This window comes from Salvelinus sp. IW2-2015, linkage group LG1 (assembly GCF_002910315.2).
Source record: "Salvelinus sp. IW2-2015 linkage group LG1, ASM291031v2, whole genome shotgun sequence".
NCBI classification, from domain to species: domain Eukaryota; kingdom Metazoa; phylum Chordata; class Actinopteri; order Salmoniformes; family Salmonidae; genus Salvelinus; species Salvelinus sp. IW2-2015.
In genome coordinates, this window is record NC_036838.1 from 17,180,657 (window position 1) to 17,324,835 (window position 144,179).

The 144,179-nt window shown below is 41.3% G+C and overlaps 2 protein-coding genes across 3 annotated transcripts in view; one reads left to right on the top strand and one right to left on the bottom strand.

The window, feature by feature from the left end:
• Window positions 1–23,461: 23,461 nt before the first annotated feature.
• On the bottom strand, window positions 23,462–92,515 carry LOC111961855 (E3 ubiquitin-protein ligase Itchy). 2 transcript variants are annotated; one of them, XM_023984450.2, is made up of 24 exons: window positions 92,355–92,515; window positions 84,616–84,684; window positions 84,001–84,142; window positions 77,427–77,551; window positions 75,445–75,576; window positions 74,537–74,585; window positions 73,659–73,858; window positions 73,024–73,243; window positions 72,152–72,247; window positions 61,033–61,207; window positions 59,501–59,570; window positions 41,515–41,599; window positions 41,280–41,408; window positions 38,802–38,874; window positions 34,983–35,054; window positions 34,624–34,712; window positions 34,324–34,483; window positions 30,582–30,715; window positions 30,222–30,362; window positions 28,769–28,889; window positions 28,195–28,299; window positions 27,976–28,072; window positions 27,000–27,072; window positions 23,462–26,632 (listed from the first exon to the last, which is right to left on the bottom strand). In XM_023984450.2, the coding sequence occupies exons 2-24, from the start codon at window positions 84,638–84,640 to the stop codon at window positions 26,533–26,535; spliced, it is 2,613 nt and encodes an 870-aa protein (XP_023840218.1). In that variant the 5' UTR covers window positions 84,641–84,684; window positions 92,355–92,515; the 3' UTR covers window positions 23,462–26,532. The 2 variants fall into 2 exon arrangements, with proteins under 2 accessions (XP_023840218.1, XP_070295903.1); XM_070439802.1 differs by lacking the exons at window positions 59,501–59,570; window positions 61,033–61,207; window positions 72,152–72,247; ... (6 more) ...; window positions 84,616–84,684; window positions 92,355–92,515 and adding an exon at window positions 43,208–43,277.
• Window positions 92,516–101,165: 8,650 nt separating this feature from the next.
• The window catches only part of LOC111961861 (N-terminal EF-hand calcium-binding protein 1-like), a 72,093-nt gene continuing 29,079 nt past the window's right edge, over window positions 101,166–144,179 (top strand). Inside the window, exons 1-3 of the mRNA XM_023984463.2 lie at window positions 101,166–101,431; window positions 108,682–108,706; window positions 138,595–138,703. Of these exons, the coding sequence (XP_023840231.1) occupies window positions 101,306–101,431; window positions 108,682–108,706; window positions 138,595–138,703 (260 nt within the window). The 5' untranslated portion in view covers window positions 101,166–101,305. The remainder of the gene's footprint in view (window positions 101,432–108,681; window positions 108,707–138,594; window positions 138,704–144,179) is intronic.

Here is a 144,179-nt window from a genome sequence, read left to right on the forward strand (position 1 = left end):
CCCTCCCCATGGGTTATTGCAGCTAGTGTTGCCAGCACTGCTAATGCCTGGGTAATTTCCTTGTATATTATGCTCTCCGATCAGGGGGCTTTAGCGTTGTTGGACCAACCCTGCCAGGCAGGCTCAGAATCTTGAGGGTGGCGTGCTGCTTTATTTAGTAGGTCTCTGACCACATTCATCTTTATGATTTGGCTGCTTATAGGCTACTTTTTATTTATTTTTAATTAATACATTTATTTTTATTTATTGTTTATTGAATATCTGAAAAATACAATATACTTGCAGTAAAGCCGCTCAACAACTACATCATACCAGTCATCCAACAGACTCCCATACAGAGCGACACACCGAAGCATCCAGGGTCAATGCCCTGCTCAAGGGCACGTTGACAGATCTCCCACCAGGCAAAAAAAACATGAACCCGAACCCTCCAAGACCCACCAGTTCCCCAATAGCTGTCCTCAACCATTTAAGACCCCCCCCCCCCCCCCAAAGAAGAAAAATGTAATTAATTCCATTCCCCACCCCATGAACCCCAATGCACCAACAACCAAGAGAATGAACTAAAGAGAAAAAAGAAAGACAGAAAACAGCAAACAATGCAAAAAAAGAAAACAAATAAAAAACTAAGTACATCAAGGACAAGTAAAATCATAACAGCAATGCCAACTGTATATGTTTACACCGCTGGCGTCGCGTGCGCGAGCGTTGCAAAATAAATGTAGAAATCTATATTATTCAATTATTGCACCCACACTGCTCATGAGTGTCTGCGTTGCCAAGGGCTCAAATAGATGTCAGTTCTATTTGTGACGCAGTTCGCGTTGCAAGTCCTGCCTCTCCCATCTCCTCATTGGTTATACCCACATGGGTGACTGAAAGAAGAATGAGGTCGGTGGTGGTACTGCACCTAATTTATGAAAGTTGCCCATCGCAATATAAAGTCCAGAGAAGAAAAAGCCTGGAAGGAGGAGAGATGACTAGAAACGATTCGGTTGACCGTTTTATGTGTGGATTAATTGTCAGAGTAGAGGATGTTGTACATTTCCGGTAAAATAAAAACTCAATGTTTATATCCCAGGACAAATTAGCTATCAACAGTAAGCTAGCTAAATAGGACAAATTAGCTAGCAAGTGCAAGCTAACTAGCTAAATTGGCATAAATGTTTAATGCTTTCGACCTGTCCCCGAATTAATGTAATTGGTTCAGAGTTTGTTTTGAATTTTTAACCTGCGTGTTGTAATCGCGTTTGGTGTAGGGGGACAAAATAAATGTATGCACGATGGCGCACGCGCGCAGCCGGTTTGGGTTCCGTGTTAGTTGTGAAAACACTGTCCCTCAGTGTCATTCAAATGTACTTTTTATTATGTTTTATTTTGACTTCTAATTTAAAAAAATACTTTTATCTTTTGACCATCCATTCTATCTCCCGCATTGCAACTCCACTCCCACTTGTCTCCATTTCCACAGCCCATCCCATCTATCTCTGCTGGCCACCCACTTCGGGTTTCTACGCAACACATACCTTTCAACTATGCTGTGATGTTTAACGTACAATTTAAATCTACCTAATCGAATAGAATCCATAGATAAATACTTTTACTAAGAGTATTAGTACTGACCCGGTCTCTCCAGATCTCCTATCAGTACTATTTCTAGGGTCAATTTTTGATCAATGCTATGCATTTTCAGCCATTCCTGAACCTGAGACCAGAAACAGGCTACCTGAGGGCAATACCAAAACAAATGGTCTATTGATTCTGTATCCTCACAACAAAATCTGCAGAGCTTCGATGACTTTATACCCCAAATATTCAACATTTTGCTGGTGGCAAGAATTCTATATAATAATTTTAGCTGAAAAGTCTTGAATCTTGCGTTGTTTTATATATCAACTCATACACCCTCTAACATGGAATCGGTACATATAAAATCTCTTCCCAACTATTTTGCAATCTGTATGGCACAGTTGTCAACATCCTGGTCCTCAAATGAAACTGGTATACTTTCCTATTTATGCTATTTTTATTCCTCCACCAGTTTTGATCCCTTATATTGGGCAGACAGACCAGTTCCCTACCTCCTCTCGCTGCCACCTGCCTCCTCCATTTTTGGGGTAATGCTGTAATCAATTTGTTGTACTCTTGGAATGAGCAGACCTTCCCGCACAATTCTGATAACTCCATGAAGGACATAACGCTACCATTCCAATTTACAATATAATGTATGTCTCCCGGGTGGCGCAGTGGTCTAGGGCACTGCATCGCAGTGCTAGCTGCGTCACCAGAGTCTCTGGGTTCGCGCCCAGGCTGGGCTGGGTTCGCGCCCAGGCTCTGTCGCAGCCGGCCGCAACCGGGAGATCCGTGGGGCGACGCACAATTGGCATAGCGTCGTCCGGGTTAGGGAGGGTTTGGCCGGTAGGGAGGGTTTGGCCGGTAGGGATATCCTTGTCTCAGTATGTATAAAAAAAAAAATAAAAAAAAAATGTAATAAAATGTATGCACTCTACTGTAAGTTGCTCTGGATAAGAGCGTCTGCTCTTGGCCGGTATGGATATCCTTGTCTCAGTATGTAAAAAATGTAATAAAATGTATGCACTCTACTGTAAGTCGCTCTGGATAAGAGCGTCTGCTAAATGACTAAAATGTAAATGTAAATGTAATGAACAAAATACCCTTTTCAAATATCTTTCCCATAAATACAGGTATTTTATCAACCAGCACATTTGAGTTCAGCCATAATATTTGTTGTAATATTTGTTCTATCTTTTCAGAGGGATGAAATTGAAATTCTAGCCAGCTCTGCAATGCCTGTTTGAAAAAGAGAGATACTTTGAAAAAAGTGTCATTTTCAATTAATCGAAAATGAGACATGGCAATCTGCACAAAGGCAAAAAGGCCATTTTTAAACAATGGATGAGCTTTTCTTAGTGATCTACTTGAGAGCCATTTAGGGTTCAAGTAAAACTTTTGAATAAGTGAAGCTTTTAGAGGTTTAATGCTTTTATATTTAATAATCTTAACCCACCCAATTCATATTCATTATATAGATAGGCATGCTTTATTTTTCCATAAATAGACAGGTATTTACCTCTCCATGGCTGCAGGATCTTGTCTATTTTTACAAGTTTCTAATTGAAATTCATTGTGGRGAGCTTATTTATATATTTTGTAATATGAATACCAAGTGTTTACTTCACCATCAGCCCATTGTATAGGGAAAATGGAGGGTAATGTAAAAGGTGTATTTTTTAAAGATCCACTACATAATATTGTACACTTATCATAATTAGGTTTTAGTACAGAAAAGTTATCTAGATCTTCAATGAGACATTGCAGGGATCTAGCTTGCTTACTTAATATAAAACTTGAGTCATCGGCATACATGGACACCTTTGTTTTTAAGCCTTGGATTTCTAGTCCTCTAATGCTGTTATTGGATCTGATTTTAATAGCTAGTATTTCGATGGCCATAACGAATAGATATGGTGACACCGGACACCCTCTTTACAATTCAAAACTCTATGAGAAGTAGCCGTTATATACTATTTTACACCTGGGGTTGCTATACATAATTTTTTAACCATTTTATAAGAGGATTACCGAAATTGAAAAAATCCAGGCATTCATAAATAAAATACTTTATCAAATGCTTTTTCAAAATCCACTATAAATACCAGGCCTGGCTTCTTAGATGTTTCATGATGTTCTATTTCTAGTAGTTTTCGTATATTATCTCCAATGTATCGTCCATGTAAAAAAAAACTCTCTGATCAGGATGAACAATACCTGGTAAAACCCTTTTAATTATGAGTGCTATGCATTTCGCTAGTATTTTTGCATCACAACATTGAAGTGTAAGGGGCCTCCAGTTTTTTAGATAGACTGGGTCTTTATATTTGCCATCTGGGTCTTGTTTAATAATAGAGAAATCAGACCTTCCTGCTGAGTATTTGACAGACTACCATTTCTATAGGAGCAGTTAAAACAATCTAACAATTGAGCTTTTAGTATATCAAAAAGGCTTGATATACCTCTACCGGTATGCCATCAAGCCCTGGGGTATTTCCAGACAAAGGATTTAATAGCCTCAAAGTTCTTCCTCTGTAATTTGGCCTTCGCACTGATCTTTCTGTACATTTGTTAATTTTAAATGTTTTATATTTGGAAATAATTCCTTACCGTAATCTTCATTCAATGGGAGAGGATGAGACGGAAAAGAGAACATCTGCCTAAAATAATTAGCTTCCTCTTCTAAAATAGAATGAATGTGGAGAATCATAGATGACTCCATCTTCAGTAACGAGTTTCTGCAAATAATTTTTTTATTAGCGTTCCTGTATTGGCGATTCAGGAAGAATTTTGCATTTTTCTCCATATTCCATCCAGTTTGCTTATTTTTGTAATAGATTACATTAGATCGTTCTTGAATATGTTCCTCAAGTTCTTTTTGTTTTTCCTCTCTTATTTTATATCTCTGTAGTATCGATTTTATTGCTATCCACCTGTACTATTAATTCATGGATTTCCCTTGTTAGTCTTGTCTCTTTAACCAGGAACTGCTTTTTTATTATTGATGAATATTGAATTGAATGACCTCTGTAGGTACATTTAAAGGTATCTCAAACAATAAGGGGATTTGCTGAACCTATATTATACTGGAAGAATTCAGTTATAAATTATTTTGTCTTAGTTAAAAGTAAGTTGTCCTCCAGTAAACTTAGATTAAATTTGCAATATCCCCGTCTATGTGGAAAATCTATAAGAGTTGTGTATGCAAAGTAGATGATCCAATCGCAATCTGTTAATCCTATTAACTTTTTTAACCTTTGATGCAAGAGAGACAGAGACAAGAAAGTAGTCAAGATGACTAGCTTGATTAAGTCTCCTCCATGTATATCTCACTAGGTCGGGGTTTTGTAGTCTCCAAATATCCACTATTTCTAATGTGTCCATAATATTTGTGATTTCCTTAAGGGCACGATGATGATAGTTTGTAGAGTGATTACATTTACTGTCCATTGAGGTACTTAACACTGTGTTATAGTCTCCTACCATAATGATAATGCCTAGAAGGCCAGCATCCCGGAGTCGCCTCTTCACTGTTGACGTTGAGACTGGTGTTATGCCGGAACTATTTAATGAAGCTGCCAGTTGAGGACTTGTGAGGTGTCTGTTTCTTAAACTAGACACTCTAATGTACTTGTCCTCTTGCTCAGTTGTGCACCGGGGCCTCCCATTCCTCTTTCTATTCTGGTTAGGGCCAGTTTGCGCTGTTCTGTGAAGGGAGCAGTACACAGCGTTGTACGAGATCTTCAGTTTCTTGGCAATTTCTCGCATGGAAAAGCCTTAATTTCTCAGAACAAGAATAGACTGACGAGTTTCAGAAGAAAGGTCTTTGTTTCTGGCCATTTTGAGTCTGTAATCGAAACCCACAAATGCTGATGCTCCAGATACTCAACTAGTCTAAAGAGAGCCAGTTTTATTGCTTCTTTAATCAGAACAACAGTTTTCAGCTGTGCTAACATAATTGCAAAAGGGTTTTCTAATGATAAATTAGCCTTTTAAAATGATAAACTTGGATTAGCTAACACAACGTTCCTTTGGAACACAGGAGTGATGGTTGCTGATTTGTATTTGCCTCTGTACGCCTATGTAAATATTCCATAAAAAATCTGCCGTTTCCAGCTACAATAGTCATTTACAACATTAATAATGTCTACGTTGTATTTCTGRTCAATTTGATGTTTTAATGGACCAAAAATTTGCTTTCTTTCAAAAACAAGGACATGTCTAAGTGACCCCAAACATTTGAACGGTAGTGTATATATTTCATTCTGGAAATTATCTCCATCTTGAGGGGGGTGGGTGGGTTGTCTCACATCAAATTGTGAACTACTTGTGGCCATTTCAAACCATTCCACACAGGGAACTGGAGCTGTATTGCACTTCAAAATAATCTATAAAATGCTAAGGATTTTCCTCTTACAAATTTGTCTTGTCTTCATTTTAGGCTCAGAAGAAGCGTGTCGTCCTCCCACAGGTATTCTCAACTTTATCTTCTGCTGTGCTTTGTATTTTTGTTTATTTTCCAGTAGTTTTTTTTGTTTGGAATGGCATGGTTACTGTTGCATTATGTCAATGCCATTATAATGAAATTTCGCTCCCAAGACAAAGCCTATAAAAGTGCGGGTCTCAGCTGCTCACTGGGTATAACCAGAGAGGAAGAGGCGAAGCGAGATGTTTTACTCCACCCAAAATCTGTCCACGAAAAATAAGACCATAAATTGAGGCATTTTTGTATGGAAGTCAATGAGTGTGTCAAATTTGGTCAACACATTTTTTTTATTGCTAATTTGATCTAAAATAAGTTTCGTAATGATTCGATTGTTACGAAGAGCCCAGAATGGTTAGGTTGTTACCTCAGCCCCCTGAGCCACAGCCTGTTCACCCCGCTACCATGTACAAGGAGGAGACAGTACAGGTGCATAAAGCTGGGACCGAGACTCTAAAAAACAGCTTCTATTGCCAGGCCATCAGATTGATAAACAGTCACCACTAGCTTGCCTCCAACTAGTACCCTGCCCTGAAACGTAGTTATTGTTACTAGCCAACCACCACCTGGTACTGTACCCTGTATCTTTGAGCTTGCTGCCCTCTGTACATAGCAATTGAACACTGGTCACTTTAATAACATTTACACACTGTTTTACCCACTGTATATGTACACTGAGTATACAAAACATTAGGAGCATCTTCCTAATATTGAGTTGCAACCCATTTTGCCCTCAGAACAGCCTCAATTCATCTGGGCATGGCCTATACAAGGTATCCAAAACATTCCAAAGGAATGCTAGCCCATGTTGACTCCAATGCTTCCCACAGTTGTGTCAAGTTGGCTGGATGTCCTTTGGATGGTGGACAATTCTTGACACGCACGGGAAACTGTTGAGCATGAAAAACCCAGCAGCGTTGCAGCTCTCAAACCAGTTTGCCTGGCATCTACTACCATACTCAATTTAAAAGGCACTTGTATCTTTTGTCTTGGGCCTCCCGAGTGGCACAGTGGTCTAAGGCACTGCATCGCAGTGCTAGCTGTGCCACTAGAGATTCTGGGTTCAAGTCCTGGCCTAGCGTCGTCCAGGTTAGGGGAGGGTTTGGCCGGCAGGGATGTCCTTGTCCCATCACGCACTAGCGACTCCTGTGGTGGGCCGGGCGCAGTGTATGCTGACACGGTCGCCAGATGTACAGTGTTTCCTCCGACACATTGTTGCGGCTGGCTTCCGGGTTAAGTGGGCTTTGTGTCAAGAAGCAGTGCGGCCTGGTTGGGTTGTATTTCGGAGGACGCACGGCTCTCGAACAGGAGTTGCAGCGATGAGACAAGACTGTAACCACCAATTGGATACCACAAATTTGGGGTGAAAGTGTAACGGCTTTCTTCCAGGGGTGAAGGAGAGGATCAAAGTGCAGCGCGGCTAGTGTTCAACATGTTTAATTAAAGAACAAGTGAAACACTACAAACAACATACAAAATAACAAATGTGAAAAAACCGAGACAGACCTATCTGGTGGCAAGACAAACACAGAGCAGGAAACAATCACCCACAAAATCCCAACACCAAACAAGCCTCCTATATATGATTCTCAATCAGGGACAACGATTACCAGCTGCCTCTGAGAAACCATATTGGTGCCGGAACTGGTGGTACCGGACTGAGGGCACGCACCTCAGGGCGAGTGGCGGGAGCAGGACAGGGCACACTGGTTTCTCAAAGCGCACTTAGGCCTGGTGTGTGGTGCCGGAACTGGTGGTACCGGACTGAGGGCACGCACCTCAGGGCGAGTGCGGGGAGAAGGAACAGTGCATTTAGGGCTCTGGAGACGCACAGGAGGCTTGATGCGTGGAGACGGAACTGGAGGCACTGGGCTGGAGACACACACCACAGGGAGAGTGCGTGGAGGAGGAACAGGGCTCTGGAACGCACTGGAAGCCTGGTGCGTGGTGTCGGCACTGATGGTACTGGGCTGGGGCCACGCACCATAAGGCGAGTGTGGGGTGCTGGAACTGGAGGTACTGGGCTGGGGCGGGAAGGTGGCGCCGGATATACCGGACCGTGCAGGCGTACTGGCTCCCTTGAGCACTGAGCCTGCCCAACCTTACCTGGTTGAATGCTGCCGGCCCGTCCAGTGCGGGGAGGTGGAATAACCCGCACTGGGCTGTGTAGGGAACCGGGGACACCATTCGTAAGGCTGGTGCCATGACACCGGCCCGAGGAGGCGTACTGGAGGCCAGATATGTTGAGCCGGCTTCATGGCACTTGGCTCAATGCTCATTCTAGCCCGCCCAGTGCGGGGAGGTGGAATAACCCGCACCGGGCTATGCACACGTACAGGAGACACCGTGCGCTCCTCCGCATAACACGGTGTCTGCCCGTACTCCCGCTCTCCACGGTAAGCATGGGAGTGGGCGCAGTTTCCTACCTGCCCTCGCCACACTACCCTTTATCCCCCCCCAATACATTTTTGGGTGAGCCTCTCGGGTTTCCAGCCGCTCTGCCTTGCAAGCGCCTCATAATGCCGCCTCTCGCGCTTTTGATGCCTCCAGCTCCGCTTTGGGGCGGCGACACTCCTCTGGCTCTGCCCAGGGTCCTTCTCCGTCTAGAATCTCCTCCCATGTCCATTCTCCTTGTACCACTGCTGCTGTTGCCCGTTTCCACGCTGCTTGGTCCGGGTTTGGTGGGTGATTCTGTAACGGCTTTTCTCCTCCTCTTCGTCTGAAGAGGAGGAGTAGGGATTGGACCAAAGCGCAGCGTTGAAGGTAGACATAATTTATTAAATGAAACCGACGAAACACGAAATAACACTTGACTAATACAAAACAAATAAACGATGAAGACAGACCTGGACTAGAGAACTTACATATAACGAAGAACGCAAAACAGGTACAGACTACAAACAAACCATACAGTCCCGTGTGGTACGAAAATACAGACACGGAAGACAACCACCACAAAAATACCAACACCAAACAGCTTCACTATATATGATTCTCAATCAGGGACAACGATTACCAGCTGCCTCTGATTGAGAACCATATTAGGCTGGACACAGAAACAGACAAACTAGACACACAACATAGAATTCCCACCCAGCTCACGTCCTGACCAACACTAAACAAGCAAAACACATAATAACTCTGGTCAGGACGTTACAGAAAGCCACAAAAATGTATAAATTATAAAATATCAACTTTGGTCTCTGTGTATACAGTGCATTCGGAAAGTATTAAGACCCCTTGACTTTTTCCACATCTTGATACATTACAGCCTTATTATAAAATGTATTAAATAGTTTTATCCCTCATCAATCTACACACAATACCCCGTAATGACAAAGCAACAACAGGTTTAGAAATTTTTGCACATTTATTCAAAAGTGGTACACCTGTATTTCGGGAGTTTCCACCATTCTTCTCTGCAGATCCTCTCAAGGTCTGTCAAGTTGGATGGGGGCATCGCTGCACAGCTATTTTCAGGTCTCTCCAGAGATGTTTGATCAGGTTTAAGTCCGGGCTCTGGCTCAAGGACATTCAGAGACTTGTCCCAAAGCCACTTCTGTGTTGTCTAGGCTGTGTGCTTAGGGTCTTTGTCCTGTTGGAAGGTGAACCTTTGCACTCAGTCCTGAGGTTCTGAGTGCTCTGGAACAGGTTTTCATCAAGGATCTMTCTGTACTTTGCTCCATTCATCTTTCCCTTGATCCTGACTAGTCTTCCAGTCCCTGCAGCTGAAAAGCATCACCACAGCATGATGCAGCCACCACCATGATTCACCGTAGGAATGGTGCCAGGTTTCCTCCAGACGTGACGCTTGGCATTCAGGACAAAGAGTTCAATCTTGGTTTCATCAGGCCAGAAAATCTTGTTTCTCATGCCTTTTGGCAAACTCCAAGTGGGCTGTCATTTGTAAGTCGCTCTGGATAAGAGCGTCTGCTAAATGACTTAAATGTAAATGTAAATGTGCCTTTTCCTGGGGAGTGGCTTCCGTCTGGCCACTCTACCATAAAGGCCTCATTGGTGGAGTGCTGCAGTGATGGTTATCCTTCTGGAAAGTTCTCCCATCTCCACAGAGGAACTCTGGAGTTCTGTCAGAGTGATCATTGGTCGCCTCCCTGACCAAGGCCCTTCTCCCCCGATTACACAGTTTGGCTGGGCGGCCAGCTCTAGGAAGAGTCTCGATGGTTCCAAACTTCTTCCATTTAAGAATGATGGAGGCCACTGTGTTCTTGGGGACCTTCGATGATGCAGAAATGTTTTGGTACCCTTCCCCAGATCTGTGCCTCGACATAATCCTGTCTCACAGCTCTACGTACAATTCCTTTGACCTCATGGCTTGGTTTTTGCTCTGACATGCACTGTTAACTGTGGGACATTACATAGACAGGTGTGTGCCTTCCCAAATCATGTCCAATCAATTGAATTTACCACAGGTGGACTCAAAATGTAGAAACATCTCAAGGATGATCTATGGAAACAGGATGCACCTGAGCTCAAATTCTAGTCTCATAGCAAAGGGTCTGAAGACATATGAAAATAAGGTATTTCAGGGTTTTTTGTAAACATTTCTGAAAACCTTTTTTCGCTTTATCATTATGGGATATTGTGTGTAGATTGATGAGGGGAAAACGTAATTAATAAATTTTAGAATAAGGCTGTAATGTACCAAAATGTGGAAAAGGGAAGGAGTCTGAATGCACTGTATTACTGAACAAAAATATAAATGCAACAATTTAAAAGATTTTACTGAGTTACAGTTCATATAAGGAAATCAGTCAATTGAAATACATTAATTAGGCCCTAATCTATGGATTTTACATAACTGGGATCGGAAAAACCAGTCATTATCTGTTGTTACCACCATTTGCCTCATGCATTTCGACATCTCTTTCGCATAGAGTTGATCAGGCTGTTGATTGCGGCTTGTGGAATGTTGTCCCACTCCTCTTCAATGTCTGTGCGAAGATGCAGGATATTGGCGGGAACTGGAACAAGCTGTCGTACACCTCAATCCAGAGCATCCCAAACCTGCTCAATGGGTGACATGTCTGGTGAGTATGCAGGCCATGGAAGAACTGGGACATTTTCAGCTTCCCGGAATTGTGTGCAGACCCTTACGACACGGGGCTGTGCATTATCGTGTCGAAACATGAGGGAATGATGGTGGATAAAAGGCACGACAATGGGCCTCAGGATCTCGTCACGGTATCTCTGTGCATTCAAATTGATAACATGCAATTGTGTTTGTTGTCTGTAGCTTATGCCTGCCTGCCCATACCATAACCACACCGCCACCATGGGACACTCTGTTCACAACGTTGACATCAGCAAACCTCACACCCACACGGTTTTAACAGTCTGCTAACAAGCTACTAGCTAACGTTAGCTAGCCAGCTAATGCATGGCTTGAAAACAATCAAAACAAGTACTCGAAAGTATTACTTGCATAGATATCTACAACGAAATGGCAACATTTCACTTTGTATCTAGCATGATATATTACATACCTAGCTATGTCTTACCTTTTTAACTGAAAAAATACTAATTCTGGGTTGGTATTGAATCCCTTCAACTCCTCAGTTCTCTCTACTGTAAAAATGGAAATCTGAGGTTTACTCTGTGGCTCTATCACTTTCCATTTTTGCCTGTCTGCTCTCCAAATTTCTCTTTCTATGGCTTAGATGGAGGAGTAGTTTCTGTTGGGTCACGTCATTTGCCCATCACGTCTGCCATATCTATGCTAGCCAAGTGTTGGCCATGGGCTCAGCTAGCTAGCTATCATACCTAGGGCTGTGGTGGTCACAATTTTGTCAGCCGGTGATTGTCAAGCAAATAACTGTCGGTTTCACAGTAATTGACAGTTAATTAACATAAACACATTTAGCATCTCCTGACGTCCACACATAGCCTACAAGCCACTGACGCAGACCTTTAGAACGTCTACATTTTAAAAAGTCTAAATCCATGTAATATAGCCTACACCTTCTCAATAAATCCATTATTTATTTTAGACAGGTCTAAAGAAGTATGATATGAAGAAAATGTAGTCTATTTCAGGAGAACAGAATTGTATACTCTGAGTCATCCTTATGTAAGGTCCTGATTTGGCTATGGCTGTTGGCTACACTAGTTCATTTAGCAGACAAGATTTGCTTAGAATTCCGTGGCATTATTTTATAGTATGACGAATACAATTGAAGAAAGCTGAAAAAAAATAGAAAGGATATTTTCTTCAAACGATGAGGTAGTGCGCACATGCGGCTATTTTGTGTTGAGCGGTTAACAAAGAAATAGGTATTCCTATATGCTTAATTAAATAATGTAACTTTAGTTATACAAACGTTGGGCTATATTTTTAGATTTGTAATACATTGTAAGGCTGCATGATGTGACTCTAATGATGATTTGATAAAAGTCGCTTGAAAGGCATGAGCTTTTGCTCAGGCTGTTCACACTACATCAGTCACTCATTCACAATTTGACAAGCACTTGATAATGACTAGAATTTCACGGCAGCATCCCGTTTGACCGTAATGCACCCTAAAAATAATCCATGCTGTTTGCGGCCAGTGGCCATTGTGCCCTTCTCCCTGAGTGCTGCGTGCTCCATCACATGATTGGGTCTTTCTCACAGGCTACGAGTGAAGACAGACACATCGGGGATGCAACTGTGTGCGTCTTTATCCAATTCCGAGGTGCATATTGAAGATATTGGAAGAACTGTCCATATTTACTTTTCGTCAGCCTGCTGGCATATATGAGAAGACCTAATGTACAGCAAAAGCACTAGCCTATGTCAATCTACTATCCCCCATACTACAAAAGTTAACTTCTTATATTCTGTGCGAGAACAGTTGTGGGACGCAATAGATCCCAAATGAATAGGGTTGGCGCCCCCCCTTGGGTTGTGCCGTGGCGGAGATCTTGGCTATACTCGGCATTGTCTCAGGATGGTAAGTTGGTGGTTGAAGATATCCCTCTAGTGGTGTGGGGGCTGTGCTTTGGCAAAGTGGGTGGGGTTATATCCTGCCTGTTTGGCCCTGTCCGGGGAGTATCATCGGATGGGCCACAGTGTCTCCTGACCCCTCCGTTCTCAGCCTCCAGTATTTATGCTGCAGTAGTTTAGTGTCGGGGGGCTAGGGTCAGTCTGTTATATCTGGAGTACTTCTCCTATCTTATTCGGTGTCCTGAGTGAATTTAAGTATGCTCTCTCTAATTCTCTCTTTCTCTCTCGGAGGACCTGAGCCCTAGGACCATGCCTCAGGACTACCTGGCATGATGACTCCTTGCTGTCCCCAGTCCACCTGGCCGTGCTGCTGCTCCAGTTTCAACTGTTCTGCCTGCGCTATGGAACCCTGACCTGTTCACTGGACGTGCTACCTGTCCCATCCTGCTGTTTTCAACTCTCTAGAGACCAGGAGCGGAGAGAGATACTCTCAATGTTCGGCTATGAAAAACCAACTGACATTTACTCCTGAGATTCTGACTGTTGCACCCTCGACAACTGCTGTGATTATTATTATTTGGCATGCTGGTCATTTATGAACTTTTGAACATCTTGGCCATGTTCTGTTATAATCTCCACCCGTACAGCCAGAAGAGGACTGGCAACCCCTCAGAGCTTAGTTCCTCTCTAGGTTTTTCCTAGGTTCTGGCCTTTCTAGGGAGTTTTAACTAGCTACCGTGCCTCTACATCTACATTGCTTGCTGTTTGGTGTTTTAGGCTGGGTTTCTGTACAGCACTTTGACATTGGCTGATGTAAAAAGGGCTTCATAAATACATTTGATTTGATTGATTAATTACCGTGACTAACCGGTCACGTGGAAGTTGACTGCCTTCCTGACTCGTGACCGCCGGTGTGGCGGAAATACGGTCACCGCAACAGCCCTAATCATACCACTAGAATATCCCATGTGCGCCTTGTCCTCAGTGACAGAAAACACATCATTCATTGTGTGCTCCACAAAATCTGGCAGAAAATCCGACCCGACCAGGAAAATGAATACCACTGAATACAGCGGTTCTCAGGCAGGCTAGGGGCACACTGTTGTTAGTGTTGCATCACATTGGATGACCACTAGTGACTTATTGAACACAAATACAAACAGTTATATTACAGCTTTAAGCCATATCATCTATTACTCCTCCTGAAATAATGTTTTTCTAACCATATAATGTAAAAATGAACCACATCTACAAGTAGGCCTACTACTTTGGTTTTGAGGTGAACGGGTATGACGAAGGTTAAGTGGATTAAGTATAGATCTACCAAACATCACACATATTGGCCTGTTTCCAGTACTGATGAAATCTAGACCGAAACCAGTTCTGTATAAAACAGATACATTTCACAGGAAAACAAGTGTGGCCATGGGGACACACAAACACATGCACTCACTCAAGCACGCACACACACTCAAGCACACACACACGGGTTTATTTTGGATCTTACAGTACCTGGACTTGAATTTAGCTGCTTCTATTTGGTAATGTTAGCAGAGAATTACACCATCATGTCTACTATTCTACCACGATGCCGTCTCTCATCCTTTCTCCTGGACTACTAACACCATGTCATCAAAGTGGCATGGGTGGACAATTCGGTTGAGGTTGATCCACATAACCCTGAAGGTTAATTTCACAGGAAAATTATTGGTCAGACAGTGTTAGAGGAACTACCCTGACGTCACACAGACATCTGTTGCCTAGTCACTTTATCCCCAAATATATGTCATATCTACCTCAATTACCTCGTACCCTGCACATCGACTTGGTACCTTCTACTCCTGTTGTTTACGAAGTTTGTGGAAATCAAATTGATTGACATGCACACAAACACACACTAGTTTTAAGGACTGTATTGGTGTGGAAATTAGCTGCTTTTATTTCTCTACTCAACTCCCACTATGCTTCTCCCATCCATTCTACTGCACTACTAAGACCATCAAAGTTGCATGGTTGAGGTGGAAAATTAGGTTAAAACAGGTTCAATTTGACTTACTTTTTTATTAACATACAAGTTAGGAAGCAGGATAACTTAATTTCACAGAAAATGTACAGGTGAGACCATGTGGGAATGCAATGAACTACACTCTCTCTCTCTCACACACATACAGGGCATGCACGCGAGTACAGGTGAAAGTTTCATGTAAAACCAACACACACAGCACACCTCTTTCCCTTGAATTGAAACGGCTTTGTAAACCACACGAGACCGCACTAGGAGCAGATCAAATGTTTACTCCTATAAACAATTATAGGGTGTAGAGAAAAAGAGGAACTGAACTGACAAATTCTGACAGTCCCTTGTGCCGTTGGAAGAGGATACTTTTTTTTCTCAGACTTGCTAGCTAGCATATGCTATTATTGTGAAAGGGTTGGGCAGTACAACAGCATTACTGTMCATATWATACTTGTCAAAGGACTCATTTGTTGGTCATGCCCATTTGTAAACWACCTTCATCTAGTGAACAATAGGCAAAATTATGAGCTATAAATATATATAGAGGAATGTGATGTAATTCAAAAGGTGAGTATCAGACTATTCTACAAACGTTGGGCTATATGTTTAGATCTGTAATACATTGTAAGGCTGCATGATAAGACTAATGATGATTTGATAAAAGTCGCTTGAAAGGCATGAGCTCTGCTTTGTTTTTTGTGCAGGCAGTGTACACTACATCAGTCACTCATTCACAATTTGACAAGCACTTGACAATGCCTAGAATTTCACGGCAGCATCCCCTTTGTTTGACCGTAATGCACCCTAAAAACATCCATGCTGTTTGCGGCCAKTGGCCATTGTGCCCTTCTCCCTGAGTGCTCCATCACATGATTGGGTCTTTCTCACAGGCTACAAGTGAAGACAGACACATCGGGGATGCAACTGTGTGCGTCTTTATCCAAWTCCGAGGTGCATATTGAAGATATTGGAAGAACTGTCCATATTTACTTTTCGTCAGCCAGCAATATGAGTAGGCCTAATGWWCAGCAAAAGCACTAGCCTATGTCAATCTACTATCCCCCATACTACAAAAGTCAACTTATTATATTCTGTGCCAGAACAGTTGTGGGACGCAATAGATCCCAAATGAATACAACCACTAGCATAACATTTCTTGTAATGCAATGTGGCTGACACAACAGATCAGAACATTTAGCTTAAAATGTTGATAAACTATTARGCTATTTCTTCACATTATAAGAGCAGCAATGCACACATGGCAATAGGCTTAAAGCTTCAATGTTCCATTAGTGGGAAAACACCATTATCACAAGTGAACACAAATGTGATTATGCATGTAAATGCTGTTATTATAAAGGTGTATTTTTATGGTGAAACTGACGCGCTGCTTATGTATGCCAGTTAGGCTCTAAACCCTTTGTAAAGCGGATTAATGTGCTTAATTTTAAGAAGTTATTTGGCCACTTTAGTTGTGATACAAACCTTATTAAAACATATAGGCCTATGGGCTAGGCTACATGAGGTGTGTGACTAGGATTAAAAAAGGGGCATAAAAARGGCTGTTCTTATGCTGGGCATCATTCACAAGTGATAGGTGACAAAATTAGCCTATTCTTGATTTAATCTTGTGTTTACATATACTACATAATACATGTGACATTTGTTGTGATTTAGAATGCACCTGTCATGCACTTAAATAGCGAATGGAGGACGCTTTTCCTGTGGTTGAATTTCATGCCAGTCAGGTAGGCTATACTCCTGTTGTAAAGATAAATAATGTGCTCAATATAAGAAAAAGTTGAGAAATAAATATAGTAGGCCTAGTGTATAGAAAGCTGATGGGATCCTCCTCTTTTCAATAGAGGCCATCAAAACACGGTTTTCTCACCCAATTGCATAGCCTACATGTTGCGCAACATGAGCTTATGGGCTCTAATTAAGTGTTTTGATTAGATTTTTGATTAAATTTGCATTGATGTCAGAGTGATAATTGTCACGATCGTCGTTAGGTGAAAGAGAGGATCAAGGCGCAGCGTGATATAAATACATCTTCTTATTTATTAGAAGATGAAACGAACACGAAACACTAATACAAACTAAACAAAAACAACAAACGACCGTGAAGCTACAAACGAAAGTGCAGACACACGCTACTAACGTCAAACATAGACAATTACCCACAACCTGCCTAATGCCTATGGCTGCCTAAATATGACTCCCAATCAGAGACAACAATAGACAGCTGTCTCTAATTGAGAACCAATCTAGGCAACCATAGACTTACCTAAACACCTACACTGAACACAACCCCATAAACTCTACAAAACCCCCTATACAATACAAACACCCTAGACTAGACAAAACACACAAACATCCCCCATGTCACACCCTGACCTAACTAAAATAATAAAGAAAACAAAGATAACTAAGGCCAGGGCGTGACAACAATAGAGTGCTGAGTACCAGGCAGCTAGCAAGTTTGGTAGGCTACTAATGACCATCAGCAGCATCAGTGCTTGGAGAAACCTAATTGGTCTGCCTATCCATGTGAGAGACGCAGACTCGGTCTCAACCTTTAAGTCTTTATTGAAGACTCATCTCTTCAGTAGGTCCTATGATTGAGTGTAGTCTGGCCCAGGGGTGTGAAGGTGAACGGAAAGGCACTGGAGCGACGAACCGCCCTTGCTGTCTCTGCCTGGCCGGTTCCCCTCTCTCCACTGGGATCCTCTGCCTCTAACCCTATTACGGGGGCTGAGTTACTGGTGCTCATCCATGCCGTCCCTAGGAGTGGTGCGTCACTTGAGTGGGTTGAGTCACTGTCCGGGTTGGCGCCCCCCTCGCATTCGTGCCGTGGGGGACGTCTTTGTGGGCTATACTCGGGCTTGTCTCAGGATAGTAGGTTGGTGGTTGAAGTTATCACTCTAGTGGTGTGGGGGCTCTGCCTTGGCAAAGTGGGTGKGGTTACATCCTACCTGTTTGGCCCTGTCCGGGGTTATCGTCAGATAGGGCCACAGTGTCTCCCGACCCCTCCTGTCTCAGCCTCCAGTATTTATGCTGTAATAGTTTATGTGTCGGGGGCTAGGGTCAGTCTGTTATATCTGGAGTACTTCTCATGTCTTATCGGGTATCCTGTGTGAATTTAAGTATGCTCTCTTTTTTTCTCTCTCTCTTCTCTCGGAGGACCTGACTAACCGGTCACGTGGAAGTTGACTGCCTTCCTGACTTGTGATCGCCGGTGTGGCGGAAATACGGTCACCGCAACAGCCCTAATCATACCACTAGAATATCCCATGTGGCGCCTTGTCCTCAGTGACAGAAAACACATCATTCATTGTGTGCTCCACAAAATCTGGCAGAAAATCCGACCCGACCAGGAAAATGATACACACTGAATACAGCGGTTCTCAGGCAGGCTAGGGGCACACTGTTGTTAGTGTTGCATCACATTGGATGACACTAGTGACTTATTGAACAAAATCCAAACAGTTATATTACAGCTTTAAGCCATATCATCTATTACTCCTCCTGAAATAATGTTTTTCTAACCATATAAGTAAAAATAACCACATCTACAGTAGGCCTACTACTTTGGTTTTGAGGTGAGACGGGTATGACGGAAGGTTAAGGTGGATTAAGTATAGATCTACCAAACATCACACTATTGGCCTGTTTCCAGGTACTGATGAAATCTAGACCGGAAACCAGTTCTGTATAAAACAGATACATTTCACAGGAAAACAGGTGTGGCCATGGGGACACACAAACACACAAACCACACACACACACAGCACCACACAACGCACACACACCAGCACACACACGGGTTTATGTTGGATCTTACAAGTACCTGGCCTTGAATTTAGCTGCTTCTATTTGTAATGTTTTCAAGCAGAGATTTACACAATCATGTCTACTATTCTACCACGATGCCGTCTCTCATCCTTTCTCCTGGACTACTAACACCATGTCATCAAAGTGGCATGGGGTGGACAATTCGGTTGAGGTTGACTCACCATACAAAGCCCTGAAGTGGAATAGGTTAATTTCACAGGAAAATTATTGGTCAGACAGTGTTAGAGGAACTACCCTGACGTCACACACGCATCTGTTGCCTAGTCACTTTATCCCCACCTATATGTACATATCTACCTCAATTACCTCGTACCCTGCATATCGACTTGGTACCTGTACCCTGTGTATATAAACAAGTTATCATTACTCATTATGTATTTATTCCTTGTGTTATTATCTCTGTTATTTCACTTTTTCTCTCTGCATTGTTGGGAAGGGCCGTTAAGTAATCATTTTCTACTCCTGTTCTTTATGAAGTTTGTGGGAAATCAAATTTGATTGACATGCACACAAACACACACTAGTTTTAATAAGGACTGTATTGGTGGTGGAAATTAGCTGCTTTTATTTTTCTACTCAACTCCCACTATGCTTTCTCCCATCCATTCTACTGTACTACGAAGACCATCAAAGTTGCATGGTTGAGGTGGAAAATTAGGTTAAAACAGGTTAATTTGACTTATTTTGTTATTAATATACAAAGTTAGGAAGCAGGATACGTTAATTTCACAGGAAAATTACAGGTGAGACCATGTGGGAATGCAATGAACTACACMTCTCTCTCTCACACACACACACACATACATGTGGCATGCACAGTACAGGTGAAAGTTTCATGTAAAACCAACACACACAGCACATCCTCTTTCCCTTGAATTGAAACGGCTTTGTAAACCACACTTAGGGTGGCACCAGGAGCAGATCAAATGTTTACTCCTATAAACAATTATAGGGTGTAGAGARAAAGAGGAACTGAACTGACCAATTCTGACAGTCCCTTGTGCCTTTTGAAGAGGATACTTTTTTTCTCAGACTTGCTAGCTAGCATATGCTATTATTGTGAAAGGGTTGGGCAGTACAACAGCATTACTGTCCATATAATACTTGTCAACTTCAACTATACACACACACACAGTTGAAGTCGTAAGTTTACATGCACTTAGGTTGGAGTCATTAAAACTCGCTTTTCCACCACTCCACAAATGTCTTATTAACAAACTATAGTTTTGGTAATTCGGTTAGGACATGTACTTTGTGCATGACACAAGTAATTTTTCCAACAATTGTTAACAGACACACAATTCCAGTGGGTCAGAAGTTTACATACACTAAATTGACTGCGCCTTTAAACAGCTTGGAAAATTCCAGAAAGGGATGTCATGGCTTTAGAAGCTTCTGCTAGGCTAATTGACATAATTTGAGTCAATTGGAGGTGTACCTGTGGATGTATTTCAAGGCCTACCTTCAAACGCAGTGCCTCTCATGACATCATGGGAAAATCAAAAGAAATCAGCCAAGACCTCAGAAAAATAAATGTAGACCTCCACAAGTCTGATTCAGCCTTGAGGGCAATTTTCAAACGCCTGAATGTACAACGTTCATCTGTACAAACAATAGTACGCAAGTATAAACACCATGGGACCACGCAGCTGTCATAGGGCTCAGGAAGGAGACACGTTCTGTCTCCTAGAGATGAACGTACTTTGGTGCAAATCAATCCCAGAAGTGCAAATCAATCCCAGAACAACAGAAAAGGACCTTGTGAAGATGCTGGAGGAAACCGGTACAAAAGTATCTATATCCACAGTAAAATGAGTCCTATATCGACATAACCTGAAAGGCCGCTCAGCAATGAAGAAGCCACTGCTCCAAAACCGCCATAAAAAAGCCAGACTACGGTTTGCAACTGAACACGTGGACAAAGATCATAGTTTTTGGAGAAATGTCCTCTGGTCTGATGAAACAAAAAAAGAACAGTTCGGCCATAATGACCATTGTTATGTTTGGAGGACAAAGGGGGATGCTTGCAAGCTGAGGAACACCATCCCAACCGTGAAGCACGGGGGTGGCAACATCATGTTGTGTGGGTGCTTTCTGCAGGAGGGACTGGTGCACTTCACAAAATAGATGGCATTATGAGGATGGAAAATTATGTGGATATATTGAAGCAACATCTCAAGACAGTCAGGAAGTTAAAGTTTGGTCGCTAATGGGTTTTCCAAATGGACAATGACCCCAAGCATACTTCCAAAGTTGTGGCAAAACGGCTTAAGGACAACAAAGTCAAGGTATTGGAGTGGCCATCACAAAGCCCTGACCTCAATCCCATAGAAAATTTGTGGGCAAGGAAAAAGCATGTGCGAGCAAGGAGGCCTACAAACCTGACTCAGTTACACCAGCTCTGTCAGGAGGAATGGGCCAAAATTCACCCAACTTGTTGTGGGAAGCTTGTGGAAGGCTACCCGAAACTTTTGACCCAAGTTAAAACAATTTAAAGGCAATGCTACCAAATACTAATTAAGTGTATGTAAACTTCTGACCCACTGGGATGTGATGAAAGAAATACAAGCTGAAATAAATCCTTCTCTCATTCTGACATTTCACATTCTTAAAATAAAGTGCTGATCCTAACTGACCTAAAACAGGGAATTTTTACTTGGATTAAATGTCAGGAATTGTGAAAAACGGAGTTTAAATGTATTTGGCTATGGTATGTAAACTTCCGAATTCAACTGTACAAACACACACATACATACATTATATATAGAACAAAAATTGAAATGTAACTATTTCAAAGATTTTACTGAGTTACAGTTCATATAAGGAAATCAGTCAATTTAAATGTTTTCATTAGGCCCTAATCCATGGATTTCACATGATTGGGAATACAGATATGCATATGTTGGCCACAGATACCTTAAAAAAAAAATTGGGGCGTGGATCAGAAAACCAGTCAGTATGGATATTGGCGGGAACTGGAACACTGTAGTAGACGTCGACCCAGAGCATCCCAAACATTCTCAATGAGTCACATGTCTGGTGAGTATGCAGGCATTGGAAGAACTGGGACATTTTCCGCTTCCAGGAATTGTGTACAGAGCCTTGTGATATGGGGCCGTGCATTATCATGTCGAAACATGAGGTGATGGTGGCGGATGAATGGCACAACAATGGGCCTCAGGATCTCGTCACTGTAGCTCTGTGTATTGAAATTCCCATTGATAAAATGCAATTGTTTTCGTTGTCCATAGCTTATACTTGCCCATACCATAACCCCACCATGGGGCACTCTGTTCACAAAGTTGACATCAGCAAACCGCTCGCCCACACGATGCCACGTTTGTGGTTGTGAGGCCAGTTGGACATACTGCCAAATTCTCTTACACAACGTTGGAGGCGGCTTATGGTAGAGAAATGAACATTCAATACTCTGGCAACAGCTCTGGTGGACATTCCTGCAGTCAACATGCCAATCGCATGCTCCCTCAAAACTGGAGGCATCTGTGGCATTGTGTTGTGTGACAAAACTGCACATTTTAGTGTTGCCTTTTATTGTCCCCAGCACAAGATGCACCAGTGTAATGATGCACACTGTCGATCACGCCCCGACTTCGAGAAGCTGCGACGTGACATAGATCAAGCACACCCATCTCATTAGTGGTGGTGAGATAATGTATCTTATGTCAGACTAATTTGCAATTGACTGTCACAGTTTGAGAAGACAATCAGAAATACTGTTAGAATGTTTTTCAAATGACTGCCATAGCCCCAAATAAAAAAGTGAACAGGCTGTTAATTACTATTTTTTTCACGTGGTTGCGAGATTTTTTAGATATCAGAATTGGGTCATGGGCCAAACATTTTTGGGAACCCCTGCTGTTGGCTGTTTCGTTGTTGGTATTCAGGCCTACCACTTGTGTCATCTGCAAACTTGATGACTGAGTTGGAGACATGCATGTGCCTACATTCACCACCTGGGGTCGACCCATCAAGAGGTCCAGGACCACGAGCTTAGTGATAAGCATCGAGGGCACTATGGTGTTGAAGGCTGAGCTGTAGTCACTGAACTGCATTCTTACATGGGTATCCCCCTTGTCCAGATGGGATAGGGCAGTGCGATGGTGATTGAGTCATCCGTGGATCTGTTGGGGAAGTATGCAAACTGTAGTGGGTCTAGGGTGTCGGGTAAGGTGATATATTCCTTAAGTAGCCTCTCAAAGCACCTCATGATGACAGAAGTGAGTGCTTCGGGGCCATAGTCATTTGGTTCAGTTACCTTTGCTTTCTTGGGTACAGGAACAATGGTGGACATCTTGAAGCAAGTGGGGACCACAGACAGATAGGATAGATTGAATATGTCCGTAAACATTCCAGCCAGCTGGTCTGCAAACTCATTGAAATGAGTGCACACATACAATCAAGTAGGATATCAAATTGATCAAACTAAACAAAGTTCAAATATAACAAAGATTGAATATGTCYGTAAACATTCCAGCCAGCTGGTCTGCAAACTCATTGAAATGAGTGCACACATACAATCAAGTAGGATATCAAATTGATCAAACTAAACAAAGTTCAAATATAACAAAGATTGAAGTTCCAGTTGCCCATTGTTTTATTTCAGAATTTTCTAAATTAATTTTGACATTAACATCAAAGATCCTTCCTCTTCACATTCACATAAGAAAAAATAAATAGTATCGAACCATAAACTCCCTTTTATTAAAAGGTTAGAGCTTTTACAAAGAAAAATACAGTGAATACACTATCAACATGATTTACAATCCAATCATTAGAAGTTAAAGTAGTAAACACCTGCATATTTCTATACATTTTATTCCACTATGATCTGGGAACAGCGCCCCCCYCCAAAAAAGTGGTTAATCAGCCGAGTAAGGTGCTATCGCTTGTTATTTGTTAAATTTTCCATTGTTTTCTACATTTAATTCACAAATTATTATTTAAATAACAGCAATCTCTTCACAAGGCAGTGCACTACGAAGTGGTGAGCCAGAATGAAGAATGTGGCAAAGAAGTCATGAGTATGCAGTGAAGAAATGGGACAGAATCACCCTGACAATTCACCCAGTTATATAAAACGGTTTCAGAGCCAAGACAGAGACCAGCCATTACAATAACATGGCGATTTTAAAACATTTTGAAACAAAAAATKTGTTTCTTATTGGACAAGTTCAATGAGTACATCCGTTTCAAAACGTTTTCAAACTACTGAACACGACCCAGATGCTCATAGCCAAGACAGCCTAGGGGTTAACATACAATATTTTTGCCAAATATGTAAGTTGGTGTCCAGTGCATTAAAATAACACACTCAGGACAAGGTTGTGTGTCACTTACATGTTTGATTTGACTGCAAATACACACGTGACCTAAACATTTCATGAGTGAAAGCTATATTTCATCTAACTTTATTACACTTCCACTTTTCCTGTGAAGAAATCCTACCGAGAGGCCTGTTAGAGATATGCCTGAGAAGCAGAGGACACAAAAAGGTCAGAAGTGGCAGATCTCATTCAATGCCAATCAACAGGCTGGTGTTTATCAGGTCACGAGACAGAAAAGGTTTTGCAAAATTTTGCAATGAGAAACGAGAATGAGGACAAGTCCAGGTAGTCCCTCCCGGTTTGAGTCCATTTTCTTCCATGTGGTGCCTAACACAACCCGTTTGTTTTCTGGCAAGCCTTTTTCCCCTTCTCCCCCCTCCTATCGGTCTGTCTGAAACTAAGCTTAGAACTTATCTTGACTTGACTCTGGGCTTGTCTGTTTGGTGTCTAGATTTTTAAGATACAATGTTGCCTATTACCAAACATATCTTTCCTCAAAACACAGTGCTGACCATATGCGGTTGTGCATGGACATGGTTCATATTTTACTTTTGATTCACAGTCGTTTTCCTACGCTCACTCCAGTGGTTTTAAAATATAGCTAACATCATTTGGGACAGGTGATGCAATGTTTAGCTTCACACTTTTAACAAAATATCTAGAATGACAAAACTGAACCCTATAAAACTAGGGTCGCATTGGTGTTGAGTTAATTACGTTAACTACTACTTGTTATTGTCATTCTTATCCTCTTATTCACTTAACATGAATATACAGTATATTTCTTAGGGCTATGGGCCTGGGACATGACCTTATACTGTATACTCGGGTTCATTCATACTTAGCTCTACTTAGTAAGTACGCCATTTGAAAAAGTTCCCTGCATCATACTGTATATGCATGTATACACGCCGAGCATTCATTAAAATCAACTAGTTTGGACACTTAATTGTTTGATCTTTAAATCACGGAGTTATTAGTTATTCTCTATAGGACAAAAAAGGAAAGTGATACCTTTCAGAGGGAGTGATTCTCACAAGCTGTTGTCTTAGTTAATTTCCTAATTATCCCATTCTTAAAATGTACTACTAAAATGTACTCTTCACCTAGCCACTGTCTTTGACACGCTGCTGACACTCCCACGTCATTAGTAACACACTCGGTTTGCCATAAAAACAAAAACAAAGTTATTAGCATATACATTTGAACCCCTATACAGCTCAAATCAGTAGTGCTGATCCTGAATTTTCGGGAAAGAAAAGGTCCGTCAAAATGACAACAAACCAGGGTCGTCTTCAGCAGGCACAAAAAACAAACAGTTTCAAACAGAAAACAAAAATGGCTTGAGCACTAAGACAAAACGTTGTCACTTCTCTTCCATTTGAGGCCTAATGAATACGACCCTGTTTTACTACAATGATTCCTGGCTATAAAAAAAAAAAGCATTCTCCATATTCTGGGTTGAAATCAATACAGAGACTTGATTAAAAACGGACTTATAAACAAAAACTTTGGATTGCAGTAAATAATTAAATGTCTGGTTTATCTATATTAAGGGCATAAACAGCTGACTAGAAAACTATTCTATTGCACGTAAAAAATATAGCTTTTCATCTTTGCAACATTCACAAATACCTTTTGCCACAACACGGTGGTGTGCCAGCAAAGTAGATGCTTTAAGTGTCAATATTTCTTTCAGAAAGCGACATGTTAAATCAAGTAATACTGTAAATCTCTAAATGTCAAATCGATGAGAGGTCTTTTTGGAAGAATCCGCAGCACTCGATCCTAGCATTAATTCATCCATCCATTCATACACTTAACAAATCAGGGCTCAGGGAGAGGAAGGGAAGAAATGACGGCTGACATTGTACTGCATATTGAATAGTCTCCGTGATTATTTAACTACTGTGGTGCGGTGTGGAGATGAGACAGAGACAGACGTGAGTTGGGGAGGGAACATCCCCTCCTCTTTCTTCCTCCCTCCCTCTCTCCCTCCTCCCTTCCCGGACACGTGGGCTGAATAAGGCAAGCTGCAACAGGGTCACACAATTTAGGAGGTGAAAGGTAAATCAGTCAGTATGAAGGGTCATCACCATGGAGACGGACTGACTCCACCTTAGGTGCAGGGGGTGTGTCTATAATGGGGCTCGGGACTGCAGAAAGGAGTGGATGTCGGTTTCTGCCCTTACAAAGAGAGCCAGGTCCTGGGGGAAAAGTGCTGTTGCCTAAAACCTAGACAGAACAAAGTGCTGGAGAGCATAACGTCGTGTGGAAAACGGCTCCTCGTGGCGGCTATTTTGGCGTCCCCATGTTACTACTCCTGTCCGAAGCCCTCAGTTTCCTCAATGGCAAACATCAGCTTTTCCTTCAGCTGCTCGTAGCTCTTGTAGGGGGGCAGGTCCAGTCGATTAAAGCTTTACAAACACAAAAGGAATACAGAATGAGACAATTACATTGTAAGTAGATAAATGATACAGACTTCCCAGTTGGTAAGAGCATGGCACTAGAAACACAAAGATTGGGGGGTTCAATCCGGCGGGGGATCACAGACACATAGTAAACATTTACGTTCTCACTGTACAGAGTTGCTTTTGATAAAAGTGGCATAAAATGTATTAGATATTTGATAACAAAATGCATTGTTTGAAGAAAGAGAGGGAAGGTCGTCTATGGTCGAATTGAAAACATCAAAAGAAGTCTTGTGTGGCAGGGCAACGTTTAATATTCAGTCAGTGAAAGTGCTTAAAAACTACCAGTGAGTAACTCCATGAAGGAACTTACCAAGTGTGACTTCTTGGAAGCCAGTTTTCTTTGCCCACCTTCTCAATGCAGAACTTCTGTGGGCCATTACTCCCTAAAAAAACAACAACAAAATATTACTCGATACAACTCTCCTCACTTCTCATCCACACAAGTAACATAAAATTGCTCAATGTCTGTAATTGGGCCTGGTCTAGCAGTCCATACTTGTTTGTCCATTTCCATCTACAGCTAACTGCCAAAATAAAGGACACATTTGAGCAAATGAGGGATACAAAGTTTATTGAAAGCAGGTGCTTCCACACAGGTGTGGTTCCTGAGTTAATCAAGCAATTATCATCCCATGCTTAGGGTCATGTATACAAATGCCCAGTTGCCCAATATTTTGGCTATCATGACTAGAAGAAGAGATCTCAGCGACTTTGAAAGATGGGTCTCAAAAGGAGCATAGGGGGTGAAAGGGTTGTGTGTGTGTGGTGTGTGTGTGTGTGTGTGTGTGTGTGTGTGTGTTGTGTGTGTGTTGTGTGTGTGTGTGTGTGTGTGTGTCAGTCACCAGATCTCACCCAATTGAACACTTATGGGAGATTCCGGAGCAGCACCTGAGACTGCATTTTCCACTACCATCAACAAAACACCAGATGATGGAATTTCTCGTGGAAGTACGGCATCTCATCCCTCCAACAGAGCTCCAGAGAATCTATGCCAAGTCGCATGAAAGCTGTTTCTGGTATCTCGCGGTGGTCCAACGCCCTATTAAGACACTTAATATTGGTGTTGCCTATATTTTGGCAGATAAATATAATAAAATGCACCCCAAAATATATATTTGAATCCTCAACTTCAATGGATTACTTGCTCGGTATCCATAAACAATCCCTTTAGGTGTGAGTTAGTTGAAAGAATAGAACAAAACATATCTTATATTAGGAACGACAGGGGTTAGCCAGCCTTCTCTCTAACTTTTTCAAATACATGTATTATTTATTCTCCAACGTACCCATGAGGTCAGCGAAGCCGCCCATGGGAAGCCGACAGGTGCCGGTGACAAACTGCAGCAGCCTCATACGTTTCTCATTGTCCATCTCCTTCACAAACTGGGATTAACATTTTCACGTCAGAACATTTTACGCGTCAACTATGCCAAACACCCCTTCACAATATTCCATAATTCATGAATTAATGAACTGCGTCATTAAAACGGTAGAGCCATGCTGACCTGCCAGAACCAGAGGATCTGCTTGCTGCTGCGTGCGTAGTGCCTGTAGATGGTGTGCCTCTGCCAGTCCACCAGGTCTATCTCCTGCATGCCACACAGCATCACCTGGTGGGGGACGGACCGGGGGGGGGGGGGGGGGCAGATAATTACGTTACACCATACTCAAATGGAGAAGCGCTGTACACTCCGGGAGAGTGACTTTTTATCCTGAGTGAGTTTTGAACCCAGTCCACCAGGTCTACTCCTGCATGCTACACAGCACCACCTGGTGGTGGGACCGGATATCACTTTGGGAGATTTTTTTATTTATTTTTTACCCGCTACTGTGAATGACCACTGCTTGTTTCCAAATTGACCCCGAGAATCAACAGTCTCGGGCCGAGGCACTCGATACTTCAGTGCAAGACATTAGCACTAGAAAGGAAAGGTTGAAATACTGAAGGTAGGTCTCTGTTTAACAGCCATACGGTTAGATTAAAAGGAGGCCTCTATTTGTGCACTGAGTGGTTTTCACGTCACATTTCTTCATTACAGAAACTAATTTGATCAGTCTATGAATTAACCCATTGTGTACCTCCAGTTCCTTGGCGTCAAAGTACTGCAGGTACTGCTGGGGGAGGACCTCATTAAAGCCCTCGAAGAAGGCCTGGGTCTGCTCCTCCACCCCTCTGGACAACCTCCACTCTGCCACCAGCCTGAAGGAAGGACACAGACACACAGGGGGACACAAAGACAGACACGCGCACACACCGATGTGTCAGAAGACTTGCTTTCTTCTGTTAGAAAAAACATCTGATAAAGAAAGTGTTCACACACACACACAGATTTCTACACTGAACAAAAATATTAATATATATATAAACTCAACATGCAACAATTTCAAAGATTTTACTGAGTTACAGTTCATATAAGGAAATCAGTCAATTGAAATACATTCATTAGGCTCTAATCTATAGATTACGCATGACAGGGAATACAGATACGCATCTGTTGGTCACAGATACTTAAAAAAAAAATTAGGGGTGTGAATCAGAAAATCTGTCAGTATCTTGTGTGACCACCATTTGCTTAATGCATAGAGTTGATCAGGCTGTTGATTGTGTACTGTGGAATGTTGTCCCACTCCTCTCCAATGGCTGTATGAAGTTGCTGGGAACTGGAACATGCTGTTGTATGTGTCGATCCAGAGCATCCCAAACATGCTCAATGGGTTACATATCTGGTGAGTATGCAGGCCGTGGAAATACTGGGACATTTTCAGCTTCCAGGAATTGTGTACAGACGCTTGCGACATGGGGATGTGCATTATCATGCTGAAACATGAGGTGATGGCTGCGGATGAATGGCACTAAATGGCCCTCAGGATCTCATCACGGTTTCTCTGTGCATTCAAATTGTCATTGATAAAATGTAATTGTGTTTGTTGTCCGTAGCTTATACCTGCCCATACCATAACCCCACTGCTACCATTGGGCACAACTCACAACTTTGATATCAGCAAACCGCTTGGCCACACAACACCATACACATGGTCTGCGGTTGTGAGGCCGGTTGGATGCATTGCCCAATTCTCTGAAACGACGTTGGAGGCAGCTTATGGTAGAGAAATGAACATTCAATACTCTGGCAACAGCTCTGGTGGACATTCCTGCAGTCAACATGCCAATTGCACGCTCCCTCAAAACTTGAGACATCTGTGGCATTGTGTTGTGTGACAAAACTGCACATTTTAGAGAGGCCTTTTATTGTCCGGAGCAAAAAGGTGCGCCTGTGTAATGATCACTCTGTTTAATCAGCTTCTTGATATACCACACCTGTCAGGTGGATGGATTATCTTGGCAAAGGAGAAATACTCACTAACAGGGATGTAAACAGATTTGTGCCCAGAATTTGAGAGAAATAAGCTTTTTGTGCGTATGGAACATTTCTGTGATCATTTTATTTCAGCTCATGAAACATGGGACCATCACTTTTTATGTTGCATTTCTATTTTAGTTCAGTGTAGTTGGTTTTCAAAGCAATCCTACCTGATGTATTCCTCTTTGTTTTCCTCAGTGACCAAGACATTGCCTCCGTCTGGCTTCAGCTCGTGAGTGGTGACCTCCCCCAGGATCTCCTTGTCCACAGAGAAGTACATCTCCAGACCACACTCCTCCAAGTTGTTATCTCTGGTGGTTGGGAATCACAAGAGGGCAGTCATCCTCATCAGCTCCTCCTCTGCGCCATCGTCATTATAGTCATACATTTTCCTCTTCTCCTCTTCCTTATAATCATTCTTACACTTATCTCCCAATCATCCTCACTCAATAACAATCAACAGCAGTTTCCATTTATAAGGAAAGCTGTTCACACCAATTCCCATTTCTACTCCCAATTCCCGGACTCACTTGATCCAGATGAGGGAGTTGTAGAATTCCGGGTCGATGGATTCCAGGTCCTTCAGGGCCAGGGGTTTGTTCAGGATGCGCTTGTAGAAGGGCAGGGAGAATCCCGTGTCGATGAACTTCCCATGGAACAAGGCCTGGAGAGAAACATAATGAACCAGGGATGTGAAGGGCTGTTGCGGTGACAGTATTACCGCCACACCGGCAGTCATCAGTCATGACTGCAGTAAAATTCTACGTGACCGTTGAGTCACGGTAATCTTATGCACTCTGGACATTCATTGGTAGTACCCAACTCGCTAACGATCATCAGGTCACTCAGGGCTTTATTGTCTCTCTAACCACTCTGACATGAATGCAAATGCGATTGAAAATCACATCAAACACTTACCATTAAAACAGTATGTGGTTTTAAAACTCACCCTCACTGTGATTGATCAATTTGAAGAAAAAAGTTTTAAAAAACAGGTTGAAACCGGGTGGAAAACATGGTCGTTGTGGATGTTGTTTCAAAGCCTAACAAAATGGACAGCGCTTTCTAAGGTGATGATTAATTCAAAACATCCATATGCATATTAGAGCTTATGCATAGGCCTATATACAGAGCATTCGGAAAGAATTCAGACCCCTCCAATATTTTCACATTTTGTTATATTACAGCCTTATTCTAAAAGTTGCTTTTTTTTATTCCCCCCGCATCAATCTACACACAATACCCCATAATAACAAAGCAAAAACTGTTTTTTTGAAATAGGGAAATATCACAGACCCCTTACTCAGTACTTTGTTGAAGCAGCTTTGGCAACGATAACAGCCTCGAGTATTCCTGGGTATGACTCTACAAGCTTGGTACACCTGTATTTGGAGAGTTTCTCCCATTCTTCTCTACAGATCCTCTCAAGCTCTGTCAGGTTGGATGGGAAGCTTTGCTGCAAAGCTATTTTCAGCTATCTCTAGAGATGCTCGATCTGGTTCAAGTCCGGCTCTGGCTGGGACACCCAGGACATTGAGACTTGTCCCAAAGCCACTCATGCATTGTCTTGGCTGTGTGCTATGGGTCATTGTCCAGTTGGACGGTGAACCTTCACCCCAGTCTTAGGTCCTGAGCACACTGGAACAGGTTTTTATCAATTATCTCTGTACTTTGCTTCGTTCATCTTTCCCTCGATCCTGACTAGTTTCCTAGTCCCTGCCACTGAAAAACATCCCCACAGCATGATGCTGCCACCACCATGATTCACTGTAGAGATATGGTGCCAGGTTTCCTCCAGACGTGACGCTTAGAATTCAGGCCAAAGAGTTAAACCTTGGATTCATCAGACCCAAGAAAATCGTATTTCTCATGGTCTGAGAGTCCTTTAGGTGCCTTTTGGCAAACTCCAAGTGGGCTGCCGTGTGGCTTTTACTGAGGAGTAGCTACCATAAAGGCCTGATTGGTGGAGTGCTGCAGCGATGGTTGTCCTTCTGGAAGGCTCACCCATCTCCACAGAGAAAAAAAAAAAACTATTTAGGCTTTGTCATTATTGGGTATTGTGTGTAAATTGACAAAGAAAAGGTTTAATTTTATACATTTTAGAATAAGGCTGTAATGTAACAAAATGTGGAAAAAGTCAAGGGGTCTGAATACTTTCCAAATGCACTGTATGAGCCCAAGCCTGAAAAAAACTTAATTAAAATAATGATTGTGTCTTTATACATACCATATATTATTCAAGGCAGAAATGTTTTTATTTTTTAAATACTGATTTAAGATATCTTTGGTACATAATTGGTCTAGCCTACAATTACAATTACTTGATTTTATATAGCCTAATAGCCTAATAATAGGGCATTTTCAATATTTTCATAATTAATAGGGTGACATTACCTTTCGCTACAGAATATCTCACCACTGAGTTACCATCTCCTCCCCTCTCTCCTTAATTTCTTTATCCAGTGCACAGAGAGAGGGGCTGTTAACAGTTTAATGAAATATGTTTAGTTGTGAAAACGTGACTATCGATGTTCCCAAACAGATTTCACTTGGTTTCCCAAAGCACTGGGTAGCTGCAAGAACAGGGTTGGAGAGCCCATGGCATACAGAGGTTGGACGGAATATCACCTGTTGCGCAGCGAAAGAGATGATTGTGGACTACAGGAAAAGGAGGACCGAGCACACCCACATTCTCTTCAAGTTCCTTGGTGTCCACATCACCAACTAACTATCATGATCCAAGCACACCAAGACAGTTGTGAAGAGGGCACAACAAAGCCTATTCCCCCTCAGGAGACTGAAAAGATTTGGTATGGTCCCTCAGATCCTCAAGGGGTTCTACAGCTGCACCATCGAGAGCATCTTGACTGGTTGCATCACTGCCTGGTATGGTAACTGCTCGGCCTCCGACCGCAAGGCACTACAAAGGGTAGTTCGTATGGCCCAGTACATCATTGGGGCCAAGCTTCCTGCCATCCAGGACCTCTATACCAGGCGGTGTCAAGAGGAAGGCATATTACCTCAATTACCTCGACTAACCGGTGCCCCCGCACATTGACTGTACCGGTACCCCCTGTATATAGTCTCGCTATTGTTATTTTACTGCTGCTCTTGAATTATTTGTTACTTTAATTATATATTTTTGGGGGTATTTTTTTCTTAAAACTTAAATTGTTAAGGGCTTGTAAGTAAGCATTTCACTGTAAGGTCTACACCTGTTGTATTCGGCGCATGTGACAAATAACATTTGATTTGAAATAACCGGAGTAACCTCTACCCGGCATGAGTGTAAAACATACCAGCGGGAAAGTGGCCTCCATTCGATATTCCAGTGCATACAGAAGACATGACCCTGTTCCTGCCCACTTGAAAACAGGCCATTCAAAATCTCAACAAATTTGACATATTGGTAAAGACAAGATGAAATTGAGAATAGTGTAATGGGTGAAAATATGATCATTTGAGAGAACAGCGTGTGGCAAAGAGCCTTTAGTCGCAACACGCAGCCCATACGTTTTGATTTCTAAGACTTTCTAAGGTTTGTATCATTCACAACTAAAGTTGCCAAATAACTATAAATCTAGTTGTTTCAAATGATCACTTTTTAAAAATGTAGATGTCCCAAAGGCGGGCTTCAGCGGCTTGTATGCGGGTAGGCTTGGAGATGCTAAACGTGTTTATGTTAATTAACGGTCAATTACCATGAGACCGGCAGTCTTGCATGACAATAACCGGCTGACAAAATGTCATGACCGCCACGGCCCAAGATGTGATCAGGAACGAGAGTGTGGCTTATTTCAGGGTTGTGTTAATTCGGCACCAAACAAACTTACGGCATAATGCAGCAGTTGTCGTCTCCATATTAAATCATATCTGGGTAACAATTAAGTACCGTACTGTACTTGTTTCTTTTAGACAATTTGAAAACAAAAACAGCTTTTTAGCCAAGAGCAATTTCTCAAGCAATAACTTTAAATGAACTGTCTGGGGGTGATCTGAGTGGGGAGGGGGAAACTGAAAACTAGCTGTTGTTGGCAGAGAGGTTTGGAACTCTTTCTTATTTGTCTGTTAACTAATTAACCACCTGGTGAATTCACCAGGCAGGCCAAAACTCCATCCCACCAAAACAGGTGGTCTTTTCAAACAGCTTTTACACTACAAGACATTATCATAATTTTCACAATTTCACAGTATTATTCCAACCAAATAGTGTGGAAATTCGACCTAAGTGGAAGTCAAGTTTCACCCCATAGAGAGTATTGAGGTAGGTACCATGGCAATGAATCGTCCAATGAACTTGAAGTACTTGAGGTGGTCGGGGTTGATGTAGGAGGCAGGGTTGATCTGGAGACAGTAGTTGTCCTTGCCGGCATACTCAAACAGGCAGTACATTGGGTTCAGCACCTCGTGGGATAGCAAGAAGAACCACTCCCTGAGAACACACACACACACACACCATATAAGAACATACCACACACACACCATTCCATACACGCACGCATAAAAAAAAAGAAACATTCAAATCGGCAATGATCTCTAATATGAGTTCATACTTAACCTATCAGAATTCACCTTGCCACTCCTCCGTAGTCCAAGCCTTCCTCTCCGGGGAAAATTATCCACAGTCTCCGCCTGAGATCTTGTGGATGAAAGCTCATCATCTGATGGATACAGAATTGGAAACAGTTACAACGTTCGACTATTCTTGGAACACAGCCCCTATATTCATCCGCTATTCTGTACCACAGGCAATGGTACAAAAATAGAGTACTGAAAGAAAAGTACTAACTATTTCTCTAACACTGATGTCTTTTCAACTAGTGTTATTATTATGTTTTATTCACAGGACTACAAAAACAGCCAGTGCAGTGGTGTCTTAATATATTATTATTTATTTATTTGTAATATATCATTTTTTTTTATACACTCACTTGCTGGAATGAATCCTCAAACAGGGTTTTGCGGGTGACGGTGATCTTGATGTGCTGTGGCATTGACAGTTGCTGGAAGACGAAGAGAATTACTCAATTTACGGCCCCAGGAACAAGAGGAATAACTATGGGTCCCAATTCTCTACCCTTCTGCCATAAATGACAAATCCTAACTTCCAATTAAGTCACATTTCTTAGTCATGCATTAGTGTCAATGGGAATCTAAGTGACAATTCGACTTAAGGGCAACTCCTAATTTTCACTTAAGAGTGCACGTGTTCACTTCCCTTCATGGATTTAAAAGGAAAATTAGACTGGTGGAAGCCAGATCTGGGTTCCAATACTTGAGCTGTGCTTGATTGAGCTTGCCTGTTGCAATGGAACCAATACAAAAGTCCCAAAAAGTGCAAATCCACCCACGAGGCATTACAGACAAGCTTAAGCAAACACTCAAAGTATTGTAACAATGTCTAATAATATTTTGACCCAGGTCTGGTGGAATCTCCCTCTTGCCCGGCATTAAATACACCAATTCTCCGTTTAAAGGCATGGGGTAGAGTGCACTTGTAAGTGCATACTTTGGGAGAATTGGGACACAATGCCAAAGACTCACTGCATATTTATTTAAAGTTTTGCAGAATGAAATCTCTCGAATCTTGTTTTCAAGAGTGTCCAAATGAAAAACAAAAACAATACTTATTAGCAGGGCAGAGGTGGTTCTGAGGATATAAAGTGCACACTACGATCTAGTAGTGATTGAAGATGACGCCGTACTGTATGGCTGCCGTCTTGTGAGCCAACTTTGTTATTTTGTGTTTCTTTTTGTGTTTATCTTTACTATTTTTGCACGAAATGCATCCACTATGATTTCTTATGATCAACAAGAACTTTTGAACATCAGATCGGCAGTTACTACCCTCAATTCTGGCTTCAACTTAAACTAATCTGCCCTGGGCTCTGTGTAATTCCGATCCAATTTTCAGGCTATCCACACGCCGGCCACCTACTCCCTCCATTCTATTGGCCAGTCACTTGATAATAAAATGGACTCTCATAACTGCAATATTCTGTGCTTTGATGAAACAGGGCTTTCGGACAAGATACCCGCCCCTCAATGGCCCCATGGCTATCCAACTAGATGGATTCTCCATTCATCGAGCAGACAGGACATTGGATTCAGGGAAATCAACAGCAAACAGCAAAAGGACAATATAGGAACAAGATGGAATCCTATTACACAGGCTCTGATGCCCAATGCATGTGGCAGGGGCTACAGTCCATTACGGATTACAAAGAAAGACCCAGCTGTGATCTGGCCAACTTTGCCTCTCTACCAGATGAACTCAATGCATTTTATACACGGTTCGACAAAAACAACACCGAGCCGTGCACGAGGGCCCCCGCTGACCCAGTGGACTGGGTGATCTTGCGCTACGCGGCCGATGTCAGTAAGGTTTTTAAATCAGATCAAGACTCATTAGGACTCGGGGGGGGCAAGACAGTATTCCAGGGCGCATTCACAGAGCGTGTGCAAGACGGGTGGCAGGCATATTCACTGTCATTTTCAACCTCTCTTTGTCCCAGTCTGTAATCCCCACATGTCAAGCTGACCACCATCATTCCTGTGCCTAAGAACTCTAAGACTACCTGCCACAATGACTACCACCCTATAGCACTCACATCTGTAATCATGAAGTGCTTTGAAAGGCTGGTTATGGAACAAATCATCTCCATCATCCCAGGCCCACTCCAATTCGCATACTGCTCAAACAGATCCATAGACGATGCAATCTCAAATTGCACTCCACACTGCACTCACTCACTCACCTAGATAAGAGGAATACCTATGTGAGAATGCTGTTCATTGCCTACAACACCATAGTCATGGTGGCATGGGCCCTCAAATCCTCAAAATGTTCTACAGCTGCACAACTGAGGCCATCTTGACTGGCTGCATCCCTGCTTGGTATGGCAACTGCACCGCCCTTGATCGCATGGCTCTACAGAGGGTGGTGCAGAGAGCCCAGTGCCTTCGCAAAACAAAAATACCTTACTTACATAAGTATTCAGACCCTTTGGTATGAGACTCGAAATTGACCTCATCGAAGGAATTGTCTGTAGAGCTCCGAGACTGGATTGTGTTGAGGCACAGATCTGGGGAAGGGTACCAAAAAATGTCTGCAGCACTGAAGGTCCCCAAGAACACAGTGGCCTCCTCCATTCTTAAATGGAAGACGTTTGGAACCACCAAGACTCTTTCTAGAGCTGACCGCCTGGCAAAACTGAGAAATCGGGGGAAAAGGGCCTTGGTCAGGGAGGTAATCAAGAACCTGATGGTCACTGACAGAGCTCCAGAGTTCCTTCCAGAAGTACAACCATCTCTGCAGCACTCCACCAATCAGGCCTTTATGGTAGAGTGGCCAGACAGAAGCCACTCCTCAGTGAAAGACACATGACAGCCCGATTGGAGATTGCCAAAAGGCACCTAAATACTCTCAGACCATGAGAAACAAGATTCTTTGGTCTGATGAAACCAAGATTTAACTCTTTGTCCTGAATGCCAAGCGTCACCATCTGGAGAAAACCTGGCATCATCCCTACGGTGAAGCATGGTGGTGGCAGCATCATGCTGTGGGGATGTTTTTCAGTGGCAGGGAATAGGAGACTAGTCAGGATCGAGGCAAAGATGAACGGAATAAAGTACAGAAAGATCCTTGACGAAAACCTGCCCCAGAGTTCTCAGGACCTCAGACTGGGACGAAGGTTCACATTCCAACAGGCCAACGACCCTAAGCACACAGCCAAGACAACGGAGTAGTAGCTTCGGGACAAGTCTCTGAATGTCCTTGATTGGCCCAGCCAGCGCCCGGACTTGAACCCGATAGAACATCTCTGGAGAGACCTGAAAATTGCTGTGCAGCGACGCTCTCCATCCAACCTGACAGAGCTTGAGAGGATCTTCAGATAAGAACGGAAGAAACTCCCCAAATACAGGTGTGCCAAGCTTGTAGAGTCATACCCAAGAAGCCCCGAGGCTGTAATCGCTGCCAAAGGTGCTTCAACAAAGTACTGAGTAAAAACAATTTAATACATTTTAGAATAAGGCTGTAACCTAACAAAATGTGTAAAAAGTCAAGGGGTCTGAATACTTTCCGAAGGCACTCTAACATCAGTGGCGCCGAGCTCCCTCCCATCCAGGACCTCTATATCAGGCCGTGTGAAAAGGGCCGGAAAATTGTTAAAGACCCAAGCCAGTGTTCTCTCTGCTTCCGTTTGGCAAGTGGTACCGGAGCATCAAGTTTGACACCAACAGACTCCTGAACAGCTTCTATCCCCAAGCCATAAGACTGCTAAATATCCAACAAAACGGCTACATGGACTTTCTGCATTGACGTTTATATTTTTGCACTGTCTCCATGCACACACACACACTTTATGCACATTTTACACACTCACACGCTCTTCATTTACTCACGCACACACATTCATACGGAATTCTACACCCACACACAATCATCAAATACGCTGCTGCTACTCTGATTATCATATATCCTGATGCCTAGTCACCTTACCACCCTACATATCTAACCCTACCACGCCAGTATCCCTGCACATTGTATATGGTATTGGCGCTGACCCTGTATATAGCTTACTTACTTTGTGTTATTATTTATATTTCCTGTGTTGTTGTTCAAGTTGACTTTTTCTTATTTAAAAAAAATGTATAGTACTACTGCATTGTTGGGAAAGAGCAAGCACGTGTACTAGTGCACGTGACAAAAACTTGAAACTAGGATTCAGGGTGTGTAGGGTACATACCTGACACCAGAACCTGAAGTACTGCACTTTGGCTTTGAAGTCCCTGACGTAGGTGATCTGGGGCCCGTTCTCACTGTGGGAAGCAAAGATTAAATGCATGAGCTTGTTGACGTGGGTCTCACTGGAGTACAACATTTTACATCTTTGTATTGAGTGACACAATTGAACCTTCGCTAAGCCCCGCCCCAGAATTTGGGGCAACAAAATTGCAGTGCTACGGTGGATAGCAAACGTTGCTAACCAAGCTCGAGTCATGACAACTTGGACAAATTCACGCTTCAAAAGCACGGAAACCAATCAGGGCAATGGCAAAAAAAGTTTTAATAAAAAATAATATTGTTGAAATGGCTAAATAATTATACAGTTCACCAGGGAAAGAAAGGGAAAGGGGATACCTAGTCAGTTGCACAACTGAATGTATTCAACCAGAACGTGTTTTCCGCATTTAACCCATCCCCTCAGAGGTACGGGGGACTGTCTTAATCGACTTCCGCGTCATCGGCACCCGGGGAGCAGTTGTTGTTGGGGGTTAAATGCCTTGCTCAAGGGCAGAACGGCAGATTTTTCAAACTTGCCGGCTCAGGAATTCAAACCAGTGACCTTTCAGTTCCTAGCCCATCGCTCTTAACCGCTAGGCTACCTGCCACCCCAGGGGTAATTGTGACTGTAATACCTTAAAATGCATTGTTTGCTAACTGGTTACCTAGCGCTCCTTGAGTCTAGGGCTGGGCGATATGGCCAAAATATCAAATGGTATTTTATGTTTTTGATTAATAAAAGTTCTAAATTTCCTTTATGAGTAGTGCGTGACCCTAGGGTGGCAACACAGATATTCTCAATTATTTCAATGGGTCTTTCTCCATTCTGATTGTTTTATACTGTTCAATTCAACTTCAACCTAAAATAATTTCCTGCATTTCCTACACTCGTTTGAGATCATTCCACACTGCCTCAATATGGGCAAAAATACTAGGCCTTATTTTTAACCAAATGTTGCAATTGCGATTTAGATCAAAACACTTGAGTGAACTTTTGGAATAATGGAAATAGAATGTTTATTATAATTAGAAAATAAATAATAGTGGGCACTTTGAATACAGTGTTGTTTGACATGACAACGAATGAAAATGCCATGGACAAGTTATTGTGACAGGTTTGGAACCAAAGTGATGTTCTGTGTTTCCTAGGGGACGCTATAATCTTTGGATACATTACATCTTTATTCATATAAGCTAATATATTCATGCTTTGCCTATTCCTAATTGATTTAGCAGATACTGTTGCACAAACATGCTGATTTAAGCCTCCACCAGTACTGGTATCAGGCTGTATTAGCTAGCTCCGTTCGCTCTGACTCTGCCAGCTAACTAGCGATTAGCATTAGTGGCTAACACGATATAGCTTAACTTGCTTTGAAAATACAAACAGCTGTTTGCAGATGTAAGAAACAAACTAATATTGTAATTATAGAACACTTGTGGATTTATATTAAGATCAAAGTGTAAACATTGTTGTCATCAACATTGTTGCATGTGCTGCATGTACCATGCAGACTGAACTTAAGTGGCTCGTGGTCAAGCAACAACAAACACGCTCCTTGAGTGACGGGGGGTGGGACTAGGTCTGTGTGGAAAGCGGCACGGAGAGAGAAAGAGAGCGGAGAGGGATGACTCAAGTAGCGGAGTAAACTATAAAAATGGACATTACACACGGCGTATCACATTTAACAAACCAAACATTCAAATACCGTTATAGAAGGTAAAGTAAAAACCCAAACCGGTCCGTGCATTAAAAAAAACCAAACCGTCCGTGCATAAATACCGGTATATAGTAAAATATGGTATACCGCCCAGCCCTACTTGAGTCACCATTGAAACCTTTGCTAACACCAGCTAGCCAATTAATATAACTTGTTTTCTCCTAATGCATGTTAGCTAGCCATGTTAGCTATTATGAATATAACTTGTATCTGCTATTGACATCAGGAGACGATGTGAGAGCACTAGTTGGCTCCAAATGTGGTTAGCTAGTAGCTTTGACTGCATGCTGACACTGCATTCAGAGCCATCCAGTGACTTGCCATAATACAAACTTCATTTTACCAGGTTCACGTGAAGCAATTGTAATGACTGTCCACCACAACATTCCCAAGAGTCTCCTGATCCACAAGGGGTAGTCTGTGTTTAATTTCAATGTGTATTAAAAACAGTTTGCGATCATTGTGAGGGGTTTTCTCCAATGGTTTGAACTAGGATTTTGACTTCCTGGGAAAATGGAGGTGAGCTTAGGGAATGGTCAATTAGGTGGGTGAGTGCACCTGTGAACTTCGACTAATGCGATTTGTGGATTAAAACTAAGTATTTAAAATATGTGAGTGAGTGTGTTGGCACGTAAGTGAATGAGGAAGCGAGTCTAGAGATTAGAGAGCCGGCCAGCAATCAAAGGGTGAGTGAACACTTGAGGGTTTACTAGACTCACAGGGAGGATTTGCCCGTGCGAGGGTCGATGTAGGTGGTGGTTCTCCGGTTGTGGTCCACAAAGTAGGGGATGCCATCCACTGTGAACCTCATCTCCCAGCCTTCAGGTAGGGGCTTGTCATTCAGCAGCCTACAGGAGGGACAGACACACACTTATTTACAGGGCATCGACAGTCATGCAAGAGCCTTAATTAACAGTACAATACTTGTGTTGTTTGTTTAGAAGTTTAACTGACCCTTGTGTCCGTGGGTCCTCCCACTGAGTCATCCGCGTTGTGTGGTGAACAAAATAAACCCTGCCGTTGGTGTCTGTTCGCTTCTCTGCAGTAGACAAAAACAAACAGAAGAACGACACTTATAAAAATAGAGCTCTAAGGCAGCCCTTTTTTAAATGTATATTTAATATTGCAGATAGATTGTAGCTTCCATCAATGTAAATGTCTGCATCATTTCCAATCCCCCAGATAGATAAAGTTTGGACACCTACACATTAAAGGGTTTTTCATTTTGTATTACTATTTTCTACATTGTAGAATAATAGTGATGACCTCACAACTATGAAATAACACATATGGAATCATGTAGTAACCCCCCAAAATCAAGATATATTGTAGATTCTTCAAAGTCGCCACCCTTTGCCTTGATGACAGCTTTACACACTCTTGGCATTCTCTCAACCAGCTTCAGCTGGAATGCTTTTCCAAACGTCTTGAGTTCCCACATATACTGAGCACTTGTTGGCGGCTTTCCTTCACTCTGCGGTCCAACTCATCTCAAACTATCTCAATTGGGTTGAGGTCTGATGCAGCACTCCATCACTCTCCTTGGTTAAATAGCCCTTACACAGCCTGGAGGTGTGTTGGGTCATTGTCCTGTTGAAGAACAAATGATAGTGGGACTAAGCGCAAACCAGATGGGATGGCAGCAAAGCACCCCCACCTCCATGCTCACGGTAGGAACCACACATGTGGAGATCATCTGTTCCCCTACTCGGCGTCTCACAAAGACATGGCGGTTGGAAACAATTTGGACCCATCAGACCAAAGGACAGATTTCCACCGGCCTAATGTCCATTGCTAGTGTTTCTTGGCCGAAGCAAGTCTCTTCTTCTTATTGGTGTCCTTTAGTAGTGGTATCTTTGCAGCAATTCGACACTCCGTGTAGCATTTATTTGGGCTGCAATTTCTGAGGCTGGTAACTCTAATGAACTTATCCTCAGTAGCAGAGGTAACTCTGGGTCTTTCTTTCCTGTGGTGGTCCTCATGAGAGCCAGTTATCATAGCGCTTGATGTTTCTTGCGACTGCACTTGAAGAAACTTCAAAAGTTCTTGAAATTTTCCACATTGACTGACCTTCATGTCTTAAAGTCTTAGTAGTAATAATTTCTCTTTGCTTATTTGAGCTGTTCTTGCCATAATATGGACTTGGTATTTTACCAAATAGGGCTATATTCTGTTTACCACCCCTACCTTGTCACAACACAACTTGATTGGCTCAAACGAATTACGGAAAATAAAAAGAAATTTCACAAATTAACAAGGCACACCTGTTAATTGAAATGCATTCCAGGTGACAAGCTGGTTGAGAGAATGCCAAGAGTGTGCAAAGCTGTCATCAAGGCAAAGGGTGGCTACTTTGAAGAAAATCAAATATAATATATATATTTAACACTTTTTTGGTTACCACGTGTTATTTCATAGTTTTGATGTCTTCACTATTATTCTACAATGTAGAAAATAGTAACAATAAAGAAAAACCCTTGACTGAGTAGGTGTCCAAACTTTTTACTGGTACTGAATACACAGACACACAAGAATGCAAACCCCTTAACTTTTTACACAGTATTTAAAAAAATTCATTATAACAAAGCAAAACATGTTTTTAGAAATGTTGCCTATTTATAAACAAAAACTGAAATATCACATTTACATAAGTATTCAGACCCTTCACTCAATACTTTGTTGAAGCATCTTTGGCAGCGATTACAGCCTTGAGTCTTGGCACAACTGTATTTGGGGAGTTTCTCCCATTCTCTGCATATCCTCTCAACCTCTGTCAGGTTGGATGGGGAGCGTTGCTGCACAGCTATTTTCAGGTCTCTCCAGAGATGTTCTATCGGGTTCAAGTCCAGGCTCTGGCTGGGCCACTCAAGGATATTCAGAGACTTGTCCCGAAGCCACTCATGTGTTGTCTTGGCTGTGTGCTTAGGGTCATTGTCCTGTTGGAAGGTGAACCTTAAACCCTGTCTGAGGTCCTGAGCAGGTTCTGATCAAGGATCTCTCTGTACTTTGCTCCGTTCATCTTTCCGTTGATCCTGACTAGTCTCCCAGTCCCTGCAGCTGGAAAACATCTCCACAGCATGATGCTGCTGCCACCACTATGCTTCAACGTGGGGATGGTGCCAGGTTTCCTCCAGACGTGACGCTTGGCATTCAGGCCAAAGAGTTTCATCTTGGTTTCATCGGACCAGAGAATCTTGTTTCTCATGGTCTGAGAGTCTTTAGGTGCCTTTTTCCAAGCGGGTTGTCATGTGCCATTGTCAATAGACTGGGGCGCTGCGCAGTGGTGCCCTGCAGCGTTTGTTCGCTGTTTAAACCTGTTTAAACGCGTCCATTTTTTATTATTTGCTTTTAGTAGTTTAATGGTGTTTTATGTTGCATTAGATTACCGATTAGGCTACGGTAGAGCGGCATGAAGTGCGTACAGTGGAGAATAATCTTGGATTACTTTTGCTGGTACCTGAAACAGCATGAAAACCTCTGAGAAAGTTGGCGGCACCACACATCCACTACAGCACAAACTCTTTTACAATGTAATAACTCACGTTCGGGAGAATGAATCAAAGGGGACATACCTGCAGAGATCGTGAGACAAATCAACCTGGGTGAAGGACTACTAAGAAGGAAGAGGAAAAGGGGCAGGAAATGCGGTGTGCGGCAGWGGTTGAGAAGGAACAAAACAAAGATTCCACTTCCAACTATCCTGCTCTCCAATGTCCAATCACTTAATTAAGGGAAAAATGGACGAATTGCGAGCAAACTCATGGTATCTACAGTTGAAGTCGGAAGTTYACATACACTTAGCTSGTAGTCATTAAAACTTGTTTTTCAACCACTCCACAAATGTCTTAACAGCTGAAAAACATCCCAACCGTGAAGCACGGGGGTGGCAGCATCATGTTGTGGGGGTGCTTTGCTACAGGAGGGACTGGTGCACTTCACCAAATAGATGGCATCATGAGGGAAGAAAATGATATGGCTATATTGAAGCAACATCTCAAGACATCAGTCAGGAAGTTAAAGCTTGGTCGCAAATGGGTCTTCCAAATGGACAATGACAACAAAGCATACTTCCAAAGTTGTGGCAAAATGGCTTAAGGATAACAAAGTCAAGGTATGGGAGTGGCCATCACAAAGCCCTGACCTCAATCCCATAGAAAATTTGTGGGCAGAATTAAGAAGCGTGTGCGAGCAAGGAGGCCTACAAAACTGACTCAGTTACACCAGCTCTGTCAGGAGGAACGGGCCAAAAATCACCCAACTTACTGTGGGACGCTTGTGGAAGGCAATCCGAAACGTTTGACTCAAAAGTCAAAGCTAGCAAATACTAATTGAGTGTATGTAAACTTCTGACCCACTGTGAATGTGATGAAAGAAATAAAAGCTGAAATAAATCATTCTTCTCTCTACTATTATTCTGACATTTCACATTCTTAAAAATAAAGTGGTGATCCTAACTGACCTAAGACAGGGAATTTTTACTAGGATTAAATGTCAGGAATTGTGAAAAACTAAGTTTAAATGTATTTGGCTAAGGTGCACGTAAACTTCCGACTTTAACTGTATATGAATACAGGGAGGCCTGTGTGATGGCCTTCTCTGAAACTTGGCTGTCGGAGGCCCGACTCCGAAGTCACCCCTGACGGATTCACTATCACTCGTATGGACAGAGAAGCTACTGGTAAGGAGCAGAGAGGCGAACTACTGGTAAGGAGCAGAGTCTGCGTTCTGATAAATGATAGAGGGTGTAAAACGACGATCGTCAGAAAAAGAAAAAAATGCACTCCTGATATACAGCTACTATCAGTGTCACTACGCCCCTTCTACCTACCCTGTGAATTGCCCCAGCCTTTTTGGACAGTTGTTTATCCATCCAAGAGCAAACAGCTCTGCAGCTGACAATTTTTTACCTCACTCGAGAGCTTGATGCGATTTCCCCTGATGTGCCCAAATTCATCATGGGGGATTTCAATAGCTGTACTTTTAAGCACACTGAGTACTTACACCCAGTATGTGACTTGTCTAACAAGGAAAAATAAGACAATTGACTTATGTTACGGCTCGGTCCCCAAAGCGTATTCATCCTTGGCCAGACCTCCACTGGGTGGATCAGATCATAACACTGTTTTTCTACGACCAACTTATAGACAGTTACTCAAAAGGGAGAAGGTGGTGGAAAAACAAATACAGGTGTGGGACAATGATAGTATTGATCAAATGCAGGGATGCTTTGATTGTACCACCTGGAGTGTATTTGAAGAATCATCAGCTGACCTGAACGAGTTGACTAACGTAATATCTGGCTATATTGAATTCTGTGTTGATTTGGTGATCCCCTCCCCAAAAAATATGTAAGATATTTCCTAACAACAAACCATGGGTGACCAAAGAATTGAAAGTGGTGCTTAATAAGAAGAAACAAGTGTTTGCCTCTGGAGAATCCACTCGAAAGAAAAGAGGTACAGAGAGAGGTGAACAAAGCGATAAAAAAGGTGAGATGCAAGTACAAGGATAAGGTGCAACAGATAATGTTATAGGGAGACTCTCGGTCTGCCTGGTTGGCAATTAAGAATATGGCAAACGCCCCCTTCAAAAAGGTAGGCAACTTATCGATCCCTGCCTGGATGAGAGGGTGTGCCTCTCTACAGCCAATGAACTAAATTAGTTCTTCACCCGCTTTGAAACCGGGGTCACCCCCACTCCCCTGGCCTGTCTGGAGGAGGATGTCGTGGCAACCAAGAGCGCGCTTGTCATCAATGAGGAAGTTGTACAACGAGTGTTCAAAAGCCCTGGAGCACGAAAGACCCGGGGCCTGATAACATAAGTGGTCGTGTCTTGAAACACTGTTCTACTCACCTGTGCGGTGTCTTCTGCTCTCTTTCAGCAGTCTTTGGATACATTGGAAATTCCATCTTTATGGGAAAAAAATCTATTGTTGTACCTGTCCCAAAAACCTCTCATCCGTCTGCATCAAATGATCTCTTGATTAAATCTCTTGAAAAGATCATCAAGGCATACATCATCACCACCACCAGTCACCTTCTTGACCCCCTCCAATTTGCATAACGGTCAGAGAGAGGGACAGATGAGCCATCCTTTTGCTCTTGCATCTGTTGTACATGCATTTGGAGGGCAGTAAAACACGTGCGTATTATGTTTGCAGATTTCTCCTCGGCATTTAACACAATCAATCCGTTGGTCCTTGCGGACAGACAGAGGAGTCTTCGTACTTGATGCTATGCTTATCACATGGATCATCAACTTCCTAACTGATAGGTCTCAACAGGTACAAGTTGGCAACACACTGTCTGGGGTGCGCACTACTTTAGTTGGAACCCCACAGGGCAGTGTTCTTTCACCAGTACTATACATACTGTATACAGACAGCTGCCAGAGCCGGTTCCCAGGGCGCCACCTGATCAAATATGCTGACGATACTGCTTTAGTCAGTCTTCTCGAAGGAGATGAGAAGGAGCATGGACTGGCTCTGAATGATTTTACTGTCTGGTGTGAGTCATCCCATCTAATTTTAAATACGTCAAAAACAAAGGACATGGTGATTGACTTTCGAAGGAACACTACCATGCACACACGCCCATTGAAATAGCGGAGTACAAATACCTTGGGCTAGTTATTGATGGGCGGCAGGGTAGCCTAGTGGTTAGAGCGTTGGACTAGTAACCGAAAGGTTGCAAGATCAAATCCCCGAGCTGTCAAGGTAAAAATCTGTCGTTCTGCCTCTGAACAAGGCAGTTAACCCACAAGGCCGCCATTGAAAATAAGAATTTGTTCTTAACTGACTTGCCTAGTTAAATAAAGGTAAAATACATTTTTAAAAACAACAAGCTGTCCTGGGATCAGTGTACTGATGCAATTTTTAAGAAAGGCCAACAGAGACTATTTCCTACGGAAACTGCACTTTTTTGATGTTGATCGAACCATCATGGTTCTCTTTTATAAATCATTCACTGAGAGCATTCTGTCCTACTGCTTGACCTGCTGGTTTGGGAAGGTTAGACAGAAAAATAGGTTGGGCAAGACAGTCAGGACTTGCGGAAAAATCATGGGACTGCAACAGCAAGAACGCATCTCTCTACCTGGGCAGAGCCCTCCATAAGGTGAATAAAATGCTTCAGAGTTCAAGTAACAGACACATCTCAACATCAACTGTTCAGAGACTGCGTGAATCAGGCCTTCATGGTCAAAATGCTGCAAAGAAACCACTACTAAAGAACACCAATAAGAAGAGACTTGCCTGGGCCAACAAACACGAGCAATGGACAATAGAGCGGTGGAAATCTGTCCTTTTGGTTTGACGAGTTCAAATGTGATATTTTTGGTTCCAACCGCCGTGTCTTTGTCAGACGCAGAATAGGCAAACAGATGATCTCCGGATGTGTGGTTCCCACCGTGAAGCATGGAGGCGGTGTGATGGTGCTTTGCTGGTGACACTGTCTGTGATTTATTTACAATTCAAGGCACACTTAACCAGCATGGCTACCACAGCATTCTGCAGCCATACGCCATCGCATCTGGTTTGCGCTTAGTGGGACTATCATTTGTTTTTCAACAGGACAATGACCCAACACACCTCAAGGCTGTGCAAGGGCTATTTGACCAAGAAGGAGAGTGATGGAGTGCTGTATTAGATGACCTGGCCTCCACAATCACCTGACCTCAACCCAATTGAGATGTTTTGGTATGAGTTGGACTGCAGAATGAAGGAAAAGCAGCCAACAAGTGCTCAGCATATGTGGGAACTCTTTCAAGACTGTTGAAAAAGCATTTCAGGTGAAGCTGGTTGAGAGAATGCCAAGATTGTGCAAAGCTGTCATCAAGGCAAAGGGTGGCTAAATCTAAAATACATAAAACACTTTCTTGGTTACTACATGATTCCATATGTGTTATTCCATTTGATGTCTTAACTATTATTCCACAATGTAGAAAACAGTACAAATAAAGAAAAACCCTTGAATGAGTAGGTGTCCAAACGTTTGACTGGTACTGTATATTGATTGTTATATTTTTCTTGATTTTAATGACTGTTCTCATTGCAAATCCTGTAACAGCAAACCCCCATGAGTATTTAAAGACAACTACTATTCATTTGAAAGGAATTCATTTGCCTATCAGCTTAAAAGAGAAAAGGTTCAGATTACTCTCCTACAGGAAACATCTGACATGAGAAATTAACGTGAAATGGATAGGCAAAGTGTTTTACGTGTCAAATAATTCTAAAAGCAGAGAGGCTGCCGTTCTTAGGTATAAAAAAAACAACCCAGATTTCATCACTGGATAAGATTGTTAAGGATTCTTAAGATATGTGATTATTACTGGTTTTCTATATGGCGAGTATATTCAGCTGGGATCAATTTATTCTCCAAATATTTACGAAAATATATTTTATTGCAAAACTTGCAAATTCTGTTTTTTCACTGGCAACACCATTCTGTGTTTCAGGACGAGACTATACCTGTCCATTGAACCCACTGGGTCGATCAAACACCTCCCAATCAGAAGGCATCTAGGAAAACTAAGGGTATACATATATTTTATTTCATTTTCTGTGTAATTAATAAATAAATATACATACACATATATATACACATATAGATATATATATATACACTGCTCAAAAATAAAGGGAACACTTAAACAACACAATGTAACTCCAAGTCAATCACACTTCTGTGAAATCAAACTGTCCACTTAGGAAGCAACACTGATTGACAATACATTTCACATGCTGTTGTGCAAATGGTATAGACAAAAGGTGGAAATTATAGGCAATTAGCGAGACACCCCCAATAAAGGAGTGGTTCTGCAGGTGGTGACCACAGACCACTTCTCAGTTCCTATGCTTCCTGGCTGATGTTTTGGTCACTTTTGAATGCTGGCGGTGCTTTCACTCTAGTGGTAGCATGAGACGGAGTCTACAACCCACACAAGTGGCTCAGGTAGTGTAGCTCATCCAGGATGGCACATCAATGCGAGCTGTGGCAAGAAGGTTTGCTGTGTCTGTCAGCGTAGTGTCCAGAGCATGGAGGCGCTACCAGGAGACAGGCCAGTACATCAGGAGACGTGGAGGAGGCCGTAGGAGGGCAACAACCCAGCAGCAGGACCGCTACCTCCGCCTTTGTGCAAGGAGGAGCACTGCCAGAGCCCTGCAAAATGACCTCCAGCAGGCCACAAATGTGCATGTCAATAGAACTTTGTCTGATGACTAATGTGAAGGGGGGCCGAAGGAGACAGGAATGAGTAATCACTGCCATGAGGTGACCACGCATTGAACACGCGCGCATTCACGTGATAGGCAGCTCTGTTCCATCGCTCAACTGAAGTCAATATAATTCTCCGGTTGGAATGTAAGATGTATGTTAACAACATTCTTAAGATTGATTCAGTACATCGTTTGACATGTTTCTACTGACTGTTACGGAACTTTTGGACATTGTCACATTATAGTGAACGCGCTTTGTGACTTTGGAATTGTTTACCAAAAGCGCTAACCAAAGTAGCTAATTGGACATAAATAACGAATATTATCGAACAAATCAAGCATTTATTGTGGACCTGGGATTCCTAGGACTGCATTCTGATGAAGTTCATCAAAGGAAACATTTATCATGTATTTTCTGGTTTCTGTTGACTCCAACATGGCGGCTAATTTGGCTATTGTTCTGAGCGCCGTCTCAGATTATAGCATGATTTGCTTTTTCCGTAAAGTTTTTTTGAAATCTGACACAGCGGTTGCATTAAGGAGAGGTATATCTATAATTCCATGTGTATAACTTGTATTATCATCTACATTTATGATGAGTATTTCTGTTGAAATACTTGATGTTTTTGGAACTAGTGAATGTAACGCGCGAATGTAAACTCAGATTCTTTGATATAAATATGAACTTTATCAAACAAAACATGCATGTATTGTGTAACATGAAGTCCTATGAGTGTCATCTGATGAAGATCATCAAAGGTTAGTGATACATTTTATCTCTATTTCTGCTTTTTGTGACTTCTATCTTTCGCTGGAAAAATGGCTGTGCTTATTGTGGTTTGGTGGTGACCTAACATAATCGTTTGGAGTGCTTTCGCTGAAAAGCATATTTGAAATCGCTTTGGTGGGATTAACAACAAGATTACCTTTAAAATTATATAAGACACATGTATGTTTGAGGAATTTTAATTATGAGATTTCTGTTGTTTGAATTTGGCGCCCTGCACTTTCACTGGCTGTTGTCATATCGATCCTGTTAGCGGGATTGCAGCCATAATTAAAGAATCAATGGAATCTCTATATGGAGAACGATGAAACATCCAACATATCTCCTTCAATAATTTGGGAAGCAGGCAAGACAGTTATGAGAGGGAATTATTTGTAGTACTACATTGATTACTGCATTGTTGGGTTTAGACCTGGCAAGGCATTGAAGGCATTTCACTAATTGTGCACGTGACATTAAAACTAAGATTATTTCATCTTGCAGTTTAAAGAGAGAAAACATTAAAACTACAGTTGGACTTAGAGTTAAGTAAGGCAACTTGAAGATTAATTTAAAAAGAGTTCAAAGAATTACAAGCTGCAAGATCAGCATTAGACTAACTGCTTACAGATAAATCAAAAGCATCTCTTTTCCAGGCTAGACACAGATTATATGAATATGGAAGTAAGCAAAGTCTCCTCCTCTCAAGACTGGCAAATAATATAACTGCACCAGATGCTATCCCTTCATTAAAGCATCAAATCAGGGGTGGAACGATTCAACACTAGAGAAATTAACTGTCGCTCTACAGTTCAGACTCCAGCAATAATCTGGCTGACATGCAATCCTTTCTGGATAAACTCTCTCTCCCAACAATACCTGTGGGAGACAGAATTACAATGTAAGAGATATCCGAAGAATAAATACAAGAGGCAATTAAACCCTTAAAAAACGGGAAATCCCCAAGTCCTGGTGGGTTTAGACCAGAGTTTTATAAGAATTGACAAGACTTAACAGAATCCCTATTTAGGAATGTATACAGACTCCTTTGCCAATGGCGAACTACCTCCAACTTTAAACCATGCTAATATTTATCTTATTCTTAAAGGTAAACCAGCAGAAGACTGCTTGAGCTATAGGCCTGTGTCCCTTATTAATGTGGACAGTAAACTCTTATCTAAGAACCTAGCTAGGAGACTAGAAAGATTTCTACCACCTTTAATAAAGCTGGTAGACGCAAAGGCATTCATTCATAAATTTCATAAATCTCCTCAGCATAATACAACACGGTGAGCAATCACAACATAGGCTCACTGTTCTATCACTGGATGCTTAGAAGGCATTTGACTGAGTAGAATGGCCATACCTATTTAAAGTAGGTATTTATCATTAACTGGATAAAGTTGATATACCATGCCTCTCAGGCCAGTGATAAAATGGAATGCAGTCACACAGTTTTTTTGGGGGGGTGGGGGGGGGGACATGCCAGGGCTGGCCCTGTCATTTGCCTTGGTATTAAAGCCCCTGGCAGAGGCTATACATACCCAGGAAGGTCTTACAGGTGTCAAGATTGTAAGACAAACCCACATGCAGATGATATTTTGTTATTCATTTCTAACCCAGAAATGTCCATTCCAATTCGTATTAAGAAGTTTAGTGATTGTTCTGGTTACAAAATACATATTTATAAAGTTATGCCCCTAGGGCGCTTGGGTGACTATTTGAACAACTTTCCATTCAATTAGTCAAAAAAAAAAAAAAAAAATTTACTTAAAAACCTGCCCAACAGCAACTTACCATCTGTACTTAGAGCAGCTAAGGAAAACCTAGACAGGTTGATCGACTTGCCATTATCATGGCTGGCTGGAATTCCTCTGATGAAAATTAATGTTTTTCCAAGACTTTAGCATCCTCTCCAGATGGTGCCATTATATATTCACACACTGGAAAATACTTTTAATGCGCTCAATTAAGAAAAATAGGCTGAGAATGAGTAAACTGCAGCTACCATACAATTTAGGAGGCCTGGCACTACCTAATTTGCTATTTTATAACTGGGCATGTCATGCTCACATAATGGCTCAGAGCTTAACCTTGCTCTAACTGGGTCAGTAATGACTGCTGCTTCACATTTCCATATGCATTTAAATCAGTTTCATGACTGGTAACAGAAACTCTGTCAGCACAGAAGTCTTTGTGTGCAGTTTGAAGGAAGTTGCTAACTAACGCTAGCGCAATTGCTAACTAGCGTTAGAGCAATGACTCGAAGTTTATGGGTATCTGATAGCATGTTAGTAGATACCCATAGACTTTCAGTCATTGCTCTAACGCTAGTTAGCATTGGTCCACGAAACTACCTCTAATTTCCTACAGACATAAAAATGGTATCCACGAGTTTGACTCTGGGGAATTAGGTAAACGGCCGCATTGCTAAATCCCAAAGAATCCCTTTAAAGTCTGGAGAGATATTTGCAAACACCTTGGGAGAAAGGATTACTTCTCCGCTCGGACTCCCCTTATTAATAACAAGGTCTTCCCCCTGGTGTTTCTAACAGCATTTTCCACCTCTGGTAACAGAAAGGTAAAAGGTCAATAGAGATGTTTGATGGGGATATTGCTATTGTTTCAGCAAATCCAACAAAAATGTGCTGTATCACACAGACAATTCTATGCGTATCTTATTGAATCCAAGATGGTGTTCCCCCCACAGAACCCAATACGAACCACAGTTGACAAAATTGTATTGCAATTTTTATGTTGTCATATACACTAATGTTGAAAATAACACAAGTGCTCTGATTAGGGTATGGGAAACAGAGCTGGAAAGAGGGCCAGAAATTCAAAACTGGATAAAAGATGTGCTCGAGGCATGACAATTGTTCATCTGCAAGGTGCAAGAGATACAATATAAAGATTATGCAAAAGGTTCATATGACTCCCATTATATGTAATAAAATGAATGCAAAATCATCTGATACCTGTAATATGTGTAAGAAGGAAAAAGCCACTCATGGCCATCTGTTTTGGACTTGTCCATTAATTACAATTTTCTGGGAATGGATAAAGGAATTCCATTCTAGGAATTCCATTCTAGGAATGGATAATGCATAAGTGTCATTGGAAATAGGCCCTCATTTACCATAGCACAGCTCAATCTTTAAAAAAAATACTCTTTGTTGGCCGCAAATGTATTCTCCTTAACTGTATGAACTGCCAGCCACTAACAATAAATCAGGGGAATTATGAGGTCTTTAAAGTGCTGCCACTGGAGAAAATGAGCACTATATTTAGGAACAAGGAAAGAGATTTCTTCACAATATTGGATCTCTTCCCCCTAAACTTGCAGATACCCTAAGAAGTGTCAATATACAAATACTATGGGTCTTTCGTTGATACAACTGGACCCTGGCCCTCTTGACTCYGCTTTCTTGTATGGAATACATTTTGTGGTATAGCTAGCTGTAAGGCAAGGCCTCAATACTCCGTTAGGGGTATTTTGTTTTCTATATACACTACAGCCACACCCTTTGCAACAGTCAAATTAAGGAAGGCATGTATGGGAAAAAAAATCGTTAGAGGCAATGAAACATTGTAAGAAAGCAGAGAACTCAAAGTGAATGTACAATTGTTAGTGTGTTTTTATTTGCTCTCATTGTTTTGTTATTTGTTATGCTATGTTTTGTTAGCGTTTGTTTTTTGGAAATCAAATATATGTACATATGTACAATTTGTTTATGATGTTGACCTGAAATGAAAAAAAAAATTAAGATATTTTTTAAAAGCTTTGGGGCAGGCTTTCATTGACCAGTGGGTTGTCAAGCCCTCGTACAGACCAACAACGGTATAATTCATAGAAAGCCTGCCTCTTTACACTAACGACAGGTGTGCGCCCATAATTCCCGCTGTCAAAATAGAACAAATATATCTGACACCCACAAAGCAACAGCGAGTGCACTAAGACTTATGTTTGCATTTGGATTGTTAAAATAGAGCCCTCAAGGCATCTACAACTAGGTTCGGTTTGTACCTAGCAGAACTTGGTTAGGTGAAGCGAACGTCTGCCTCACATACTCCCTCAAGATCTTTGGTCAAAAAACAAGAAAAAATCTGCAATATTAAAAGTTGTTTGTCCCACTTGAGACTAGGCCTGGGCGGTATACCGTATTTTATGATATACCGGTATTGATGCAGGGACCGGTTTGGGTTTTTACTTTACCTTCTACAACGGTATTTGAATGTTTGGTTTGTTAAATGTGATACGCCATGTGTAATGTCAATTTTTATAGTTTACTTCGCTACTTGAGTCATCTCTCTCCCCTCTTTCTCTCCGTGCCACTTTCCACACAGACTTAGCCACGCTCCCTGTCACTCAAGGAGCACATTTGATGTTCCTCAACCACGAGACACTTGCGTTCAGTCTGCATGGCCAACGCAGCACATGTAACAATGTTGATGACAACAATGCTGTTTTCACTTTCCTTCTTAATATAAATACACTAGCGTTCTATAATGACACTATTAGTTTGTGTTTCTGTTAGGAATTTTGTTAATAATAACTAAAACAATTTCTAGATTTAGATAAAACTATAACTAATTGAACTCTGCACGCCTAGTGAAAAGAGATTTGTGCTGTGGGTTATAAAGTAAGCAAAAAGGGTCGTTAAACTATGGTTGAACTGACCCAACTTAGCCCTGAGATGTTTAGATAAGGCAGTGAGTAACTTTTTAGGTCTTCCATTATCTTGAGTTGTCTGCTAAAGTGGTAATAAATTATAGTGAGCCTTCAGGAGAATAGATTATATTGTSTGTCATGTGTGTRCGCTGGGAAGTTGGAATGAACTTTTGAACCTGTTTTATATTGGTCAGGAGGAGGAGATTTATTCTGTAACCTATGACGTCATATCTTGTATATAAACTGTTGTTTATGGTCAAATGGTAGCGTGCTCCGAGAATAAATACTATTATCTAATTTTAATAAGACTGTATCCTGTCTATTTTATGTTAATAAGTATCTTACAAATTCTTATAAATAGACAGATTGATTTTAATTAATGAGTACATTAGAGGAATTATTTAATTCCCTTAACAGTTTCTTACATCAGCATGTTGTTTGTKYRWSWGYWTCTTCTAAATCAAAGAGGAATATGTAAAGCAAGAGTATGTTAGCTACATGAAGTAGCTAAGAGAATAYATGCAATGTAGCCAAAGCTTATAGGGTCCCCTAGATAACACTTATCAGCACTTTAGTTCCTACCCTGTCACAAAAACTCCTCCCTGGCATTTTAATTCGTTGTCATCTCAAACACTGTATTCAAAGTATTATATTCTAACTATAGAATTAGAATAGTCATTCTATTTCCATGATTCCAACAGTTTTGCTCTAATTAGCAAGTCAAATCGCGATTGCAACATTTGGTTAAAAATAAGTCCTAGATTATTTGCCCATACCGTGCAGCCCTACGTGGCAATGTAGGAATTATCTCAATTGAGCAGTGGTGTAAAGTACTTAAGTAAAACTACTTTCAAGTACTACTCAAGTCATTTTTTTTGGTATCTGTACTTTACAATTTTTTATTTTTGACAACTTTTACTTCACTACATTCTTAAAGAAAATACTGTACTATTTACGCCACACATTTTCCCTGACGCCTAAAAGTACTCGTTACATTTTAAATGCTTAGCAGGAGAGGAAAATGGTCCAATTCACATACTTGTCAAGAGAACATCCCTGGTCATCCCTACTGCCTTTGATCAGGCACACTCACTAAACACAAATGCTTTGTTTGTAAATTATGTCTGAGTGTTGGAGTGTGCCCCTGGCTATCCTAAAATATAAAAAAAACAAGAAAATGGTGCCATCTGGTATGCTTAATATAAGGAATTTGAAATTACTTATACTTTAACTTTGATACTTAAGTACATTTTATCAATTACATTTACTTTTGATACTTAAGTATATTTAAAACAAAATACTTTTAGACTTTTATTCAAGCAGTATTTTACTGGGTGACTCACTTTTACTTAGTAATTTTCTATCAAAGTATCTTTACTTTTACTCAAGTATGACAATTGGGTACTTTTTCCACCACTGCAATTGAGCGCAGGAAATGCAGAAATYATAAAAGTGCTGAAATTTGTTTTGGTTGAAGTTGMATTGAACAGTATAAAACAAATCAGAATGGCTAAAGACTCATTGATATCACTTAGAATGTATGTGTTACCACCCAAGGATCACTCACTACTCATAAGCAAATGTAGAACTTTTATTATTCAAAAACCAAAAATATCGTCAAATACAGTCAAACCGTCCATTTTATTTTAAATACCGTGATATAATACTTTGGCCATATCGCCCAGCCCTACTTGAGACAATGTATCAATAACATACCCAGTAAAACTTCCTAAAAATAGCCAGAAACAATTAAGATAAATGAAGAAATCTATCATTAACTTCTCTAGGGTAGGTGAGACGCTAACGTCCCACCAGGCCAACATCCGGTGAAACCGCAGAGCGCTAACATTTTAAATACACCATTCGTTGGATTAAACATTCTTGTAAATACATGTATCTTACATCATTTAAAAGATGAACGTCTTATTAATCCAGCCGCTTTGTCAGATTTCAAAAACGTTTACTGCAAAAGCAAACATGCGATTTTCTGAGGACGGCGCCCCACACACACAAGCATTACTAGCATTTTCCAACCAAGCATTAGCGTCACGAAGGTCAGAAATAACAATAAAATAAATCGCTTACCATTGAAGATCTTCCTCTGGTGGCAATGCCAAGTGTCCTAACTACACAGTGAATGTTCGTTTTGTTTGATAAAATCCATTTTTATAGCCTAACACGAAACATTTGTAAACCGGTTGTGTCGTGATTTCCGTCTCATTCAACTTTGGACGAAGCGTTCGTGGTAATTACACACACTAAACAAACGTTTATCCAGTCATGGTTGGTTTCATTGCAATCCTCTGGTCCCTCTGGTGCAATCCTCTGGCAATCCACTAACACAACCATACATGATGGCTCTTTTCCCGGGATGTATTGACCGAAACAAACCGATTGGAAGACACCAATCAATGACCTCATTGCGCACCAATGGTAGGACCGGTCTATCGTTGATTGACTGTATTTTGGCCCAATGACCACTGATCATCTTGAAATCTAGCTTGGAAGATAGCCAATGAGCTGAGGTAAACGGCAATGTGTAATGGTTATACGTTTGAAGACCAGCCTTTGTCGTACACTCTGGCGTAAAAGAGGTTCATTCGCCATTGCAAATCCTACTTGACGGAGCCACGAGGAGTGTAACGCATAGCAGTACATATTCAATAGCATTTTCAACAAGTTTATATATTTAAATTATGGCGAATAAATCAGGAAAAGCTAAAACAAAGTCTAGAGTCTGTGAACACCACAACCAGTGGTGTTCACCTGCCCAGATTCATCTCTGCAGGCATGAATGTGCCTCAGGGCAAAAAGGGCACAGTAGGGAGACGTCGTTGTGCGCTTTGTCACAGGAAATGCCCCATCACCTGCACCACCTGTTCAGTAAGCCTCTGCTTTACAGCAGAAAGAGACTGCTATGGGCCATGGCACCAGCAGCACAATATTGTGTAGAGGACTGAGGGTCTTCACAATATTGTAAATAGAAAATGTGTAAATAGTTACCCTTGTTATTTGTTTGTTTATTATTATTTATTTGTTTAAATAATTTTTTCCATATATATATATATATATATATATATATATATATATATATATATATATATATATATATATATATATATATATATATTTATTTTTTGGGGGTGTGTTAGAATAGCATTTATGTATTTTGTTTATAGCTCTTTCCTTCAAAATGTATCACTGTACCAATTCGGCCACTTGGGTACATTTGTGTGGGACACCTGGGTGACTTCATGCTCAATTTCATGTAGCTCGCTCATTTTTGAAGTTATCTGTCTAAAACTTTGCTATTGTTGCCATCTTATGTTCTTCATTCAAATCATCCACAGCATCCTATCTGTATGTTTGGCTGTTCTTGGACATTTGAAAGATGCAGCAACAATAAAAAACAGAAAACGTATGTTTAATTCCTTGTATTTTCTTCTACCAGATCTATTGTGTTATATTCTCCTACATTCAATTCACATTTCCACAAAATTCTGAGTGTTTCCTTTCAAATGATACCAAAAATATGCATATCCTTGCTTCTGAGCCTGAGCTACAGGCAGTTAGATTAGGGTATRWCTTTAGGCGGAAATTGAGAAKAAGGGGGGATGCCCCAAATAAGTTCATTGAAGTTTTTGCTGAGGAGGTCTATATTCGCACAATTTTAGATCTAACTAAGATGTTTGGTGAAATATTTCAAGTGAAAAAAAATTGCAGGAAAGGTAGTCTCCTCTCGTTGAATGACAAACATTTAATTGAAGCATCCTTACTGTTGACCACTCACAAAGGGGCGTAGACGTTGACTACCGAACTTCGGCTTACCTCATGAAARAAATGTGCACTTGAACAGCCAAAAGAAACCCTGCCGAATACAACATTTCTGCAAACTGTGTCGACTGGTAAGCATAGAGTAAGCTTTAGAATCCCTCATCGTACCACATACAGATTTCCATTACAGCTGTATGCTTAGAAAGTTAATTGAATCCTAATCTGTCAAAATAAACATCAATTTTGACACACCAGTGTTGGGGGTAAAGCGAAAGCGTGTGAGCAGTTGCTAACTAACTGGAAGTAATTTCAGCTAGTTAGCTAACTAACCTGGCTAACTGTGGGGCAAAAACAATGTATAGTTAGTTAGCTATAACACTGCCCTGTGCTAGCAAACATGACGCTGCCACCAAAACTGGCAAGGTATTTCTAGRCAATGTTTACATTTTGATGTTTTGTCTGCACTTTCCAAGCATAGTGACATAAGTTACAGTTGAAACGTGCTACTTACCCCAGCCGTGTGGCAGGGGCCCAAGTGGGTCAAACTCTTTGTTTGCTGCAGCTATTTGCTGATCCTGGAGCTACAATGGAGAAACAAGGAGGTGAAATTAGCAGAGTTTACAGTACATGTGTTGAATAATGCTTCTTTACAATAGTAGAAGGGAGGGAACCTGTGTGGGGGTTGACAACTCACACCCTGTCGTATATGTAAGTATAAGAGGATTCTCTTTTCCCTTCCAGTATTGGCGAAAGGAATGTCCTTTGTTAACAGACACCCACCGAAACTAACACGTTAAAAAGTGAATACTGGATCAATATTTCTAACATAAGAACGTGGGGAATTGTCAGAGATGATCTACAGAAAACAAATGTCATATAGGCTGTTATTTTGTGATGTCATAAAGACTTTGACGATATACTGTAACTTGAAAAGTATACACACTATATGCACAAAGTTTTCATTCAATACGTTGGACATATAAAAAATTATAAAAGTGTTTTTGTTAAGAGAGGGCTGATTAGCCTAAAAACCCATGCTGTAGCTCTGTTCAAGACTACATGACCAGTCTTGGAGCCATGGGCAACTAAGGAGGTCATTGTGACCTCTTGTGGACAATCAGAGCCTTAAAAGCGCGCCAAATGAATATCAAACGAACTACCTTTCCAGGGTGGCCCGGTTCCGAGAGCTACACCGCGGCATCCCACGAAAATACATTCATGATTTCTTACTCCAAGCGGGCAGCGGTTCATGTGCAAAGTATATGATTACTGTGAGAGTAGGTTCTAAATGTACCAAAGTATTATGTCTCTGTCCCTCTCTGCCCCCCCCTCTCTCCATCTCTGTTGTAACAAGCCATCATATTATGTCAGTCTGCTAGGGACCTGTTTGCTTCGTATTAAGTTTCTAGTCAATAATCTATACAGTGTGTGTGTTTATCCTTTGTTATTATTTAGTTAGCTAATAAATAAATAATTTAACCAATTTGTGTAGTGCTGAATCATAAGTAAGGCTAGGGTTTTTGCAGATGCAAGGAGGATACAACGTTCAGAATGATGATATGAGGTGATGATTAATAAGTTGACTGTTATCAATGTAATAGATATATACCTTCTTGAGTTTAATTCGGGAGATGGTAACTCTTTAAACAACTTTTTCCGTGGTGCTCAAAATCCTAATGAGTTAATTGTTTTACACTATGAATTTAAAAACGGGTAACAATTAAACATAGTCAGAGACAACAGTCCTCAGATTAATCAAGGTCACGTCACGACAGTGGCCCAATCCCATTTCCACCCCTAGACCCTATGCCCTATACACTTGTGGAGATCTGAGATGATTTGACAGGTGTAAGCAATTTGGTAATAGTTTCAACTTGCCACTTTGATAAGCTAGGAGGTTCTAAGGCTAAGTTTCACCATATTGCCTACACCTTTCAAATAATCTCAGATCTCCACAATTTAGGATTGTGCCAGTGCAGGGAAGTGAACAAGTGCACACTTTGGGAGGAAGAAGAGAGTATTGCAAGGTAGCCTGTGTCTTACCCCAAAAATGAACCTCTGGTTGAACTGCTGCATGGCCCCCTGCAGCTGGCTGCGCTGGTGCTGCCACTCCTCATAGTTGCGCACAGACTCCTGCGTGGGGCGCTGCCACGTGGTGGTCCGGGTCATGTGGTCCACGAAGTACACCCTGCCCATGGGGTCCACACGCCGCTCCCAACTACACGGGACAGGAGGGGAGAGGCGAGTGAATTTTGTATGACGGCAAAATTACGAAGGCCCTGGTTGAATAGTTCAGAAATAAGGATCCATTTCCAGTGCACCTTTCTTGAAGTAATCACAGATCTGAAACCGTTGATTTAGGTGTAAGTAATAGGGTGGTAACCTTGCTTACATCTATCCATTAACTTATACACCAAGTGTACAAAACATTAAGAACACCTTCCTAATATTGAGTTGCACTGCCACTTTTGCCATCASATCAGCCACAAATTGTTGGTGAATGGACTCTACAAAGTGTTGAAAGCATTCCACAGGGATGCTGGCCCACATTGACTCCAATGCTTCCCACAGTTGTGTCAAGTTGGCTGGATGTCTTTGGGAGGTGGACCATTCTTGACAYACAGGAAACTGTTGAACATGAAAACCCAGCAGTGTTGCAGTTCTTGACACCTATTACCTGGCACCTATTATTATACCCCGTTAAAAGGCAATTCAATATTTTGTCTTGCCCATTCACCCTCTKAATGGCACACATACAACRCATGTCTCAATTGTCTCTAGGCTTAAAAACCCTTCTTTAACCTATTGTCTCCCATTCAGCTACACTGATTGAAGTGGATTTAACAAGTGACATCAATAATGGATCAAAGATTTCACCTGGATTCACCTGCCCAGTCTGTCGTGGAAAGAGCAGGTGTTCATGTTTCGTACACTCAGTGCACAGTGATTCGGAAAGTATTCAGACGCCTTGACTTTTTCCACTTTTTGTTACTTTACAGCCTTATTCTAAAATGCAATAAATAAAAATCCCCAGCAATCTACACAGTAACCTATAATGAAAAATKTGTTTGAAAAATTAAAAACTGAAATARCTTATAACATTTGTACTCAGACTCTGTGCTATGAGACTCAAAATTGGSCTCAGGTGCATCCTGTTTCCATTGATCATCCTTGAGATGTTTCTACAACTTGGGAGTCCACTTGTGGTAAACTCAATTAATTGGACATTTGGAAAATTTGGAAAATAAACCCCTGTCTATCTAAGGTCCCACAATTGACAGTGCATGTCAGAGCAAAAACTAAGCCATGAGGTCGAAGGAACTGTCTGTAGAGATCCGAGACATGATTGTGTCGAGGCACAGATCTGGGGAAGGGTACCAAAACATTTCTGGTCATTGAAGGTCACCAAAAGAACACAGTGGCCTCCATCATTCTTAGATGGAAGAAGATTGGAACCACCAAGACTCTTCCAGGAGCTGGCCACCCAGCCAAACTGAGCAATTGGGGGAGAAGGGCCTTGGTCAGGAAGGTGACTGAGAACCTGATGGTCACTCTGACAGAGTTCCTCTGTGGAGATGGAAAAACTTCCCAAAAGGACAACCATCTCTGCAGCACTCCACCAATGAGGCCTTTACGGTAGGGTGGCCAGACAGAAGCCACTCCTCAGTGAAAGGCACATGACAGCCGCAATGGAGTTTGCCAAAAGGCACCTAAAGACTCTCAGTCCATGAGAAACAAGATTCTCTGGTCTGATGAAACCAAGATTGAACTATTTGGCCTGTATGCCGAGAGTCATGTCTGGAGGAAACCTGGCACCATCCCTACGGTGAAGCATGATGGCGGCAGCATCATGTGGTGGGGATGTTTTTCAGCGGCAGGGACTAGGARACTAGACAGAATCGAGGGAAAGATGAACGGAGCAAAGTACAGAGAGATCCTTGATGAAAACCTGTTCCAGAGAGCTCAGGACCTCAGACTTGGGCGAAGGTTTACCTTTGAACAGGACAACGACCCTAAKCACACAACCAAGACAACGCAGGAGTTGATTCGGGACAAGTGTCTGAATGTCTTTGAGTGGCACAGTCAGAGCCCGGACTTGAACCCGATAGAACATCTCTGGAGAGACCTGAAAATAGCTGTGCAGCAACACTCCCCCATCCAACCTGACAGAGCTTGAGAGGAGAAGAACGGGAGAAACTCCCCAAATACAGGTGTGCCAAGCTTGTAGAGTCATACCCAAGAATACTCAAGGCTGTAATCGCTGCCCAAGGWGCTTAAACAAAGTACTGAGTAAAGGGTCGGAGTACTTATGTTAATGTAATATCTGTTTTTAAATTTRTAATAAATTGGTAAACATTTATAAAAACCTGTTTTTGCTCTGTTATTATGGGGTATTGTGTGTAGATTGATGAGGGGGGGGGGATAATTTGACATTTTAGAATAAGGCTGTAACCTAACAAAATGTGACCCATTTCAGGAAACTAGGCATATAGCCATTTGAATAAAAAATAAAAAAATCTAAATGCATTTTTTTGCAGAAATGCCTTCTGGAACATGTAAACTTTCATGTGCCTTAACAAACTTGTATGCCATCTATAAATACGAATGAAATTGTTAATTCGAAGCATAGTTGGTTTAGCCACAGAAAAAGTAAGCAACCTTCCCACTAGCCATGATTGGCTGAGATAATGAGTGGGCTGGACATGCCGAGATGAGTTCGGATTGGTCTGCCATATAGCACACTTCTGTCTCTTTGAGCTGGTTAGTGTGTRTGTAGGTAATCCTAACACAGCTATTTTATTTAAATATATTGCTTAGTAGAACTGTATAAATCAAATCAAATTTTATTTGTCACATGCGCTGAATACAACAAGTGTAGACCTTACCTTACTTACAAGCCCTTAACCAACAACGTAGTTCAAGAGAATTAATAAAAATCTTTTTTTTATCTAATCAATCAAAAAGTAACAATACATTTACATAACAATAACGAGGTTATATACAAGGGGTTGCTCTCCATTTTCTGGARGACCGAGTTTTGAAATCAGTGGAATTAGAGTATGACAGCTAAGGAGATGGAGAAAACACCTGTCTCTGGATTACATCTTCAAACTAAGGGCAACCGCGACAGGGAGAAGCGTCCAACCATCCAGAAGCGGCACTCTTAGTGGCTGGGGACTTGAATGCAGGCAAACTTAAATCAGTTTGACCAAMTGTTTTATCAGCATGTCACATGTGCAACAAGAGGTAAAAAAAMWAAAAWWWAAWAAAWWAAWWAAAWAAAATAAAACTCTAGACCACCTTTACTCCACACACAGAGATGCATACAAAGCTCTACCCCGCCCTCCATTTGGCAAATCTGACCATAWTTCTATCCTCCTCATTYCTGCTTACAAGCAAAAACTAAAGTAAGAAGTACCAGTGACTCGCTCAATACGGAAGTGGTCAGATGATACAAATGCTACGCTACAGGACTGTTTTGCTAGCACAGACTGGAATATGTTCCGGGATTCATCCAATGGCATTGAGGAGTATAYCACCTCAGTCACCGACTTCATCAATAAGTGCATCGATGACGTCATCCCTACAKTGACCGTATGTACATAGAGGTCGACCGATTAGGAGGACCAATTATTGATTACCGATTATTGGAGGACCAAAAAAAGACAATACCGATTAATTGGCCCATTTTATATATATTTGTAATAATGCCAATTACAACAATATTGAATTAACACTTTTATTTTAACTTGTTATAATACATAAATAAAATCAATTTAGTCTCAAATAAATAATAAAACATGTTCAATTTGGTTTAAATAATGCCAAAACAGTGTTGGAAAAGAAAGTAAAAGTGCAATATGTGCCATGACAAAAAACTAACGTGAGAACATATGAAAGCTGGTGGTTCCTTTTAACATGAGTCCTCAACATTCACAGTTAAGAAATTTTAGGTTGTAGTTATTATAGGAATTACAGGACTATTTCTCCCTATACCATTTGTATTTCATTTACCTTTGACTATTGGATGTTCTTATAGGCACTATAGTATTGCCAGCCTAATCTAGGGAGTTGATAAGCTTGAACTCATAAACAGCGCTGTGCTTCAAGCATTGCGAAGAGCTGCTGGCAAACGCAGGAAAGTGCTGTTTGAATGAATGCTTACGAGCCTGCTGCTGCCTACCACTGCTCAGTCAGACTGCTCAATCAAATCATAGACTTAATTATAATATAATAAACACAGAAATACGAGCTTTAGGTCATTAATATGGTCAAATCCGGGAACTATCATTTCGAAAACAAAACATTTATTCTTTCAGTGAAATACGGAACCGTTCTGTATTTTATCGAAAGGGTGGCATCCCTCAGTCGAAATATTGCTGTTACATTGCACAACCTTCAATGCTATGTCATAACTATGTAAAATTCTGGCAAATTAATTAGGTTTATGTTAGGACGAAATGGTCTTCACACAGTTAGCAACGAGCCAGGCAGCACAAAATGCTGCATATACCCTGACTCTGCTTGCACTAAAGGCAAGAGAAGTGACACAATTTCCTGCTAAAATGAATTTCTTTTAACTAAATATAAACAAAATATTCTTTTAACTAAAAAAATATACTTGTGTATTGATTTTAAGAAAGGCATTGATGTTTATGGTTAGGTACATTGGTGCAACGACAGTGCTTTTTCGCGAATGCGCTTGTTATATCATCACCCGTTTGGCGAAGTAGACTGTGATCCGATGATAAATTAACAGGCACCGTATTGATTATATGCAACGGAGGACAAGCTAGTTAAACTAGTAATATCATCAACCATGTGTAGTTAACAAGTGATTATGTTAAGATTCATTGTTTTTTATAAGATAAGTGTAACGCTAGCTAGCAACTTACMTTGGCTCCTTGCTGCAATCGCGTAACAGGTGGTCAGCCTGCCACGCAGTCTCCGCGTGGCGTGCAATGTAATCAGCGTCCAAAAATGCCRATTACCGATTGTTATGAAAACTTAAAAATCGGCCATGGTCGACCTCTAGTACATATCCCAACCAGAAGCCATGGATTACAGGCAACATCCGCATCGAGCTAAAGGCTAGAGCTGCCGCTTTCAAGGAGTGGAACACTAATCTGGACACTTATGAGAAATCCCGCTATGCCCTCAGATGAACCATCAAACAAGCAAAGTGTCAATACAGGAGTACGATTGAATCGTACTACACCGGCTCTGACACTCGTCGGATGCGGCAGGGCTTGAAAACTATTACGGACTACAAAGGGAAACCAAGCCGCAAGCTGCMCAGTGACGCAAGCCTACCAGGTGAGCTAAAAGCATGCACAAGAGCACCAGCTGTTCTGGATGACTGTGTGATAACGCTCTCAGTAGCTGATGTGAGCAAGAACTTTAAACAGGTCAACATTCACAAAGCCGCGGGGCCAGACGGATTACCAGGACGTGTACWCAAAGCATACGCGGACCAACTGGCAAGTGTCTTCACTGGCATTTTCAACCTCTCCCTGACCAAGTCTGTAATACGTACATGTTTCAAGCAGACCACTATATAGTCTCTGTGCCCAAGGAAGCGAAGGTAACCTGCCTAAATGATTACCGCCCGTGCACTCACRTTGGTAGCCATGAAGTGCTTTGAAAGGCTGGTCATGGCTCACATCAACAGCATCATCCCGGATACCCTAGACCCACTCCAATTCACATACCGCCCCAACAGATCCACTGATGATGCAATCTCATTCGCACTCCACACTGCCCTTTCCCACCTGGACAAAAGGCACACCTATGTGAGAATGCTGTTTATTGACTACAGCTATCTGGGTCSMCAGATATTCAAAAAGTTCTACAGCCGCACCATCGAGAGCATCATGACTGGTTGCATCACCGTCTGGTCTGGCAACTRCTCTGCATATGACCGTAAGGAGCTACAGAGGGTAGTGCGTACAGCCCAGTACATCACTGGGGCCAAGCATCCTGCCATCCAGGATCTATATAATAGGCGGTGTCAGAGGAAAGCCCATAAAATTGTCAGAGACTCCAGTCACCCAAGTCATAGACTGTTTTCTTTGCTACCGCACGGCAAGTAGTACCGGAGCGCCAAGTCTAGGKCCAAAAGGCTCCTTAACAGCTTCTACAGTTGTTCCTCCTTTAAAAGTTGTGTCATACATTCTCTGGCATGTTATTTAGTTGTCAACCATTATTACATTAATGCAAATTAGTGCTAGTTTGACCACCAGAGGGCAACTTTGAGAAGCATTTGATAGTCTCCCATATTGGCATTAGAGAATTTAAAACATTTTTTGTAATAACATTGTACATTGGATTGATTTGAAGAAATTTGGTTTAATTAAGTTGATTAATATTGTGGTGTTTCTATTCCGAGAAATGTAAAACTCCGGGTTTCTGTTATGATGGAATGGAAAATATTGCGCTGTACAACGTGGCGGTTGGGAGTAGGCTACAGCATAAAAAGATTGGAGGATTCTAAATTAAAACCTAACTTGATTATTAAGCAGCCATCACTTGCTTATATTCAGTCAACACATACAGTTGAAGTCAGAAGTTTACATACACCTTAGCCAAATACATTTAAACTCAGTTTTTCACAATTCCTGACATTTAATCCTAGTAAGAATTCCTTCCCTGTCTTAGGTCAGTTGGGAGCACCACTTTATTTTAAAGAATGTTAATTATATATTCAGCTTTAATTTTTTTCATCACATTCCCAGTGGGTCAGAAGTTTACATACACTGAATTAGCATTTGGTAGCATTGCCTTTAAATTGTTTAACTTGGGTGAAACATTGCGGGTAGCCTTCCACAAGCCCCCACAAGAAGTTGGGTGAATTTTGGCCCATTCCTCCTGACAGAGCTGGTGTAACTGAGTCAGGTTTGTAGGCCTCCTCGCTCGCACACAGCTTTTCAGTTCTGCCCACAAATGTTCTATAGGATTGAGGTCAAGGCCTTGTGATGGCCACTCCAATACCTTGACTTTGTTGACCTTAAGCCATTTTGAAACAACTTTGGAAGTATGCTTGGGGTCATTGTCCTTTTGGAAGACCCATTTGCGACCAAGCTTTATCTTCTAACTGATGTCTTGTGATGTTGCTTCAATATATCCTCATAATTTTCCATCCCCATGATGACATCTATTTTGTGAAGTGCACCAGTCCCTCCTGCAGCAAAGCACCCCCACAACATGATGCTGCCACCCCCGTGCTTCACAGTTGGGAAGGTGTTCTTCATCTTGCAAGCATCACCCTTTTTCCTCCAAACATAACGAAGGTCATTATGACCAAACAGTTCTATTTTTGTTTCATCAGACCAGAGGAAATTTCTCCAAAAACTATGATCTTTGTTCCCATGTGCAGTTGCAAACCGTAGTCTGGCTTTTTGTATGGCGGTTTTGGAGCAGTGGCTTCTTCCTTGCTGAGCGGCCTTTCAGGTTATGCCGATATAGGACTCGTTTTACTGTGGATATAGATACTTTTGTACCGGTTTCCTCCAGCCTGTTTCCTCCAGCATCTTCAGAACACGTCTTCCTGAGCGGTATGGCGGCTGCGTGATCCCATGATGTTCATACTTGAGTACTATTGTTTGTACAGATGAACGTGGTACCTTCAGGCATTTGGAAATTGCTCCCAAGGATAAACCAGACTTGTGGAAGTCTACAATTTCTTTTATGAGGTCTTGGCTGATTTCTTTTGATTTTCCCATGATGTCAAGAAAGAGGCACTGAGTTTGAAGGTAGGCCTTGAAATACATTCACAGTTACACCTCCAATTGACTCAAATGATGTAAATTAGCCTAACAGAAGCTTCTAAAGCCATGACATMATTTTCTGGAATTTTCCAAGCTGTTTAAAGCCACAGTCAACTTAGTGTATGTAAACTTCTGACCCACTGGAATTGTGAAACAGTGAATTTTAAGTGAAATAATCTGTCTGTAAACAATTGTTGGAAAAATKACTTGTGTCATGCACTAAGTAGATSTCCTAACCGACTTGCCAAAACTATAGTTAGTTAACAAGAAATTTGTAGAGTGGTTGAAAAATKAGTTTTTATGACTCCAACCTAAGTGTGTAAACTTCCGACTTCAACTGTATAAGCCACCTGCATTTGTTAATTAGGCTACTGTGCAGTAAACATAACCTACAATACATACTGTAGTAAACATGGGAAAGTGCCTAATTCCTTACACAAGGGAGAGCAGGCCATGTCCAGACTTTCTCGGTGACCTCAAGTACCTTTAATAATGGCTGTACTAGAGAATGCGGGTAYGCAGAAGACCRGGGTTCAATTCCCTGACGGGGAGGATGGWGTAGGCTGTCCTTGTAAATAAGAATTTACTTATAAATAAGTACTCTGCCAATAATTACATATAGAGGATTGGAWGATTCTAAATTAAAACCAAAAGCCACCTCATGGGTCTCGAACCTGCATCTGTAGCAATTCATTTTGCACTGCGGGAGCCCCCATCCACAAAGTATCAAAATACAGATAGGTGTTGGTAAAGGTATATTGTCCTGCTAAATAGTAGCCACAAACGGGCTATTATAATACTGTACATGGTGTCCAGGTCAGGATAACCACAACATTTTTTTATTAAAAGACTAATCAGAGAGAATGTTGTTACTCTTATTATTTTGATCCAAGCCATGCAATGAGTTGAGTACTCAGCTTTATGTAGTGCTGCTATATGACTGTGTCATCCATTTGATAATAATATACGATATTTTGAGGTTCTCAATAGGGCAAAAACTGAATTTCTGTTTTTAGAGGGAGAGAAACGCTGGGCCAATTGTGCGCAGCCATAAAGGCCAAAATATATTCCTACTAATAGCCATATGGCGCTGTACAACGTGACCCTGTGTTTGAAGAGTATTTTCCAGTAAGCAAATTGTTTACCTTCATTAGACAACTTCGGTCAATATTCTGTAATTCACTGATATTTATTCACATAGTAATTTGTAATGGATCATAACTACATAAACATCGGCATTATGAAAGAGTATTTTATTAATTATTTTATTAACGATAGCATAAAGATTGATGAAGAATACTACATCGTGTTTGAGTTAGAAATTAACTTTCAGAGTACTTAAGCATCGAATACATTGCAGGTAGGTGTTCACACCTACAGTAGCCAGGCTATAAGAGTCTAGTGCCTGCTAATCGTGACTACAAGTGTTGAAACCTTTTTCAAAATGCCACTAGCTGTCATCATCACTACGTAAATAAAACACAGCATCTTTTACTTCTTTATTGTAACCACAAGATACAAAATATTTATTTACCTTCAATACTTTTAGGGTTGGTTATTTGAATATATATGGTGTGTTCTACCAAGGAAAACAAAAACCCTCGGTTTCCGTTAGGAAGTGAGGAATATGGAGCTGTACAACGTGAGGTCGGAGGTACAGAACTGGCTTATTTAGCGAAAGAATCCAGTGACCTGCTGGAGACGGGGTTCATTCCGACGGGGAGGAAGGAGTAGGCTATCCTTGTAAACAAGAATTTGTTCTTAATTAACTGATTGCCTATTAAATAAAGGTTACACTAAGAGCATAACATTCTACACCTAATATTAATCTAGTCTAACCAATACCAAACGGAGATTAAGTGAAATAAAATCTCATTGATTTATCAAGACCAGTCCCCATGCTTGTCATAGGCAGTGCAAAACGGTGCTAAAATAGTTGTAGGCTATTGCTTCTAACTTCAATATGCTCTTTAACAAATAAGACTACACCACTTTCAACAGCACATTAAATCACATAGTGAGACTCATGTCTTCTACGGTAGGCCTACAGTAATATCGAAAAATATGACGTGACTCTCCGCCAATAACTACAAAGAGGATATTTCTGCAATTCAGTGATATTTATTCCCATAGTAATTCGTTATGGATCCATAACTAAATAAACATCAGCATTTTTAGAGTATTTTTATCTTATTTATTAAATTAATGAAAGCATAAAGATGCCATTGAGTTTGAAACGTGCAGACTAGCACTAAGAACAGAACAGCGGAAACGTTTCCCTAGTCAGCGCCATTATTAGCTCAATGCCCCTTAAAATTTTGGAGATGATTTCATTTTCAAATAATGGAAAATAACTGAGAAAAAGGCCATTCTTAACATGGGCGAGACATTGTTACTAATTTGTAAATAAAGCCAGTTTGTTATTCTAATTATTTATTTCTGTTTTTAAAGGGGAAAAACCAAAAACCTACAGTCCTACAGTTCGGCACGGTTATTGAACCAGCACTGTAGCAAAACAGCTTGCACTGCTATGCGGTGTTGACTGTTGTTGCACTCAGGCACTGTACAACGTGACCGGTCGGGAGTGGCCTACAGTACTACAGTAAGAGCAAAATAATCCTAACAAAATAAAATAATAAAAACCTTCGTGCAGCAACAGTTTTAGTAAGTAATACTGAAGTCGTGCAGAAATATCAGTTTCTATTTAGGTTTATGTAGCCCATTCATTGTCAGTTAGAGACACAGTAGGACCCAAAAGCATAATCAGTGCTCTAACTCCCCCTTGTGCTGATCTGGAGCAATGAAGWGGTGACGYAAGGTACCATATTAAACCACAAATTACCTTTTAAGTGCCGGRGCGTAAGCTCGCAACTTTTAAAGGAGGAACCACTGTTCCCCCAAGCCTTTTTTTTTGCACACTGCTACAACTCGCTGTTTATCATCTATGCATAGTCACTTCACCCCTACCTAYATGTATAAATTACCTCAACTAACCTGTAGCMCCGCACACTGACTCGGTACCGGTACCCCCTGTATATAGCCTCGTTCTTGTATTGTGTTACTTTTTATTATATTTTACTTAGTAAATATTTTCTTCTTGAACTGCACTGTTGGTTAATGGCTTGTAAGTAAGCATTTCATGGTAAGGACAACACTTGTTGTATTYGGCGCATGTAACATAAAGTTTGTTTTGATGTATATGGGTAAGATCGCCTAGTCAGCTACATTTTCAGATATYACATGCTTCTAATTTTTACAAAGTAGTTTTCATTTCAAGTTAAAGTGTACTGTTAGCTAGCTAGCTAACTGGTCCGCTAGCTAACGTTACATGTACGATCTTATTATTCGGATTCGGATTTGATGAATAAAGTATATGTTTCTTAAGYGTTAGTTACCCAGAGGGGAGAGAATCTGGTCGGTCCCATGTCGTCCTCTTCTCAATGTGATCCACGAAATACATGCGGCCATTCTGGTCCACCCTCTGCTCCCAGCTTCATACAAAAAAACACATAGAACAGTCAGCAACTACATTTGACGGGCAACAGGCTTGCACAAATGTAATCGTAATACCTAAAGGAATGTTAAGYTCCTCATAAAAAGCATAGCAAAAATGTGGTTTCACATTCATTGGAATATTATTACTAGCAACTGATGTATATTTTATTACATGTAATTACCCACGTTATGCATTATACAATAGGGATACTGGCGCTTATGTAACAACAGACTACAGTAAATCCATTATCTTTTCGACTGACTGTCAAATGAGTGAGAAATCTCTCAAGTCCCATCTACTGGCGTTTGAGAGGTTGTATGAAATATCAAAATGAAGTGTCAACCGTTATTCATAACCAACGTGGCGTTAAACATTTATTTAACCTTTATTTAACTAGGCAAGTCCGTTAAGAACAAATTCTTATTTACAATGCCGGCCTACCCCGGCCAAACCCGGATGACGCTGGGCCAATTGTGTGCCGCCCTATGGGACTCCCAATCGCATCCGGATGTGATAAAGCCCGAATCTCTTACATGATGCAGGTACACAGCGTGGGGATATATTGCACGAAACACACAATAGGCTATATAGGAAATACAGTCAAATCCTGACATTTGCAATTGCTTGGTTGGTGAATATGTGCATTAAAATGACTCTACAGAACACGAACGCACATTTTCGATAGACGGAGCTGGTCAGGGCTTTTTTTGATTTGTTCTTTTTGTACTTTCTCATTATAACATCTGGTAAGGCATCTATGAGTCCCCTTACCCTGGAGGCAGTGGGCCGTTAGGGATGACTCGGGGGGGCCCACCGGCTGGGGGTGCACCRGCTGGTGCCCCGATGGCCGGGGGGGTGCTGGCTGCCTGTGGGGGTGCAGCTCCGTTCTCCTGAGGGGGGTCTGAGGAGGCCCCGCTGGCCGAGGCCAGGGACGAGCCGTATGAAGCCGGGGGCTCACTCACCTCGCTATGGGTAGAGCTGCTGGAGGAGGCTGGACGGAGGAGAGAAGGTTAGCTGTGGTCGCTAGTAGGAGATGCCGATGAGAATCTAGTAAATAAGGCTAAAAAGGTTACTAGAACGCATATCTGTGTTGAATACCATATCTGGCCAGCACTTATTTCTTTCAATTTCACAAAATGGCATGAATAGTGAATGGCATGAAAACATGACAGTTTCATTACATGAGAAAGCAATAAATGGACATGGCATTAGCATGTCAACACATGAAAGGAATATCTTTCAATAGTTCTGTCAGAGAATTCTATGTTAATCTATTGTATTACTATGGTTTTACTTTTTCTATAGTATTTCTATAGTATGGCTATGGTATTGCTGTGGTATTTCTACCATATATATCTAGGGTAATACTATGGTATTCCTACAGTATTTTTTTGCGTGGTGCCCACCTGGGGAAGCGGCTGGTCTGCGGGGGGTGGGTGGGGGAGGCCGTGCAGGTCTGGGGGGCCGTGTGGACTTGGAGCCCCCTGGGGATGGGGCAGGAGAACCCATGCTGTTGACCGTGTGGCCGTTGGGRACGATGACCCAGTCCTCTGTGGAGTCACTGGAGGGGGACGTGTCCCTGCTGGATCTGGGTGGTATGTTATCACTAAAAGTCAAAAGATAGAAACAAAAGTAACAGCCAGTGGCTCCTAGTCCTTTTTCAACATATACTTATTCTTTGCTGTTTTGGCTGTAATGTAAGCCAGGTAGTGCCTATTACTTTTTTTTGCTTCCCTTAGTGCAATTTTTTTTGTGATCAACCTTTTTATTTACTTATACTACTTTTAATTTTACAATATACASATACCGGAGGATCACATCACTGACATCAGCAATTATGACACTAAAAAAGTACTTTTATGAAAGCAATATAAATATTTACATACTGTCAAGTGTTAACATCATGTAAAAGAAAATGTCCTCCCCCCTCTCCCTTACCAAGAATGTAAATTAAGTAGGATCAAGAATTGTTAAGATATGTCCTTTGTTAAGATAATTGCAATCAGMAAGCAGTTATCCGGACTTCCCAGACTATATCGATATAGCATTGAAAAAAATGCAACTGATATCGATATAGATTTTCCATATCGGTGCCCATATCTAGTATTCACATTGGGAAGATATCCTACTTTGACTGAGTAATATTATAAAACAGTATTTTGCTGACTTAATGCCTTAAGGCCATTTCCAAAAATTGTCAAAAGTAGGTTTGTTCMCTTGAAGAACTTACAGAAGACATAAAACAATTGTTAGAAAATATTTTAGAAGTATAAAAACACAATACCTGTTGACACTATCTCCGTTCTGTCTCACCTCCCCGTTTGGAACAGCAACTGTTGAAATGTTTTTAAAAATCAAAACAAAGAATACAATACTGAGGGGAGAAATAGATCATATTCAATCCAGGGAAACATATTAAAGGGATAGTTCACCCAAATTACATACTGATTTCCTTTCCCTGTAAGCCGTCCATTGACAAAGTATGACAGCAATCCATGCATTGATCAGGCTGCTGTTTCAAATGCTAACTTTTTAGCATTTGTGGCACAAATCCAATGCAAGTCCATAGCACCTACACTACCGGTCAAAAGTTTTAGAACACCTACTCATTGAAGGATTTTTCTGTTTATTTTTGAGCTATGTCAGGCGTTGTGGACTATCATTTGTGGGACTATCATTTGTTTTTCAACAGAACAATGGCCCAACACACTCCAGGCTGTGTAAGGGACTATTTTACCAAGGATAGTGATGGAGTGCTGCATCAGATGACTTGGCCTCCACAATCCCCCGACCTCAACCAAATTGAGATGGTTTGCAGAATGAAAGAAAAGCAGCCAACAAGTGCTCAGCATATGTGGGAACTACTTCAAGACTGTTGGAAAACCATTCCAGGTGAAGCTGGTTGAGAGAATGCCAAGAGTGTGCAAAGCTGTCATCAAGGCAAAGGGTGGCTATTTGAAGAATCTAACATTTTTGGGTTACTACATGATTCCATATGTGTTATTTCATAGTTTTGATGTCTTCACTATTATTCTAAAATGTAGAAAAGAGTAAAAATAAAGAAAAACCCTTGAATGAGTAGGTGTTCTAAAACTTCTGACCGGTAGTGTATATTAGCATTTATGCACGATAAACAAATATGTAATTTTGTAATTCAGGTGAACAATCCCTTTTAAACCACATGACCCTCACCATGGTCCCTCTCTGCAGAGGTGAATGTCTCTGGGTCCACCTGCATGCCGTCCAGACAGACTGACAGGTCCCCCACCACGTCAGTGTGGTCTCGGTCTGAACACAGCTGCAGGGTCTGCACCACCTCAGAGACTGACACAGGAGAGGAGAGTTGAGAGATATGGCACGCCACACATACATGCACACACACACAGGCATGTAAGCACGCGCACACATACGCACAGGAATGTAAGCACGTGCACGCACATGCTAGTTTGTAAACAAACTAAAGACAGTGTAAACATGGATGTGGTGGATTAGCTTGAATTCTAGCCTAGATGTATTCCCATCTCATGTAAGAAATATGACTTGTGTTCCTGAAAAAGCTATGATTGGGATAACAAGTATGAATGGCATTTATTTACCATATTATCATTTTTATTCATTAGCTTACATAGGTGTGTCTGGTTCCTTTGACCTCTGACTGTAGTGCAATAATTTATGAATCAGGTGTTTGAGGGTCACATGCYGACCATGACCGAAAGGACTCACTGTATTGGCAGAGGAAGCCCATTCACCTGCTTGAGTGAAAGTCAAGAGTGGGCTAATATAAGCTGGAGTGAGGGTTGCGTCGCAAAGAATACCATACATGTATGAAATAGTGGATTAGAGAAGAAAATCTAATTTCCCCATAACAGACCACAAMACACACATACAAACATTCTTCCATAACGTGTGTGCACAGTCAGACAGATATAGGCCTATATGCAGGCCTTGACAAGACAAAAAGTATGTAAGTATATAAAGGACTATATGTAAATATATTTTGCAAAGCCCTTGTACAGTGCCTTCGGACCCCTCGACTTTTTCACATTTTGTTATGTTAGTCTTATTCTAATGGATTTAAAAAATATCCTCAGCAATCTACACAAATGTTCCTCAAAATTTAKCTCAGGTGCATACTGTTGCCATTGATCATCCTTGAAATGTTTCTACAACTTGATTGGAGTCCACCTGTGGTAAATTCAATTGATTTGGCATGATTTGAAAAAGGCACACACCTGTCTATATAAAGTCCCACAGTTGACAGTGCATGTCAGAGCAAAAACCAAACCATGAGGTCGAAAGAATTGTCCGTAGAGCTCCGAGACAGGATTGTGTCAAGGGACAAATCTGGGGAAGGGTACCAAAAAATGTCTGCAGCATTGAAGGTCCCCAAGAACATAGTGGCCATTGCTCTTAAATGGAAGAAGTTTGGAACCACCAAGACTCTTCCAAGAGCTGGCCGCCCGGCCAAACTGAGCAATCGGGGGAGAAAGGCCTTGGTCAGGGAGGTGACCAAGAACCTGATGGGCACTCTGACAGAGCTCTAGAGTTCCTCTGTGGAGATGGGAGAACCTTCCCGAATGACACCCGTCTCTGCAGCACCTCACCAAATCATGCCTTTATGGTAGAGTGACTAGACGGAAGCCACTCCTCAGTAAAAGGCACGACAGCCCACTTGAAGTTTGCCAAAAGGTGAAGGTTTACCTTCCAACTGGACAACGACCCTAAGCACACAGCCAAGACAACACAGGAGTGGCTTAGCGACAAATCTCTGAATGTCTCTGAATGTCATACCCAAGACTTGAGTCTGTAAACACTGCCAAAGGTGCTTCAACAAAGTACTGAGTAAAAGGTCTGAATACTTAAGTAAATGTGATCAAGTAAAAAAAAAAAAAAAAATTTGCTAAAATTTCTAAAAACCTATTTTTGCTTCGTCATTATGGGGTATTGTGTGTAGATTGATGAGGGGGGAAAACTATTTAACATTTCAGAATAAGGCTAAAATGTAACAAAATGTGGAAAAATTMAAGGGGTCTGAATACTTTCCAAAGGCACCGTATATCTTACATCCCAATGCATCACGCTTTTCCAATATCAAAGAGTCAGACAGAGATTTCAGATAATCACATTTCATACTACCTGCTCTGTGCCTTATAGGGAGAAGAGAATTAACTCACGTTTCATATCATTGGACTTTAGGGTTTCACTGATCTCCAATGTAGCCATTCCCAATAAGATGTCGGCCTTCAGCGTCTGATGACTCCATACCCGGAAAATGAGCTTACTGAAAGGTGTGAGAATTCTGTGTAGAGGGAAAAAGTATATTTAGTTAGGGTTTCAACACTGCACGTAGGCTATACAACAGTACACAAGGAAGAGACAATAGTGTTGTCACGATACCAGAATTTTGACTTCGACACCGATACCAGGTTTAGTATCACGAAACTCAATACGACGGCAAAARAAATAAGGCATATTAGCCAAAATCACAGAMTGGCACTTGATCCACAGATCTTTTGAGATTAATATCATTACATTTGACATTCGAATGTATGCACTAATGAATAAAATCATACAAATCGATGTGAGTTTTTTCTTTTACCTATCCAACTACAAAAACAACAATGGTAGTGATTTATTTTAATGGTAAATCTCTATTGATAAACTGGGTAAATCAAGATGTAGCCTAAGCCTATTCACAATACAGGTGAATGCATACTCAATAGGTGTGTGTGCATGCATTGAGTTATTGAGCTTGTTTTGGCTGATATCATGAGGCTACAGAAAAAAAATCTATACAAAAAAAAGGAAGTGTACCTTTTATTTGTTAGGGCTGTCCCCGACTAAAAAAAATCTTGGGTCGACTGAAAGTCGTCTGTTCTTTCGACCAATCGATTGGTAAACATTTTTAAAAGTGCATTTTTCCATATATAGACACACCCTATGTGTTTTAATTAAATCAACTATATGCATTGAGCTTGCCTGACGCTTTAACCTTACAGTTTGATGAAATAAGACAAATGCCTCAAGARGGCACCAGAGAACGATGACCTGAAGAAAAAAAAGAAAAAAAAAACCTAGCCCAACTATTCTCCTCCCGCTCCTGCTGGTTTTTGTAGATTCTGCCATGACTCTCCTGAAGTTGCCGGTAATAGGCTACACGAGGAGTCTGCAACCTTTCCCATATGGAATGCCAATTTATCTTACCATTTCTACCGATCTGCGTGCCAGTTATGGTTTTCAAACATACATTTTCGTGAAATAGTTTCATTTAGATAAAGTCTTCATATCTTAAAATTTATGTTATGTGGTTAATCAATCCAAATGAAAATAATAAACSTAAAAAGTAACTTCTATTGCCATTGCCAACTACGTAAAAATAGCCTACATAAAGACAACAAATAAAAACATTGCAGCCTGCAGGTAGAAAATACTCTGATAAAAATAAAAKATCCTATAAAATCACATTGCCAGTCTACAACAAACTTGAAACATTGTATCAACTATTAACTTGTGTCTGGCCCGAAACTAGTACTAACGAACTTGCAACATTGTATAAAAATAAATTGTGAGCTCGGGACAGAAACAACTGCAGGCTATTTGCGCAAGAGATAAGAAGCAGTGCTTGACTTGGGCAGATGTACCAGCACCTCACATTTTCTACTGCTTGAGCTCCTCTTATAGAATATTAGCTCAAAAGCATTGTGGAGCTCCTGCACCTAAATATAAAACCGTACCAGCACCCAAAATGAGTACCAGAACCTATTTCAATCTAAGTCAAGCACTGATAAGAAGTAATCAGGTAGAACTATTTTATGACGTTTCAACTGGATCAGAGCATGACATTTTTCCCTTTCACGCTGAGTAGTTATCGAAAGGGAGAGAACTGGAAAGATATTTCAAACACATTAAGGAACTATTGTAATTCTCAATGGGATGTAAAAACAGACTTTGTTTGCTTGCTGTTTTGAGGTGAATAAAACATTATTTTGAGAAGCTCCACAGGTCATTAGTGGTGATGCGTTAAGCCAATCAGAAATACTATCAGATCTCCAATTGGCCACATTTATATGCCTACATTTCTGAGCAGGCTAGGTGGCCTATAGGCCTACTTCTATGTGTGTGCGTCCTTAGTCAACATTGACAGGAGCGCTCCAAACAAAAAAGACAATGACTGAAATGACAAAGTCAWTTCTCACAAGTGTAGCATAGATTATGCGCTGCGCAAACAATGTGTCCACTCCAACAATGGTAACAGTAAGACTGGAATAATAATATTTATTGCATTAACAGCAATTACATAACCAATGCAATTAGGAATTAACAGAAATGTACTACTAGTGATATACAATGCATTCGGAAAGTATTCAGACACCTTGACTTTTTCCACATTTTGTTAAGTATTATTCAAACATTTATTCAAATGGTTTTTTCCCCCCTTATCAATCTACACACAATACCCCATAATGACAAAACAAAAACATTTTTTTTGAAATGTTTAAAAATGTATTACAAATTTTAAAAAACTGAAATATAACATTTACATAAGTATTCCGACCCTTTACTCAGTACCTTGTTGAAGCACCTTCAGCAGTGATTACAGCCTCGAGTCTTCTTGGAGATGACGCAATAAGTTTGGCACACCTGCATTTGGGGAGTTTCTCCCATTTTCACAAGCTCTGTCAGGTTGGATGGGGAACGTTGCCCCACAGCTATTTTCAGGTCTCTCCAGAGATGTTTGATCGGGTTCAAGTCCGGGTTCTGGCTGGGCCACTCAAGGACATTRAGACTTATCCCAAAGCCACGCCTGTGTTGTCTTGGCTGTGTGCTTTGGGTCTTTGTCCTGTAGGAAGGTGAACCTTCGCCCCAGTCTGAGGTCCTGAGCGCTGTGGCGCAGGTTTTCATCAAGGATCTGGCAGAATCATCCCCACAGCATGATGCTGCCATCACGCTTCTGCCACCAGGCATTCAGGCCAAAGAGTTCAATCTTGGTTTCATCAGAAAAGAGAATCTTGTTTTTAGGTGCCTTTTACTGAGGAGTGGCTTCCGTCTKGCCACGCTACCATACAGGCTTGATTTGTGGAGTGCTGCAGAGATTTTTGTCTTTCTGGAAGGTTCTCCAATCTCCACGGAGGAACTCTGGAGGTATGTCAAAGTGACCATCGGGTTCATGGTCACCTCCCTGACCTTGCTTCAAATCCTATTATAACAATTGGATGACTTTGGGTGTTMCAGTAAGCAACAATGTTGCCTTCATTAGCCCAATTTATTCCAATATTTCTGTCATTCAGTGATATTTATTCCCATATTAATTCGTTATGGATCCATCCAGATGTGGTTAGAAAACAGTGCATTTGGTGGACTCGGTAAGATGGACTCAATGATGGTTGAAGATGATCACCCGGCAAAGGCAATCAACATGGCTCAAATCATAGTCAGAAGAGAGTCGAAGACATTTTACATATTTATTTTTCTCTTTTCTCCCCAGAACAGTAACCATGTGTGTTCTCTTGTATTGTTCAGTAGTTTCGACGCAATGATTTGTCTGACAAACAAAGAACTTTGTGTGTAGCAGGCCCARGCATGGATCAAACCTGGCAAGACATTCAATGACATCAAGAGATATGCTGGACCCTGTCAGAAAGGTGTTTTTGGGACCACATCGTGTCTATTGTCCTGCTAATAGCCCTTGTGAAAAACAAGTGTCTGAAAACACGTTTTCAAAATGCCTCCAGGCYGACAGAGAAGTTTCTTACTTTTCCCCCCTTCCACTTGCCTCTTCCATGTATTCCCATAGTAATTTGTTATGGATCCATTAATATATTTAAAGTCCCTAAACTTGACAAGAGTCTATTTTCCTGCTGATAGTTTAAATAAATGTCTGCATTTTGAAATTATAATTTTATTAATGAAAGCATAAAGATGTTGATGATGTGCCATAGAATCGGTACATCAAAAATCTCTTCCCAACTATTTTGCAATCTATATGGCACATCTGCCAATTTTTTGGTCCTCTTCTCCAAATGCAGACAATGACCCAAAACACATTGCCGCCCAGGTTTGCATTGCAAATGAGGGTATAAACTGGGTCAAGACACCAGCAGAGTAAGTAGACCTTTACGTAGTAAAATGAAGGTGAAATAAAAATAAATAAAACACATAACACTTTTAACAGCACATTATTCAACATTAGTGAGACTCATGTCGCCTACGGTAGACCTACAGTATAACAACAAAGAAATTCTCATCTCTATATGTAGGTCTCCTAATTTAAACCCAATCAAATTTGTTTGGCATCAACTGAAAACATTAATCCTTAACTCTGCCAAGCCTACAAGGAAAGAAAAACTGGTGAAGGCCATCAAGACGTATTGGCTTGAGAAAATGACGATACAACAATGCAATAAATACATTGATCATCTCAGCAAGGTTTTACCCGTGGTCGTGGAGGAAGTGCAACTAAAATGTAGTTGAAATAAACATTGAATACATTGCAAGTTGGGGGGGGGGGGGTTCACAACTACAGTAGCCGGGCTATTAAATTCCCATTTTGTAAATAAAATCACACAAAAAAAAGAGGTGGAGTTCCAGAGCTCAAAGGTGACTCTCCGTGACTCTCCTGGCTCTGGACCAATGCATCAGATGATTCATTTTACAATCACGGCTAAAGCGATTTAATTAAAAGGTTTCCATTAGGAAAATATGGCGCTGTACAACGAGACAGGTCGAGAGTACTGTAGGCCTAAGCTACTAGGTGACTGCAAATGAAGAGCAAAATAATCCTTATATTCCCAAATAAAAATCTGATTGATTTATCAAGACCAGTCCCCAAGCTATGTCATTCAATAATAATAATAGTTGGATAACAGATCGGCTCTCGGAACTCATTAAGCGGCGGCTTCTATCTTTAATATAATCATTAGTTCAGAAGATTAAACCCATAGGTTTTTGGCCTGCAGTAGGTTATAATAAACGGAAAATTGTGTGTCAATTAATAAACCATGTGCTATGGAATCGGTATATCGAAAATCTCTTCCCAACTAGTTTGCAATCTATATGGCACAGCTGTAAATGTTTTGGTCCTTAAATGAAACTGGTGTCATGACGTTGGCCTGTTGGTGAGGTTTATGACCCCCATAAATACCTTTCCCCCTTTCCTCTCTCTCTCTACCCTACAGAGTGACTCTTGGAAAGCACTTTGTTAACATAGAGAGTCGGGTAACATCAAAAGGGTGGTGAACAGAACCAAATTTCGGTAATCCAACCAGTTGAAAATATGCGTTGGTACTTAAAGAATATGATATCAGATCAGTTGTCATCTGAGACATTATTATTGATGATAGGATGACATGAACTGTATCTTGGAAAGTCTACACATTATAGTTATCAGATTCACATGGAATTGTTGTGCAATTTAAATGTTTAAATATGAAACTATTTGTGAACAGATKAAATGTAATTTTAGCTTCTAAATGAGAGAATTGGTTTTCTAAAGTGAACTAGGCTCAACTCAGTGGCCCCGCCCATGTGAACCGACATTGGTTGTGAACTATGAAACATGCCCTTCTATCCCTACTACATCAGCCCTTTACAAAAATGTAACATTTGTGTTCCCGAGGACGACAGTTCATACATTAAAAGGGCTAATATCAAACTACAGAACTAAGCCAACTTCAGCRTGAGCTCAAAGTATGGCAACTTAGTATGAACTTTGAACTATTATTCACTAAAGAAGTGATACCACCTAGCCGTTGAGTTAGCAGCAGCAGCTGTAAACGTGGGCTAGGAAAGGACGGACAAAGTATCTGCTCTACCACACGACGACGGCACTACAGCGTATCCGTTCTGCCACAAGACATATTCTTCAAAGGACAAGGGAGATCTCTGTTGGGCAACATGGCCTTCCATCTACGACCAACCTATTGAAGCAGAGTAAATATTTCTTGCATTTTCCTTTTCCAAATGGGCGGTTATTTACAATGCATAAGATTCTGTATTTACGATAGCATAGCCTTACAAGGTCCGATCAGAGACCAAATTATTTGTTCCTCAGTCTTCCCGCGCTTTCATTCGAACCCCAACCCCCTTTCTTTGTGTAACCAGCCGTCAAATCTGTTCAGTCCGCTAGGGACGTTTTTTTTWATGACAATTAGTAATCAATGTATGACCCATCCTGTGTATATGTAATTCTGTGTGATTGTTTAGGTATTAGTAAATAAATAAATCAAATTTTGTATTGCTGATTCAACTTGTTAGCCAGGGTTCGTGAAGATAATCAAGAGTTAACGATGTTCAGATGAGACTGAATAAGGTGACGATTAATAATTGACTGCTATTGATGTAAAAGATTACCAGGTCTTTAAGAGTTTATTCGGAAGATAACAGCTCTATAAACATTCTTTAGTGGTGCCGACTTTATAGTTAATTACATTTACATGATAGTTTAATCAGGTAATATTAATTACAGAGAAATTATTTTATTACAATAGCATGACATATCACTTAATCCAGCATAGCAAAGACACGACACTGGTATATATTTTTATTTGTCACAATTTTCTTTAAACTATTTTGGTTTTTAATGCAGGGCCGACAGACAAGTTCCTTAATTTTTTGCAATCAACTTTCCATGTCTTGTTTAAAAAGATAACGATATTTTGATTAGCGTTGTAACTCCCCCTTGTGATAGTGTGGTGCAATGAAAGAATATGCTAAATGAATATACATGCAAATAATTATTGCTGTAGTTACACTGTCAGTGACTGCTTCCATTTGGGGTTGTGTGTGTTGTTGCATTTCTCGGTCTTCTTCGACTGACCGTCCACAGCCACCTCCACGTACGGACTGGGGCCAAACCAGTTCTTTTTGTTCTCCTTCAGTTTGGCCGACAGCACTGTGTGCAAAAAAGGACATAAAACACACAAATAGCATGGTAAGCAAAAGTGTAGTAAATCTCTTATCAGTCACTTAAGTGAGATATAGAAATAAACCTCAGAATGGAAATGCGAGAACTACATTCACTTAGGCCTAACCAATACCCTTGTTTTGGGGTCTGTTAATATCCTACCATGTTACTTATATTTTTGGAACACTGAAAAGCAAAGTTCCCTCAAAATAAAGTTATTCTATACACTATAAGTACTTGATCAGAGCTTGTGCCATCAGCTAGGCCTATAGAGAATAAGCACTGCCCAGTCCCATTCAAAAGGTGTCTTCTGCCTCCTCGGGTGTCAGCGGCTGATTCTTATTTCCATTCTATCCACAAAACGATATTAAATGCCTACTGAAAAAATTTAAACATACCATCACTTTACTATTAGCTACTCAGGGCTATAAGTTAGGGTGTAACAAAAGGTCAAAACTCACCAGTAACTTGTAGTTGGGCCTTCATGGTTCAGCCATTAACACTGAAGCCCGCTTCGGTTACGACAGGCTCTGCAGAGAAAGCAAACGTGACATCAAATGTAAACATTAGGAAACAAGACACTCGTCTATATTACAGGTGTCCTCGTTTACACAAGGGATTATCCCACTGCAGTCAATGGAACGTTTAAATATACTACTATACTTAGGCCTATAACAAACCTATGGAGACAAACTAAACAAGGCAATGAATGCTAACATTGAGCATTTTGTTGTACAGAGAGTAAGAAGTAGCCAAAAAGCCTACCTTTGCATACTAATAGGCTAGGCAATCCCAACTACCATAGAGCCGTGACATTGGTGGTCACAGCTACATCAGAAGGATAGGAAAAGTTAAATCCCTCCTGGATTACCAGATTACGGAAACTAGTACATCATGAGTCACCGATAGTTTTAGGCCCCGATTGGTGTCCTCAGATAGCCGTTTGGCCTAGCGGCTCAGGTGACATTTGGGTTTATAGATTATGTAGGTTTAGACCTACAGTGCAGTCTGAAAGTATTCAGACCCCTTCCCTTTTCCACATTTTGTTACGTTACAGCCTTATTCTAAAATGGATTAAATCATTTTTTCCCCCCTCATCAATGTACACACCATACCCCCATAATGACAAAGCAAAAACAGGTTGACATTTTTGCAAATATATATATAAAAAATATTTAAAAAAAAACTGAAATATGACATTTACATAAGGATTCAGACCCTTTACTCAGTACGATGTTGAAGCATCTTTGGCAGCGATTACTGCCTTGAGTCTTCTTGGATATGACACTACAAGCTTGGCACATCCTCTCAAGCGCTGTCTGGTTGGATGGGGAGCACCGCTGTACAGCTATTTTCAGGTTTCTCCAGAGATGTTCGATTGGGTTCAAGTTCAGGCTCTGGCTGGGCCACTCAAGGACATTCAAAGACTTGTTCCAAAGCCACTACTGTATTGTCTTGGCTGTGTGCTTAGGGTTGTTTTGTTGGAAGGTGATTCTTCACCCCCTGTCTGAGATCCTGAGTGCTCTGGAGCAGGTTCTTCAAGGATCTCTCTGTACTTTGTTCCTTTCATCTTTCCTTCAATCCTGAATAGTCTCCCAGTCCCTGCCGCTGACAAACATCCTCACAGCATGATGCTGCCACCACCATGCTACACTGTAGGGATGGTGCCATATTTGCAAAAATACCTAAAACCTGTTTTTGCATCGTCATTATGGGGTATTGTTTGTAAATTGATGAAGGAATTTTTTTTATCTAATCCATTTTAGAATAAGGCTGTAACGTAAAAAAACAYCTTGATTGTCGCCTGTCTCAGCAGACTAATCCATTGCGGAGGCCGCGGGGATGGCACACCAGTAGCACATTAATTCCCAGAATGATGTTTGTTCGGTTACCATAATTTCTGTTAATGCATTCAATATATTATTACAGTCTTTAACTCTTCTCATTGTCAGAGTGGACGCATTGTTTGCAGAGCGCACAACCTAGGCTACACTTGTGAGAAACAAGTTTATTTCATTCCATTTAGGCAWTGAGTTGTCAATTGATTGTCTTTTGTTTGAAACGCTSCTGTAAATGTTGAGTAAGGACGYGCACCTGATTATGCATATATAAGTAGGCTTAGGCTACCTGGCCTGCGTGCAAATGTAGGCTTATAAAATGTGCTCATCTGGGGATCTGATAGTATTTCTGATTCTCTTAACTCACCACCACTAATGAGCTGTGGAGCTTCTCAAAGTAATTTTTTCTCCACCTCAAATAGCAAGTAAATTAAGTCTGTTTTTACATCCATTGAGAATTACAATAGTTCTTCAATGTAGCCTATTTGAACAATATTTCCAGCTGTCTCTCTTTCAATAACCACTCTGCAAAAACATGTACATTTGAAAATCATAACATTTCTACCGATCTGCATGTCAGTTATTATAAATTGGCACTCCAAATGGGRAAAAAAAGGTTGCCGACCACTGGTGTAGCCTATTACCGGCAACTTCGGGACCGTAATGGCAGAATCTGTGAGGCCAGCAGCAGCGGGAGGTKGCGGTTCGGGAACAGGTTATCTTGATTTCTGTCTCCCTTGAGTCATTTGTGTGTCTTAATTATTGAATCACTGTGCTTAACCTTTTCACGCATGAGTTCCAAATATCTCTAACGGTCATCCAAACATTGATTGTTTTTTTTATGTGCGCGATGTCAGAATGGACTCACTCACTGTTCCAAAATGTGATTGTTATGCAACAGGACAGTTAGCCTATATATAAATAGCTTGAGGGCAGTGCGGGTTGTTTCAACTTTTCAATTTCAAGTTTCAATGAAGGTGTGTTGCCCCTACTCATTAATTCACATAATTAGCCCATTTCATTGGACAAATTATGTTTGAGGCTTTATTGAGCATGACAAACTCTTCAGCGAGAKTTCAAGCACTTCCCCAGTGTTTCCCCAGATGAAGTATGAAGACATTTGTGCATCTCTAGTCAGAACAGGTCTTKCACAAACCTTTCCCCCCTGGCACATTTTCTGGCTGGTGTCTGCATTGCCTTCATGGTTGTTTTCCTTACAAATAATAACTTAGGACATGTGTGCGTTCCTATCAAAGTAAGGGCCTTATCTTCTGTGCATCGTGTTGTCGTTTCCACTGTAGCATTCCGTATGCATGTACAGTACCAGTCAAAAGTTTGGACACCTACTCATTCAAGGGTTTTTCTTTATTTTTACTATTTTCTACACTGTAGAATAATAGTTCAGACATCAAAGCTATGAAATAATACAAATGGAATCATGTCGTAACCAAAAGTGTTAAACAAATCAAAATATTATATTTATATTTGAGATTCTTCAAAGTAGCCACCCTTTGCCTTGATGACAGCTTTGCACACTTGACACTCTCAATCAGCTTCATGAGGTAGTCACATGGAATGCATTTCAATTAACAGATGTGCCTTGTTAAAAGTTAATTTGTGGAATTTCTTTTCTTCTTAATGGCTTCGAGCCAATCAGATGTGTTGTGACAAGGTAGGGGTGGTATACAGAAGATGGTCTTTTACAAAATAGGGCTACRTCAATATTACGAAGAACAGCTCAAATAAGCAAAGAGAAACGACAGTCCATCAATACTTTAAGACATGAAGGTCAGTCAATCSWGACAATTTCAAGAACTTCAAGTGCAGTCACAAATTGTAATGACTTGCCTCGTTAAACAAATAAAATAAAAAACATCAAGCGCTATGATGAAACTGGCTCTCATGAGGACAGCCACAGGAAAGGAAGACCCAGAGTTACCTCTGCTGCAGAGGATACGTTCATTAGAGTTGCAGCCCAAATAAATGCTTCACAGAGTTCAAACAAGAGACACATCTCAACATCAACTGTTCAGAGGAGACTTCGTGAATCAGGTCTTCATGGTCAAATTGCTGCAAAGAAACCACTACTAAAGGACACCAATAAGAAGAGACTTGCTTGGGCCAAGAAACACAAGCAATGGACATTAGACCGGTAGAAATCTGTACTTTGGTCTGATGAAATCAAATTTTTGATTTTTGGTTCCAACCACTGTGTCTGTGTGAGACGCAGAGTAGGTGAACGGATGATCTCTGCATGTGTGGTTCCCACCGTGAAGCATGGAGGAGGTGGTGTGATGGTGCTTTGCTGGTGACACCGTCTGTGAATTATTAGAATTCAAGGCGCACTTAACCAGCATGGCTATGACAGCATTCTGCAGCGATACTCCATCCCATCTGGTTTGGGCTTAATTGGACTAGAATTTGTTTTTCACCAGAACAATGACCCAACACACCTCGAGGCTGTGGAAAGGCTATCTGACCAAGAAGGAGAGTGCTGGAGTGCTGCATCAGATGACCTGGCCTCCACAATCACCTGACCTCAACCAAATTGAGATGGTTTGGGATGAGTTGGACCACAGAGTGAAGGAAAAGCAGTCAACAAGTGCTAAGCATATGTGGGAACTCCAAGACTGTTGGAAAAGCATTCCAGGTGAAGCTGGTTGAGAGAATGCCAAGAGTGTGTAATGCTGTCATCAAGGCAAAGGGTGGCTATTTGAAGAATCTAAAATATATTTTGACYTGTTTAACACTTTTGGTTACTTCATGATTCCATGTGTTATTTCATAGTTTTGATGTCTTCACTATTACCCTACAATAATAGATTAATAGGGTAAACTTCATTATATTTGCTGACATCCTACAGTCAAATGTTGGCACCAGTAGAGTAGCCATTTAGCTATATGAACCACATCCCTCTACAAGCACACCTTCTCCAATGTTGGTTACAAGGCAGTACTTAAATTAGGTAAGATAATATCATGTTACCRTTGGCATAATAAAATGAAAGTTAAAGTGATTTCACCTCTTCCCCTTAATAATGAATCAAAGTGTTTGACACTGGAGGGGAACAGTAACTTTCTGATCAAACATTATCAATGTAACAGCAGACATTTTTCATACCTTTGGTCATCATAATTTGATCTGGTTTTCTTCAAATATCCTCCAACTTCATGAAAAACATGATTTCGACTGTCCATGACCTTTAAAGCCTGCTTTAAAAGCCCCAATAGCTTTGAGCAGTCCTGATACTGTCAGGAATGGAGCGCCAAAGGCACAGTGCTTGGGAGGAAAAGGCACAGAACCCCATTGTGCAGAGCCAGGTCCTATGGGTATGGACCAGTTTGGCATGGCCTGAACGTAGTGTGCGTGGAGGTTTATAGGGTGAGAGTAGATCTGACAGGTAGGCAGGTCCGGTGCCATTTAAGGCTTTGTAGACGACGAAGTGAATTTGAAAGGCAATTCATTGAGGGACAGCCAATGGAGGCCAGCATGGATGGGGGAGATGGGGGTAGACTTTTTTGTTTTCCTTGCAGCATTGTTTTGGATGAGCTGTAATTTATTAATTGAATTTGCAGGCAGGCCCCCAAGTACTGCGTTCACATAATCAATTCTAGAGAAAGTGAATGCATGGATAAGCTTTTCTTGATCAGAAATGGTGAGAGGGTTTTAGGCGRGAAATGTTCTTCAGATGAAAGAATGAMGTTTTACAAATGTGACTAATGTGGGTATTGTAGGAGAGAGCAGGGTCGAATTTCACACTCACGTTTATGACTGAGGAGAGGGGAATGATGTGGCCTCTATCGCAAGACAGATGCTGCAGGAGTTGTTGATCTGCTRGGGGGTGAGTATCAGCATTGCCTCTGTCTTGCTGCTGTTGAGTTGGAGGAAGTTGTTCTGCATCCAAGATTTTACCTCTTCCAGACAGGATTTGTTTAAAGGTACACTTGTGCGACATCTGCATAGCAGTGGACATGGGCACTCTGCTGTCTGAAGATYTGGACAAGTGGAAGCATGTAGACTAGGAAGAGAATGGGTGCTAGCGCCGACCCTTGTAGGACCCAACAGATTATGGTGCACTCCTCTGAACTTGTATCACCGAGGGTGACATCCTGCTTGCAGTTAGAGAGGTATGTGAACCAGTTTAGGGCAGTCCCACAGATGGCAGAGTGCTCTCTGAGGCACTGCAGTAGAATGGTGTGATTTACTGTGTCAAAAGCAGCMCTGAGCTCCAGAAAAATCAAGATGATCCTGAATCTGCAGACATGAGCAGGTAATTTGCAATTTTCACTAAGGCTGTCTCAGTACTGTGCATGGGTCTTAAGTCTGACTGAATAAAATACACCCAAATCAATAGAACCAAAATGCTTTCGCCTAAATGTTCATATCTGTTTAATAACATGTTTGGAATGACAATGGGACCCACAGTATGGAAGCCCATTCCTGCCACCCGAAAAATAAATTAAATGAGGATACTAACTCACAATTTAGAGACACGCAACTCAAAATGTTGAGATACTAAGTTGAAATGTTGAGATAGTAGACCATACTTATATATGATTCTTCATTTGTAACATTATGTGGTGATGCACGACAAGGTCCCAGAGTGGGGAGGACCCTAATTGTAAAGTACAACATTGTAATAAACCAGCTGTAAAACGGTTTTATATGGGCTATGATGGGACCAGATTGGACAATAGAACTAACAGGGCTGAGCTTACTTTATGCAGGGTTGCATCGTGTAGGCCTTTGCATTTCTAATAAAAAATGTACTCACACATTAGGTCATCACTACTRTGTTTATTAATTCCAGTCAATAATGTGATTGATAACGTCTAGGTAGCCTTGCCACCCGAAGTTTGAATATAAACCAAATTTGATCACATTAACATTTCTCTTAACACAAATAAATAGGCCTATTTTAGGCTASAAATCCATAGCTTAGGCTATAAATACATGACGTTACCGCTTCGTTTCCCCTGGCCAAAGGGGATCAGAGCACATAGGCATCTCTAGGCTACCTGCAGCTGTGGTTGTTATCAGTAGGCTACAGTTGATCAGACTGAAGCACAGATTAATTGTGCACGAGTTGACAAATCATGAGGCAAATCAGTCTAAACAACAGTACTTTGTCCCTTTTTCAACGCGTTTGTGTCAATATTTGTTGGGGCAAATGCCAGCTCGCCAGATGTTTGCCAGCGGCCCTGCTGTTCTGATCTCTGCAATGTCTTTAGATGGATAGACTTACGCATCTCAAAATGTCTATTTAGTATCACAACATTTCTAGATAAGCAAGTCAACATTTTGAAATACTTGGTCATAATTTCAAGATGCGAATTCGACCTTTTACATCTACCTTTTAAACACATGTTGGTAGTGGCAATGGGCTTCCGAGGAAACAAGGCAGTCTAAAAATAAAGGATGCTGGCCTACTGTTCTCCTCGCCTCATTTCTTTTGTTACTGTAACCTGGCTCTCACTTTTGTAACCTGGCTCTCACTTTTCTGTCTGGGTTGAAGGCAAACATTGACTCGTCCCTTGGTTTCCTAACTTCCACAGGCTAGTGACATTAAGTACGTCAAGCTCAGAAGTTCCCACAAAACCCTCCTCCATAAATAAAGGTTAAATGAAAAAAATACAAACATTTAAATATATATATCACTACAAAACGCAAATCCGATCTTACATAATTAACTAGCTACTTCTGGTAGAAAGGCAAACGCTTAGTAGTATTGCTAGCTGTTTGTTTGTGGGGGGATATACAGCTAAATTAGCTAACTAACTAATCCACGTTTTAGTGTTAGCAAAATACAACCATGTAGACCTAACCACGTTAGATAACTAAAGTAGCTGCTGTATGTTTGCTAGCTAAATTAGCTGCCCTGTAAATACTATTTAAATAATTTCTGATTCAACAGAGTAACGATACAACAATGTATAGCCTACTGCTACATGGAATAGGAGCGATAAAATAGGAAAATGTCAAGCGAAAAGCAAAGCGGAGATTACAATAACAAGCCCTGGTCGCTCTGTCTGGTTGAAAGCAGGCCAAAAAAGCTAGCTAGTTACTAACAGCTAACAACAACAACTCTGGTAGTTAGCTAGTGAGCTATCGTTACATATTAGTTTCACAACATATAGAAGAACAAACACTAGATTATAGTTAGCTATCTTAATTATTAACTAGCTACTTAGTCAGTAGCATGTGTCGTGAAGTTTTGCACAGGTTTGCTAGCTTAGAATTTTGCTGTCACACAGGTGAGATAGCTAGCTAACGTTAGCTAGCTAGCCTAGGCTAACTAGCTAGCTACGGATATCTTTGAAAATGTACAATTCTTCCATAAAAACGATTGGATTATGTCTTACCCGTGACGGTTGGCAGCAAATTTTTCTGTAATGTCCCCTCACGCCCACCAAGGCATATGTGGACGGTAAACGATTTCTCAGAAAAACTAGAAAGATGTCTGACAGGTACCGCTCACAGCCCTTGGCACGGTTTCCACAAGCCCATCACTTCTTCGTATATGGTATTACCGCGGTTAGCAAACAAACACTAGAGGTGCATGCCACCACCTACTGTACTGGAGTGTGTAGTCAATCACAGTTTAAAGACAGACAAAATAATAAACAAACACAACCTGATTTCCGCCTACATAGACATACCCAAAATACTGTAATTCTTTATAATGAGAGGGCCATAAACAAAACCTTGTAATGCTTATACTACCAGAAATATTACAATCTCATAGTTATGTTATCTATGTTTTCAAACATAGTTATACATTGCTGGGGTGTAGTAATTTTTTGGACACAAGGTCAAGTACACAGTACAAATATGATTAAAATGTAAAAATATAAAAGATCATATAATTTTTCCTATTCAACAAAAGTGGGGGAATACGGCTTTAAATGATTGAAATGCTTTCTAAATATAGTAACAATCAAATTATATATACGACTTAATCTAATATCTCACATTTCTTATAACTTTCAAATAAATATCATACTTAGTTACAGTACAAAATTGTAACTGATGACAGAGCATTTTCTGCCCAGTGTTCTCCGCCATTCAAATGTCTGCTGACTCATTACAACTTCAGCTCTAAGGACAAGTTGATTTTGTCTCTGTGACCAAGAGAAAGTGATCTTGTTTCAATACTACAAATTGATTTTGTATTTTTTCATGTTGAAAGCTCTAAATCCATCTGAGAATATTACAGCGAGATGAGACTGCGTTTGCTGCCATTGCTAGTCTCCCKTCCCATATCTTATATTTTAAGCAGAGCTGCCATGTTCACAAACARGGGTATTCGATCCTTTGTCTGGATAGGCCAGAAAATGTGAGGTGTCGTTCCTTATGCAAATTGGGTGTCAGATTTTACATACAGCTGCAACCGGAAGTTACTTTTCGTAGCAGATTAGAAGAGCCTTTTAGCAGACCCTAACCCTTACCTAACCTTAACCTCATTCACCTAACCTGCTACATTCATTCTACTAACCTGCTGTGTAAATTCTCATAATCTGCTCCGAAATAGTCACTTCCGGTAGTAGCTTTATTCTGCTCTCAGATGAGGGTAGAGAATGGCATGCGAAGCAGGACAACCAGAGCTGTCACGGAGTTCACATCAGTTGATGTTGTTCTGTTCACAGAGCACTCTGTTCACAAAAATGTGCTGTAGACATTATGGTGAAATGCTTACTTTCGAGCCCATTCCCCAAAATGCAGAGTTAAAAAGTAAGACAAATATTTGCTAAATAAAAAAGGAAATAGTAACACAATAAAAAACAAAAATGAGGCTATATACAAGGAGTACCAGTACCGAGTCAATATGCAGGGGTCCAAGGTAGTTGAGGTAGATGAGGTCCTTGAGGCAGAACTGAGTGATTTCCACTAGATGGGCCAGTTGCAAAGTCAAAATTGGATATAGCCTGTTGAAAACATTTATGAAAATAAATTGCTTTTTAGTCTTAATATAACATTAGGGTTAGGCAGTGTGGTTAAAGTTAAGGTTACATTTAAAATCAGATTTTATAACTTTGTGGCTGTGCCAGCTACTAACATGCGCCTTTTAATGGGAAAGTAATCTAAAAGTAATCAGATAACGTTACTGAGTTTGGGTAATCCAAAAGTTACATTACAGATTGCAATTTTGGACAGGTAACTACTAAATGTAACGGGTTACATTTAGAAAGTAACCTACCCAACCCTGTGTGCTTCGAACACCTGTGTGTAAGCGTAACTGGGGAGGAAGTTGAGTTCGTCGGTTGGAGGCACACAGCATATGGGTGTGTGCAAAACTGCTACAGCGAGTGAATATTTTTTACTTAAAAAATTCATTATAGCCAATAGGAAAGACAAGGGCCATATGTTTCGAAAATTGTTTTGCATGCGATGATTACTGACGTTTCTAAACGTTAAAACACAGCATCGGGACTGTGTTTTTCTTTTTTTATTTCACCTTTATTTAACCAGGTAGGCCAGTTGAGAACAAGTTCTCATTTACAACTGGAACCTGGCCAAGATAAAGCAAAGCAGTGCGACAAAAAAAACACAGAGTTACACATGGGATAAGCAAACGTACAGTCAATAACACAATAGAAAAATCTATGTACAGTGTGTACAAACGTAGTAAGATTAGGGAGGTAAGGCAATAAATAGGCCATAGTGGAGAAATAATTACAATTTAGCATTAACACCGAAGTAATAGATGTGCAGATGATGATGTGAAAGTAGAGATACTGGGGTGCAAAAGAGCAAAAAAATAAATAACAATATGGGGATGAGGTAGTTGGGTGTGCTATTTACAGATTGGCTGTGTACAGGTACAGTGATCTGTGAGCTGCTCTGACAGCTGATGCTTAAAGTTAGTGAGGGAAAAATAAGTCTCCAGCTTCAGTGATTTTTGCAATTCGTTCCAGTCATTGGCAGCAGAGAACTGGAAGGAGAGGCGGCCAAAGGAGGTTTTGGCTTTGGGGATGACCAGTGAGATATACCTGCTGGAGTGCGTGCTACGGGTGGGTGTTGATATGGTGACCAGTGAGCTGAGATAAGACGGGGCTTTACCTAGCAGAGACTTATAGATGACCCTGGAGCCAGTGGGTTTTGCGGCGAATATGTAGCGAGGGCCAGCCAACGAGAGCATACAGGTAGCAGTGGTGGGTAGTATATGGGGCTTTGGTGACAAAACGGATGGCACTGTGATAGACTACATCCAATTTGCTGAGTGGAGTGTTGGAGGCTATTTTATAAATGACATCGCCAAAGTCAAGGATTGGTAGGATAGTCAGTTTTACGAGGGTATGTTTGGCAGCATGAGTGAAGGAGGCTTTGTTGCGAAATAGGAAGCCGATTCTAGATTTAATTTTGGATTGGAGATGCTTAATGCGAGTCTGGAAGGAGAGTTTACAGTCTAACCAGACACCTAGGTACTTCTAGTTGTCCACACATTCTAAGTCAGAACCGTCCAGAGTAGTGATGCTAGGCGGGCGGGTGCAGGCAGCAATCGGTTGAAGAGCATGCATTTAGTTTTACTAGCATTTAAGAGCAGTTGGAGGCCACGGAAGGAGTGTTGTATGGCATTGAAGCTCGTTTGGAGGTTTGTTAACACAGTGTCCAGGGAAGGGCCAGATGTATACAGAATGGTGTCGTCTGCGAGGAGTTGGATCAGAGAATCACCAGCAGCAAGAGCGACATCATTGACACATAGAGAAAAGAGTCGGCCCGAGAATTGAACCCTGTGGCACCCCCATAGAGACTGCCAGAGGTCCGGACAACAGGCCCTCCGATTTGACACACTGAACTATCTGAGAAGTAGTTGGTGAACAAGGTGGGGCAGTCATTTGAGAAACCAAGGCTATTGAGTCTGCTGATAAGAATGCGGTGATTGACAGAGTCGAAAGCCTTGGCCAGGTCAATGAAAAAGGCTGCAGAGTACTGTCTTTTATCGATGGTGGTTATGATATCGTTTAGGACCTTGAGCGTAGCAGAGGTGCACCCATGACCAGCTCGGAAAACAGATTTCATAGTGGAGAAGGTACGATGGGATTCGAAATGGTCTGTGATCTGTTTGTTATCTTGTCTTTCGAAGACTTTAGAAAGGCAGGGCAGGATGGATAAAAGTCTATAACAGTTTGGGTCTAGAGTGTCTCCCCCTTTGAAGAGGGGGATGACCACGGCAGCTTTTCAATCTTTAGGGATCTCAGACGATAGTTGAACAGGCTAGTAATAGGGGTTGCAACCATTTCGGTGGATCATTTTAGAAAGAGAGGCTCCAGATTGTCTAGCCCGGCTGATTTGTAGGGATCCAGATTTTGCAGCTCTTTCAGAACATCAGCTATCTGGATTTGGGTGAAGGAGAAAGGAGAAGCGGGGGGGGGGGAATTGGGCATGTTGCTGCGGGGGGGTGCAGAGCTGTTGGCCGGGGTAGGGGTAGCCAGGTGGAAAGCATGGCCAGCCGTAGAAAAATGCTTCTGGAAATGATCGATTATCGTAGATTTATCAGTGGTGACAGTGTTTCCTATCCTCAGTGCAGTGGGCAGCTGGGAGGAGGTGCTCTTATTCTCCATGGACTTTACAGTGTCCCAAAACTTTTTGGAATAATGCTACAGGATGCAAATTTCTGTTTTAAAAAGCTAGCCTCAGCTTTCTTAACTGACTGTGTATATTGGTTCCTGACTTCCCTGAAAAGTTGCATATCGCGGGGGCTATTCGATGCTAATGCAATATGCCACATGATGTTTTTGTGCTGATCAAGGGCAGTCAAGTCTGGGGTGAACCAAAGGCTATATCTGTTCTTAATTCAACATTTTTTGAATGGGGCATGCTTATTTAAGATGGTGAGGAAGCACTTTAAAGAGGCAGGCATCGTCTACTGACGGGATGAGGTTAATATCCTTCCAGGATACCCGGGCCAGGTTGATTAAAAAGGCCAGCTCGCTGAAGTGTTTTAGGGAGCGTTTGACAGTGATGATGGGTGGTTGTTTGACCGCGGACCCATTACAGACGCAGGCAATGCGGCATTGATCGCTGAGATCCTGGTTGAAGACAGCAGAAGTGTATTTAAAGGGCAAATTGGTCAGGATGATATCTATGAGGGTGCCCATGATTTAGGGTTGTACCTGGTAGGTTCCTTGATAATTTGTGTGAGATTGAGGGCATCTAGCTTAGATTGTAGGACGGCCGGGGTGTTAATCATATCCCAGTTTAGGTCACCTAACAGTACAAACTCTGAAGATAGATATGGTGTCCAGGGCACAGCTGGAGGCTGAGGGGGGTCTATAACAAGCGGCAACGGTGAGAGACTTATTTCTGGAAAGGGGGATTTTTAAAAGTAGAAGCTCGAATTGTTTGGGCACAGACCTGGATAGTATGACAGAACTACACAGTAGATTGCAACTTCGCCCCCTTTGGAAGTTCTATCTTGTCGGAAAATGTTGTGGTTGGGAATGGAAATTTCAGGTGGCCTTCCTAAGCCAGGATTCAGACACGGCTAGGACATCAGGACATTGTCGTTCACATGGAGACAGCTGTGGGCAAAGCTAACCTCTGAAAACCCTACTGGAAAGTGTTTGAGAGCTAGGTTTCCACTGACTCAAGTTAACTCCATGGTGAAGGAAGTTTGATGAACTCCACCAATGGAGTTGAGCAGAGCCCAGGCTTTGTTTCGACTAGATAACACAGCCACAAAGTCAGATTTCCCACCCACAAAATCTAAATTGGCTTAAAAAATGTGTCTTGTCTTAATTTAAGGTTAGGGTTAGGCAAGTATTATTGTAATATTTTTTTTTTGTTGGGGGGGGGGGTAGATCAGCTTTAATATTGCAGATAGATTGTAGCTTCCATCAATGTAATTGTCTGCATCATTTCTAATCCTGTAACGGCTGTCTTCGGGTGAAAGAGAGGAGGACCAAAATGCAGCGTGATGATAATCCATATTTTAATTAGGATATTTAAACGACGAACAAAAACAACAAACTGACAGAAGGAACCGAAAACGCTACAGTCCTGAACATGGGAACACAGAACCGATGAACACACGAACAGGAACAATCACCCACAAACAAACAGTGAAAACAGGCTACCTTAATATGGTTCCCAATCAGAGACAATGACAAACACCTGCCTCTGATTGAGAACCATATTAGGCCAAACAACAAACCCAACATAGAAACACAAAACATAGAATGCCCACCCAGCTCACGTCCTGACCAACTAAACAAAGACTAAACAAAGGAAATAAGGTCAGGAACGTGACAAATCCCCCATATATTTTTTTGTAAATATATACAGTATATAAATATATTGTCCTTATTATTTTCCACAAACCCCACCACCCATCACCTAATTGGAGTAAACTAATGGACAACACTTAAGCTTCTACTTCCAGCTCATACATGCTATATACATTTTACGGACAATGTATTTTACAATAGTTCTTTTTTGTTTTAAATCCCACCCTTCAACTACCTTCAGTCCCTCCCATCTATCTCTGAAGACCATCCAGTGGGATTTCTATTTGCCATATATTTTTAACTGTGCTGTTTCACAAAAGTTCTGAACCTTTCTCTTCTAATAGTATCTACAGATTGTAAATGAAAGATACACATTTTTGCTAAAAGTATTGTAATATTATTGATCGATTGACTATGTTGCAATTCTTCAGCCATTCCTGGACCTGCGACCAAAAACAAGTTACATATAGACAGTACCAAAATAAATGATTCTGTCTCTTCGCAGCAAAATCTGCAGAGCTGGGATGGTTGTATACCCCAAATATATAACATATTTGGTTGCAAGAATTTGTATAATAATTGAAATGGAAAAATGTGATGTTTTGAATCCAGCGTCGTTTTGTGTATCAATTCATAAACCATGTGCCATGGAATCGGTACATCGAAAATCTCTTCCAAACAAATTTTCAATCTATATGGCACAGCTGTCAATTTTTTGGACCTTAAATGAAACTGGTATACTTACTTATCAGAATTTTCTTTAACCAATTTTGGTTTTTGATGCAGGGCCGACAGACAAGTTCCTTACTTTCCCCCCTCTTCCATTTCTGCAGTAATGCTGCAATTAGTTGGTTGTAATTGTGGATAGAGCAGACATTTCCATATATTTTAGTTAGCTGCATGTGTGACATAACTCCACCAGTCCTATTTATGAAATAATTAACAAAGATTCTACTTGTTTGTTGTTRTTGAAAAACAGGTTAGGGTTAGACAAAGTTAAGGTTAGGTTTAATATCTGATTTTAAGAAGACACATTTGATAAATGGGCGGGGATTAGCCATAGTCATGACTTTGTGGCTATGTTAACAAGGGAAGACCGCTTGGGAACATCTGTGTCATGTGACCAACGTAAGGCTATGTGAGCAACAACATAGCTAGTAGGCCACGTTTTTTGCATGATAAATAAGAATTTCTAGAAATTAGAGATTCACTTCCAAAATGAAAATAAAATAAAATATTTTTACACATGGAAACTAAATCTTGTGGGAGCCAAAACAAGATACAATAAAGAAAATGTTAAACAAGCAACATTTATTTATTAACTAGAGTTTAGGTTTTGCTTGTTTGAAACAGGATTACAGCAATACATATTCATAAGAGTACACAAATCACAATCTCTGCACTGGACCTTCAGTGACAAAAGCTCTCCCCTGCACAGGTTGGGGTGCATATGTGAGAAGGGGAAAATAAGTATAATATGTTCTATTATATTATCTACAATGTATTGTTATCCATAGCCTATACTTTGTGTGTGTGTGTGTGTGTGTTTAAAAAAAAATATATCTGGTATTCGCATTCATAGGCTAGCCTATCACCAGCAGATGGCAATGTCTGGCCCAACAAACCTCAGACATCTATAGTGGGGTCAGAAATTATTAACACCCTCGATAAATGACTATAAAATATCGAATTCAAATACTGAGCTATATTGTATGCTCCCCCCAAAAAATGGAACTTATATTATTTTATACTAATACAATTACTCAGAGAAAGAGATTTTGTTAAACAAGTAATACAAAATTATTGACACCCCTGTTTTCAATACCTTTCAATACCTCCCCTGGTGAGGATAACACCACTGATCCTTTWAAAAAAATGTTTGGGAGGAATCTTAGACCATTCCTCCATACAAACACCTTCCAGATCCTTGATATCCTTCGTATGTACTCATGGACTGCCCTCTTCAATTCAAACCACAGGGTTTCAATGGGTTTTATGTCTAGAGACTGAGTTGTAAAATGTTGATTTTGTGGCCAATTAACCATTTCTGTGTGGATTTTGATGTGTGCTTGGGATTACTGTCTTGCTAGACGATTCACTTGCAGCCAAGTGTCAGCCTCCTGGCAGAGGCAACCGGGTTTTTGGCTAAAAGTTTATAATGAGGTTGACCTTAATAGGCCCCAGGACAGTGAAAGCAAAATAGTCCCATAACATCAAAGAACCCCACCATATTTTACAGTAGGTAAAATGTAGATGCTAAACCCACCACTGGGGTGTACGCGGCCAAAGAGCTCTATTTTCATGTAATTTGATCAAAGCATCGGTTCCAATCCAAGTGCCAATGCCGTTTAGCAAACTCCAGGCATTTACCTTTGCTGTACAACATTTTGGCCACACACACCAGTAGTGGGTTTGGCGTTGAAATGAGAATGCATGAGCAGAAAAATATGGTGGTGGATCTCAGATGTTATGGGGCTATCTTGTTTCCTTTTGGTCCTGGGGCCCTTGTTAAGGTCAATGGCATCTTGAACTTTACCCAGTAAAAAAGCTTGTATCATAAATAACTACTCATTATTATTTGTAGCTTGGTCACATCAATTTACCCATGATACATCACAGTTTTGATTCTCAAACAGGACCATTATCTGCTCATTTCGCTGAGTCTACCTTTAACCTACAGTTAGAGTTAGGCCAAATTTGATTTCCTTCATATCAACATCCTTATTGTAGCTCTATCAATCTTATTCGCTTCTAATGTTTGAAATTCGCCTATTCTAGCCTTTTCTACCATTTATATTGTAAAATAATGTTATTATTGCGCCACGTGGTAGCTTTTCCTCCTCTTGCCTTGCAGGGATGCGCAACAAAGATTTTGACCAATCAGCGCTCTAGAAGGTGGGGTTACCTACCGCAGAAAGTTGCAGAGCAGCATCACTGCTGGAGCACGGTTGCAGATCAACATCACTGTTGCAGCACTTTTGTCTCGGTTTAACAGGGCAGGGCGACACTTTTGAACCCCTTGTCAAAAGGCTACACTTTCCAAAGAGCAGGTGTCTACAAGTCGGCTATACATCTTCCACATCAAGATGTTGGCGTGCACAGAGATGATCACTATGTGCCTTCAGTCGGCGAAAAATAAGCATCTTCGCGCTCAGCAGGAACAACCGCAGCCACTGCATAGCCCTGTTAATGGACTTCCAATTTTCAAAGATGTAAGTAGTCACATATTCTCTCTGAAAGCTCTGCACACTGCTGTCAGAAACAATCAACCTATTGAAATTCTTTATTTGCCTATGGTTGATGTATGTTAATTTGGGGGGTGGGTATAATTTGTTGAACGTTCCAACAGGAATCTGTTCCAATAACTTCGTAAATAACAAGGATGCCAACAAACAACGCATATAAAGTAGCATGATCAATTCACCTAGCTAACTAGCTGCCGAATAGGCATCAACTCACCACGTAGCTTATTCTTAATGTTTGTACATAGGCTACCAGAGTGAGGACAAACATTTTTCAGAATAAACGTGGTGAGTGAAAAACTAAACAAAATTGCCTCCCTACCTGGTATCTTATTCTCCCGCGATACAACTTTGTATGCGTTGTTTGTTYACAACCTTGTTATTTACTAAGTTTTTGGAACAGATTACTGTTGGAACGTAACACAAATTATACCCACCCTTGTAAGCATGCACAAAAACTATTATGCAGAGTTGAACCAAAGGCTAATTGTGTTAAAAACCAGTGAACCTCTATGTATTTATAATCAATCATCATGGAGATTAACTACTTGTTTTGTAAGCATCTTGTTTTAAAAATTAATGGTAAATACATCTTGCCATATTGTGGCTAAAGACACCATTATCGACCTACTGTAACCGACACAAACATTCAATTGAGGTTAAGTGCCCATATCTCCACCACACCTTGCTGCACTCATTGACTCCTGATATGATATTTGACTACTATGTATTGAACTCAACCTTTGTGTGTGTGTGTGTGTGTGTGTGTGTTTAACAAGAATAGTAAACAAACAAATTTGACCAACTGGGGACATTTTGTTAGGGTTAGGAGCTAGGGTTAATGTTAGGTTTTTTGGGTTAGGGTTAGTGATGCACCGATATTACTGACTTGCCTAGTTAAATAAAGGTTACACACACACAAACACACCACACTGACCAAAAAGTTATTTTGTTGGCTTTACGTATGTCCCCATTACCAGTAAAACATAATCAAAACCTATTTCTTTCACTTGCTGTGCTGTTTTGTTGTTCAGTCGTTCCATTCTCAACCAGGATTTCTATGGAACACCGTTTGGGTCTTTGCGTGTCAAAAGAGACACTATTTAAAACTATTTGACCAATTGTTGACCAATCAGGACCTGAATATGACTGCACGTCACACAAAAATTTAACTCGATCATACATTTTTTTACGTAGTTATTACMCATTGATTACACTATCACTTGTATTTCATATGTCACAACGATTCATCGATACGTATGCTATGATGCTAGTAAAGTTGTCTTGTGCACCTACAGTGCTGGTCATTAAAAAAACGCTAGCTAGCTCATGAATGCAAACAATGTTCTTCCCCAAAAACATAGCAAAATGACCATCTGTTTGACTAGCTATAGTTAGCTAGCTAACTATATAGCTAGGTGATATAGTTAGGTGTCATCATCTAAAATAACCCTAATTTATAACATTTATAAGACAGTTCTTATTTGATTCATGGTGGTCGGACCCATCTATGTGAAGCTAGCCACAATAAGGATTAGCCACAATAGTGGACTTTGCAGTTAGCCTTTGTTAGGTTCTTATTTTTTAGAGTAAATAACTCACGGACACGAGAGAAGCTTAACCAAGTTTAATTCTTCCCAAAGGGTCGTTACAGCTTTAATTCAGACAAATATTCAACACAAGCACTGATATTTAACCCTTTCTCCTAGGCTGAGTCTCCTCCTCCACAACCGAACAGCCAATGCATCTCTGTTACTAGACAGAACCTTAGTGATATCTATTCTTCCTCACTTCACCTAACCTGACCTCTACCCCAAAGTGCTCACTCCTTCCCAACTCAAGGCTGTCATGGTTATTGATACCAGACTGTGTCTCGTCTCCGCCCAGAGGATCCCTGATGGCTAACAACATATCCTGACAATGTAAACATTATACATTACCCTCTCTCCCTCAGTGACATTGTTCGTTTCTAAGATCTCCACCCGTCTCCCCTTATCAATGCCTGTCACATGTAATCGCTTCCCTGCACTCAACACATTCCAAGCTTAGTTGCACCCAGTATATACCTTCCTCCTATACCCCTTAAAGTCTGGTGTAGACCCTCAACCTTAGGACTTCATCAGTGACATGAATAAGTAACATTTCATATTCTCAGAACCCAACACCTTCAAAATAAAAGTATAGCATAATTCTACTATTTGTGTTCATTTGCATCACTTTCAATTACATACTTTTATTTTGAAGGCAACCTGCAAATTCCACTATTGTGCCTAATCCTTATTGTGGCTAGCTTCACAACACATAACCCGGTCCGGTCGAGCATCACTAGCCAGATGAATCTAGCTGGCTGCATATAACGTTAGCTTTGGGCAACAGGGTTAAGTAGCTGGCAAGCTATTTATTTTCATGAACTGAAGTTCAACTTCAATAGTTGAACAACAAGTGGCAACCTAGCTAAGACTTACTCACAAGGATTCCTAAATCATCGCTAAGAATAATGAAAATGACTGCAGTTTCTACTGGTCATTGTTTTCAGGCTGGTTGTATTGGTGCTAGCTAGGTACCAAGCTAAAGCTAGCAACCCCAGAAGTTGCGGTCGAACAAATCTTTCTTTATTACCTATGCGGTATTGTAAACACATCGTTTGTGGCCGGTGTTTGCTTGTTTGCTGACTGTTTTGTATAGCTTTGACAGTGCTACTATCTTTTTTGACATGCAAAGACCCAAACGGCGTTCCATAGTATGTATGTCATGAAGCTAATAGCAGTGACGCTATTACTGTGTAACTCCGGTAGGGCAACATCGGAAGAATAACGCACTTGGTAGTGTTAACCGGTTCTCGACCAGTCAGCGAAGCCAACATCACCCACAGCAGAGAATGGTTGATTGTCAAGGGCAATGAAATTCCATTGTCTTGCCTTTTTTGTTACTCTTTGAAATGACTGCTTGACTTGTTGACTGCTTGATCCCAAAAGCAGACATTGTGGGCTAGTTTCAGAATGCTGTGTTGCACGCATAGTGCAAAATTTTACGTGGCGTCATTACATCATGTCCCTTCGTTATATAGTAATTAATGTCGGCTTTGACATCGGTTTTACACATCGGCATTTAACTAGTGAGTGGCCGATACCGATGTTTTCATTTTAGCTAATATCGGCCAATTCCGATATGTTCACCGATATATCGTGCATCCCTAGTTAGGGTAAGAGTACAGGTTAGGGAAAATATGATTTGAATGGGACTGAGTTGTGTCCCCACAAGGTTAGCTGTACAAGACTGTGTGTGTGTTTGTTGGGTGGTATCACTAGGGTTGGGCAGTATCCAGATTTTCATACCTTCATACCGTTCCTGTACCATACCGGGGTATTTGATATTACTGACAGGGGGCGCTATTGCTCTCCAAACCTAAAAAAGTATTTAAAAAATTGTAWTTTTTTTTGGAGACAACATATTTAGGCACCAAGGATCTTGATCCTGGATGGGATTGTCTTTGCTGTAACAAAGAAGTTTGGTCTAGCAAGCTAGCCACTTAGCTAGTAAGTTAGCAAACCAAATGTATAGCTGGAGCCCTTAGTTAGAGATAATTTATTTGGCACATCTTAGATAGTTATAAGCAGCAGCAATGTTTCTGCAAAGCTTGACACAAGCAATAATGGAAGCAATAATGGAAAAGCTAGATAGACTGCTGTTTACATCGGCTTTTACAGTAACCTTGAATACTAGCACACTAAAGTGACAGTGTAGTTTTTACAGCATCCCTTGTTTGTTGGTTTATTTGTTCCTTGATCATCACAGTGAGTTTGGATCTGTTAATTTGTGTATATCTTATTCATATAACACACCGAAGCTCCGTTGAGGTTTTTACTGCCTACTTTTAATTGGATTCTTGTTTCTTTGTTTCATCACAGTGAGTTGGGATCATATGTTATTTATGTGACCCTCTCTCCTCACCATGCACTAACCAAAGGAAGAATAATGAATGCGCTTAGATAAAAATATGTCTTTGCCATCATCTCCTTGAAAATGTATTGTGCMGTTCAGAATATTGATTTATTGAGATGAATGCACTCCTGCCTGACAATGCCAACTGATGCCAACTTTTATTAGATTTTCTATCGCTCTCGAGATAAACAACCCAAATATAGCGTAAGAGAATGTTTGGCTAATTCACTTGGTTGATAAGTGGATGAGCTCTTTGTGATATGAATATATTACAAGGCTAAATAGTTCTGCGATACCGTTGTATATTTTGCCCTTGGAAATGTGTCATCTTATGTCATATTTTCCCCTATAGGTAACATAGAAAAGTCACAGTTTATGATAGCATTTTGAAATCATTGGAGTGTGAAGCTGTGCGTAATATTTGTAAATCGGACACAAATAATCATGGTCTTAAGCTGCAATTTGAACGCAATAGGAATACAACCTCAGATCTCAACTTCTTGAATTAGGCAGAAGGAGAAGGCAGACGCTTCAAAAGACTCTCCTCTGAAGGTTTGATGGCTTCTTTGTTGACCGTGTGTAAAATATTTGTGTGTGCGTGACTGTGCGATCGTGCGTGCGTTTCCGTACACTGAAAAACAGGAAGTTACGACGAGGGAGATCATCCTCAGGCAGTCACTTGGGCAGCAGTCTCCTTCCCCTCAGAGAACAGTGTCAGTAGGACTCGAGGTTCCCACTAGTTTAACACCTTCCCACGTGCCATCTGAAACAGACGCTCTGGGAAGCAAGACTGACCTTTATCTGCACGTTGTAAATGATGCATTATCCTCTCAAAACACTTTAGCAAAATATGGGGCCTTTCTCACTGCCATCTAGAAGCAAATGCCAAGTAAATAATATTTAGACAGATAAGAGAATGTGTTGGGCCAATTAGAGATAATGGGTTTCTTTAATACATTTTCTTTCATTTCCAAGGAAGACAGGAAAGCTAAGGTGTTACATTCAATGTGAATTGAAGTGTAAAATAGATGTCTTCAAATCTGTCATTCAAACAAGCAAAATTAATCATGGGAATGTACAGTTGAATTCGGAAGTTTACGTACACCTTAGCCAAATGCATTTAAACTCAGTTTTTCACAATTCCTGACATTTAATCCTAGTAAGAATTCCCTGTCTTAGGTCAGTTAGGATCACGACTTTATTTTAAGAATGTGAAATGTCAGAATAATTGTAGAGAGAATTATTTATTTCAGCTTTTATTTCTTTCATCACATTCCCAGTGGGTCAGAAGTTGACATACACTCAATTAGTAATTGGTAGCATTGCCTTGAAATTGTTGAACTAGGGTCAAACGTTTTGGGTAGCCTTCCACAAGCTTCCCACAATAAGTTGGGTGAATGTTGGCCCATTTCTCCTGACAGAGCTGGTGTAACTGAGTCAGGTGTGTAGGCCTCCTTGCTCGCGCATGCTTTTTCAGTTCTGCCCACACATTTTCTATAGGATTGAGTCAGGGCTTTGTGATGGCCACTCCAATACCTTGACTTTGTTGCCCTTAAGCCATTTTGCCACGACGTTGTTGTCACGTTCCTGACCTTATTTTCCTTTGTTTAACTTTGTTTAGTTGGTCAGGACGTGAGCTGGGTGGGCAGTCTATGTTATGTGTTTCTATGTTTAGGTTCAATGTGTTGCCTGATATGGTTCTCAATTAGGGGCAGGTGTTTGACGTTTCCTCATGTATGTTGGAGAACCATATTAAGGTAGGCTGTTCACACTGTTTGTTTGTGGGTGATTGTCTTCTGTCTTTGTGTTCTGCACCAGATAGGACTGTTTCGGTTTTCACATTTCTTGTTTTGTTGTTTGTAGTGTTCTAAATTATTCTTTATTAAATCATGTTGAACACTAGCCGCGCTGCATTTTGGTCCTCTCCTTCATCCCAGGAAGAAAACCGTTACAGTTGTAAGTATGCTTGGGGTCATTGTCCATTTGGAAGACCCATTTGCGACCAAGCTTTCTTTAACTTCCTGACTGATGTCTTGAGATGTTGCTTCAAAATATCCACAATTTTCCATCCTCATGATGATATTTTGTGAAATGCACCTGTCCCTCCTGCAGCAAAGCACCCCCACAACATGCTGCCACCCCCGTGCTTCACGGTTGGGATGGTGTTCTTCAGCTTGCAAGCCTCTCCCTTTTTCCTCCAAACATAACGATGGTCATGATGGCCAAACAGTTCTATTTTTGTTTCATCAGACCAGAGGACATTTCTCCAAAAAATACAATCTTTGTCCACATGTTCAGTTGCAAACCGTAGTCTGGCTTTTTTATGGCGGTTTTGGAGCAGTGGCTTCTTCCTTGCTGAGTGGCCTTTCAGGTTGTGTCGATATAGGACTCGTTTTACTGTGGATATAGATACTTTTGTACCTGTTTCCTCCAGCATCTCCACAAGGTCCTTAGCTGTTGTTCTGGGATTTATTTGCACTTTTTGCACAAAAGTACGTTCATCTCTAGAAGACAGAACGTGTCTCCTTCCTGAGCGGGCATGATGACTGCATGGTCCCATGGTGTTTATACTTGCGTACTGTTTGTACAGATGAACGTGGTACCTTCAGGCGTTTGGAAATTGCTCCCAAGGATGAACCAGACTTGTGGAGGTCTACATTATTATTTTTTTGTCTTTTTTGAGGTCTTGGCTGATTTCTTTTGATTTTCCCATGATGTCAAGCAAAGAGGCACTGAGTTTGAAGGTAGGCCTTGAAATACATCCACAGGTACACCTCCAATTGACTCAAATGATGTCAATTAGCCTATCAGAAGCTTCTAAAGCCACGACAATTTCCTGGAATTTTCCAAGCTGTTTGAAGGCGCGGTCAACTTAGTGAATGTAAACTTCTGATCCACTGGAATTGTGATAATGTGAAATAATCTCCCAAGTGATGGAGAAATCAGATTGAGCAATTGCTTGTCACATTTAAGGGTTGTTTTATGCTCTTTGTATTGAGTTAGGATCCCTTGTAAAACACATAAAATCTATGAGTATRAATAAATGTGTGGATAAGTGGATGTACGCATTTTTCTGCATGCTTGTTTCCTTGTTACAATATATATTTAAATTAGGATGGAATAGCCTACCCTCAAATGCTCCATTAACACAAAAGAATATCACAGTCTCTGGGAACTGTCTTTATGATGAATTACCCCAATTTGAAATAGCCTTGCAAGAAACCCTATTTTGACGCTTTGTTAAAATCAATACCTAAGTGTTTTCCCTTTTCTTTCAGATTTTCTGCCGCGCTGACAAAAACGGTGAGTAAACAACAGATTTTGTCTCAAGTGAATGTGTTGTTTTTACAGTTCTTGTTCCATTTCTAAAGGATCATCCTCACACGATACCATTTAGGGGGGAAATATGCGGTTGTTATTATGGTTCATTCAATCGTGGCTTTCGTGGCATTCCCACAGAACTAATATGCATAAATTTTWAAAAAGAAAGTAAAACGCAGGCCTGTTCCGAATGGACCCAAGGACAGTCAGACCCATTTCTGAAAAAGCCTGTGGAAAACAGACCCGTGCCCGTTCGGATCCGAGAGACTCTTTCAGATCCGAGGGTAGAGAGAGAGAAAGAAACCTCCGACCTGGCACAGCCAGTGCCATCAATAAACRAGGGATATTGGCCAAATGTGTTTTCAGCACACATTACGTGTCCTTAACAGCCTATAACAAAGTACAAAAACACAATTCCTCAATTCCTTGTGTTTCGATGTGTAGCATATGYAAAACTTTATAGCCTATTTTAATCGTTTTTACTTTGCTGAAACAATACTTGTCCACCTCACAGTTCAGCTGTCAGATTTGAGCGCTAAATGCATCCAGGCATTGCATGCATAGGCCTAAAAGCGTAGTCGTTCACTGTATGACATTAATATAAAAAATAAAAGTTCAATAGCTTGATTTTTTTTGTTGCTGTGGGCTCAGTTTTATCACTAGCACATAGAAGGCCGCAACTTTGGCAGCACACGCGCCAAACATAAAACAGCTTGTTGCATTGTTGCCATATACATATAATCCATAGAAGGGTTTTGGAACCAATTTGACCGTGAAACTCCTTGGTACGCTAGCAATGGCTGCCAGTCCTGACTTGGGAACTGCCATCTATGGATTATATTTCTGTGATTGGTTGTGGCTGTCAGTTTGCCTTTCTCCCGCCTCTCATCAGCAGCAGGTGCACGTAAAGGTGAGCGTCCGATACCAGTTTCAGCTGGACCTGGCCAGCCTAAGCTATAGGCCTACTTTTTATTGAGTTGCAATTGGCTTACACTGATAAAAAGCTTGCACAGTTCTCATCACCTCACACATTAAATGAACAGAGTACGRGTCCAATCAGGTTCCGTCAGTAAATACATTTTAAATTGCACATACCTGAGATCCGTGGCAATATATCAGACCTGACCCAGATCCGAGACAAAGGTCAGAATTGGGTCCCGGGTCAGATCTTGGAATTTTGGGTTTGGTGGACCCGTGAAGACCTCTAGTGTAAGTCAATTTTTCTCCATGGAAAACTGAATGGTGAACAATTACTGCTTATCCAATCATAGCTAGGGCCAGGAGTGTTTCCTGGTCAGGTCACAGGATCAGGAAAAAAACTTCTGGGCTCTATCTCAATTAAAGACACAACAGCAATTTATTTTAATTGTTCCTGTTGATAAACAATATCAAGTATAAATAAAACTGGACTAGACATTGAGAGAATGATTTTCAGAGGGCTGAGAAACAAGGCGATCTCCGAGTTAAGAAAATCGAAAGCCATTTTTCATTAACGTCACAAATTAGGTGAAAGGTGATTGTAAACAAATTTGGAAAAAGATAGACAGTTTCAGGCAAGACAAATTCAAGGGAGATATAAAACTGAAAATGTAYGTAAGATTGATCGAGGATAGCTACTCTATAGCCACTACTTTTAACTATTTCTTTATTCAGTCTGTATAAGATCTGGGGGCGAAAGTTTACAGTGAGCACGATATGTATCACCCAATGCGAGACTCACTCAAAATGTTTGATATGATTCCAACTACTGAGGTGAGATTTAACAAAATCTTAAGCAGCTTGAAAACCACTAAAGCCAAATATGGTTTTGATCGTGGTTTTGATCGTGTTCTTTAAAACAAAGATATTTTAACCTCCCCAATAACACATTTGATTAATTTATCCATTAACCAAGGTATATTCCCAAAGGAATCGAAGTCAGATGTTGTTACCTTCATATAAATCTGGAGTTTTTTATGATCAATAATTATAGACCTATAAGTATTTTGCCAATCATTTCTAAGGCTGCAGAGAGGGTAGTTGCTGAGCAATTGACAGATCATTTGAACACTAGTGATTTCTCATTGCACCCTATGCAATTTGGTTTCAGAGCTAATCATTCTAATGAGTTAGCAAACTGTTATTCTTTGGAGAATGTTAAATTGAAACTTGACAAAGGGGGAGTGGTAGGAGCTGTGTTCTTAGTAGGGATACACGATATATCGTTGAGCATATCGGAAACAGACGATATTAGCTAAAAATGCTAACATCGGCCCGATGTCTAGTTTAACACCGATGTGCAAAACCGATGTCAAAGCTGACGTGCATACCTATATAACGTAAGTAKATGACGTAATGATGCCACGAAAAATACAGCGCTACACAGAACAGAAGCAGAAAAATACTAAGCAAACAAGTTCAAGTTGAGCAGTCATTTGAAAGAGTAAGAATTTCCACGAGACAACTCAAAGGCGAAATCCATTAACGCCAAGATAATGGAATTCATTGCCCTTGACAATCAACCGTCCTCTGTCGTGGATGATGTTGGCGTTCGCCGACTAGTCGAGCCCTGGTACACACTATTTTTCAGATGTTGCCCTACCAGAGTTACACAGTATTGTTGAAACATTAAATGTAATGTAAATGAAACGTACATCTATGAGCTACTTGTTTTGGGCGTCACTGCTATTAGCTTCACGACTGACATTTGGACAAGCGGTCAGCCCCATGAGCATGCGGAGCACAGTGGGTCGACCAGGATTTCGTACTGAGGATAGCCATATTGCATGCTCAAGAATGTGCTGGTTCTCATACCGCTGCTGCCATCTCAATGGCGTTTGAAACATGACCACACTCTTAGCGCCATTCGAACTGACTCAAGAAATAAGCTAATCAACTGCGCCTGCAGCAGACGTGATACCTTCTGTTGTGGCATTGAAATGCCTGCTTGACAAAACTGTCGACACATACCGTGGGGTTAAAACTTAAGGTTAAAATACAAACCGTGGGGTTAAAATACTCAGTGGCATTCTCTCTGAGCCTCTTTACTGTGTCGCCACCAAGCTCGATGCTTGGTACTAGGACCTCTACTTCGATGCAGAAAAGAAACAGGGTTTACGTGAAATGGTAAATACTGTACACAGCTGGACAATATGGAAACGGACACAGTGACACTGCGCACCGAGAAAGAGAGGCCACGGACAGACAGAGCTGAAACTTCACTGCTTGACACGTATGATGAAATCCTGGTTGAGAATTAAACGACTGAACAAATGAACGAAACAGCACAGCACGTAAGTGAAAAAAATAGGTTTTGATTATGTTTTACTGGTAATAGGGACATRCATAAATGTCAACAAAATAACTTGTTCAGGTTACACACACTAGCAAGTCAGTTAAGAACAAACTCTTATTTACAACGATGGCCAAACCCGGACGACGCTGGGCGAATTGTGCTCCGCCCTATGGGACTCCCAATCACGTCCGGAGGTGATAGTCTGGATTCGAACCAGGGACTGYAGTGATGCCTCTTGCACTGAGATGCAGTGCCTTAGACCGCTGCATCCATGTTTGTGTGTGTGTGTGTTAACTATTTAACTGTACTAGAATGCTTAAAAGGCCGCAAAAATTTGAAATATCGGCATAGTTTTCTTTAGCCAAGACAAATATTGAATATCGGTATCAGCCAAAAATGTCATATGGGTGCATCCCTAGTTCTTAGATATCCTTCAACCTGCACCTATGGACTGACCTCAATCAATTTAAACCACAGGTTTTCAATGTGTTTCAATTCCGGAGACTAGTCCTGACCGATTGGTGCTTTTTGAGGTTGGTTCAATTTTGGTTTGATTAAAAAAATAAAAAAATAAACGTTTTTTTAAGTCTTTCGGTTTCATAATTTTTTGGGGACATTGTGGGTTGAATGCTGTAACACTGAATAAAACAATTAATAAAGGTCCCATGATGGTAGTGACTCCCCATTACTGCTTATCATAAACCATAATTGATTCACATTACTTTAATAAAAATATCTGATGACTTTATTATTTCATTCCAAGTCATAATTTCATCTCTATAGAGCTGATACCTATGCTGTCTGACAAAATCCCTATTTTAGTAGTTTATAAGTAATTAAGGCATACTTTTATGACTGTCACGCCCTGACCTTAGTTATCTATGTTTTCTTTATTATTTTGGTTAGGTCAGGGTGTGAATGCTGGTTTTGTATTGTCTATGGTTTTTTGTATCTCTAGGGGTTTTGGTAGTCTAGGTATATGTAGGTCTATGGTGGCCTGAATTGGTTCCCAATCAGAGGCAGCTGCTTATCGTTGTCTCATATTTAGGTTGCCATTTTCCCTTTTGGTTTTGTGGGTTCTTGATCTATGTTTAGTTGCCTGTCTGCACTATCCATATTAGCTTCACGGTTCGTTTTGTTATTTTGTTCGTTTTGTTCAGTGTTCGTTCTTTAAATGAAGAATGTACGCTTACCACGCTGCGCCTTGGTCTCCTCCCTTTGACGGCCATGACAGACTGCTGAGTATCAACTAAAAATCACTTAGATCATGTATTTTCATGCCGGTGAAGCAACTAATATATGCCATTTTAGCAGACACTTTTATCCAAAGCGGCTTATGGTCATGCCTATGGGTGGTCCTAGGAGTCGAACCCACTACCCTGGMGCTACAAGCACGATGCTTTACCAACCGAGATACAAAGGACCACCCTGCTGCTTTCTATTCCTCAATCGTGTGTTCTTTCTTCTGTGTCGCTCCGCACAGACCGGACAAGTTTAAGTGGGCGTGCAATGGATTATGGTCATTGTAATTAATTACCATGGTTCTGCGCTAAACTATGTCTACTGTCTATCTCTACTACATCACACAGTTCAGGCTTCATCTGATTTACCTCTACAGAAACTGCACTTTGAGCTCACAGAAAAAACCTAGACTGAAATGTAATTCAAATAATTTAACCGATGCTGGTCAACTAATTGTTTAAAAAATACCCGACATTTCGGTTAATCGCTCAGCATTTTACAGTAGGTATGGGGTTCATTTCTGCTCACTCGTGGCCAAAGAGCTCTATTTTCATGTCATTTAACCAAAGCACAGGATCCAATGCTGTTTAGCAAACTCCAGGCGTTTACATTTGTTGGATGACATGAAAATAGAGCTCTTTGGCAATGCACACCAGTGGTGGGTGTATGCATGCTATGATATTTTCTCACATTTCCTATTGCGTTACAAGTTGGACGCAAGCAGGAGAAACGACAACCAAACTATTGAAATCTCTGTACAAGCGTGCATTGAAAGTTTTTGATCAGAAACCAAATTATTATTGTTATTAAATTTCCAAGCTGTCTGTCACGTTCTGACCTTAGTTCCTTTGTTATGTCTTTATTTTAGTTTGGTCAGGGCGTGAGTTGGGGTGGGCATTCTGTTGTTTTTCTATGTTTTGTTCTGGTATGGTTCTCAGAGGCAGGTGTCAGTCGTTGTCTCTGATTGGGAGCCATATTTAAGTAGCGTGTTTTTCATTGTGTTTTGTGGGTGATTATATTTTCTGTTCTGGGTTTTGTTTCACCGTACAAGAGTGTTCGTTTGTCGTTGTATTGTTTTTGTTCAGTGTTCATTTTTCATATTAAACAATATGGACACTTACCACGCTGCGCATTGGTCCTCTTCTTCCAACCACGACAAGCATTACTGTCCCTCATACCATCACGATCACCTAATCATCCCCAGTTTACAATTGGCTCATTCATCCCCCTCTCCCCTGAAATTATTCCCCAGGTCATTGCTGTAACTGAGAACCTGTTCAGTCAACTTACCTGGTAAAATATTTGTTAAAAAAATTWATCACCACCATTGTTTGATTCTCGAGAAACTATTTTGTTAAGTTTGGAAAGTTTCTGTAAATGTTTTAAATCAAACGATGCTTTTTAAATGTTTACATGGACTTGCTCCACAACCCTTAAGTAGTCAAGTTACTGCTTTGCTATCTATATGGTCACATACTAGGGGAGAGTTTGTGTAGAATAGTTTTAGGTGAGACCACACATCACAATCGTATCAAGTTCACTTTCCCTCAACAAATTATTTATCAGCAAAGTCTGTGCTAGTGGGAAAATAAGTGTTWATTTTTACATTGCTATTGGACCTGTAATTTGTAAAAACCCATAGCAAAAAACAGCAACAAAATAATTTCCTAAAAAATATACACTGCTAAGTTTGGGGTCACTTAGAAATGTCCTTGTTTTTGAAAGAAAAGCAATTTYTTTGCCCATTTAAATTAACAACAATTTGATCAGAAATACAGTGTAGACATTGTTAATGTTGTAAATGACTATTGTAGCTGGAAACGGCAGATTTTTTTATGGAATATCTACATAGGCGTACAGAAGCCCATTATCATAAACCATCACTCCTGTGTTCCAATGGCACGTTGTGTTAGCTAATCAGAGTTTATAATTTTAAAAGGCTAATTGATCATTAGAAAACCCTTTTGTAATTATGTTAGCACAGCTGAAAACTGTTCTGATTAAAGAAGCAATAAAACTGTCCGCCTTTCGACTAGTTGAGTATCTGGAGCATCAGCATTTGTGGGTTCGATTACAGGCTCAAAAGGGCCAGAAACGAAGCACTTGCTTCTGAAACTCAGTCTATTCTTGTTCTGAGAAATGAAAGCTATTCCATGCGAGAAATTGCCAAGAAACTGAAGATCTCGTACAACGCTGTGTACTTCTCCCGTCACAGAACAGGGCAAACTGTCTCTAACCAGAACAGAAAGAGGAGAGGCCCCGGTGCACAATTGAGCAAGAGGACAAGTACATTAGAGGTGTCTAGTTTGAGAAACAGACGCCTCACAAGTCCTCAACTGGCAGCTTCATTAAATAGTTCCCGCAAAACAGTCTCAACGTAAACGGTGAAGAGGCGACTCCGGGATGCTGGCCTTCTAGGCAGAGTTGCAAAGAAAAAGCCATATCTCAGACTGGCCAATAAAGATTAAGATGGGCAATAGAACACAAACACTAGACAGAGGAACTATGCCTAGAAGTTCAGCATCCCGGAGTCGCCTCTTCACTGTTGACGTTGAGGCTGGTGTTCTGCAGGTACAATTTAATGAAGCTGCCAGTTGAGGACTTGTGAGGCGTCTTTCTCAAACTAGACACTAATGCACTTGTCCTCTTGCTCAGTTGTGCACCGGGACCTCCCTCTTTCTATTCTTCAAAGTGACCCCAAACTTTTGAACAGTAGTGTATATTTGTTGTTGCTGTGTTTTGCTATGGGGTTTCACAAGTTTTAGGTTCAATAGCAATGTTTCCAATGATTATTATGTACAATGTCTTGACTTCTGGGTGGAAACTTGTCTGTATGTCCTGACCTGTTTTTTGTTATAATTTTTATTTTATTCACCAAACTGGTTCCGCTTAAATTAAGTGCAGCTTATAAAGGCTTCATAAAGCGTTCATAAGCACTATACAAATGTGTCACAAATCATCTAACTATGTCATGCTTTATAAAGGGATCATAAATGTGGCATAACTGTGTGACTTAATTACCAATGGCAAATGTGTCATAACCCACTAGGTTGAATATGACAAACATGTGCTTTATAAAGGGTGACATGTTTGGCTTCAGAATGACACATGCTCCAAAGAGAAGTCATGTTAGTCACACCAGGCAACACTTACCTTGATGAAAGCCCCCAACATAAAGAGAATGAAAGTAGCTTTCTTCTGGAATCAAGTTACATGTTCCTCAGTTCACAAACAGCAATATAAGGAGCCATACTGTGCAGTGCTGGGCCCAGTCAGGTCTCCCCCGCTGAAAGATCAGCCACAAAATGTTGGCACCATTGTAACAGGTTGTAATCGAGCCCTGGTCTCCAGCATGGGACAGAACGGGAATACCTTGTGGCTAGGCAGTCTCAGGTAGGACTATTCGAAATCATCTTGGCTCTGACACACACACACACACACACAAATGCAAGCTTTGCAGGTCCATCAACCCATTTAAATACCTCTCACAACCTACAGTTAACCTGTGGATCTTGGGAACCTTCATAAATCAGCAGAACATTTATAAACAATGTATTAACACGTCATGTGGTGTCCTGTAATACTTTGTTTGAAGTGCGACACCTTCGGTAATTCATAACACATCCATAAAGACTCTGTCGCGTGACAGTGTACTTACTGTACTTTAAAGTCAGACACCTTTTGGTCATTCATAACACACACATCTTAATGAGGCAAACTTAAGAAATCATCACTATCAGCTAAAACAAATAAACATTCAAGAGAAGTTTAAACCATACATTTCCTTTTATTTTTACATTTTAAACCCTTTCCATTAATACCCCACCCTCATTTATCACATCTCTAACACATTGGATGGCAAGTTAAAACAATACAAATACATGGAGTTTCCAAAAGTCCAGCAATGCAATTACATTGAACATTACACAGGGTTGTGAATAGTGTTGCTTGTCCCGGAGCTGGCGAAAAAACGGTTCTTGCCTCTCTGCCTGCTGGTGGTACTGCATGTTGGTTCCAAGATGGCGTAGCAGTCAGACGTCTTTGTCTTGTCTCGTCTCGGCTCATGTATATATCTTTTTATATACACTGCTCAAAAAAATAAAGGGAACACTTAAACAACACAATGTAACTCCAAGTCAATGACACTTCTGTGAAATCAAACTGTCCACTTAGGAAGCAACACTGATTGACAATAAATTTCACATGATGTTGTGCAAATGGAATAGACAAAAGATGGAAACTTATAGGCAATTAGCAAGACACCCCCAATAAAGGAGTGGTTCTGCAGGTGGTGACCACAGACCACTTCTCAGTTCCTATGCTTCCTGGCTGATGTTTTGGTCACTTTTGAATGCTGGCGGTGCTTTCACTCTAGTGGTAACATGAGACGGAGTTACAACCCTCACAAGTGGCTCAGGTAGTGCAGCTCATCCAGGATGGCACATCAATGCGAGCTGTGGCAAGAAGGTTTGCTGTGTCTGTCAGCGTAGTGTCCAGAGCATGGAGGCGCTACCAGGAGACAGGCCAGAACATCAGGAGACGTGGAGGAGGCCGTGGAGGGCAACAACCAGCAGCAGGACCGCTACCTCCGCCTTTGTGCAAGGAGGAGCACTGCCAGAGCCCTGCAAAATGACCTCCAGCGGGCCACAAATGTGCATGTGTCTGCTCAAACGGTCAGAAACAGACTCCATGAGGGTGGTATGAGGGCCCGACGTCCACAGGTGGGGGTTGTGCTTACAGCCCAACACCGTGCAGGACGTTTGCATTTGCCAGAGAACACCAAGATTGGCAAATTCGCCACTGGCGCCTGTGCTTTCACAGATGAAAGCAGGTTCACACTGAGCACGTGACAGACGTGACAGAGTCTGGATACGCGTGGAGAATGTTCTTCTGCCTGCAACATCCTCCAGCATGACCGGTTTGGCGGTGGGTCAGTCATGGTGTGGGGTGGCATTTTCTTGGGGCCGCACAGCCCTCCATGTGCTCGCCAGAGGTAGCCTGACTGCCATTAGGTACCGAGATGAGATCCTCAGACCCCTTGTGAGACCATATGCTGGTGCGGTTGGCCCTGGGTTCCTCCTAATGCAGACAATGCTAGACCTCATGTGGCTGGAGTGTTGTCAGCAGTTCCTGCAAGAGGAAGGCATTGATGCTATGGACCGCCCGTTCCCCAGACCTGAATCCAATTGAGCACATCTGGGACATCATGTCTCGCTCCATCCACCAACGCCACGTTCCACCACAGACTGTCCAGGAGTTGGCGGATGCTTTAGTCCAGGTCTGGGAGGAGATCCCTCAGGAGACCATCCGCCACCTCATCAGGAGCATGCCCAGTGCTACTGTAGGGAGGTCATACAGGCACGTGGAGGCCACACACACTACTGAGCCTCATTTTGACTTGTTTTAAGGACATTACATCAAAGTTGGATCAGCCTGTAGTGTGGTTTTCCACTTAAATTTTGAGTGTGACTCCAAATCCAGACCTCCATGGGTTGATAAATGTCATTTCCATTGATCATTTTTGTGTGATTTTGTTGTCAGCACATTCAACTATGTAAAGAAAAAAGTGTTTAATAAGAATATTTCATTCAGATCTAGGATGTGTTATTTTAGTGTTCCCTTTATTTTTTGGAGCAGTGTATTTCTCTTCGCATTCTTTTTAATATTTTTCCTAAACCTCAACTTCAAAATACTCCCCTATAACCCGCCTCAGCCAATGTGGTGTGGATCTGTTTTTTTTCTTCTAAAGTTTTTCTATTTACCTCCGAACTGGAATACCTCAACTGAAGCTAGCTAGCTAAMTAGCTATCAGCTATCAGTCAGCTAACCGTTAGCTCGGAAAGCTCTTGCCAGTTCGTACAACGCGTTTCAAACCAGAGCATATCGGACCCATTTTTCTCTCCATATCCCCGGATTACTACTGCAAACTCTGAACCTTTTCATCTGGATCATGGCAGCTAGCTAACCGCAACCCGGATTGACTACTCCTGGCTAATGTTTCCGTCCCGGAGCAAGCACCAACTAGCCCATGCTAGACCCATCTCCCGGCTAGGGCTCCTGGGCTACTCCTGAAGCCCACTCCTCGGCTACAATATCCGGACCCCTTCTACTGCCGGTACGGGGCATGGAACCCCGCCAATCCTTCACGACTGGAATACCGACAATCTACCCGAGGAACCCAACAGGCGCGACGTCCCCTGAAGGCCCATGCTAACTGCGGCCTGCTAGCTATCTATAGCATATTGGACTGTTAGCTGATCCACCGGCCAGTTTCTTGGACCACTATGCCCATTTTGCCAATTGGACTTGGACCCCTCTGCTACTTGGAACCCTACTAATTCCACGACTGGTCTATCGACATCACCGCACGAGGAGGCAAAAATAGACTTTTCCCCATTATGCTAGCTTGCTAGGGAGGAGGTCATGTTCCAAGCACACTAAGACAGTCGTGAAGAGGGCATGACAAAACCTATTCCCCCTCAGGAGACTGAAAATATTTGACATGGGTCCTCAGATCCTCAAAAGGTTCTACAGCTGCACCATCGAGAGCATACTGACGGGTTGCATCACTGCCTGGTATGGCAACTGCTCRACCCCCTACCGCAAGGCACTACAGAGGGTAGTGCGAACGGACCAGTACATCACTGGGGCCAAGCTTCCTGCCATCCAGGACCTCTATACCAGGCGTTGTCAGAGGAAGGCCCTAAAAATGGTCAAAGACTCCAGCCACCCTAGTCATAGATTGTTCTCTCTGCTACCACACGACAAGTGGTACCGGAGCGACAAGTCTAGGTCCAAGAGGCTTCTAAACAGCCCCTACCCCCAAGCCATAAGACTCCTGAACATCTAATCAAATTGCTACCCAGACTATTTGCACTCCCCCCCCTACGCTGCTGCTACTCTTATTATCTATGCATAGTGACTTTAATAACTCTACCTACATGTACATATTACTTCAATTACCTTGACTAACAGGTGCCCCTGCACATTGACTCTGTACTGTATATAGCCTAGCTATTATTATTTTACTGCTGCTCTTTAATTATTTGGTACTTCTAATTCTTTTTTTGTTGGTATTTTTCTTAACTGCATCGTTGGTTAAGGGCTTGTAAGTTAGCATTTCACTGTTGTATTTGGCACATGTGACATAACATTTGATGTGGTTTAAGCATTGTTGTGAGCATRGAATATCAAATTTAGCTCTTTTTTAAAGCGAAAACTAGAAAACTTTGGGGGGGGAAATGAATTAGGCAAAACATAACTGATTTTAATGCGCCCCACCAATGTTTTTAAAGGGCCCTACCAAAAACGTTATGTTTTTATGTTTAGCCTAATTTGACCAAAAACTGTTGTTTATCTAGGCGTCTAATTTCCCCAAAAAACATCTGGTGTAGAGCAGGGTTTCCCAAAATCTGTTTCAACGCATCTTTTCTGAAGTGTACTGAGACTTATGTTTTGTTGTACGTTGCACCTGTTCAAATAAATGTAATAATAAATACAAATATAGCTGCAAGCAGCAATGAACGGGGTTCACAGGATGACAGAAAGGACACAAGATCAGTTGGATAACAAAGCAACTAATCAGTTCCTACATGACAATCTTCCTTTATGTGCAATCAGTAAAAGCATTACCGGCCTCCCGAGTGGCGCAGCGTTCTAAGGCGTCACTACAGACCAGAGTTCAATCCCAGGCTGTGTCGCAGCTGGCCGTGACTGGGAGACCATGAGGCAGCGCCCAATTGGCCCTGCGTTTTCTGGATTAGGGGAGGGTTTGACCGGCTGGGATGTCCTTGTCCTATAGCGCTCAAGCGACTCCTTGTGACGGGCTGGGGGCACGCTGACACAGTCGCCAGTTGTACAGTGTTTCCTCTGACACATTGGTGCAGCTTGCATCCGGGTTAAGTGAGCAGTGTGTCAAGCAGTGCTGCTTGGCAGGGTCGTGTTTCGGAGGACGCATGCCTCAACCTTCGCCTCTCCTAAGTCCGTACGGGAGTTTCAGTGWTGTAACTACCAATTTGGATAGGAGAAAAAAAGAGGTAAAAAGTAAAATATTATAATAAAAAGCATTACCATGCTTTTCTCAATATCACAACAATGATATTGAAGTTTAGTCTAGTGCTGTAACTTTTTTTAAATTCATTAGTGACTAATTCTATATAACAAATCTGGAGCCAATCTGATTTATGGTTCAAGAAAATAAGATTTTTAAAGCATTTTTAACATTAGCATATGTGCTAACGTGCATCTATAGTTACAGTGCAGCCATATTTGAATGCATCAACTATTTTAGACTGATGTAATGAGTCTAAATACAACATCTGGAGTGAATCTGACATATGGTTCATGATGAGAAATGATTGCAGATTATTTTTAGCATATTCAAAGAATTACTAGTTAATAGCTTCCTTGTTTTTTGAGATCAATACCACATTCAGTGTGGTTCATCTTAGGGACGTCCATGATAGCGATGACATGATTCAAGTTGATAGGCCACTTTGGAGTTGATTTATGGTGGTTTAAATTAACACGTAACAGATTTTTTTATTTGTAAATAAATCTATTTTTTTTTCACCAATCCCTTAGCTTTTCTCAAACTACAGTAAGTCAGGGCTACAGACTGAAACCATTTAATCACATTTTGCGACCCTTTGACTTGGCTGTGCGAGTTACATTTGAAATAGGTTGTACTTGTGCAAGCTGCACACTCTACCTGGTCACCTCAATCAAAACGTCCTGTTTTATGGGATGTTAAAACCATGAATTTGTTCAACAGTAAAGTGCATTATCCTCATGATTCCTGTAATAAGTGTCTGCCCTGCCGCTGTTCCTGCCTGTTTCGCTGGGGCTGGCTGTTGTAATGAACGGGCCTCACACACTCTCCCACTCGTGTGCCCTCATGATTGTAAAACATTTTTAAATGTTAAAAATAAAAACGACTTTGGAAGCAACTACATTAGTCCATATTGAAGAGAGGATGGTCTCAGCTTTCTGTAGATATACTTTTTATTTCTTAACGATCATTATTGAGCTCAAAGCACACTGTTTTACAATGAAGATATCTGATATGGCTTTGAAATACGGAGCGTGCTAACTTGCGTATCGGCCATTGTGAATGCAGTAGCCCTCATTACAATGTTTTTATTAGGACGTTACATTTACTGTTAGATGGCTACTAGCAGTAGGTGTTATATTCACAGTTAGTGATCTAGCTAATGTGTTTTGAGTTTCCACTACCACAGGTGGTAAATTGGCACCAATTCAATTAGGCCTATATTTAAAATTAGTGCACATAATGATAAAGGCAAACTCATCTATATGGAGAGAAAAAATCTGAACATTCTGGAGCCCTATTTTGACAGTAAAATACAACCAAAAGTAAACCCAAAATTCATGACAGTCACTGGATTAGGTTGCATATCAAAATATGTTGAATCATGCATTCCTACTTGGACACGTTACAGTAGATGTAACAACCTACTTTGTAAGCCTCATACTACCGACATGCGTAATTAGAATTAAGTATTTGGAGCATATTTCTGCATATTAGCATATGTGCTAATATGCATTTACTGGTATAGTGTGGCCATTGAATGCATCAACATTCTTTTCTCAAACTCTTTAGGGACTATTTTGATGAGTCCAAAGACCAAATTTGGAGTGAGTCTGACTTTTTAGTCAATGAGAAGATTTTGTAATGATTTTTGTAAGCATTAGTGTTACATGGTTAAAAATGTGAATCGTTTCCTTATTTTTTAAGATATCAATGCCAAACTTAACATGGTTCACTGACGACCTTAAGTTGTTGATAGGCCATTGTGGAGTGGATTTACAAAGGATTTAAATGGACATGTAAAATCTGATTTTCTGATTTGTCAATAACTCAGCCATCTCTTAACCAATCCCTTAGTTCTCAAACTAAGTTAAAAGCCCAGTGCAGTCAAAAATGTGATTTCCCTGTGTTTTAATATACCTTATATTTCCACACTATGAGGTTGGAATAACACTGAAATTATGACAATTATGATAATGCCTTTTAGTGTAAGCGCTGTTTGAAAATACATTTCAGCCTGTTTTGTTGGGATGGAGTTTTGGCCTGCCTGGTGACAACACCAGGTGCTAAATCAGTTAATAGACCAATAAGAGTTCCAAACGTCTGCCAATAATGGATATTTTTTTGTTTTCTTTTTGACCATTTTAATTGAAAACAATCAAAGGTACCTAATTGTTAACCAGAAAATATTTGATTTTGAGATTTWAAAAAAAAACGGCTGCATTAGACCTTTTTAAATGTGCTACACCTAGAATTTCCTAGAACTTTTGTCCTATGTGGAATCGAGGTGAATTACAACAGCACAAGGCTGCATTCGAAACCAATCACACCCTCATCCCATTTCCCCGTACGTGGTGGAGACTCACGCATGAGCTTTTTACTTTCGGTTTTAGGCCACCGGCTTCAAACAGCTGTAAAAGCATACTTTTTTTGTGTATTTAGATGATACAATGATTCTCACAAACTGACAATGAGWAAACAGTGTAGAATTTTAGTAACCAGGAAATGACAGAGTGATTTCTACATGGACCGCTTGACCCGATTTCCACAAGATAACACAGCCACAAAGTCAAAACAGCTTTCCCATTTTGATAACAGATGCTGCTCCGACGGGAGAAATCAATAGGTGAATATCACAGCCAATCACAACACTGGCGGATAAATAATACTGTGAAACACGATCATTCCACTATTACTGTAGATATATTATGGAATTCTGATGAGCAACCCAAAGTTGTGGCAAAATGGCTTAAGGACAACAAAGTCAAGGTATTGGAGTGGCCATCACAAAGCCCTGACCTCAATCCCATAGAACATTTGTGGGCTGAATTGAAAAGGTGTGCGAGCAAGGAGGCATACAAAGAAATTCACCCAACTTATTGTGGGAAGCTTGTGGAAGGCTACCCGAAACGTTTGACCCATGTTAAGCAATTTAAAGGCAATGCTACCAATTACTAATTGAGTGTATGTAAACTTCTGACCCACTGGGAATGTGATGGAAGAAATTAAAGCTGAAATAAATAAATCTCTACTATTATTCTGACATTTCACATTCTTAAAATAAAGTGGTGATCCTAACTGACCTAAGACACTGTAGGCTACACCTCAGTAAGCACGGACCGATGCTGATGCCTTTTGGGCGTCTTTTTTGGATGCAGTCCAGACCAGCCTTTCCACGGACATTGGTTTTTGGTCCGGACAAAATCTGAATCAGTCATAGACGTCTATGTTTGGTTCAGATTTGGTGCGGTCCAAACCGGCCTTGATTTCATCATCTCCGGACATCGATTTTTTTGTCCGGTCTTTGATTAGGCCCAAACATCGACGTCTATAAATTACGTCTTTTCAACTTTCATTCAGAACCCAAAATGTGCGTGATTTCAACATCCAAAAAATGCATAGTTTCAACCTTCATTCAGAACTGAAAATAAACCTGATTTCAAYATCCAGAAAATACGTTTTTATTTCAATGTCTGGGAAAAATGCATTTTCTTAGTCCTGGAAAATACATATTTTCACCTTCAGAACCTAACACGGAACCCAAACCGTCTGCGTGCGTGCGCTATCGTGCATAAATGTATTTTGTCCCCCTACACCAAACGCAATCACGACACGCAGGTTAAAATATCAAAACAAACTCTGAACCAATGACATTAATTTGGGGACAGGTCGAAAAGCATTAAACATGTATGGCAATTTAGCTAGTTAGCTTGCACTTGCTAGCTAATTTGTCCTATTTAGCTAGCTTGCTGTTGCTAGTTAATTTGTCCTGGGATATAAACATTGAGTTGTCATTTTACCTGAAATGCACAAGGTCCTCTACTCCGGCAATTAATCCACACATAAAACGGCCAACCGAATCATTTCTAGTCATCTTTTCTCCTTTCAGGATTTTTCATCTTTGAACTTATATGGTGATTGCATCTAAACTTTCATAGTATTACCACGACGACCGGCAAAACATTTCGTCTTTCAATCACCACGTGGGTATAACCAATGAGATGGCACGTGGGTACCTGCTTCTATAAACCAATGAGGAGATGGGAGAGGCAGTACTTTCAGCGCGATCTGCGTCAGAAATAGAAAGGAGTTATATTTTAGCCCTTGGCATCGCAGACGCTCGCGAGCAGTGTGGGTGCAATAATTGAATAACATGGATTTCTACATTTATTTTGAGAAGCTCGCGCACGCGACGTGTCCGGTCTGGTCAGCATGTAACTTCAACGCCTGGAAAATACGTGTTTTAGACTTAATTTTGCTTACTGGGACTATCCTAGTTTTGCAGGGTTGGCATTTTTTGGTCTTGCCTAGGGCGTCAGAACGGCAAGGACCGGCCTTGCCGGGAGTCATAAACCTCTTTAGGGGCATGTATTTTCAGCATACCGATGCATGGTCTTTTTCCCCTTCCATATAAAGTATTTAAAGCACAACTGAAGGCAACAAACAACTTCTCTGATAAAAAAAACTCCCTATGTGGCATCGATATTAGTCAAACATTGTAGTGTCAAAATTGACTGCAGTGTAAATATAATAATTTTGGTCATAAAGTCAATCTCATCCAAAAGTTCATCATGACCTACTTGAGCATTGGTTTTTGATTTTGACATTGCAAACTTGCCCAGTAACACGGGATACACAGCTGCGGTGATTGCACTCTATCCAATGCTACCGCAGAACACACAGACTGAGACTGACATGCCCAGCAGCACAGCGGATTGGACTTAGTTTACATAAGAGAGCACGTCGCACATTTTTTACTTATTAAATACCGTAGCTAGATATAAAACTGCGCGACTAAAACTTCCTCTGCAAAAACTTCTAATTTAATTACAAAATTCTTGAGTTATTAGATGCATTCTTACTACTTTGAAGAACTGATACTGGCATTGTTCCTATGGTGACTCATGGGAGACACATCAGTAACTGCCACATCAAACCACAACGCCAAGACTGAAATCTAGTTTCTTAATTAGCAACAGAGAAACACATGCGGAATCTGTGCTTTCAGTTGCTCTTTAATAATACAATTATACTGCTTAAAAATGATGGAATGCATATCAGTAGCATCGTTGAAATGTAATTAAACTTAGGATTAACCATAATTTTAATTGAATAAAAGTTCCCCCATAAACTAAGATTTAACAACTTCCACTTGTCAATGTTTTGTTTTCTTTGTTGGAGGACTGGAAGCATATTGATATTCACTATCTTATCTAACTCTAATGTGAACATAATCCCCAGATAATTCATACCCTTGAAATTAAAAGGGGTTAACCATAGCTGATGGGAATATTGTAGAGACTGGCATAGCCTCAGATTTATGCCAATTAGCCTTGTATCCAGAAATAATAGAACATATCTCCACAGTTTTGAGCAGTGGTTGGATCAATGACATGAAGTTTTTAAAATCAGCAACACAATGTCATCAGCATATAAGAACAAATTGTATTCCTCTCCCTCATTATATACTTGTTGAATATCAGGGTTTCCCCTTATAGAGATCGCCAGAGGTTCTATCGCTATCAAAAACAGTAAAGGAGAGAGAGGGTCCTCCAGTTTTGTAGATCTAGATAAATAAACAATTGCAAAATCATTCCATTCGTCTGTACAGCTGTCATCGGACCTGAAATACAGGACATCAATTCATAAACCCAGAACCAAAACCTAATCTACTGAGGACAAACTTGAGAAACCAGGGTAGATTTATTCAGCCACAAACGTCTGAAGCTATCACTTGAGTTCCTATTTTTGACACAGCCAACCTGGTCAGTGTGGATGATATCTGGAATAGTTCTCCAGTCTAGAAGCAATACTCTTAGTATCTTTCCATCCACATTACTAAGGTTGACAGGTCTATAACTTCCAGTGCGGTCAGGTCTTTATCCTTTTTGGTGATTGAAGTTAAAGCCAGGCGTACACTACACAATTTTGGTACTGATTTTAGATGTTCCAGACAAGTTTTTGTGATCGGGCACAAAATCCCCATGTCGYTGCCTACACAGGGCGCGCAGCCGTCACCAATTCTCATTTAATGTGAGCAAGTCAGAGATACAATCTGAGGGCTACTGATCCCATCTTTGAGCAGTCCCAGACATCCCAGTATTTTCAAACAAAGACAAAAAATGTAAGTGCCTTTGAGCTAGGTATGGTAGTAGATGCCAGGCGCACCGGTTTGTGTCAAGAACTGCAACGCGGCTGGGTTTTTCACACTCAACAGTTTCCCATGTGTATCGAGAATGGTCCACAACYCAAAGGACATCCAGCCAACTTGACACAACAGTGGGAAGCATTGGAGTCAACATGGGTCAGCATCGCTGTGGAACACTCAACATCTTGTAGGGTCCATGCCCCGACCAATTGTGGCTGATCTGAGGGCAAAAGTTGGGGGTGCAACTCAATATTAGGAATGTGTTCCTAATGTTTGGTGTACTCAGTGTATTTCAATATATTGTTGTATATTTGTCAATACAGCCATATACTGATAAAGTATATATGGATGACATTGTTTCCGTTAGGAAAATGTGGCACTATACAACGTGACCGGGAAGATTTTAAATTTACCTGGACCCATGTGGATTGGGTGCATAGCACATTAGGGYATCCACCCACAGTTCTCAGAATGACATAAATCACATTTAGATTATGGTAATGCATTTGCCAAAATGCAAWTTGTGGGAAAACACCATTCTAAACAGCGCACCTGATAGCGGTTCCATATGTGACAGAGATAACAAATCTCTGTTAGAAACTTAGAAAGAAGTGGAATTTAAGGTGCAACAACTAGGATGGGTTTCTGATATGAGTAGGATTGTGCTTTTGGCTTCTGAACAACTAAAAAAAGTTCATATGAAAACCAATGGAACAGCAGAGAAATGGCATAGCGGTGGGTCCAATAGGGAAGTAAATGGAAATGCATTTGCCAAAATTATAATTTCTGTCTATACCAAAATTATTAAAATCATAAAAAAATACTTCACCAGAGAGCATGACTTCACCACAGAAGAATTGACCATTAGCTTCTTTAAAAAAAATAGCTGTGGATTGTTTCAAATCACAAGCTTGTAGGCCTATGCCTATTTGGGAAGCCCGCAATTTGGGCAGAGGCCTAGCTGTCAATAGGCCTAGCTGATTATTGAGTCACAGATCCAGTCACTGGGGATTTGAACTGGCTCATGCTGTTATTCTCTTCTAACCAAGGTCAATTCTCATAAGTACTTTAATCCCACAGCAGGCTACTCAATCGCTCTTCCTTCTGTCTGACCCCTCCGTACTAATGGATGAAATAAGCCGAAAACATGGCAATAATGTGCCTTTCTAAGTCGTCCTGGTTTCTACGAGGACAACATTTCCACCTAGAGCTGTCAAAAAAGTGAACTCCCAGTAGTCACCATTGGGCTGCCAAAGAGCAAGGCATCAAATATAGTGGCTGGACGGCAAGACATGAGAGGTTTTCAATGAAAGAAGGGCACAGTCAGATGTTGAAGGCACACATCTATATCGGGATCTGTACAACATGAACTAGATCTAGTATCTATCCTTTCCTTCRTCCTGTTTTTGAAACCTGTAAATGACATTATTTTGAAATAAGAACTATAGAAGAGTGCAGACAGCCTCTGCACTCTTCTAGATAAAGCATCAAAATATTGTACCAGGTTTACTGCACATCTACTTCTATATCCTAAAAACTCAGATTGTGGAAGAATATTCCTTGGAGATTTCAGCCGTATTATAGCCTTTGCCTGATTTGTCTTATCAATGAGCCACAATTCTGAACAAAGCCATTGACTGCATCATATAGGACCTAGTTAAACGATGAACCCTTTCATTTTGTCAAAATTGGCCTTTATCTATTACCAGAACAAAGTTGTAAACATTGACTTTAATTCTGTTTGTCACAGCTTTTAAAAAAGAGTAATAGCCATTTGGTTGGGTTGTCGTTAGCGACAGTATTTTAAGTGAGAGGAGGTGGCGGCAACGGCCTTGCATCATCCTCCCAGCCAGCACATTACAAATTCAGAACAGCCATGAGGTGTGCCACGGAGCCCGGCGAACAGATGGTCCTCAAATTTGCCCTTGAATTGAGCATAATCATTCATCTGGAACTTCTGCCATATTGAATTATAATCATTGTTACCTTGTTGTGCGCAATTTGGCCAGATTGGCCTGACTATTTGGGCAGTTCGCTGGGAAGTAGCTCTGAGTTCTTTTTGAGTGTTTTGATATGGTTTGCCCTTTCAAAGTGCTGTACTTTGTGTCCCAGGCAAGAGCTGAGAACTCGAGCCAAAGGCTGCAAGCCAATAGAGCTCTGCTACCCAACATTATACATCGAGTTAGGGCCGGGAAGGGCCTGATTTTTATCATCGGCAGGTAGCTTAGTGGTTAGAGAGTTGGGTCAGTAACCGGAAGGTTGMTAGATCAAATCCCTGAGCTGACTAGGTAAAAATCTGTCRTTCTGCCCCTGAACAATGCAGTTAACCCACTGTTCCTAGGCCGTCATTGTAAATAAGAATTTGTTCTTAACTGACTTGCCTAGTTAAATATAAAAATCAACTAGAGTATTGGTAGGGCTCAGGTATCACTAAATTGACCACTAACATTTTGAATCTGAGCCATTTGCTTGTGCTCTGCTACACAGCACAGTCATATCTGATTCAGATCATAACATGGTGTCAGAAGCGCTTCGACCTCATCAAATATAAGACCGGACTATTTCACAGAAAATAATGGTCTTTGAGTTTCGTCAGAGTTTAGAGTGGCAAAGTAGCTCACAGCTTTCTCATGCCTCATTGAGGAGAGCAGCCCAAGCGGAGCCATTCCTATGCATGCAGAGCGAATTGCCTGCGCGCAGGGAGCGAGAGCGAGTGACAGACAGAGAAGAGCATCTAATGGTTTTTACTAACTAAGGAATTTATTTCTAATTTTGGGTTTCGGGCAGGTCTGGGTTTTAMATTTGGCARAAGCAATCAGGCCTGAATGTCACGGGTATGGTTAGGGCTCAGGCTTAAAATTCATGCCCGTGCAGGGTTCTCCATCCCAAATGACACACTATTCCCTATATACACTGTACCAAATACCCTAGTTTCAGACTCCTAATTACCCTGACACCTCATTAGACTCTAGCCACTTCCATGCCAGTTTGAAGAACTTAGGTGTTTTATCTCTGAACACTGGTTTCTCCACCGAACACTGGTTTCTCCTCCATCCTGACTGCCAATGTGTCCAGCCTGAGACATGACCGGTATTTAACATAATACAAAACTCCCCATCAAAATACRTCAGTTTGAGCTAGAGATATGTTTTTTTTGACACTATATAAGAGTACTTGAGGTTTGGGGCAAAGCATTGAAATCTGTATCAGAGGCACAGTGTCACGATCGTCGTAGTGAGGAGACCAAGGCGCAGCGTGATGTGAATACATTCTTTTTTTTAAATAAAAAAATGAATGAACCACTAAACAAACGTGCCACTAATTACAACACGTGCTGACATGCAACTACACATAGACAACTACCCACACAGACAGGTGGGAAAAGGCAACCTTAAGTGTGGGTCTCAATCAGAGACAACGATAGACAGCTGCCTCTGATTGAGAACCACACCCGGCCAAACACACAGAAATACAAATCATAGAAAAAAGAACATAGAATGCCCACCCAAATCACACCCTGACCAAACCAAAATAGAGACATAAAAGCTATCTACGGTCAGAGCGTGACACACAGTTTATTCCAGTTCAGAGAATTATGAATCGCTGTACATATTGCCTGTATAACGTGCAGTTTGCCAGGACTACAGAGACAGTAACTGTGGTAGTACCAGTTTCAAGCAGGGCTGCTTTTTAGGCGTTTATTTTTWAAATTTTATTTCACCTTTATTTCACCAGGTAGGCAAGTTGAGAACAAGTTCTCATTTACAAATGCGACCTGGCCAAGATAAAGCAAAGCATTTCGACACATACAACACAGAGTTATACATGGAGTAAAACAAACATACAGTCAATAATACAGTAGAAAAATAAGTCTATATACAATGTGAGCAAATGAGGTGAGATAAGGGAGGTAAAGGCAAAAAAAGGCCATGGTGGCGAAGTAAATACAATATAGCAAGTAAAACACTGGAATGGTAGATTTGCAGTGGAAGAATGTGTGAAGTAGAAATAGAAATAATGGGGTGCAAAGGAGCAAAATAAATAAATAAATACAGTAGGGGAAGAGGTAGTTGTTTGGGCTAAATTATAGATGGGCTATGTACAGGTGCAGTAATCTGTGAGCTGCTCTGACAGCTGGTGCTTATAGCTAGTGAGGGAGATAAGTGTTTCCAGTTTCAGAGATTTTTGTAGTTCGTTCCAGTCATTGGCAGCAGAGAACTGGAAGGAGAGGCAGCCAAAGGAGGAATTGGCTTTGGGGGTGACCAGAGAGATATACCTGCTGGAGCGCGTGCTACAGGTGGGTGCTGCTATGGTGACCAGCGAGCTGAGATAAGGGGGGACTTTACCTAGCAGGGTCTTGTAGATGACCTGGAGCCAGTGGGTTTGGCGACGAGTATGAAGCGAGGGCCAGCCAACGAGAGCGTACATGTCGCAGTGGTGGGTAGTATATGGGGCTTTGGTGACAAAACGGATGGGACTGATAGACTGCATACAATTTATTGAGTAGGGTATTGGAGGCTATTTTGTAAATGAYATCRCCGAAGTYRAGGATCGGTAGGATGGTCAGTTTTACAAGGGTATGTTTGGCAGCATGAGTGAAGGATGCTTTGTTGCGRAATAGGAAGCCAACTCTAGATTTAACTTTGGATTGGAGATGTTTGATGTGAGTCTGGAAGGAGAGTTTACAGTCTAACCAGACACCTAGCTATTTGTAGTTGTCCACATATTCTAAGTCAGAACCGTCCAGAGTAGTGATGCTGGACGGTCGGGCAGGTGCAGGCAGCGATTGGTTGAAGAGCATGCATTTAGTTTTACTTGTATTTAAGAGCACTTGGAGTCCACAGAAGGAGAGTTGTATGGCATTGAAGCTCGTCTGGAGGGTTGTTAAACACAGTGTCCAAAGAAGGGCCAGAAGTATACAGAATGGTGTCGTCTGCGGAGAGGTGGATCAGAGACTCACCAGCAGCAAGAGCGACATCATTGATGTATACAGAGAAGAGAGTCGGCCCAAGAATTGAACCCTGTGGCACCCCCATAGAGACTGCCAGAGGCCTGGACAACAGGCCCTCCGATTTGACACACTGAACTCTATCAGAGAAGTAGTTGGTGAACCAGGCGAGGCAATCATTTGAGAAACCAAGGCTATCGAGTCTGCCGATGAGGATGTGGTGATTGACAGAGTCGAAAGCCTTGGCCAGGTCAATAAATACGGCTGCACAGTATTTTTTCAAATCGATGGCGGTTAAGATATCGTTTAGGATCTTGAGCGTAGCTGAGGTGCACCCATGACCAGCTCTGAAATCAGATTGCATAGTGGAGAAGGTGCGGTGGGATTTGAAATGGTCTGTAATCTGTTTGTTGACTTGGCTTTCGAAGACCTTAGAAAGGCAGGGTAGGATAGATATAGGTCTGTAGCAGTTTGGGTCAAGAGTGTCCCCGCTTTAGAAGTGGGGCTGCCGCAGCTGCTTTCCAATCTTTGGGAATCTCAGACGACACGAAAGCATGGTTGAACAGGCTAGTAATAGGGGTTGCAACAATTTCGGCAGATCATTTTAGAAAGAAAGGGTCCAGATTGTCTAGCCCGGCTGATTTGTAGGGGGCCAGATTTTGGACCTTTCAGAACATCAGCTGACTGGATTTGGGAGAAGGAGAAATGGGGAAGGCTTGGGCGAGTTGCTGTGGCGTGTGCAGTGCTGTTGACCGGGGTAGGGGTAGCCAGGTGGAAAGCATGGCCAGCCGTAGAAAAATGCTTATTGAAATTCTCAATTATAGTGGATTTATCTGTGGTGACAGAGTTTCCTATCCTCAGTGCAGTGGGCAGCTGGGAGGAGGTGTTCTTATTCTCCATGGACTTTACAGTGTCCCAGAACTTTTTTGAGTTTGTGTTGCAGGAAATACATATCTGCTTGAAAAAGCTAGCCTTGGCTTTTCTAACTGCCTGTGTATATTGGTTTCTAACTTCCCTGAAAAGTTGCATATCACGGGGGCTGTCCGATGCTAATGCAGAACGCCACAGGATGTTTTTGTGTTGGTTAAGGGCAGTTCGGTCTGCGCATGAGAACCAAGCGGGCGTATATCTGTTCCTGGTTCTTAAATTTCTTGAATGGGCATGCTTATTTTAGATGGTGAGGAAGGCTTTTTTTAAATAACCAGGCATCCTCTACAGATGGGATGAGGTCAATATTCTTCCAGGATACCTGGGCCAGGTCGATTAGAAAGGCCTGCTCGCTGAAGTGTTTCAGGGAGCATTTAACATTCTTACATTTAAGTCATTTAGCAGACGCTCTTATCCAGAGCGACTTACAAATTGGTGCATTCACCTTATGATATCAGTGGAACAACCACTTTCACATATAGTGCATCTAACTCTTTTAAGGGGGAGGGGGTTAGAAGGATTACTTTATTCCTATCCTAGGTATTCCTTAAAGAGGTGGGGTTCTCAGTGTCTCCGGAAGGTGGTGATTGACTCGCTGACCTGGCGTCGTGAGGGAGTTGTTCCACCATTGGGGTGCCAGGCAGCGAACAGTTTTGACCTGGGCTGCAGCGCGGAACTGTACTTCCTCAGAGGTAGGAGCGGAGCGAGGCCAGAGGTGGGATGAACGCAGTGCCCTTGTTGGTGTAGGGCTGATCAGAGCCTGAAGGTACGGAGGTGCCGTTCCCCTCACAGCTCCGTAGGCAAGCACCATGTCCTTGTAGCGGATGCGAGCCTTCAACTGGAAGCAGTGGAAGAGCGGAGGAGCGGGGGTGACGTGAAGAGAACTTGCGGGAAGGTTGAACCACCAGACGGGCTGCGGCGTTCTGGATGAGTTGTAGGGTTGAATAGCACAGGCAGGGAGCCCAGCCAACAGCGAGTTGCAGTAATCCAGACGGGAGATGACAAGTGCCTGGATTAGGACCTGCGCCGCCTTCCTGTGTGAGGCAGGTCGTACTCTGCGAATGTTGAGAGCATCGAACCTACAGGAACGGGTCACCGCCTTGATGTGAGTTGAGACGACAGGGTGTTTGCCAGGATCACGCCAAGTTCTTAGCACACTCGGAGGAGGACACAATGGAGTTGTCAACCGTGATGGCGAGATCATGGAACGGGCAGTCCTTCCCCGGGAGGAAGAGCAGCTCCGTCTTGCGAGTTCAGCTTGAGGGTGGTGATCCGTCATCCACACTGATATGTCTGCCAGACATGCAGAGATGCGATTCGCACTGGTTATCAGAGGGGGGAAAGGAGAAGATTAATTGTGTGTCGTCTGCATAGCAATGATAGGAGAGACCATGTGAGGAGTATGACAGAGCCAAGTGACTTGGTGTATAGCGAGAATAGGAGAGGGCTAGAACAGCAGGCCCTGGGGACACCAGTCGGTGAGAGCACGTGGTGCGGAGACAGATTCTCGCCACGCCACCTGGTAGGAGCGGACCTGTCAGGTAGGACGCAATCCAAGCGTGGGCCGCGCCGGAGATGCCCAGCTCGGGAGAGGTGGAGAGGAGGATCTGATGGTTCACAGTATCAAGGCAGCCGATAGGTCTAGAAGGATGAGAGCAGAGGAGAGAGAGTTAGCTTAGCAGCGCTTCCTAGGTGTAGAGGCAGATGCTTGGAATTAAGTGGTAGAAAGTGGCTTTAGCAGCAGAGACAGAAGAGGAGGAATGTAGAGAGGAGGGAGTGAAAGGATGCCAGGTCCGCAGGGAGGCGAGTTTTCCTCCATTTTCGCTCGGCTGCGCCGGAGCCCTGTTCTGTTGAGCTCGCAGATGAGTCGTCAGCCACGAGCAGGAGGGGAGGACCGAGCCGGCCTGGAGGATAGGGGACATAGAGAGTCAAAGATGCAGAAAGGGAGGGAGGGAGGGTTGAGGAGGCAGAATCAGGAGATAGGTTTGAGAGAAGGTTGAGCAGAGGGAAGAGATGATAGGAGTGGAAGAGGATGAGGAGTAGCGGGGGAAGAGAGCGGAAGGTTGGGACGGCGCGATACATCCGAGTAGCGCGGCGTGAGGTGTTGGATGAGAGCGGAGGGAAACGGATACAAGGTACGTGGTCGGAGACTTGGAGGGGAGTTGCAATGAGATTAGTGGAAGAACAGCATCTAGTAAGATGAGGTCAAGCGTATTCCTCGCCTTGTGAGTAGGGGGGGAAGGTGAGAGGGTAGGGTCAAAAGAGGAGAAGAGTGAGAAAGAAGGAGGCAGAGAGGAATGAGTCAAAGGTAGACGTGGGAGGTATTAAAGTCACCGCAGAACTGTGAGAGGTGAGCATTCTCAGGAAAGAGAACTCAGGGCGTCAAGCTCATTTGATGAACTCTCAAGGAACACCTGGAGGGCCGATAAATGATAAGGATGGTAACTGTGACAGCATGGATTTCAAAGGAGGCGATAGACAGATGGGGTCAGGGGAGAAAAGGAGAGAATGTGCCACTTGGAGAGATGAGGATCCCAGTGCCCACCACCCCGCTGACCAGAAGCTCTCGGGGTGTGCGAGAACACGTGGGCAGACGAGAGAGAGGCAGTAGGATAGCAGTGTTATCAGTGGTAATCCATGTTTCGCCTGCGGTGCCAAGAAGTCGAGGGACTGAGAGGACGCATAGGGCTGAGATGAACTCTGCCATTGTTGGCCGCAGATCGGCAGTTCCAGAGGCTGCCGGAGACCTGGAACTCCACGTGGGTCGTGGCGCTGGAACCACCAGGTTAGGGGTAGCGGCGGCCACGCGGTGTGAAGCGTTTGTATGGTCTGTGCAGAGAGGAGGAAGAGGGATAGACAGACACATAGTTGACAGCGGCTACAGAAAGAGGCTACGCTAATGCAAAGGAGATTAGAATGACAAGTGGACTACACCGTCTCGAATGTTCAGAAAGTTAAGCTTACGTTGCAAAAATAAAATAAAATCTTATTGACTAAAAAGTGATATAGTACTGGCTTGCGCGGTGAAGTAGGCTGGCTAGCAGTGCTGCCGTTGTTGACTTTGTTGTTAAAGTGTAGCTGGCTAGAACCTCTAACTGGCTAGGTAACCTCGACAATTTCTTCAAAACTACACAATTATCTTATGATACAAGGACAGCAAGGACAACTGATGTCTAGCTAACACTCGCTAATCAAGTTCGTTCCGTTGCTAATGTAAGTTGTAATGTGAGTTTCTACAGTGCTGCTATCGGGTAGAAGTTGGCTAGCTAGCGAGTGTAGCTAGCAGTGTTGACTAGGTTAGCGGAGAACGGCAGCGCCGGCGGCGAGGAAAATGAATCGTGGCATAGCTAACGCCGAATAATTACTCTAAACTACTCTAAGCTACACAATTATCTTAGATACAAAGATAGCAAAGACAACTATGTAGCTAGCTAACACTACACTAATCAAGTCGTTCCGTTGTAATGTAATCGTTTCTGCAGTGCTGCTATTCGGTGGCTAGCTGGCTAGCTAGCAGTGTTGACTACGTTACGTTACGACGAAAATAGGCTGGCTAGCGAACCTCAATAACTACACAATTATCTTTGATACAAAGACGGCTATGTAGCTAGCTAAGATCAAACAAATCAAACCGTTGTACTGTAATGAAAATGAAAATGAAATGGTAATACTACCTGTGAAGCGGAATGCGAAGCGGAGCAGAAAGCGAAATTTAACAGTGATAACAGTGATGAGTGGAGGTCGTTTGACCGCTGACCTATTGCGGATGCAGGCAATGAGGCAGTGATCGCTGAGATCTTGGCTGATAACAGCAGAGGTGTATTTAGAGGGCAAGTTGGTTAGGATGATATCTCTGAGGGTGCCCGTGTTTTTAYGGCTTTGGGGTGGTTCCTGGTAGGTTCATTGATAATTTGTGTGAGATTGAGGGCATCAAGCTTAGATTGTAGGATGGCTGGGGTGTTAAGCATGTCCCAGTTTAGGTCACCTAGCAGCACGAGCTCTGAAGATAGATGGGGGGCAATCAGTTCACATATGGTGTCCAGAGCACAGCGTTAGGCTACTTGGAGATGAAACTATGAGAAATCAAGGGGCCTAGCTTTGGAAATTTGAGAGTAAAGTTAGTTTATTTCTTAAATTGTTTTTGTTTATTTTATAAAGTATCATAATTTTTTATACAACTTATTATACATTTTTTATGTTAATCTCAATTGTCAACCAGCCTTTTTAGCTTGGCCTTTAATCAATGACGGCTTTGTGTTTTATGTTCTTTGATAACATTTGATCTCTTTTATTGCCGTGCTTGTTTTTTAATTTTATTGTTTTAAGTGTGTTGCTATTTTAAATGCACTTCAAATAAATTCGAAATGAAGTTTGATTAGATATTGGATCTTTAATTGATAATTGTATGAATATAGACTCCATTAACTTTATAGTCTATCATTCTTAAGACATTTTTAAAATGTGTGAACTAGGTTAAAGACCTAAATTGGCCTGAATTGGGGCGTTATATGAGTACAATAAGACAAGGTGTTAGGGGCTATTAGCATGACCTTCCAGAGCCGACTAATCAAAACTGATCCAGCTCTGTTTTTATTCTGACTTCTCAATACTGAGCTTCTACTACATATCATTAAAGATATTCTCCCTTGCACGTACACACTCGGAAACAGACCATTTTACGCATTGATAGTACACTACTTTTGACMAGAGCTTTATGGGCCCTGGTCAAAAGTAGTGCACTATATAGTAAATGGAGTGTAATTTAGGATGCACCCAAAGTGTTATAAATCTGCTGATGACTTCCTTCTGTCCGTCAGTACGCCCAGTCTGGCTAGCCAGCTGCTGACTCCAGCTCCAACGTTTGTTTGTCTAGTCCTCCTGCCAAGTGACAGCTTAACACCAGGAACATGTTCATCACAAATCAGACAACTAAGGGCACTAAGCTCTCAAAAGTAGTGCACTATGTAGGGAACAGGGTGCCATTTGGGACGTAACCATTTAAGCTATTATATGTAGGCCAGCTCTATTTCGTCCAGACCCGGGTTCAAATAATATTTGTTTTCTATCAAATAATTTAAGCTGAGTTTGTCTGGCATAAATGGATGGACAAAAATGGAATAGTCCCAAAAGTGCGAACTCCAAACATCTGGCACAGGCATGCCGAATCAAACGCTCATAGCATTTGAAAGACCGCAAATAGTATTTGAACCCTAGTATGATTTCCTTTGGCCATGTGTCTCAGTCATTGATGCATAAGCTGTGGTCTTGTGTTGTCTTTCAGATGATGGAAAACTGTCGTTTGATGAGTTCAATGCTTACTTCGCAGACGGGATTCTCACCACTGAGGAGTTGCAGGAGCTCTTCTACTCCATAGATGGGCGGCAGAATAAGTATGTTCCCTCTCTGTGATTCCCCATGAAACTAGAACAAAACAAGACAATGATTTTGGGGGGATTTTCACGACATTTAATCCATAGAAGGGTCCTTTAGTAGAAGGAGGAAGGATTGTTGACATATATTTGACATTTGTATTTTAAAGCATAATTGAGAAATAATTGAGGCTGGAGTATTTGTGACATTACATTTTGGTCTTACCGAGGCCTCCTTTAAGACACCATAATGTCTCATCTGTAGGAACTAAAAAGCAACATTTGGTTTCATATTACGCTTTACTGCTTGCTCTAAAATATGAGTAGTATTTTCTTACATTAATTTCTTACAACAATTTTCTTACATTTAATTTATGAATATTGGTATTATGAAGCTTTACCGCTTGCTCTRWAATATGAGTAGTATTTCCTTACATTAATATCTTACAACAATTTTCTTACATTCATTTATGAATATTGAAAATATACCATTTTAGATTTGGCACATTTTTCATATTGTTGAGCATAATATACTCTAGAGGAATATCAAAGTTCCAGAGTGGGATCTCTGCTACTTTTAGAGTTAGAATAAAATTTGTAAGCATTACCAACAGCGAAATGGAAAATGGATTCAAAATGGTCGCCCTCTGCTGGTGATTTGCAGGATGTGTAATGATACAAGTAAAAGGAGGGTTGGGATTGCTTACATTCTCTGTATATAAAAAAAAAACATTAGAACTAGCAGAGATCCCACTCTGGAACTTTGACATGCCTGTAGAGTATATTATGTTCAACAATATTGATATTGCAAGCTAGACACTTAGCAAACCAAATGCATAGCTGTGGCCCTGAGCTGGAGAAAATGTATTAAGCACTCAGTTAAACTTACAGTTATAAGATAGCTGGCAAACATCAGTAGTGAATATCAAGTGTAACTTGAACATCTTGCGATGCACAACAGTGGACGTTTTTTTTACGGTATTAAAATTAACCTGTGGGTATTTTTTTAATTATATATTTTTTAAATGTAGCTACAGTATATGATCACACTGGTAATAGGTCACTTGTTGTATTACTTGTGAGGCTGAGTGAGCATAATCATTTGCTTTTTTTACTGGAGTGATGGTCAGCCTCTCACCCGACTCACCATCCCTCCTCTCTCCCTCCCTCTGCTGAGAAAAGGGGAATCAGTCTTCCAGCTGATGGCGAAACTAAAGTCGCACTGCATTATTTTGGCCTCATGCACCAATTCATCTTGTTACTCCTATGACCAGAGAAAGTTACATTTTCCTTGATATTAAAAAAGGCACAAGCTGCAAATAATAACAACGCAAGCTTATCAAAACCTATTCCCCCTCAGGAGACTAAAAATATTTGGCATGGGTCCTCAGATCCTCAAAAGATTTCACAGCTGCACCATCGAGAGCATCCTGACGGGTTGCATCACTGCCTGGTATGGCAACTGCTCGGCCTCCTACCGCAAGGCACTACAGAGGGTAGTGCGAACGGACCAGTACATCACTGGGACCAAGCTTCCTGCCATCCAGGACCTCTATACCAGGCGGTGTCAGAGGAAGGTCCTAAAAATGGTCAAAGACTCCAGCCACCCTAGTCATAGACTGTTCTCTCTGCTACCGCACGGCAAGCGGTACCGGAGCGCCAACTCTAGGTCTAAGAGGCTTCTAAACAGCTTCTACCCCCAAGCCATAAGACTCCTGAACAGCTAATCAAATGGCTACCCAGACTATTTGCATTTGTACCCCCCCCCCYSCMCMCCCACACRCTGCTACTRCTCTCTGTTATTATCTATGCATAGCCACTTTAACAACCCTACCTGCATGTACATAATTATCTCAATTACCTTGACACCGGTGCCCCCGCACATTGACACATTGACTCTGTACCGGTACCCCCTGTATATAGCCCCGCTATTGTTATTTACTGCTGCTCTATAATTATTATTTTTTCTCATCTCTTACATTTTTTTACTTACATTTTTTTGGTATTTTCTTAATACTGCATCGTTGGTTAAGGGCTTGTAAGTAAGCATTTCCCTGTAAGGTCTACACCTGTTGTATTCGGCGCATGTGACAAATAAAATTTGATTTGATTTTGATTTGAAAACACTTTGCTATACTCCTCTATTGCAGCTGCAGTGCTGGTTGTAGCGTGAGTGGAATTAGGGAGAATGCGCATTTTATGGCTTATTAAACTGTTGAACAAGGTGTTGACAGTGCTGAATAACAACTTAAACATGAACTTACTCCTAAAACAGAAACTCTTTGCTGTATTCGTTGAGTCTCTCTCTAGTCATGGTTTTAAAACTTTAGAAATCTCACATTATCAACTTCGCGTTCTAGGCTTCTTTTTACAGTATATGGCGCGAGGAAACTGCAGACACAGTGATCTGAACTATCTGATTGGCCAGCGGTAGGGCTATAGGGTGCGCTTTATTTGCCCTCTGGGCTTGCCGGGTAGGAGGATTTCTACCTTCAGACACATGAAATGGTTCAAAATGGGAATACTTTGCCGTCCCGGCGCTAGGGCTGCTGAATCAAGTGCACCTACCGCCAACAGCTCAAAACAAATAAAGAAAATAGGAAAACGAAAGGCTTTATCATTGGGTTATTTACAGAAATATTTGGTGATCGACTAAGATTAGCGATCGACCGGTTAGTGACCAGTGATCTATATCGTGGAAATTCTAATCAATAATGAGGAGAGACCAGGTCAATCACCAATCAGGATATTACTTTATTCAAAACTTATTAATAAGTAAAGCATGTCACACCACACACACCAGTGAATGATGTGAGTGCTCTGCAATAATGATGGCTGGTCGACAAACCACCCTTAGATGATTAGTTGAAAGCCCAACAAGCGGATTTGAGCCACAGCATTTTATAGCAAAGTACATCCTCCTGAATGTTCATGACAAACAACAGATGTGTGGAATGAGTCACAAGGTTAGGATTCGTATGAAAGAAATTAATCATTCACAGCGGACAGTATCTGCTGTAAAGACTATTCTCATTGTGTGGAAACCAGGGACTGTCCCCCAAAACAAGGTTCCCCTCATCATTATCCATACCCGAGCCATCTCCACCCTGGTACCTCCCAGTACACAAACACCAACTCATGCTATGGAATGCGGTCTTTAGGTTTTATCACCAAAGGCATCGTAAATCCACTGTCAGCATTAAGCCCCAGAGGCCCAATTCAGAAGACCACACACAGATGAGAGTATTCTAAAAACCCTATTCTACTCCATTAAACAACCATTTGATGCAATAACAGTATTATAACATAATCTTGTAATTTTGCTCTCACATCTAATATGAAGTTTTAAAATCCCAAACTATCCCTTTAAAAGCCAGCTTTTTCCATAGCCGTTTTCTCTCCTGAAGTGGCAAAAGTTTAACTTTCCATTGTTTAAGCCTGTTGAATGGAAATTTATATTAATTGAGCATCTACCGACTTGCTCCCCCAACATGAAGAATTTCACAAAAGTATAGAATTTGAAGTCCAACAAAACCCTTGTTAGGGAAATTAGCTTGTCCGTCAAAGTCCCTGCAGCTCAGATGAACAAATCGAGAAACCAAGATTGCCTGAAGTAGTTGTACACACAATTTTGAGATTATGTTAATGATTATGGTAATGAAAACCATTCTGGAATGGCAAGGGCATTTTCCCCCACAGTGAAGATCACCCCCTTCCCCAATACACGTGTAAATATTGGACATTAAATTGTGCCTTCCTGTATTATACTCATGCTAAAATGTTTATTCTATTCTTCTGAGCCATTTACTTTATGTTCATATTCTTGTCTTTTATTATTTCTTATTATTGCATTGTCGAGAAGGAACCTGCAAGTAAGCATTTTGTTGGACGATGTATACAATGCGTATGCCGTACCAACGACTAGTACAACTTCAAACTAATGTTACTCTTCTAATGGAAACACATTGGCAGCTAAAAGGTAATTCCCTTTGAAGTGACAAAGGGCGTTGGGGCTTGTTGCTTTGAAAAGGAATTTTTGCTTCAACGTTGATGAACGACAGTGGACGATAGTAGGAGCAATGCAGTTTGCACATGCCAATTACACAAGTCATTAACCAAGTTAACTTTTGCTGTTAATTTGGCCGTCCAAGCAGAGCCAGTAAAGGTCGTTAAATACCAGCAAAGAAGCACTCTCTCTGGATAAGGGAGATGCTTTTATACGTGCACATATTAGGCTAACACTGCATAACATGTAATTGTCTGCATCATTTCCAATCCCCCATAAAACATTATTTAAATATATACTGTATATATTTTTTATATATTTTCCTTGTTTATTATTTTCCCCTAACCCTACCACCCTTCCCCTAATTGTAGTAAACTAATGGACATCAATACTTAGGCTTCTACTTCCAGTTTATACATACTATATACATTTTACGGACACAGTATATTTTACATTAGTTATTTTTGTTTGTCTGTTTTTAGTCCCAGCCTCCAGAGATACCCTCAACCCCTACCACCCACAGTATCTCTGAAGACCATCCAGTTTTGATTTCTAATTGCCATATATTTTCCTACTGTGCTGTGATTTCCCAAACGTTCTAAATCTTTTATTCTCATAGTTTCTACGGATTGTAAATTAAAGATAAACATTTTTGCTAAAAGTATTATTATATTATTGTTCGATTGTCTATGACTTTTCAAAATCAGCCAGCAGTGCTATTTGCAGAGTTATTTACAGGTAAATGTTGCAATTCTTCAACCATTCCTGAACCTGCGACCCAAAACCAGATACATATGGGCAGTACCAAAACAAGTGATCGAATAATTCTGTCTCTTCACAGCAAAATCTGCATAGCTAGGATTGTTGTATCCCCCATACACATTAAACAAAAATATAAACGCAACATGTAAAGTGTTGGTCCCATGTTTCATGAGCTGAAATAAAAGATCCCAGAAATGTTCAATATGCACAAAAAGCCTATTGCGCTCAAATGTTGTACACAAATTTGTTTACATCCCTGTTAGTAAGCATTTCTCCTTTGCCAAGATAATCCATCCACCTGACAGGTGTGGCATATCAAGAAGCTCATTGAACAGAATGACCATTACACAGGCGCACCTTTTTGCTGGGGACAATAAAAGGCCACCCTAAAATGTGCAGTTTTGTCACACAACCCAATGCCACATATGTCTCAAGTTTTGAGGGAGCATGCAATTGACATTCTGACTGCAGGAATGTCCACCAGAGCTGTTGCCAGATTATTGAATGTTAATTTCTCTACCATAAGCCGCCTACAACGTAGTTTTAGAGAATTTGGCGGTCCTCACAACGGCTGACCATGTGTATGGCGTCGTGTGGGAGAGCAGTTTGCTGATGTCAACTTTGTGAACAGAGTGCCCCATGAAGATGGTGGGGTTATCGTATAGGCAGGCATAAGCTATGGACAATAGCTGTTTATTGGACAATTGGACAATTGCATGGACAATTGCA